The sequence below is a fragment of the Antennarius striatus genome, chromosome 22 (genome assembly GCF_040054535.1).
Source record: "Antennarius striatus isolate MH-2024 chromosome 22, ASM4005453v1, whole genome shotgun sequence".
Classification (NCBI taxonomy): domain Eukaryota; kingdom Metazoa; phylum Chordata; class Actinopteri; order Lophiiformes; family Antennariidae; genus Antennarius; species Antennarius striatus.
The window spans coordinates 14,843,080-14,987,258 of NC_090797.1; the positions used below are offsets into that span (position 1 = coordinate 14,843,080).

The 144,179-nt window shown below is 45.1% G+C and overlaps 1 protein-coding gene, 3 non-coding genes and 4 pseudogenes across 4 annotated transcripts; 5 read left to right on the forward strand and 3 right to left on the reverse strand.

Moving 5' to 3' along the window:
• The first annotated feature begins 4,056 nt into the window (after window positions 1-4,056).
• Window positions 4,057-4,128, forward strand: trnah-gug (transfer RNA histidin (anticodon GUG)). The gene has a single exon. It is a non-coding gene; the product is annotated as a tRNA-His (tRNA).
• Window positions 4,129-10,593: 6,465 nt separating this feature from the next.
• On the forward strand, window positions 10,594-28,202 carry LOC137589693 (probable E3 ubiquitin-protein ligase makorin-1; annotated as a pseudogene).
• Window positions 28,203-37,078: 8,876 nt separating this feature from the next.
• On the reverse strand, window positions 37,079-53,095 carry LOC137589694 (probable E3 ubiquitin-protein ligase makorin-1). The gene is made up of 15 exons (XM_068307552.1): window positions 53,036-53,095; window positions 52,966-52,970; window positions 52,647-52,810; window positions 52,351-52,447; window positions 44,915-45,052; window positions 44,485-44,792; window positions 40,321-40,390; window positions 40,118-40,220; window positions 39,655-39,659; window positions 39,359-39,540; window positions 38,875-39,098; window positions 38,573-38,784; window positions 37,784-37,894; window positions 37,487-37,631; window positions 37,079-37,276 (listed from the first exon to the last, which is right to left on the reverse strand). Exons 1-15 carry the CDS (start codon window positions 53,093-53,095, stop codon window positions 37,079-37,081), a joined length of 2,022 nt encoding a protein of 673 aa, XP_068163653.1.
• Window positions 46,647-46,718, forward strand: trnah-gug (transfer RNA histidin (anticodon GUG)). Its single transcript has one exon. It is a non-coding gene; the product is annotated as a tRNA-His (tRNA).
• A 22,414-nt stretch (window positions 53,096-75,509) lies between the features above and the next one.
• Window positions 75,510-85,922, reverse strand: LOC137589695 (probable E3 ubiquitin-protein ligase makorin-1; annotated as a pseudogene).
• A 13,759-nt stretch (window positions 85,923-99,681) lies between these two features.
• LOC137589696 (probable E3 ubiquitin-protein ligase makorin-1) lies at window positions 99,682-111,581 on the forward strand (annotated as a pseudogene).
• Window positions 111,582-113,568: 1,987 nt separating this feature from the next.
• Window positions 113,569-113,640, reverse strand: trnah-gug (transfer RNA histidin (anticodon GUG)). The gene has a single exon. It is a non-coding gene; the product is annotated as a tRNA-His (tRNA).
• A 21,756-nt stretch (window positions 113,641-135,396) lies between these two features.
• Window positions 135,397-142,096, forward strand: LOC137589698 (probable E3 ubiquitin-protein ligase makorin-1; annotated as a pseudogene).
• Window positions 142,097-144,179: the final 2,083 nt, after the last annotated feature.

Sequence of the window (144,179 nt, forward strand, 5' to 3'; positions counted from 1 at the left end):
TCTGCTCCAGTGGGGTGTGCTCTTGATACTCACACGTTTCCAGTTCTATTTGTTGATGCTGTAGGATCTTCTGTAACATGTCCATGTTCATATTGGTGCTTGGTGTAGTCTGTGTTCTTGGTGTGTTTGGCATTGTGATGATGAGGAGTCACAAGCTGCATCAATGTCGATACTGTTCAAGGTCTTCTATGCTCTTCACCAGCAAGACTTCTGCTGCCTCCGGTGACCCATTTAGTTTGATGAAGATCTTACAGTTTGTTACCCAGGTTTGTTGAATCTCGCCTTGTTTTTGCAGTTGTCCTGCGATCCTTGTGATGTCAGCATTTTTCTTTGTCAAGTGCTCGTTTATGAATACATTAGTGCCCTTTAGCTTGTGCCCCTGTTTCAGCAGTGCCATTTTCTTTTTCCGATTAGTAAACCTTATGATGAGCACTGACGGTCTCTCGTTCTTTACTGGTAGTGGGCGACACGCCTCGATGTGCTCCCGGTCCAACTCTATCCCCTTGCTCTGGAGATAGGAAGCCACCTGTTGCTCCACCGATGGTGTCTCCTGCTCGCTGGGCTCCCCGCTGTCCGCGGCCACTGCACGAGCTTATGAGGGAGGCCTGATGTTGATGCCGGTGATGACCACATCATTGATGGGGGAGTATTGGTCCAGCTCATCCACTCACCGCTCGAGATCCACAATTCGCTTCTCCTTCTCCGCGTTCTGGAGGCGTAGTAGTTTCACCTCCTCCAAGAGCCCAAGAAGCTGCTCTTGTTGTGTTCTGACCTCCTCCAGGAGCCCCAGAAGCTGCTCCTGTTGTGTTCTGACCTCCTCCAGGAGCCCCAGAAGCTGCTCCTGTTGTGTTCTGACCTCCTCCAGGAGCCCCAGAAGCTGCTCCAGTTGTGTTCTGACCTCCTCCAGGAGCCCCAGAAGCTGCTCCTGTTGTGTTCTGACCGCAGTCACATCGCTGCACAGAATATTGAGAGAGTTTTATCTCCCCGAACTCTTCTGGTGTCAGGCTTTTCCTTGGTGGGGGCATTCCGGTAGTTTGTGAACTAAAGCATCCAGTGGCAGGGGATGCTCCAGCCTGTTTGTCAGGGCGTTTGCGTTCCCTGGCTCAGGCACCAGCTTGCAGCACCGACCGAGACAAGCAACAAAAGTCCACAGCGAAACACCCAGCATAAACAGTCAGGCACAGTCAGGACTGTATGTATAAAGAAACAAAAATTATATTAAGAGTCCATTTACCACAAAAAAACGTATTCAACGAGCAGCCACCTACAGCTACAACACTTCCTCTTCCTCTACAACACTTCCTCTTCCTCTACAACATTTCCTCTTATCTTGCCAGGGGGGCATCATTCAAGTCTTAAAACAGCTTTTGAGAAAAGAGTGAAATTGTAAAAAATAGAAATATTTTTTAGAAATTTCAAATCAGCAGCTACACTAAATTGTAAAAAATACCAGATGATTTGAAATTCACTCGGGGTGTGATCCAAATTTGTGTTTCCTTTGAATTGTGTAGAAAACAGCAGAACACAACCCCGTGTCCTGACCGTGGTGTTCTGGTTGGCAAGGGACGGGCCCTCCTGTGGCAGCCGGAGCCCATTGACAAGGACAACAGTTTTACTAGAGGTAGGGAGGCATTTTATTTTGAAAACAAGGGTAACATTCCATTCAGGAACATGCCAACTCAAAGTAGAGAGGAATATTTCACCAGTGGGCCTTAAGCTCAGGAGAAATGTTAAAGCAAACACAAAATAAGCCATCAACCACAAAGGTCGCAGCTAGTAAACAAGCTCTGTGGCATATAAAAGAGGGAGTGTTAAAAACTGAAGAGGATGGAGAAACAGATGATGTGCGTCAAACTTTATTTGAATTAAAAACAGCAATAATAGAGAGAGAGAGAGTGAAAGACAGAAGAGATAGAGAGAATGTTGTGATGTAGAGACTGAGAAAGGAACTAGAAGAAGTCAAACAAGGAAGAGAAGCAGAAGTTGTAAGTGAGAGAGAGAGAGAGGATATCAGCAGTCCCTGATGGAAGGTCATGAGAGTGATAGAAAGTTGATAAAGAAGACAGTGGAGGATGTTGAAGAAAGAGCAAAGTAGGGACAAAGGAGACAGAGATGTTGCCACTTCTATGAAAAATACCAAAATAAATTTACTGATTTAGAAACTGACTGACACGGCTGATGTAAAAAGACAACAGAATAAAAGTAAAGGAACAATTTTGGGGATGAGGAAAAACAATACACTGTTGAGAACTTTAAACTTCAAGCTCACCTGCAGAACAAGAAACTTGTCGGTGTGGTCCAATTACCTTGAACTCTAAAATAACTAAGATAACTTTAAGATAATTAATAATTTAAGACTTAAAGAATAAAAATGGCATTTCAAAAGTAGATACAGCAGCTCTTTTTAGAGTTTCAACAAACGCTAAAATAAATCTAATATTAACAGTCAGACCCAGTCCTCTTAAACTGAATTAAACCATGTCACGACCCGGATTCGAACCGGGCTTGCTGCAGCCACAACACAGACAACGCGATCAGTTCATAAGCCTCCGGGGCCCTGCGTAAAGTCTTCTCCTGCGCATCCCAAAGATTCTCACCGGGGTTAAGGTCTGGGCTCCTTGGGGGCCAATCTGGGATCAAAAACGATGTCCCATGGTCCCTGAAGCCCTCTGTAAAGATATGAGCTGAATAAATCCTGATATAGTCGCCTTGGAATATGAGCGAGTCTTCAGGGAAGAAAAATCCATAGATGGACAGATGTGGTCATTCAGTGGGTCTGCAGATGACGTCATTTGATGGGTACATGACGTCGCTGCACCTCGAGTTGAACCTATCGTAACACCGTCCCTCAGTGCAGGGACTTTTTTAGTCAATTTACATTAAAAGCTGCCGTGACCCGGATTTGAACCGGGGTTGCTGCGGCCACAACGCAGAGTACTAACCTCTATACGATCACGGCCGATGAAAAAACAAAACTGGAAAACAGTTAAAAAATCATTTTTGGGAGGGTGAGAGTAAAATACACACCACCAAGTAACACCGCAGCAACCACTTTGTTGTGGTTTCTGCAGCCACAACACAGAGTACTAACCACTATACAACCACGGCTGACGAATAAAGAAGTCAGAAACCCACGTGGATCTGGACCCATCAGACCACGTGACCACTGCTCCTGAGTTCAGTCTACATGTTCCAGAACAAACTGAAGACCCCCTTTTTAGTTCAGCCTCCTTCATGAGTGTTTTTCTTCAGAATAATCAGCTGTAAATTCACTTTGTTATCCTTCTTTTTTTTTTTAGCTTTTTTTTTTTTTAGCATGGAATGTAGCCGCAAGAGGACACAAGCCAGTGTCTTATTGTGCCGGTCCCAAGCCCGGATAAATACAGAGGGTTGCGTCAGGAAGGGCATCCGGCGTTAAACTTTTGCCAAATCAAAGATGCAAATCAAACCTATGACTTCCATACCAGATCGGTCGAGGCCCGGGTTAACAACGACCGCCATCGGCGTTGTTGACCTACAGGGCGCCGGTGGAAATTAGATTACTGTTGGTCGAAGAAGGAGAGGAGGAAAGTGCGTTCGCTCGAAGAAAGAGAAGAGGAACACCAAGAGTATAGGACTAAGAGTAGGGACGTTGAATATTGGAATTATGACAGGAAAAGGTAGAGAGTTGGTTGACATGATGCAGAGGAGGAAGGTAGACCTACTGTGTGTCCAGGAGACCAGGTGGAAAGGTAGCAAGGCTAGAAGTTTAGGAGCAGGGTTCAAGTTGTTCTATCATGGTGTAGATGGGGAGAGAAATGGAGTAGGAGTTATCTTGAAGGAGGAGTTTGTTAGGAATGTCCTGGAGGTAAAAAGAGTGTCAGATAGAGTGATGAGTCTGAAGCTAGAAGCTAGAAGCTACCACTATACAGCCATGGTTGTATAGTGGTTAGTACTCTGTGTTGTGGCTGCAGAAACCACAACAAAGTGGTTGCTGCGGTGTTACTTGGTGGTGTGTATTTTTCTCACTCCCCAAAAATGATTTTTTAACTGTTTTCCAGTTTTGTTTTTTCATCGGCCGTGATCGTATAGAGGTTAGTACTCTGCGTTGTGGCCGCAGCAACCCCGGTTCGAATCCGGGTCACGGCAGCTTTTAATGTAAATTGACTAAAAAGTCCCTGCACTGAGGGACGGTGTTATGATAGGTTCAACTCGAGGTGCAGCGACGTCATGTACCCATCAAATGACGTCATTTGCAGACCCACTGAATGACAACATCTGTCCATCTATGGATTTTTCTTCCCTGAAGACTCGCTCATATTCCAAGGCGACTATATCCCCCAAGGAGCCCAGGCTTTAACCCCGGAGAGAATCTTTGGGATGCACTGGAGAAGACTTTACGCAGGGGCCCGGAGTCTTATGAACTGATCGCTTTGTTTTTCTTTTTCTCACCCCAGAAATATTCCGGTTCGCTCAAGGCAAACTACTCTGAGCTCCTCCCTGGTGACTGAGCTCCTCACCCTATCTCTAAGGGTGAGAGTAGGAATGTAGATTGACCAGTAAATTGAGAGGTTATAGTGACTGGTGATTTTAACATTCATTTAAATAACGCTAGTGATCCATTGTGTAAAGCTTTCTTAACCCTCCTGGACATGTTAGGCTTCACTCAGTGGGTTCATGAAGCAACTCATTCCAGTGGTAATACCCTAGATCTGATTCTATCACGTGGTATAAATGTTACTGCTGTGACTGTCTCTCCTCTTACGTCAGTGATATCTGACCATTTTCTAATTACTTTTAAAGCAGCCTTTATTTGTCAAGATAGCATTACTCCTGATTTAGTCACTACTGGCCATATCGGCTTGTCAACGGTATCTAAACTTAGTGAGCTTCTACCTGAGGTATTGACTCCTTTTACTGTAGCAACAGGATCAACCGAAAATTACACTAGTAATCTAAACTCAGCTCTTTCTAGTCTGTTGGACTCAGTTGCACCTCTAAAAACTAAAACCATAGGGGTGCGCAGGTCTACACCATGGTTTAACGAGGAGACACGCGTTCTCAGACGGGCCTGTAGGAGTTTAGAGCGCAGGTGGCGTATATCAAAATCTAAATTATGCTACATCTCTTGGCACGAGTGTGTCTTAAACTGCAAGTGTGCTCTGTCGACCGCTAAAGCTGCCTATTTCTCCAGATTAATAAGCAAAAATAAACACAATCCTCGATTTCTGTTTAATACTGTAGCCAGATTGACCCAGAAACAGCCAACGGCAAGCAGCTTGTTATTTGCGGCTAATGATTTTCAAGATTTTTGTTGCTGTAAAATTGATAACATTAGACATGAAATTACTTCTTCAGCTTCACCCGGATCAATGTTTAATGTGGTTCCTTCTCTGGGTGTTAAAACCCAACTTCTCTCTTTAACACACTTTGAGACCGTCTCTCTGGAAGAATTAGGTTTAGAGATTGAGAAGTTGTTCTCAATCTCCAAACCTACTACATGCCTCTTAGACCCTCTCCCAGCTAAACTAGTTAAAGAATTATGGCCATTGCTGGGCCCTACTATGTTAAATGTAGTTAATCTTTCTCTTGCAACCGGTGTTGTTCCCATTAGCTTTAAAGCGGCCGTGGTTAAACCTCCGCTTAAAAAGCCACATCTTGACCAAGAGTCTTTAAATAATTATAGACCAGTTTCTAACCTTCCATTCTTATCTAAAGTACTAGAAAGGGTAGTATCTCAACATCTTAGATTATTTATCATTAAGCGGTCTTTTCGAACCATTCCAATCAGCTTTTCGGGCCCGCCATTCCACTGAAACAGCACTTACCAAAGTTGTGAATGATCTCCTATTAAATCTGGACTCTGATACCACTTCTGTTCTCCTACTTTTGGATCTTAGTGCAGCGTTTGATACTATAGATCACTGTATACTCCTTGACCAACTGGAGAGACAGTTTGGTGTCTGTCAGTTAGCTCTGGCTTGGTTAAAATCTTATCTGATAGGACTCAATGCGTCTCCTACAATAATAAAACGTCTGCCTTCTCCGACGTCAAATATGGCGTACCTCAGGGGTCTGTACTTGGTTTTCTGTTATTCTCCCTGTATGTTGCACCTCTTGGTCAAATTATACGCAGCTTTGGAATAAGTTTCCATTGTTATGCTGATGACACACAACTTTACATGCCCATAAAAGTAGATGATCGATCGGAATTAATTAAACTAGAGGCCTGTCTTTCTACCGTGAATAGCTGGATGTCCAGTAATTTCTTGCTCCTTAAACCCAGACAAAACTGAAATGTTAATCATTGGCCCTGCGCGACATAGAAACCAATTTCAACAACTAACAATATGTGTAGATAACTGTTTTATAACCCATAGTTCAACAGTCAACAATCTTGGAGTAACGTTAGATTCAACTCTTGCCTTTGACCAGCATATTAAAGAGGTGACAAAGATCGCCTTCTTTCATCTACGTAATATTTCCAAAATTAGGTCCTCTCTAGTCATGGCTGATGCAGAAATTTTGATTCATGCCTTTGTGTCCTCTAGACTTGATTATTGTAATGTTCTGTTACCAGGGTTGCCTCGGTCTAGTACTAGGGGCCTTCAGATGGTTCAGAACACAGCAGCAAGAATATTAACTAAAACTAGGAAATTTGACCATATCACCCCAGTATTAGCTGCATTACACTGGCTACCGATTCATGTTAGATCCGATTTTAAGGTACTCTTATTGACATACAAAAGCATTAATAGGCTTGCTCCAACCTATCTGTCTGATCTTGTTAAACCTTACACGCCAACTAGGGCTCTCCGCTCTCAGAATACAGGTCTCTTGTGTGTTCCTAGAGTTAAAAAGAAGTCGGCTGGCCAGAGGGCCTTCCCCTATCGTGCCCCTTTCTTGTGGAATAACCTCTCTATAGGTATTAGACAGTCTGAATCCGTAGATGTCTTTAAATCTAGACTCAAAACATATCTGTTCGACCTAACATATAAGTAATATCGGGGATGGCGGTCTCAATGTTTAGGTTTAGCCTAGTCCTGCCGACGAGCCATAGGATTTCTTAGTTAGGCCCCTGCCTCCCATTAATCCTCTGCTATTCTGGTCCCTCTAGCACCACTCTCCCCCTGCTCTCTCTATCTCTCTCCCTCCTTCTCCTGTTCTCTCTCTCAGGCCTTTGTGTGGTGGATCATCGGCAATCGGCTACCTCTGTCTGCTTCCATGGCTGGCGATAGCACAAGCTGCACAATGGTCCTGTTTCACCATCCACTAGGGGAGTCTGGTTCTGCCTCATTTGGTTCTGCTGTGGTTTTGGGGTTTTGGCAGAGTAATCTTAAACTATAACTTTTTTGAGAACAATGACTTAGGCACTGTTTGGTTTGTCCTCAGAGTGGTGGATCCTCGGCAATCGGTGACCTCTGTGTGCTTCATCGGCTGGTGGTGACTCGCTCTACTGGATGGATCAGCGTGTCTTTGTCATACATTTATTATTGTTACTGTTATTATTGTGTTGTTAATCTGTACATGCGGTATCTATTGCTTCGTCTGTCCACTCCTGGAAGAGGGGTCCCTCCTCTGCAGTCTTCCTGAGGTTTCTCCCATCCATTTTTCCCCTGTTAAAAGGGTTTTGGGGGGAGTTGTTCCTTATCCGATGTGGGGGTCGTGCTGCTCGCAGTGCACAAAGGTCCGAGGGATATCGTCCATGGGCAGATTGTGAAGCCCTTGGAAACATTTTTTGTCAATCTGGGCTATATAAAAATAAATTAACTTGAAACTTGAAAGTTGAGCTTCGTCTTGAGACTCAGCTCCTTCTTCACCACCACAGACCTACAGCGACTGCATCACTGCAGAAGATGCATCGATCCGTCTGTCAATCTCACGTTCCATCCTTCCCTCACTCGTGAACAAGACCCCAAGATACTTCAACTCCTCCACTTTGGGCAAAGACTCTCCCCCGACCTGAAGAGAGCACACCACCCTTTTCCGGTCGAGAACCATGGCCTCGGATTTAGAGGTGCTGATCCTCATCCCACTCGTGTCACACTCAGCTGCAAACCGTCCCAGTGCAGCTGAAGGTCCAGGTTTGATGAGGCCAACAGGACAACTTTGACAACTTTTCAGACTAAGCAGTCTGGATTGGACTTCATCCTCCAACATAAAGATGACCATGACTCCAAACTAAAGCACTGAGTCAGAGTAAAGTGTGTGGAGTCCTCCAGGTAAAGGCAGGTCAAGAAGAGCAAAGCAGAATGAGGAGAACTTACTTCAGGCTGGTTGAAGACATGTCTGCAGGTCTCAGTCATCCACGTCAGGACTCCTTCAGTTGTGACTCACTGCTACCGAGTCCAGACACTTATAGTCCTGCTGGGGCAGGAACTCGCCCCCACAAACCCCCAAAACAATGAGCGTCGTTAGGAGTCATTCCCACTCAGGTGGGCCGTTGTCCCGCCCACCTTCATGCGAGCTGCCCCCACATTTGAACGTGAAAGGTGGTCTCAGGTTTCTGCTCCAACAGGAGTAACTGGACTCAGTCATCAGAACTGAAGAGGACTCTCAGACGAGAGGTGAAGCGTCTTCAACCAACCTGGAGGAAGTCCAGCTGACTGTGTTCTAATGTGATGTCACCAGAAACAGTCGTTAGACGTTTCACAAATCAATCACACTGTTTTCTAATTTAATTTGCAGCCTTTTGCATGACGTAGATGAGCCAGGCCAGGTAGGCGTAGGTGAACTCTCCCAGGGTGCAGCTGAAGATGGAGCTTTTCTGGTGGAAGCCGCAGGCGCGCTCCTGCTTGCTGCGTGCGTTCTTCATGAAGAAAATACTCCAGCCGGAGATGACCACCAAATCCGTGGCGATCCACGAGCACCAGTACAGGTCGGTGAAGATGATGAGGTAGAAGTCGTGGACGCCGCCCTGGAGGATGAGGAGCAGGAAGCAGAGCGCCTTGTAGAGCGTGCTACGCATGAACGTGCGCTCCAGCAGCTCTGGACGAACTCCCCCGACGTCATGATGGAGGCGGCGGTCACCAGGGGCTGGATGCTGCCGCGCTCCTCTGGGATGATGCTGCCGCTCGTCTGTGTGTCGCACCTCCCACTCAGCCGACCGGATTCTGGTGAAGACACGGGTGGGCGTGGACCGCGACACGCTTTAGTTCAGAGATGCTCGTTCTTCTGGTTGTTGCTGTCGGTTTGTGAGATCAATGTATTTGTGCGGTCACCTCCTGTTTCCTTCCCAGTGCTTTGGAAGGTGGAGGCGAACGGACATGTGCAGAAGCTTCGGGGGCTCCCGCTGCTGGTGTGGAGAAGCAGACAGTGGGACGTGAGCTGCTCACCGGTAACACCATCACTTCATCATGACCAGAGCAAGGAGACGTTTCTCCTGCATGAAGGAACATTTAGAACAGGGGTCACAAACCTTTTTGAGGCTGAGGGCTACTTCATGGGCACTGAGTAGTATGAAGGTCTACATAGGACCTCCATCCATCCATCATCTATCACTTATCCACTTACCATGTAAACCCCAAGAGTGTGTTTCCAAAATTACATGGACATATCAACTTTTTCACCAGAGGAGCATCCTCTGGTGTTGTCATGTCAACATCCTGGACAATGTTGACATGACATATAAAGACAAAGCCCGCACCCTCCCTTGGGGCGCCAGACCACACCATTGTTATACTTTTTTTTTTTTTGTTTGGATGTATTCTCATAGCTTAACCCCATAAAAGGGGTCAACTTTTTATGAGATCAATGCTTGTTTTAGTCTTGAAGCAAAATCTTTTATAGATATTAGTGCGTCCTCTCTGGGAACTAAATTGTCAGTCTTTATTAGAGCTTCCTATTGTGAGCCAGAGAGGGAAGTGCTGCACCTCTGTGAGTTAAGGGGGAAAGCAAAAGGAGACAGGGAGAGAAAACACAAACTAAGTAGTGGATAGACAGGCAGTTGGAGTGAAAACGGTTTAAGCTGTTTCATTATATCTTAAAACTGGTACCTTAATACCAATGTTATAAAACACCTGATTTGTGGACCCTCTCTTGGGTCGGGCCTTTGCGTGGCGAGGGGGCTTGTGCGTTCCAGTGACCCTGGAGAGCGATACCATAGGGAGCTTGCTCCTGGTAGGGTCACCCATGGCGGGCCGGTCTCCAAGGTAGGTTCCAGACAAACAAAGACCCCAGAGTGTCGGCACGCTGTGAGGTAGCAGCCCCACCAGCCGACCATCCTGCGGAGGGCTAACAACCCACCCAGGACAAACCCTCCTTGCCAATCGGTTTGTTCCGAACAGAAATGGAATTATAACGTTTCCGGGTTTGCGTTCCACCCATGAACTGACGTTCCTGAACCGGTTAGAACAAAAAAATAAAGTTCCTGAACCGGTTAATAACGTTTCTTGTAAATATAAATATATAGGTGCCGTATTTTGGACACAATAAGATGCGCTTAAAATTTCTCAAAAATCAACGCTGCGACTTTTTTAACATTAAGCGTCTTATGTGTACACTGAGTTCCAAAATCTGTAAAAATGTTTTTGTGTGATTTTAGTCAGCGATCCACCAGCTCGGCCATTGTCCACCGACATAGGACGTATTACGTCACTACGTACGCCGGCAGCGATGGGCCAATTAGAGAAGTTGACGCGAGGCTACGTCCAGCACACCTCCGGTAGGTACCGGTATAGGGTATATACCGGTACTGTACCACAGGTGTGCTGTTAACCACATTTATTTGGCTAAAGACCCCCGACAGTGAAGAGACATGCTTACGACGCAACATGTAAACTCCAGGCTATCAGTTCCGGTTGTTCCGGTTCACGTAAAGAGACCGGGGGGCTTTTTTCTCGCTTCGCCATCTCTCTTGATCTGTGACTCCATGCCCCCCCCCCCCCCCACACACACACACACACACACACCACCGCTTCTGTCAGAAACACGTCAAGCGGCTGAATTCGGAGTTTGCCATCATCCTGGAGGATTAACGAAAGAACTCCAACCGCTGGACATCGGTGTGAACAGAGCCTTTAAAGTTAAGCTGCGTGCGTCGTGGGAGTGATGGTAAACACACCTTTACCAGGACTGGAGGCAGTGCCGAGCGAGTTACACCACGAGTTACACGCCCACAATATGTGCGTGGAGTGCGGATGCCTGGACTATAACGTGGCTACTTTGACTTTTGTCTGATGTTTCGCTAAAGCGTCATTACCGGACAGACACCTGGAAACCAGACGGTCATCGATAGTGAAATTGCAGAGATATTAAATGCAGACCGAAGATGAGGACTTCAAGGATTTAGCACAGATTTATCACAAAATAAAGAAATAAAAACATAGTTAAAAAATAATGTCGGTGTACTTTTTTAACTTTAAATTTCAGACAACGTAGTACAACACAGTTCAACCACAGTCACTTTTCTGCTTCCGTTAGCAACCATGCACCGAATAATGTGTGCTGTGTGTCCGGTTAAAGTACAGAAATAAACTATGTTATTTAGACTGCACCTCTTTATACAATGAGCTGAATGGTGCGCAAAATACGGTAACTTAAGGACTTTAAATTGGCAACTAAAGTAATTAGTTAATATACTATAGACTATAATTATAGACATATCACTACCCTACAGTAAACAGTACCCCAGCACTACACCACTGCTTTATGACTGTATATCACTGTAGTTAAGGCTTATGCCTCCTACTTAGACACTACATGACATAAGACTAGAATAACTTCCACCATGTCATTTATTGCTGAACAACAGATCTTCATTGTTCTTCTCCCATAGCTAATATTGACAGTACAGGAACACACTGCTCTGAAAATGACTGCAGCCAATGAGTTCATGTCTAAATCATACATGTTAAGATTGACACACTGCAGTGTTTACCTGTAATGATTAAATAGTGACTGGGAGACCTCCCTTTTCTTAACTGCTGCTGATAGCCGCTACTTCTCTCTGCTCTCATCCCGCGTCCAGTGAATGACAGGAAGTGAAACATCAGGTCTAATATTTTTTCAAGAACGAAAAAAACCCGGTATTAACCGGTTTACAATTATTTTCTGTTCCGATTCTGCTCCGGAACATTACAAAATATAAAGTTTTCGTTTTCATTCCATGAACCGGTTCGAAAGCTTAATTATCAGGGTCTGTGGTAGCTGAGACAATATTACCAACCCTTTTACCTCCACAGCCCTCACATGAGCAGTGAGCACAACCACTGGTGAACTGTTCCTCTCTACCGGAGTTGGCATGTTCCTGAATGGAATGTTACTCCTGTTTTCAAAATAAACTTCCTCCCTATCTTTAGTTAAACTGTTGTCCTTGTTCATGGGCTGTGGCTGTCGTGGGAGGGCCCTCCCCTCGTCAGCCACGTCATGGACAGGACATGTGGGTGTGTTCTGTTCTTCTCTACACAATCTGAAGGAAACACAATCTTGAATCACATCCCTGGTAAATTTAAATCATCTTAGATTTTTTCTAATTTCTTTCTGTTCATTCTTTTCTCAAAAGCTGTTTTAAGACTTTTTTAAAATACCTCATATTTTCTAAACTAGTTTTATTTGACATCTTTGCACTCAGACCCCACATAATTCCTAGTCTCACTTTTTTGTCCCACAACTTAAGACTTAAGTGCTAGAAACACAAATGTATGCGTAAGTTTGGACTTTAAACCTTGATTTGGAGCTTTTAACTAACGTGGTCTAATTTAATTTACGACTGTATGGACAAACACAGTAAAACCTAACAGCATAAATAAAGTGCAGAGACCGTACAATAGTCATAGATCCCACTGGATCTCAAGCTAGACGCCACATTGTACGAGATACGTCATTGTCAATGTCTACGCAGATGTCGCTGTTATGAGCAGTCAGTGGTTCTACCAGTTTAACCCTATGTAAACTAGTTTTACCTTTTTTAAAGCCTTTCAAACATCACATTCTGTCCCTGACCATTCGCTCCATTCATTTCACACAATCCCTATTTATCACATTCACAAATTCACCGTCCATTTCATACAATACAACACAATATTCAATTAATTATCATGTTTACCAAATCCCAGTCGGAAGGACTTTAACCCAAGGGATATTAACCAAAATCGCCATTTGGAGGGACTCCAATCCCAGGGATATTAACCAAAATCTCTGTTCGGGACCCGAACCCACAATGGTACTTTACCGGAAGGACTCAAACCTGCACTTATCTTCTACTGTATATTACTGAACTGAGCTTATAACATTATCACTCCTCTCCTTTATAGATGACAGCCAAGTCACCTATCTGCTCTTGAAATGTGACTGTCATATAATCAATTATACGAGCAAGGGGAGCTAGTGTTTAAGTAGGTGCTGGCTCATCTACACTTTCTGTGCAATAATCCTCTACCAAAACAATCTCCCATTCAGAACCATCATCGTTTGACTGCCCCCCTTCCACAAGCAGTGGAGTTACAGTCTCAGTAAACTGACACAAAATGGTATCAGAAGATCATCAAGGCGCTGAATTTTCACTACATCATGCAAAAAAGCAAATACTTTCTTCACAGCATTTATATCAACATCTGCCCTGACTCCCTTCATTACAACTGAGCATCCTGGATCAAGCCCATACATTTCACACAGTGCCATTCTTTTGCTGACTTTGGCAATAAATAATATGGGGGGGGGGGGTGATGAAAGGTTAGACGTGTTCCAGTCCCTGTTCTGGCATCATTATTTTTCCCTTTGTAACCAAGTATCAATTTGTCCCTCCTTCAATAGCAAACAAATGAGGATGAGATCAGACTCAAAGGTACTCAACAGGTACTCAACAGGTACTCAACAGGTACTCAACAGGTACTCAACAGGTACTCAACAGGTACTCAACAGGTACTCAACAGGTACTCACCAGGTACTCAACAGGTACTCAACAGGTACTCACCAGCAGTAGAATGCTGCCAAAGTAAAAACTGGATAAATACATAGGGCTGCGTCAGGAAGGGCATCTGGCGTAAAACTTTTGCCAAATCAAACATGCAAATCAAACCTATGACTTCCATACCGGATCGGTCGAGGCCCGGGTTAACAACGACCACCATCGGTGCTGTTGACCTACAGGGTGCCGGTGGAAATTGGACAACTGTTGGTCAAAGAAGGAGAAGAAGGAGGTGTGTCCATAGGAAGAAAGAGAAGAGTACACCAAGCGTATAGGACTGAGTTTGACTGTTCAGCTGTTTTATCGCCAACATAACGGTCTTTTCACGCACACAAATGTGCTCTCATCTATATCAGGTTCTGTTGAATAGGGAAATATATTTAAATGTTTTATTGTTGTGTAAATAAAACAGTAAATCTGCATATGAACGTTACAAAAACAGTTGAGAAGAATATTCATACCGTTGTGTATAAAAGATTAAATCAAAATTAAATCTACTTTATTCGTCCACACGTGGAGAAATTATCTTTACACTCTTCAATCTTTTTGCATTTGGTTACAGTCATTTGTTAGTCATGCATACACACATTGTTTTTTGAATACAGGCCCTTGAACACAACACACTGGGGGCCTGTAGGCATGCAATTAGTCACACATCACACAAACAGAGGCAGAGTGACAGGTCGCGCACAGGGGGTCGCGCCCCAAACGTGGGGGGGACGGCGCCTTGCTCAGGGGCGCCTCAGCAGTGGCTGGGAGGTGAGCTGACTTCTCCCATCGTCAGCTCACACTCTGAGGGATGTCCTGGCGGGAGCGGGATTTGAACCATTGATGGCTGGGCGATCCGTCTTCAAGACATCATCTCTACTGCTGAGCCACTGCCGTTCTTATATACCTATGTTATATAAGAACTGAAATCAAAAGATGACATGTAGCTTGTTTGCATGGTTTCCTTGATACAGTAACAGACAAAACTGCTTTAGTTCTAACATCAGTGGCTGTGACATTGTACTGCCTATAACTGCTATAAAGGTCCTCCAAGTTTTATTTTCTGTCTGTTTTAGTCACGATACACACAGGAGTTGATAATTGATAAAAAGAAGAAGAAATCAGCACGAAATTGAAGAAAACAAAGGTGGTCTAATATTTTATGTTACTGATTGTTGTCTTCCCATTGCTTCACATTCTGGTGGAATACAGAGTGACATTTATCCTCTACTGAACTATTAACACATTCTCATCCTTTTTTAACAGATCATGGATGGACAGTAGCAAAAGGGTCCCAACTCCACAGACTATCACAGTGAAATAGACGCTCAGTGACCACCAGCGGTTCATGCTGTGGAATTCATATGCAACTATGTTTTAATGTCCTCCTCATGTATTCCATCTGTCTGCTGAAGAAGTTTATAGAATTTACTTTCTAAAAAAAAATACAGAAAATAGAGATGGTTTACTAGGACCTCCATATTAGGAGGACAGATCTGGACATAGAGATACTGGAGGACAAGTTAGAGGTGGGTGATGGTCACAGTGAATCATGTTAACTATTAAAATGTTAAGTATTGTAATGATACAAAAACTATTTTTGTATTTGTCAGAAATAAAGATGACCAAAGGAAAAGTGTATTGTATGTTTTTATTGCCCGCTGTGATGGTGGTGACTTAGACTCTGAAATGATTCTGGCAGATGGAGTCACTGCTCTGCCGTCCTGGATAGCAGGAATCGTCCTGAGGTGTCGTAGGCTCTCTCCTGTAATGTATAGTGGATTCATTAGACTGGATTAAACAATGAACACAAGTGAATTATTGTGCAACTCTTCAGGTTACTGACCACATTACAGTCTGCTGCTCAGGTGAGACTGATCATACATCCAAGAGTCAGGAACAGACCCAGACCTCAATATCAGAAATGCTTTGTGAAACGGGCCCAGATAGACAACACAGCATTCACACTGAATACACACACACACACACACACACACACACACACACACACACACACACACACACACACACACACACACACACACACACACACACACACACACACACACACACACACACACACACACACACACACACACACACACACACAAACAGAGTAAATCATGTCAAGAATTATAGCCATAAAATAGAGTGCAGAGATCACACAATTGCTCAAAGATCCCCCTTGGATCTCAAGCTACAGGCCCACACTCTGGGCAGGCTTCTCCATCATAACGTAACATGGTACAAGACACGTCATCGTCAACCATGTGACACCCAAGTACAGCTTCTTAACAGCTCTGAGCTCCGTTACTGGTTTCCAGCCCCCAGTAGGTTCTCAACGGACAAGATGTGGATGTTCTGTGGTGATTTAGGTCATTCAGCAAAGGCACCTTGGTTCATTATTGATTGAATAAGAAGATAAAACTTCCTGATTTGCTTCTGATCCAAGTAAACATTAGCATGAGCTGCATCCTGTTTTCTAATGTCAACCTATAATATATAAACAATCAACATTACTTCCTCAGTACCGTATTGGCCCGAATGTAAGACGGTGTTTTTTGCATTGAAATAAGACTGAAAAAGTGGGGGTCGTCTTACATTCGGGGTCTAGACATTGTACCCATTCACAACACTAGATGGTGCCAGATATCTTTAAAGCGGATGCCGAACTGAACTCCCCAGGCCAAAGCGAACCCCTGTCACGAAGAAGAAAAATAAAAATTTGTTTCAGATGTATTTTAAATATTTTCTGTATAAAAATTAAATTTGGTGTTTAAAAAGTCTTTTTTCAAACTTCAGTCTTGAAAAAGAGGGGGTGGTCTTATAATCAGGGTGGTCTTATACGGTAATTCCTTCCTTCCTTTTATTTTAGGCTATTCTTTTTCCTGTTGCTATAATTATGTAACAGCATGTATATAATGTTACTTATACTTTCTGTCATGTGTGTATTTATTTTATTTATTGTATCTCTTGCAAGCAGATGTCACCTGAATTTCCCTTGGGATCATTAAAGTATCTATCTATCTATCTATCTATCTATCTATCTATCTATCTATCTATCTATCTATCTATCTATCTATCTATCTATCTATCTATCTATCTATCTATCTATCTATCTATCTATCTATCTATCTATCTATCTATCTATCTATCTATCTATCTATCTATCTATCTATCTAATTAGAATCATAATAGTGATGTCAGTGTATGTGTGTCTGTCTATGTGTATCATAATGGTGTTGTTGTGTGTGTTTGTATTCATCTCAGTGTTCATAGGTGTGTTGTCTCCAATGCTCTGACCTTTCTCCACTGTCTCCTCATGCCTGCCTTTACGGCCTTGCTGCTGGATGAACACATGACTCGTGTCTCACATCCAGTCTTTAGTGAATATCATCATAGGTATCTGGTGTCGCCACCCTTGCATTTCCTTTGCTCTGCGATAGTATCCCAGAATGCTACTCTGGAAGAAACAGGACATCTTGGCAAAAACAGTCAGTTTGAGTGTTCTTAGGTCTCAGAAAAAAATTTGCAGACAGGATTTGAAGACATTGAAGACAGATGTAGAGTCCTATCCTATTGCTTCCCCTTCATGACTGTTTCTCCTTCACATCAAACATACTTTTTCCTTCATTGCTTCATTTAACTGTAAACCTCTTAGAAATTAACATTCTTCTCATTATTAACAGTCTATATCTTATATATTAACATATCAATATCATCCCTAGCCACATGATTAACAATGATCTGGGATATTTCTTCTGCTGGTGGTTCATTAACATTACCATTGAAATACAACCAACCCTCCAGATGTGGGTATCGACCTGCAAGTTCTGTCGCATTAAGCTGGTTGTCATCCTGTCCCTTCTCTCTGCCTACGTAGTTTTGCAGTGTCCTCAGTCCCTGTCTCACCTTTGACCTGTAGAATTTGCCTACATTCTTGAACAACTTCAAAATGTTCGACTCTAGTTCTCTCTTCTTTAAACGTTTCTTTGGTTGGTCTTTAGGCTTGTAGTCTCTTATTGTGATCTCCATACTCCCACACACTGCCACATCAAACGTACCTCCCTTTGTCCAGGGGTATTCTAAACCCTTTGTTCTTGTCTCCCATTTCTCTGAAATTGAGTTCATATCCTTTAACATGTCAGGGTTTTTGGTTCCCACCAGAGCCACTGGTGTGGGATTCATTGTCTCAGATTATAGTGTGGTTATTTAAAAGAACTTGTGTTTTGATGAGTGGCTCTTTAAGAAAAACAGAAAACCTTTCTCTTCTGCCTCCAAAGGAGGGTTTGTGTGTGTGTGTGTGTGTGTGTGTGTGTGTGTGTGTGTGTGTGTGTGTGTGTGTGTGTGTGTGTGTGTGTGTGTGTGTTGTGTGTGTGTGTGTGTGTGTGTGTGTGTGTGTGTGTGTGTGTGTGTGTGTGTGTGTGTGTGTGTGTGTGGGGGGGGGTGTTAGATATATTTTTAGGAAAATCCAGTGTGAGTGTCTTCAGACTCCTCCCCCTTCAATAAGTTTCCTGATTTTAACTTCCAGTCTCTACTAGACTCTCGTAGCGAGCAGAACTCTCCACACAAACTGACTCTACACACTTTCTCCTTCACTACACGCACCAACCTCCAAACCTCTGCTCTGACAACTCACACCAGCCTTAACGGCTCAACACAACGTCAATCTAAACTTTATTATCGCTTTCAACACACTTTCAATACACTTTCTACTACTCCATCTACAGCACATAAGCGCATCTCAAACACAGTCAATCAGACTTATTGTTTTTCCAGTGTGGTGGGGGTTTTGTTTCTCTTAAGGACAGGAGACAGTGTAAAATACAAAATATTTATTTGTCAATTCAAATCATGTATAGGTTGAGCAGCAGTACAATAATATCATCAATAGGTTGAGTATGAGTCCAATAACATCATCGATGATATTGACAGACAGACAGGTTCAACAAACAGACAAGTTCAACAAATACTTATCTAAGCATGATGAGAGCTCTGGAGATGATGAAAAAGTCCTCCGGTGTGTTGTTGCAGAGTACTCTCGGTAGATGAAAACTTCAAATACCAACTAAAAAATGGATCACATCTCTTTTTATACCCTAAAGGTGTGACTAGGGGGAGGTATTAACCTCGGCCCATCTGCTTTCAACCAGTTCTTTACGGCTCTCAGTTGGTTCGTCATGACCTCCAGACGTTACCAAAAATATCAAGTCGACAGTTTCACAAAACTATTTGATGACATAACATAATCAGTCACGCGAACCCTGTGAGGATCTGCTGCAGACATTCTCTGGATGACCCTGTGCAGAAACATACATTCTAATTTCAGGTACAGTGTATGAAATGATCTGGCTAGCTGCTTCTGTCAGTGTCTAACTTCTTCAAGGAGACCCACAGTCATGCAAGCATTTCCAAATATGGTCAAACAGGAATTATTTTCATGCAGCGTCTTCATGACTTGGAGACATCCTGGGGCCACCTTCACAAGAGCTGAATGATATGACACACACAACACTCCAGATCTTTGGTTCACTTAGATGATATTGTTTTACTATATTATTTTATTGTATTAAAAACTTTCCACCACATTCCCCCCTTCCATGGCTTTTAAGCCATGGACCAAAACTGGGAAATTTAATAAAATGCAACAACCCAATTTTTAACAAAGATGGCGCAGATCTATGGCTACTGTCTCACTATTCTTCACTACAGACGGAGGCCAAAACCCCGATGATTACATTCTTGGGGAAAAATTCCTCCGTGACCCTCACTGAGCGATCGCTTTCTTAGCCTGCAGAGAAGACAATCCAAACTTAGTAGCCTCCAAAACATTTGAACATGACCCTTTCATCTATAGATGCATTATGACATCCTGATTACTAAAAAACAAAGATTACTGAAAAACTGAACAATATGTACAGTAGTAGTGAGTTTATGAATTTTCACTGAAAAACTTCTTGGTGACACAAAGTTATCAGTCCTTCACAGTGTCCTCGTCCCGTACTTGGCTGCATGGCAATAAGGACATTCCCCCAGAGCCCAACCCCTAATGGTGTGAGGATCTCCCTGCTTCACTGACATCGAGACGAGTGGAATCTATACATCCACCCCCCTTTGTAGTCAGACTTCCCCTCACACCGGTGGGGGAGTTCTGGCAGGAGTCCCCACATCAGCTTTTGTCTGTAATGAGATAACAGAGCAGAGATGCTCCTGTGGATGTTAGTCATGTGTCTGACATACGACTTCATGTCATTTGTCAAAATATCAAGAGAAGGTCCCTTAGCTGTTTTGTAAATTGGAGAAGGCATTGACCTGCCGGTTAAAGCTTCATGTTTTTCAAAATCCCATTCACTCTCTCCACAATACCTTGACTCTGAGGATTGTACACACATCCAAATCTCTGCTTGATTCCTAACTTCTGCAACATGCATTTCACGGTTTTATCCACAAACTCCTTTCCATTGTCTGAACTTATTCTTAGTGGAATCCTGAACCTCGGAACGATTTCACGACACAGAAACTTTGCAACAGTTTCTGCATTTTTGTGTTTGGATGGTGTCTCTTCAACCCACCTGCTGAATCTATCAATCACCACCAACAGATACCTCTTCCCTTGCACTGGTCTCACCATATCAACATAGTCCATGACCAGGTGTAGAAAAGGTCCTTCAGGTGCTGGAATATGTCCAGCAGGAGGTGTTTCTCCTTTTCGAATGTTACTTTTTAAGCATGTTTCACATCGGCCAATCACTCCATCAACATGTTGATGTAGTTTAGGAGCCCAAAAATTCCATTCTAAAATTTTTCTCATCATCGCCTCTAGACTCATGGCCTACCCCATGAGCCTCATTGATCAGTAAAGGTAGGAGTCCACTCGGAGCAACAAATAGCCCCTCATGGTTTCTCCACAATCCTCCAGCATCCTTAAAAGCTCCTCTCTGAAGCCATAAATGGCATTCTGCTTCTGGAGCCTCTTCCTGTAACAATATCAAATCTTTAGAAGTTATTTGTTCCTCAAGGTCCACAGCATGAGTTACCATTACAGCTTTATTGTTCACTGAAGCTGCACTTTTAGCTGCTTCATCTGCTGCTGCATTTCTTTTGGCAACCCATGAATCATTTTTCTGATGTGCAGCACACTTTATTATGGCTGAGGATCTTGGTTTCATCATTGCCATTAATAATTTCATGATCTGATCACGGTGCTGAATGGGAGAGCCGTCAGTTTTTCTGAAACCTCTTTCCTTCCACGCTGCACCAAACAAATGACACACCCTATGTGCATAGGCAGAATCTGTGTAGATGTTAGCGTTTTTACCCTCTGCATACTCACATGCAGACGTCAAAGCCTTTAGTTCTGCCAACTGGCTGGAACACGGCTGCACACACTCTTCCATTCGAACAATCTCAGTTCTGCCATGTTTGAACTCAATAACTGCACAACCTGCTCTGAGTGCTTCCCCATCTCTGTAGCAGGAGCCGTCCACCAACAGAGTCATGTCGGCCGACTCCAAAGGGATAGCACTCAGGCCAGACCTTAGTTTAGCATCTCTTTGCCTCAGCCACACAGTCATGTGGTTCCCCCTCAAACGGGAGTGGAATGGAGTCTGCTGGGTTCTTCACCATGCAGACATGCAATGTCACATCCGGGTATTCAAGAAGTCGGTGATAGTCAGTCAACTGTTGTGAGGTTAACATAAATTTTCCTCTTTCAATTAAGTTTATCAACTTATGATGTGATAAAATCTCTATCGAATAGCCCATAGTAAGAGCTGATGCTTTTTCATACAACAAATGAGTGGCAGCCAGGTGCTGGTATTATTCTGGCAAACCTAGTTCTACCGGTGTTAGTGCAACAGAATAATAGGCCATTGGTTGAGCATGTGTACCTACACCTGTTTTCTGGCCTAACATCCCTACTGCATGTCCCTGACGACACGACACAAACAACTGGAACGGTTTCTCATAGTCTGGAAGAGTCAAAACCGGCGCCTGCTGTAGCAAAGTTTTAATAGTTTCAAAAGCAATGTGTAGAATAATGTATGTGTCTATATGATGTTTATGTATAAGCATTATAGTGTATTTTGGTGTATATTTCTGTGTTGACTTGGAGACATCTTGGGGCCACCTTCACAAGAGCTGAACAATATGACACACACAACAATCCAGATCTTTGGTTCACTTAGATGATATTGTTTTACTATATTATTTTATTGTATTAAAAACTTTCCACCACACCAGCTCATACATTCACACCTGAGCTCAGCAATCATACACTCAGTTACACAGAATCACTTATGACGTCCAAGCAAACAGTTTTCCACACTCATAAAAGAAAAAAACTTTATTTTATCCTAAGCCTAATGTAGCCACAAGAGGACACAAGCCAGTGTCTTATTGTGGCGGTACCAAGCCCGTATAAATACAAAGGGTTGCGTCAGGAATGGCATCCGGCGCAAAACTTTTGCCAAATCAAAGATGCAAATCAAACCTATGACTTCCATACCAGATCGATCGAGGCCCGGGTTAACAATGACCGCCATCGGCACTGTTGACCTACAGGGCGCTGATGGAAATTAGAGTAGGGACGTTGAATGTTGGAACTATGACAGGAAAAGGTAGAGAGTTGGTTGACATGATGCAGAGGAGGAAGGTAGACATACTGTGTGTCCAGGAGACCAGGTGGAAAGGTAGCAAGGCTAGAAGTTTAGGAGCAGGGTTCAAGTTGTTCTATCATGGTGTAGATGGGAAGAGAAATGGAGGAGGAGTTATCTTGAAGGAGGAGTTTGTTAGGAATGTCCTGGAGGTAAAAAGAGTGTCGGATAGAGTGATGAGTCTGAAGCTAGAAATAGAAGGTGTGATGTTCAATGTTGTTAGCGGGTATGCTCCACAGGTAGGATGTGAGCTGGAGGAGAAGGAGAAATTCTGGCTGGACTTTGATGAAGTGATGCAGAGCATGCCTAGAAGTGAGAGAGTTGTCATTGGAGCAGACTTCAATGGACATGTTGGTGCAGGTAACAGAGGTGATGAGGAGGTGATGGGCAGGTTTGGTATCCAGGAGAGGAACGCAGAAGGACAGATGGTGGTTGACTTTGCAAAAAGGATGGAAATGGCTGTAGTGAATACTTTCTTCCAGAAGAGGCAGGAACATAGGGTGACCTATAAGAGTGGAGGTAGGAGCACACAGGTAGACTACATCTTGTGTAAACGGTGTAACCTGAAGGAGATCAGTGACTGTAAAGTAGTGGTAGGTGAGAGTGTAGCCAAACAGCGTAGGATGGTGGTGTGTAGGATGACTCTGGTGGTGAGGAAGATGAAGAGGGCAAAGGCAGAGCAGAAGACGAAATGGTGGAAGCTGAAAAAGGAAGAGTGTTGCATGACTTTTAGGAAGGAGTTAAGACAGGCTCTGGGTGGTCAGGAGGTGCTTCCAGATGACTGGACAACTACAGCTAATGTGATCAGGGAGACAGGTAGGAGAGTACTTGGTGTGTCATCTACAAGGAAGGTAGATAAAGAGAGTTGGTGGTGGAATGAGGAGGTACAGGAGTGTATACAGAGAAAGAGGTTAGCTAAGAAGAAGTGGGACACTGAGAGGACTGAGGAGAGTAGACAGGAGTACAGGGAGATGCAACATATGGTGAAGGTAAAGGTAGCAAAGGCCAAACAAGGGGGCTTATGATGACTTGCATGCTAAGTTGGACAGTAAGGAGGGAGAGACTGATCTATACAGGTTGGCAAGACAGAGAGACAGAGATGGGAAGGACGTGCAGCAGGTTAGGGTGATTAAGAATCAGAATCAGAAAAAGTTTTATTGCAAAGTACATTAAAGTTTATCCTCTGCTGAGCCTTCTTGGTGAGGGAGCTGATGTTCTGCTCCCATTTGAGCTCCCGGGTGATGGTGGTGCCCGGGAAGCAGAAGTCACTGATGATGACGGGGGGAGGGCAGGAGGGTCTTTCCTGAAGTCTACTATCATCTCCACTGTTTTGAGAGTGTTGAGCTCCAGGTTGTTCCTGCTGCACCATGATACCAGGCGGTCTTTGTCTTTATTTGTCATGTCAACATTGTCCAGGATGTTGACACGACAACACCAGAGGATGCTCCTCTGGTGAAAAAGTTGATATGTCCATGTAATTTTGGAAACACACTCTTGGGGTTTACATGGTAAGCGGATAAGTGATAGATGATGGATGGATGGAGGTCCTATGTAGACCTTCATACTACTCAGTGCCCATGAAGTAGCCCTCAGCCTCAAAAAGGTTTGTGACCCCTGTTCTAAATGTTCCTTCATGCAGGAGAAACGTCTCCTTGCTCTGGTCATGATGAAGTGATGGTGTTACCGGTGTTACCGGTTAGCAGCTCACGTCCCACTGTCTGCTTCTCCACACCAGCAGCGGGAGCCCCCGAAGCTTCTGCACATGTCCGTTCGCCTCCACCTTTCAATGCACTGGGAAGGAAACAGGAGGTGACCGCACAAATACATTGATCTCACAAACCGACAGCAACAACCAGAAGAACGAGCATCTCTGACCTAAAGCGTGTCGCGGTCCACGCCCACCCGTGTCTTCACCAGAAGTGGGTGAGTGGGAGGTGCTACACACAGACGAGCGGCAGCATCATCCCAGAGGAGCGCAGCAGCATCCAGCCCCTGGTGACCGCCGCCTCCATCATGACGTCGGGGGAGTTCGTCCAGAGCTGCTGGAGCGCACGTTCATGCGTGGCACGCTCTACAAGTCGCTCTGCTTCCTGCTCCTCATCCTCCAGGGCGGCGTCCACGACTTCTACCTCATCATCTTCACCGACCTGTACTGGTGCTCGTGGATCACCGCGGATTTGGTGGTCATCTCCGGCTGGAGCATTTTCTTCATGAAGAACGCACGCAGCAAGCAGGAGCGCGCCTGCAGCTTCCACCAGAAAAGCTCCATCTTCAGCTGCACCCTGGGAGAGTTCACCTACGCCTACCTGGCCTGGCTCATCTACGTCATGCAAAAGGCTGCAAATTAAATTAGAAAACAGTGTGATTGATTTGTGAAACGTCTAACGACTGTTTCTGGTGACATCACATTAGAACACAGTCAGCTGGACTTCCTCCAGGTTGGTTGAAGACGCTTCACCTCTCGTCTGAGAGTCCTCTTCAGTTCTGATGACTGAGTCCAGTTACTCCTGTTGGAGCAGAAACCTGAGACCACCTTTCACGTTCAAATGTGGGGGCAGCTCGCATGAAAGTGGGCGGGACAACAGCCCACCTGAGTGGGAATGACTCCTAACGACCCTCATTGTGTTGGGGGTTTGTGGGGGCGAGTTTCTGCCCCAGCAGGACTATAAGTGTCTGGACTCAGTAGCAGTGAGTCACAACTGAAGGAGTCCTGACGTGGATGACTGAGACCTGCAGACATGTCTTCAACCAGCCTGAAGTAAGTTCTCCTCATTCTGCTTTGCTCTTCTTGACCTGCCTTTACCTGGAGGACTCCACACACTTTACTCTGACTCACTGCTTTAGTTTGGAGTCATGGTCATCTTTTGGAACAGATGGGTTAGCAGTTAGCAGTAGCATCTTCACACTGTTAGTACTGACTCTATTGTTGTGTTATTACTGGAAGATTTTTAGAGTAATCTTTCTCATCCCAGCACTGTCTCCTGTGCTCATGGATATGTTTGGTCCTGACTTCTTATAACTAAATGGTATGAGAACCAAGACGAGGAGCACTGGTCGCAGAATTTAGGGTGAAGCGGGGAAAGGTTTCTAAAATGTTCTCACCATTAATTAAAAATCCCAAAATGCTTTGTGTTCATACTGACCCTGACACCAGTGGTGTGGAGCAGCAGTTTCAGATCTATGTAGCTCTTTTAGGCTCTTTTGGTAAAACGGTTGATGTTTTTTCCCTGTTCTGTTTGTATGTAGGGAGGGTAATGGGTTTCCATCCCCTTACCTTTTGTTTATATGTGAGGGGTGGGGGGGGTTACGGTGGGTTTCTATCACCCAACTTTCTGTTGATATGTGTGGGGGACTAATGGGTTTCTATCTCCAAACCTTCCTGTTATAACATGGTAACTTGTGTGTCCTCAGGTTTGAACACTACAAACTACCCAAAAGCGAGGAGCGGCCGACCCCCCAGACACTGATGCCTCCCCCCACTTCCCTGCTGGACCCATCAGACCTGGATCCCAGTGGGTCAACACCCGGCTCATGGGTTCAAGACTGGTTCAACGCGGCCGATTTTGTTTCAGGACAGCCGTACTGTGGACGGGGTGAGTGATCCGCGTGGTGTGTTGGGGAGAAGCACTAGATCCCACCTACGTTCCCTTGTGAGGAGACTTAGGGCTGTGGATATTTTCTAAGGTGGGGGTTGGGCTGTTGTTCATTTTGGTATTTGGTAAAACTTGTTTTGTTCACCCATTGACAAGCAAGTGGACAACTGTGAACTTGTGTCATCTGAGATTACAAACAGTTGAAGGAAGCTGTAGTCCGATCAGGTTGTAGGCGTGTGGGTACCATGGTAACAGTATTTTGATGTTTTGGGTCGTCTGCAGCTGATCCTGAGAACAAGGAGCTGAGGAAGCAGCTTTGCTTCTATGCCGCTATTGGAAAGTGCCGCTATGGAATCAACTGTGCCTATCTCCATGGCGACGTTTGTAACATGTGTGAGCTCCAGGTGCTCCACCCCACCGACATCAGTCAGCGCTCAGAGCACACCAAGGTAACGACCTGCTCACACACTACACGAGCTGTCGCACACACTCCTTTGACATGGTGGTAACATACACACACTTCCTGCACCTGTCCACAGGCGTGCATGGAGGCCCACGAGAAGGACATGGAGCTCTCGTTCGCCATCCAGCGCAGCGAGTACATGATGTGTCGTATGTGCATTGAAGTGGTGTTGGAGAAGGCCAACCCCAGTGAGCGGCGCTTCGGCATCCTGGTCAACTGCAGCCACTGCTACTGCCTGAAGTGCATCAGGACGTGGAGGAGGGCCATGTGCGATATCACCAAGTGAGTCGTCAGTGTGTGATGGGTAGTGGGGTGGGGGGTCGTTGAAATTTGTGTTTCACCTTTGTATACTAATGAGGGTTATTAGTATACAAAGGTGAAACTTCTATTTCAACGACCCTCCTTTGACACACCCAACAATTGTTGAGGGGCCAGACGGGTTTCAACGACGGTCGTCTGAATGTGCATAGCCCTGACCACACCCCACAGGGTTAATAAGCTGGACAACACCAGCCACCTTCAGAACTGAACAAGTCTCTTGGATGAGAGATGAAACGTCTTCAAGAACTTTCTTAACGTCCAGTCGATCGACTTTAACAGCTTTGGATAACAAATATTTATTCATCTTTCTTCTTCATGAAAGCATCAAAAATGTTATCTAAATATGTTTCAGAGGTACTTTGAATGAGGCTGAGCGATAAGTGTTCCATCACATTGATTAATCGTCTGTAAACCAACCAGAAACATTTTTTAATTCACCTTTTCTCACCAAACATCTCCTGAGACTGTTTTTAATCTCCTTCAGAGGAGCTTCTTCCTGAACGTTCCCTGTTTCAGATGGTAAAACCATTTTTCTACTTATTTCCAGTTGCTGCCCCAAGTGTGGAATAACATCCAACTTTGTCATCCCGAGTGAGTTCTGGGTGGAAGATGAGGACGACAAGCAGAAGCTCATCCAGAAATACAAGGACGGCATGCGGTAAGTGGGCCGGACTAGAAACGGGTAAGGGGTGGGGCTACACTAGTGGGTGGGGCTATACTAGTAGATCTGTAGGAGAACATCTGGGCTGTGGAGTGGGTGGTGTTGTCTGATGTGTCTGAATCCCTGACAGTCTTCTCGGTCTCCTTCAGGAACAAGCCGTGTCGGTACTTTGATGAGGGGCGTGGCACATGTCCCTTTGGCGCCATCTGCTTCTATAAACACGCCTTTCCTGGTGGACGACTGGAGGAGGCCCAGCCCCCACGCCGACAGCCTGGATCCAATGACAGGAACAGGGTAAGGGGCCACCAGTCCACTGGTTCTGTTGAAGGTCTGCCAAGAACAGCAGCATCTCCACAGCAGCGCCCTCTGCTGGCTGAGTGGAAGCACTGATCAGTGGAAACCATCAATTTGGAGACATTTGGAGTCTGATTTTTGCAAACCTGCATCACTGGATGAAGGCTGATGTGTGTGTGTGTGTGTCCAGCAGAACTCCAGGACTCCGCTGTGGAACATCTTTGAGGAGCAGGAGAGCACAGACTCCTTCAACAACGATGAGGAGGAGATGGTGCCGTTCGAGCTGAGGGAGATGCTTCTGAGGCTGCTGGACGAAGACGAGGTCCTGGCAGGCCATCAATAAATGAACTTATGAAATATAAATGAAGAAAAAAAGTCCCACAAGCCATTGTGCTCATGCTAAACATTACCTTGACATCTATTGTTGGTCTTTCTGGTGCGTTTCATGTAGGAGGTATAATTCTAAAATGACAAAAATAAGTCAATATAATATTTAACAAATTAACTTTTTTCAAATATTGCAAATAAACAAAACCCACAATTTTCTTTGTGGGTTTTGGTGTGACTTGTTTATCACTGACAGCTGTTAGCACTTCCTGTTAGCCTGACGATCACTCTGACATTTACTGTCAAACTGTAAGGTTTTACTCCTGAAGGCTGGATCTTCAGTTTTCTTTATTAAAGCTGCTCATAGCCATTATTTTGTACTGATGTGTCCTCCCTTCATCACCTTCATCCAAGTGTTCCGTGTGTGTGTGTGTGTGTGTGTGTGTGTGTGTGTGTGTGTGTGTGTGTGTTTCATTAATGGTTAAGAGCCTGTTGGATCACAAGCTGTCTGTCAAAGTGGGTGAACGGATGGATGGATGAGAGACGGATGTCCTTATGTCACAGACTTCTGTTGAGATACTTCTTGTCGCTAGCATGAACAGCTAGCCTTAGCCTCCCTCCAGTGAAGGTGAGGTCTAGAATGTGGTGGCGCCCTCTAGTGGCATAAAAACAGCTTTGAACCCCCCACCCCTGATGTCTTAGTCCTGGCTGTTGCTTCATTAGCTCATCGTCCCACTGACAGACACTCGTCTTCATCCTCCACTCTACATACTCCTCCTCCTCACCCTCCTCTGGCTCCGCCTCCTGAGTCAGACTCAAACCAACTTTTATTTATATAGCTCTTAATCACATCAAGAGACATTTCAAAGCCCTTTAATAGACAGAAAAACCCAACAGAACCCTCCAGAGCAAACATAAGCCACAGCAACAGGACTCATTGGACCGCTAGCTGCTCAGGTCGCTAACAGCAGCTAGCAGCTGTCTGCTGTGGTGATGAGTACTGATTCACTGTGACATGTGACCAATAGTGATGTTTAAATGGAGGTGGCCCCACCCTGTCCAGGATCAGGAGGAACACGTGTTCACGTTAAACTGATGTTCAGGTGACGGTCCACTCGTGTCACCGGGTCGACACCAGAAGACCACCTCCTGATCCTCACGCCACACACACACACACACACACACACACACACACACACACACACACACACACACACACACACACACACACACACACACATACTTCAGCTGTAGCACCACAGACGGGTGTGACTTTTATTATCTAATGTTTGTACGTTGTTTCCTGGATCAGGTCAGAGCAGCCGACACACAGTCACTCCCTCCTGTGTAACTCCCTCCTGTGTAACTCCTTCCTATGTCGCTCCTCCTTTGTCACTCCCTCCTGTGTAACTCCCTCTTGTGTAACTCCTTCCTATGTCGCTCCTCCTTTGTCACTCCCTCCTGTGTAACTCCCTCCTGTGTAACTCCTTCCTATGTCGCTCCTCCTTTGTCACTCCCTCCTGTGTAACTCCCTCTTGTGTAACTCCTTCCTATGTCGCTCCTCCTTTGTCACTCCCTCCTGTGTAACTCCCTCTTGTGTAACTCCTTCCTATGTCGCTCCTCCTTTGTCACTCCCTCCTGTGTCCACCAACGTCCGTAGGTCTCACGATGAAAGGACCAATGAGACGGTCAGAAGGTTGGTGCGGTCAGAAGGAACCCTCTCAGGTCCAGCTTCATCACCTCTGAGCTCCTCATGACGTTGCTGCGCTCACGTGACGTCTGGAGGTTCTAAACCAGAGGTCACCAACGCTGTTCCTGCGAGCGACCGTGCGCCCCCGAGCACCCCTTGTGGCGCCCGCGAGGCGTGGTCTAAAAATATTAACATTAATTAACACATTAATGATATCGCAACTTAATTATTCAGCATTCTAAAATGATATTTTATTAAGTTAAAACATTCAAATAAAATACTTGATATCAAACTCGCCTCTCTCCAAGTCGAAGGTCATTCGTGTGTCTACGCCTGACACACTGACCAGGTGATATGAGGAGTTAGCCTGCTTGTGCTTTTGCCCAAAAACCATGGAAGAAAACACAAAAGGACATCGTATTTTCAGAGTGACTGGAAAGAAGATTTCTTTTTTTACGTCATTCAAAGAGAAATGTTTGTGTCTTTTTTGTGGGATGACTGTTGCAGTACCAAAGCGGCACAACGTGGAGAGGCATTTCCAAACATGCCACAAAAACATGACTGTGAACTACCCACCCAGCAGCACTTTATGTACTGAGAAAGTCAGTGGGTTAAAGGCAGCTTCAGACAAACAACAGACTTTTTTCACAAAGCCGGTCAAAAAATCCCAGAACGCAATCGAAGCTTCGTCTAGAGCTGCCCGTTTTTTGATAAAGAACAATAAACCACTTTCAGATGGTGAGGTTTTTAAAGAACCTTTGATGCTTGTCGCTAAATAATGATTCAAAGATGAGAAACATGGTCGTGATGTCATCTCTGATGTCCAGCTTGGAGCAAGTACGATGGCTAGACGAGTGTCGTCTTTGTCTGCGATTTTAACAGAGCAGCTGGAGGCATCGCTGCTGGAGGACCCAGAGTAGATACTTGACCTCTCATTTTTAATGGGTTAATTGAATATTGTGTTGTATTGTATGAAAACATTTTAGAATCCATTTTAAAATTCTTTTATTTACTTTTAAATCCCTGAATGCCCTTGCCCCACCTTACCTCTCTGAGCTTCTACACCGCTATGTACCTGCTCGCTCTCTCAGGTCAGCTGATCAGCTGCTACTGGATGTGCCTAAAACCAAACAGAAGCTCAGAGGGGACCGTGCCTTTGCTGTTGTGGCACCCAAATTGTGGAATGATCTGCCTCAGCAAATCAGACAGGCCTCTTCTCTGTCTGTTTTTAAATCTCGCGTGAAGACCTACCTCTTCTCCTTGGCTTTTAACATCTAGATAGACACCTGATTTTATTTTGTCTTATCTTTTTTATCTTACTTTATTGCTCTGATTATTTGCTTTTGTTTTTATCCATATTTTATGTTTTATGTTTCTAGTTGATTAACTTTACTTATAATATTTGAGCCATTTTGTCTTTTATCTATAATGTTTGTTCTTTTTATTCATTCGCCTGTACAGCACTTTGGTCGACTGCGGTTGTGGTAAAGTGCTCAACAAATAAAGTTTGGATTGGATTGGATTGGAAAAGGGAGGTGAATTTGTGAATGTGATAAATAGGGATTGTGTAAAATGAATGGAGCTAATGGTCAGGAACAGAGTGTGATGTTTGAAAGGCTTAAGCAAAAAGTAAAACTAGTTTAGATAGGTTTAAACTGGTAGAACCACTGACTGCTCAGAACAGCTACATCTGTGGAGACAGTGGTTCACAAAATGACGGCCGCCGAGTGAAGATCAGATACCTGGGGTAAAATGGTATGCAAGCTTGCCAAAATAAAGATTAATAAAATTCCAGCCAAATAACCAAATTAAACAGTTGACAGATTGAACAAATGGTCTGTAAATCTGATTGAAAGTCTGACGAGACCATTTAGTGTGAATGCTGTGTTGTCTAACTGATAGCTGTATTCTTGTACTTTCTTGTGTAACTGGCTGTACTTGTACTTAAAAGAGGTAACAAGTTTCGCTGCAGCATTATTAAAGTATTCTTCATTAGTTAGTTAGTTATTCATTTATTTCAGACAAGGCAAGGAAAAACAAAACAAAAAACAAACAAAAAATCAACAACAAACAAAATAATTAAATGAGCAAATAATAAACAAAGATCATAACCCAACAATACAATTCTGCTTGAAAGGGAGTGGGAAGAAGAAAACTTATGTAATCCCACCCCAGTTCCTGATTCAGAGATCAACACACTGAGCTTCACTGCTACTTCGAAGATTCAAGGATAACCACACAATAATTGCATCACGATGGCGTCACCATGGGCAACAATGAAATTATCACATTGCAATAGCAATTCGACACAACAATGTAAGGAAGGCACGATATACCAACAATGGTAATGTACAATATACCAACAATGGTAATGGACAAATGCCAACAGCAGTAATTAACAAATACCAACGATGGTAAAGAAGCACTGAGCACATGTTAACAAACAGAACAGCAGTTTGAGTTAAAGACCCTCATCTCTATACTTTGACCAGACATGATGTTTATATAACAGTTTGAATTGATCAGTACTTTCGCATTTCTTGTGTTGTGAGACCAGATTGTTCCAGAGTTTCACTCCGCACACAGACACACAAAAACATTTATGCGTGGTTTGAGCTCTCGGCAATGAAAACATCCAAAACCTGTAAAGTGATGAGCCCTGACTGGAGTTATAAAGAATCGTTGGAGGTTTGGTGGTAATAATTATTTGTATGTGTGTGATTGTTCCGGTGGTGGTCGGAGGGGCCGTAGGCGCAGATTGGCAGCCACGCCTCCGTCAGTCTGCCCCAGGGCAGCTGTGGCTACGTACGTAGTTTACCACCACCACGTATGAATGAGGTGTGAATGAATAATGGATCCAATGTAAGCGACTTTGAATGTCCAGACAAGAAAGCGCTATATAAATGTAATCCATCATTATTATTATTATTGTTATTATTATTATTATTATATAAAACTATTGATGTATTATATGGTACAATATCATGAAATTTTAGCAACTTTGACTGCGTAAACAGGTTATGAGTATGTTCAAGAAAACCAACCTTGTGAATGATCCACACTGCTCTTTTCTGTAGAATGATCAGAGGATTAATTGTGTTCTGATAAGTATTCCCCCAAACTTCAACACAATATGTAAAGTACAGGAGGACCAAGGTGCAGTATAAAGTATGGAGTGCATTTCCATCAAGGTATAGTTTTGCTTTATTTATAATTGAGAGGGTTTTGTATATTTTGTTTTTTTGTGTCTGACATGGGGTTCAGATCAATGAAGAGACCAACTGCATACTTTTTCTGCTCCAATGGGGTGTGCTCTTGATACTCACACGTTTCCAGTTCTATTTGTTGATGCTGTAGGATCTTCTGTAACATGTCCATGTCCATATTGGTGCTTGGTGTAGTCTGTGTTCTTGGTGTGTTTGGCATTGTGATGATGAGGAGTCACAAGCTGCATCAATGTCGATACTGTTCAAGGCCTTCTATGCTCTTCACCAGCAAGACTTCTGCTGCCTCCGTGACCCATTTAGTTTGATGAAGGTCTTACAGTTTGTTACCCAGGTTTGTTGAATCTCGCCTTGTTTTTGCAGTTGTCCTGCGATCATTGTGATGTCAGCATTTTTCTTTGTCAAGTGCTCGTTTATGAATACATTTGTGCCCTTTAGCTTGCACCCCTGTTTCAGCAGTGCCATTTTCTTTTTCCGATTAGTAAACCTTCTGATGAGCGCTGACGGTCTCTCGTTCTTTACTGGTAGTAGGCGACACGCCTCGATGTGCTCCCGGTCCAACTGTATCCCCCTGCTCTGGAGATAGGAAGCCACCTGTTGCTCCACCAATGGTGTCTCCTGCTCGCTGGGCTCCCCGCTGTCCGTGGCCACTGCACGAGCTTATGAGCGAGGCCTGATGTTGATGCCAGTGATGACCACATCATTGATGCGGGAGTATTGGTCCAGCTCATCCACTCACCGCTCGAGATCCACAATTCGTTCTGGAGGCGTAGTAGTTTCACCTCCTCCAGGAGCCCCAGAAGCTGCTCCTGTTGTGTTCTGACCTCCTCCAGGAGCCCCAGAAGCTTCTCCTGTTGTGTTCTGACTTCCTCCAGGAGCCCCAGAAGCTGCTCCTGTTGTGTTCTGACCTCCTCCAGGAGCCCCAGAAGCTTATCCTGTTGTGTTCTGACCTCCTCCAGGAGCCCCAGAAGCTTATCCTGTTGTGTTCTGACCTCCTCCAGGAGCCCCAGAAGCTTATCCTGTTGTGTTCTGACCTCCTCCAGGAGCCCCAGAAGCTGCTCCTGTTGTGTTCTGACCTCCTCCAGGAGCCCCAGAAGCTGCTCCTGTTGTGTTCTGACCTCCTCCAGGAGCCCCAGAAGCTTCTCCTGTTGTGTTCTGACCTCCTCCAGGAGCCCCAGAAGCTGCTCCTGTTGTGTTCTGACCTCCTCCAGGAGCCCCAGAAGCTGCTCCTGTTGTGTTCTGACCTCCTCCAGGAGCCCCAGAAGCTGCTCCTGTTGTGTTCTGACCTCCTCCAGGAGCCCCAGAAGCTGCTCCTGTTGTGTTCTGACCTCCTCCAGGAGCCCCAGAAGCTGCTCCTGTTGTGTTCTGACCGCAGTCACCGCTGCACAGAATATTGAGAGTTTTATCTCCCTGAACTCTTCTGGTGTCGGGCTTTTCCTTGGTGGGGGCATTCCGGTAGTTTGTGAACTAAAGCATCCAGTGGCAGGGGATGCTCCAGTCTGTTTGTCAGGGCGTTTGCGTTCCCTGGCTCAGGCTCCAGCTTGCAGCACCGACCGAGACAAACAACAAAAGTCCACAGCGAAACACCCAGAAAAAACAGTCAGGCACGGTCAGGACTGTATGTATAAAGAAACAAAAATTATATTAAGAGTCCATTTACCACAAAAAACGTATTCAACGAGCAGCCACCTACAGCTACAACACTTCCTCTTCCTCTACAACACTTCCTCTTCCTCTACAACACTTCCTCTTATCTTGCCAGGGGGGCATCATTGAAGTCTTAAAACAACTTTTGAGAAAAGAGTGAAATTGTAAAAAATAGAAATATTTTTTAGAAATTTCAAATCAGCAGCTACTGTCTCACTATTCTTCACTACAGACGGAGGCCAAAACCCCGATGATTACATTCTTGGGGAAAAATTCCTCCGTCTCTCATCCATCCATCCGTTCACCCACTTTGAAAGACTGATGGGATCCAACAGGCTCTTAGCCATTAATGAAACACACACACACACACACACACACACACACACACACACACACACACACACACACACACACACACACACACACGGGATACTTGGATGAAGGTGATGAAGGGAGGACACATCAGTACAAAATAATGGCTATGAGCAGCTTTAATAAAGAAAACAGAAGATCCAGCCTTCAGGAGTAAAACCTTACAGTTTGACGGTAAATGTCAGAGTGATCGTCAGGCTAACAGGAAGTGCTAGTGTCGTACACTCAAAATATATGTTCATATTTGTTTTTATTGTTGGGGATTAATGTTTACATATTATTTTACTGATTTATCAGAACTTTATTTTCACCAATTCTAATTGATGAAACATTTTTATATTAACGTCTGTCCTCCCAGATATTAATTTCGTCTTTATTTTGAGACAAAGTAACTCAGGCAGCAGGGAAACAGGAGGGCGGAACCTTAGTGCAGGTCGTGTTGCACCCAGGTGACTCTAGGTGAGGACCTCGGCCCCTCTCCTCAGAACAAACTGGAGATGCAACAAGAGTGGCTCGTCTCTCTCATTCCTGTGACTGTTATCCTGTGTTTTCAGGTTAGTACACCGTGACAACCACAAAACGACTACCTCCTAGAGTTCATTATTTTTAGCATTATTGACATGCTTTGGTGGCGTTTCTCAACGTATAAAAGTAAGTTTGATGTTAGCTAGAAAACTCCTCCTAGCAAGCAAAGCCGCTTGGCGGGAGTTTCAGAAAATGGCGCCTACCTGTTCCATATTAGGCAGAGACCATTTGCATATGTGCACATTGCGTGGCAAGATTTTAGTTGTTTTCCCTCTTTTGGCCCTGCACACCTGACCAACACTGTAAATTGAGTGTTTCTGTTGGGATATGATTAAACTAATACTATAGGATCTGTTTACTATGGTGCATTATGGAAATTACTTGAACAAGCAGATGCTTATATTTTTGAATGGCTATTTTCTGTTTATAAAAAGCACGGTTAGTTTCATGTGCCTTTCAGGAATAAATAGTTACAGTACGAAGGGTGAAACTGTATTTTCATCAGTTTTAAAGGTGTTAGTTTTACTGTATATGAGTCCATTAATATTCCCTATGCAATGAGTTTACTGTTTTAGATTACACCAGTCTTATACTACTGTAAGTAGCTTTCAGTGGATTTTGGTACAGTAAATGTGAAATTGACTTTACAGCACTATATCTCATAGTAGCCATGGTAATAGTATAGATACCGAAAATGTGCTTTTGGGACAAAAGTAATGTACCATCTGAATCCCTCTGGTTCATGTTTATTTATTCTTGGTTTATTTTGAGTTTTAAGGGGAAAATCTTAAACTGTGATGTGAGATGGAGCGGAATACACTGTGTGCTGGAGTTGAAGCATGGACATATGAGAGCCACACAATGGACATTGAGACATGAACTTTATTGTATTAGGGAGAGATTAGGGACATGAATGTTTATCGTAATGTTGTGAATAATTGTAAAATAAACAGAACATACTGGAGATGCAGCAAGGGTGGTTCGTCTCTCTCATTCCTGTGACTGTTTTCCTGTGTTTAGGGTGCGAGGCATACAGAACCACCATTCATTTGTTATTACGTACCTCAGTATTTGGGACCGGTAACACTAACAGCTGTCAGTGATAAACAAGTCACACCAAAACCCACAAGGAAACTTGTGGGTTTTGTTTATTAGCAATATTTGAAAAAAGTTAATTTGTTCAATATTATTTTGACTTATTTTTGTCATTTTAGAATTATACCTCCTACATGAAACGCACAAGAAAGACTAACAATAGATGTCAAGGTAATGTTTAGCAAGAGCGCCATGGGGGACTTTTTCTCTTTCATTTATTGATGGCCTGTCACAAAACAGGGTGGGAGCTACCGTCCATTACTTTCAGAAGACAGTCCATTCTATTTTCTAATATAAATGTTTTAAAAGGGATGGGGGTGCAGTGGGGGAGGGGGGCTGCTATAGGTACATTTGACAGAAATCGTCCAGGTCCTCATTAAATAAGTCCCACTCATCCTCGTCGTCGGTCCCGGCTGCCAGCAGCATCAGAAGCATCTCTCTCAGGTTGAACGTCCCCATCTCCTCAACATCGATGCCGAAGGAGTCTGTGCTCTCCTGCTCCTCAAAGATGTTCCACAGCGGAGTCCGCCTGGAGTTCTGCTGGGGACACACACACACACAAACACACACACACACACATCAGCCTTCATCCAGTTATGCAGGTTTGAAAAAATCAGACTCCAAATGTCTCCAAACGATGGTTTCCACTGATCAGTGCTTCCACTCAGCCAGCAGAGGGCGCTGCTGTGGAGATGCTGCTGTTCTTGGCAGACCTTCAACAGAACCAGTGGACTGGTGGCCCCTTACCCTGTTCCTGTCATTGGATCCAGGCTGTCGGCGTGGGGGCTGGGCCTCCTCAAGTCGTCCACCAGGAAAGGCGTGTTTATAGAAGCAGATGGCGCCAAAGGGACATGTGCCACGCCCCTCATCAAAGTACCGACACGGCTTGTTCCTGAAGGAGACCGAGAAGACTGTCAGGGATTCAGACACATCAGACAACACCGCCCACTCCACAGCCCAGATGTTCTCCTACAGATCTACTAGTATAGCCCCACCCACTAGTGTAGCCCCACCCCTTACCCGTTTCTAGTCCGGCCCACTTACCGCATGCCGTCCTTGTATTTCTGGATGAGCTTCAGTTTGTCGTCCTTATCTTCCACCCAGTACTCACTCGGGATGACAAAGTTGGATATTATTCGACACTCTGGGCAAGATCTGGAAATAAGTAGACAAAATGGTTTTACCATCTGAAACAGGGAACTTTCAGGAAGAAGCTCCTCTGAAGGAGATTAAAAACAGTCTCAGATGTTTGGTGAGAAAACGGGAAAACGTCAATTAAAAAAAGAGTCTGGTTGGTTTACAGACAATGTGATGGAACACATCGCTAAACCTCGTTCAAAGTACCTCTGAAACATATTTAGATAACATTTTTAATGCTTTTAATTCAAGAAGATGAATAAATATTTGTTATCCAAAGCTGTTAATAAGTCGATCCACTGGATATTACGAAAGTTCTTGAAGACGTTTCATCTCTCATCCAAGAGACTTCTTCAGTTCTGAAGGTGGCTGTTCTTGTCCCATCTTATTGTATACTAATGACGGTCATTGGTATACAAAGGATCAACAATACAAAGACTCCTCAACAATTGTTGATGGATGTGTCAAAGGGGGGTTGTTGAAATGCGAGTTTCACCTTTGCATGCTAATGAGGTATAATTAGCATGACACTCATCACCTGGGTTAATCTGCTGACACAATCTTTTTGGGAGTTTCGAAACTCCCAAAAAAGATTGTGACCCTTTGCATACTAACCTTCCTCAGTAGTATACAAAGGTGAAACGACCCCCCCTCCTACCATCACACACTGACGACTCCACAGACGATCTGACTCACTTGATGATGTTGCTCTCAAACTGCTTGGCCCTCCTCCACGTCCTGATGCACTTCAGGCAGTAGCTGTGGCTGCAGTTGGACAGGATGCCGAAGCGCCGCTCACTGGGGTTGGCCTTCTCCAACACCACTTCCATGCACACACCACACATCTTGTCCTTGCTGCGCTGGATGGCGAACGAGAGCTCCATGTCCTTTTGGGCCTCCATGCACGCCTGGGGACAGGTGCAGGAAGTGTGTGTATGTTACCATCATGTCAAAGGAGTGTGTGTGACAGCTTGTGTAGTTGGTGAGCAGGTCGTTACCTTGGTGTGCTCTGAGCGCTGACTGATGTCAGTGGGGTGGAGCACTGGGTGGCCACACATGTCACACACTTCGCCATGGAGATAGGGACAGTTGATTCCATTGCGGCACTCTCCCACAGCGGCATAGAAACAAAGCTGCTTCCTCAGCTCCCTGTTTTTAGGTGCGGCACCAGTGTCGCACTCTTCAGTGAGGGGGGCGGAGCTTGCCATCTTCATCGGCTCTGCTGCAGACGATCCACAACAACAAAACATCAAAATACTGGTCAACATGATGTCCACACGCCTACAACCTGATTGGACTACACAAGTTCACAGTTGTCCACTTGCTTGTCAATGGGCGAACAAAACAACTGTTTTACCAAATACCAACATGAACAACAGCCCAACCCCCACCTAAAAAAATATCCACAGCCCTAAGTCTCCTCACAAGGGGACGTAGGTGGGATCTAGTGCTTCTCCCCAACACACCACGCAGATCACTCACCCCGTCCACAGTACGGCTGTCCTGGAACAAACTCGGCCGCGTTGAACCAGTCTTGAGCCCCTGGGCCGGGTGTTGACCCACTGGGATTCAGGTCTGAGGGGTCGAGCAGGGAGGAGGGGGGAGGCATCAATGTCTGGGGGGTCTGCGGCTCCTCGCTCTTGGGTGGTTTGCTTTGTTCAAACCTGAGGACACACAAGTTACCATGTTAAAACAGAAAGGTAGGGTGATAGAAACCCACCGTAACCCCCCCCACCCCTCACATATAAACAAAAAGTAGAGGGATGGAAACCCATTACCCTCCCTACACACAAACAGAACAGGGAAAAACATCAACCGATTTTCCAAAAGAGTCTAAAAGAGCTACATAGATCTGAAACTGCTGCTCCACACCACTGGTGTCAGGGTCAGTATGAACACAAAGCATTTTGGGATTTTTAATTAATGGTGAGAACATTTTAGAAACCTTTCCCCGCTTCACCTTAAATTCTGTGCCCAGTGCTCCTCGTCTTGGTTCTCATATCATTTAGTTATAAGAAGTCAGGACCAAACATATCCATGAGCACAAGAGACAGTACTGGGATGAGAAAGATTACTCTGACTCACACTTTACTCTGAGTCAGAGTAAAGTGTGTGGAGTCCTCCAGGTAAAGGCAGGTCAAGAAGAGCAAAGCAGAATGAGGAGAACTTACTTCAGGCTGGTTGAAGACATGTCTGCAGGTCTCAGTCATCCACGTCAGGACTCCTTCAGTTGTGACTCACTGCTACTGAGTCCAGACACTTATAGTCCTGCTGGGGCAGGAACTCGCCCCCACAAAGCCCCAACACAATGAGGGTCGTTAGAAGTCCTTCCCACTCAGGTGGGCTGTTGTCCCACCCACCACTTTTTCACCAGAGGAGCTAACATCCTGGACAATGTTGACACGACACATAAATATGCCTATAAAGCCCCTGCTCTCCCCCACCTTGGGGCGTCAGACCACACCACTGTTATGCTAACGCCGGCATACAGACCGCTCGTCAGAGTCGTCAGACCTGTGAAAAGGCAGATACGGGTGTGGCCTGATGGGTCGTCAGAGGCACTCCAAAAATGCTTCTCCACCACAGACTGGAGCGTATCCAAAGATGCAGCCACCCACAACAACACCACAGACCTCCAGGAGTACACGGAGACCGTCACTGCATACATGAGGAAATGCATGGATGATGTCACGGTCACCAGAACCTTCTCAGAGCTGGGGACGAGGTGGGCCTGAGGACAGCGAGAGCCAACCTGTCACGAGGCATACGAGTGTCCAAGAGACAGTACTCCAGGAGGATCGCCACCCACTTCAGCGACAGCAGAGACACCAGGAACATGTGGCGGGAGATTCAGTTCATTATGGACTACAAACCAACTTCCACAGTTCTGCGACAGCTCCACCACTCTGCTGAATCAGCTGAATGACTTCTTTGCGTGCTTTGTGGCAGACAACAACATCCCGGCACAGAAGACTCCACCCCTTCCTGGCGACCAGGCGTTGACACTTTCTCAGGACAGCGTGAGGCAAGTCCTCAGAAGGACTAATTCACGGAAAGCCCAGGTCCTGACAACATTCCTGGTCGTGTCCTGAGAGACTGCTGATGAGGTCACAGGTGTCTTCACAGACATCTTCAACATCTCCCTGAACCAGGCTGTTGTCCCCACCTGCCTCAAAGCCACCACCATCATCCCAGTCACGAAGAAGTCGCCCCCATCCGGCTTCAAAGACTACCGCCCAGTTGCCCTCACTCCCATCCTTATGAAGCGCTTCAAGCGGCTAGTCATGCACCACATCAAGTCTGCCCTCCCTTCAACCCTGGACCCTTTTCAGTTTGCTTACCGGTCCAACCGCTCGACCTATGACGCCATCTGCACTGCCCTAAAGTCAACCCTCACCCCCCTGGAGAGCAAAGACTCATAACCAGAATGCTGTTCATTGACTTCAGTTCAACATTCAACACAATCATCCCCCAGCAGCTCATCCACAAACTGGACCAGCTTGGAGTTGAAGAGATTTAAATACATGCTGTTCATTATTTTGTTGGCTGCATAAATATTTAGTTTTAATCATGCAATAAACTTTTCTATCACTCTGTCTCAGTAAATTTCCACACACTTGTACTCATCTAATTACACACACACACACACACACACACACACACACACACACACACACACACACACAGTGTTATGATGCATCAAAAATGTTAAGTGCACTTTAGTCAGTCAGTCACCCTCAGATTACCACCGCTATATCCGCTGCAGCGGGTCACGGGGAGCCGGAGCCTATCTCGGTAGCATAGGGCGTGAGGTGGGGGACACTCCGGGCATGACGCCAGTGCACCATGGAGCCACACACAAAGCCAGACAACCATGCACACACACACTCATTCCTACAGGCAATTTGGACCGGCCAATCAACCTGAAGCGCATGCTTTTGGAGGTGGGAGGAAGCCGGAGAACCCGGAGGGAACCCACGCAGACACGGGGAGAGCATGCGAACTCCGCACAGAGCGGGAATGAAACCCGGGTCCGCCGGCAGCGCTAACCACTGCGCCACAGTGCCGCCCTTGCACTTTAGTAGTTTATTTAATTTATTCTGCAGATTGTAAATGTGGCAGGACAGTGCTACACTCCCCACCGTGAGGGGGCAGTATGGCAGACAATCAGCGAGTGGTTCAGTATAAGTAGACCTGGTCGGACCCTTCTCCGTCCTTCTTCCGCTTCCTCTTCCTCCTTTACGGAGCCGACAGCTGGGCGTGGCAGCGTCTTGCGGTCAGCAGTTTAAGTTGCAAAATAAGGTAGGCATGCTCGCTCTCCTCGATTTGCTCAATGTATGGGCCCCATGTTTACTCCGGTTTTTCCCCCGTCCGGCAGTGTGGTGTTACTGGGACCTGGGCTGTCTCCCTTGGGCCGGTGTGCGTGCGGTGCGCTTTCTGAGGGTAAGACGCTTAGTTGTCTGCCTTTTTATATCAAGCTGCTGATGGTCTGTGTCGTGTTATGGATGATGGTTCTCTCCCAGAACCACCTCTCCTAGTCTGGGCTGCGGGCTTCCTCCTCCTGCCGTGTGCGACACCTCAATCCTGCCCTCCGGTAGGATGTTTATTTGTAACTTTTGTTATTTTGTAATGTCCTATATTTATAATTTAATTAGGTTAATTTGTTTATTTTGCAGTGCGCGGCCGTCATTGCCGCTGTGAGCCTCACTGCTGTTTTGGTTCTTGGTTCCTCGTTCTTCGTTCGTCGTACTTCTTCCTGCGCCTGTGTGTCTGCTCCGGGGTTTGGCTCATCTAAAGGCTTCAATCACCGTAATTCGGCGCTGATTCGGCCCATATCGGGTCAGGCCCCATTAACGGTGGTCAAGGCTGTATAATACGGCGTTCTCCAAAGTCCTCAACGTGAGCCTCTCTTGGCGTCCCGACCCTCTCATCGATGCTGAGCCACTACCCCTGGAGGGTGGTTTTAATTGTAGTGGCAGACTCTCCCAATTTCTTGTTTATTCATCTGTTATTTCTTTTGTTGAATTATTATTGATCAGTTTGCTGGGTGATATTTGATTTATTGTTTAGCAATCTTTTTTTTATCCTCTTTTTGGATAATTAGTGTGTTAGACAGTTTATTTTGGGTTTACTGATATTTGGTTATAGTGTGTGAGGGTTGCCTTGATCTATTGTTTCTAATTGTGTTCTTTTTTACTTTGACAGGTGCTGAGGGCCCAGAGCGGCAGCGGTTCCCCTGGTGGTGGTTCCTTATTCACGTTTTTGGTTTGCTGTGTCACGGGTGCAGTGTAGTTTTTTTTGGATCTCTCCCCTTTTTGTTACCGCTGTCGTGGTAAGCCCCAGCCCTGTCCCTTGTTGGTAATTCCTCATAAGACTCATTATAATCATATTCGTAGTATTCATTTAGCCTGTTTACTAAAATTATATTTTTTAATTGGAAATCACACTCTTGTCCTGTGGAATGTTCTCGAACCGTGTGCCTTGGACCAAATTGAAGCCTGTTTATCGGTAAATCTTGTTCATATCCTAGGGTGAAAGTCCCCAGGTGGCGTTGTCGGCAACGGCTTCATACTTCTCGCCTTGCCACATTAGGCTCACCTTTGGTCTACCCACAGACCACTCAAAACAAGACAAACTTGGACCTCACAGCCTTTCTGAGGCTCACCCTGGTCTCCCTAGACCAGTCAAAACAAACCTCTGTCTCACGAGCCCTTCAACTTTTCTTCTCCAGCTGCTGTCTTAGTTTCTGGCTCTTTCCCTTTTAGTCCTAATGCCAATCACAATCCCATTTTGCTGCACTTCTCTACCTGAAGTTCTTTTGCAGCAGCTGCCCATGTGCACCTGGAGTTTCAGCTGACACATTCTCACTGCGCCACCAACTCTCACACGTTCTGTCTCTGAGGCGTATCAGCAGCAATGCCTATTTGCAACATCCAACTACGCTTGGTGACTTCAACTTTGGACATTTTTTATCTTTGCCAAATCAGTGTAAGGAATCTTAAATGACCTTACCTTTAGTTGGTCCGTAACTTCACAGAGAGGATGCCCCTCAGAGCCAGCACCAATCCCTGCTCTCCCTTCAGAGATCCTTTAGTTGATCCTCATCCTGCCTTCAACGCCAATTATGTAGTAAAAGTTTTATATTCCAGCAAAAACCAAAATAAAATGCAGATGCAACACGAAGCAAAGTGCTTTCAAAGCTTCTTTATTCCGTGGGTTCTTGTTATTGAGGTAAAGTAGGATCGTCATAAGTTTAAAAAGTTTGTTCCTGACAACAAGTCTAATACAGATATCCGGGCTCTCCACAGTCCCTGACTGCCGGTACGACACGGGTCTGACATCAGACGCAGCTGAAGAAGAGCAAATTCTATCTTGGCCCGGTCAGATTTAAACAATTCAGATTAAGAATATGCATGAGGGGATGTGGTGTCTTCTGGACCAATCCGATCGTGACAGGTTTGAGGACACATCTTCTCGACGTAGTTTCCGTCTCCGGTCTCATCCTGTAAACAATCCTGAAGGAGGTAGAGCCGCTGGGGGCCATCCTGAGCAGGTAGGAGGTGTTACAGCTCCAGGTGAGGTCCTCAGTGAGATGAACCCCCAAGTACCTGTAGTTGGAGACCACCTCCACAGCTGCTCCTCCGATGTGCAGGGGGCGAGGGAGTGTCTCTTCCTCCTGAAGTCCACCACCATCTCCTTGGTCTTCCCCACGTTGATGCAGAGGTTGTTGTGTCTGCACCAGTGCACCAGGTGCTCCACCTCCTCTCTGTATCTGGACTCATCGTCGTTCTGGATGCGTCCCACCACTACTGTGTCGTCTGTGAACTTTACGATACGACAGCTCAGGTGTTTTGCTGAACAGTCATACCTCAGTAGGGTGAACAGGAGGGGGCTGAGCACACAGCCCTGTGGGGAGCTGAGGGTGATGGGGGAGGAGACCGTGTTGTTGACCCTGACAGTCTGTGATCTGTCTGCCAGGAAGTCCAGGACCCAGTTCCCTGTGGTGGCAGACAGTCCCAGCTCTGACAGTTTCTGCACCAGGTCTGGGGGGTGATGGTGTTTAAAACAGAGGTGAAGTCCAGGAAGAGCAGGAGGATGTAGGAGTCCCTGCTCTCCAGGTGGGTGAGGGATGTGTGGACCACAGAGGAGATGGCGTCGTCGGTGGAGCGGTTCCTCCTGTAGGCATATTGGTGGGGGTCCACCATAATGTCTATGGAGTCCTTGATGTGTGCCATGACCAGCTTCTCAAAGCACTTCATGACTATCGGGGTGGGGGCCACCGGCCGATAGTCATTCAGCTCCTTCACCGAGTGGCCTCTGGGGGCCGGGACGATGGGGGCGGACTAGCTGTTGGGAACAGTCCTTCAGCCCCCTCCCTGGGACGCCGTCGGGGCCTGCAGCCTTGCGAGGGTTAATCCTTTCAAGGGTCCTCCTCACATCCTCTGTGGTCACACTGAAGGGCGTGTCGTCGGGGGGGGGGGGTAGTTTGGTGCTGGGGGGGTTGTTGGGATCCTCAAATTGACATTGACATGATAAATAAAATGAAGACATGAAAGTCAATGTTCAATTCTTTATTTTTTCTGATTTCATGTTTCTAACTAATACCGCTGTCTTGGACACAGAATCTGGCTTTTTGTGGTTTACTCAATTATTTTACGCTGAGCCACAGTGGCTTGGTCTGACTACCCCCTAGTGCAAGCCCAGAAAGAGACTGGACACCATCCTCACCTCCATCCTTTAGTCGTCTTTTGACAAAATCCTTCAAAGAGTCAAATGACGACATCTTTGTTCATGGAACTAAATAACAGAGAAACTAACGACTTCCACAGATAGCAGGAACGTAGAAAGCTAAGGCTAATAACAAGTATTTGTTGACTCCCGCTTGTTGTCCCCCCCAGAAAAACATCCGACTAGGAACACATCTAAGCTGTTATTTCTGCTCTAGCTGTATGTATGGATTCAAATTCTACTTTTTAATATTAATAGAAATTGAGAAATGTACTTCCATTTTTTTACATTTCACCAGGAACTGAAAAAAAATAGGGGACTATAACTGGAATGAAATGGGGGCGGCAGGACATCGGTCCACATTGGTTTAGGAACCGGAGGAGGATCGGTTCAGGACCAGCGTGTGTGGAGTCTGAGCCGGTAGCTGGAGAGATCACGTGAACATACACACCCCTGTGTTTATTTGATGTTTGTTTACAGACCCATATTTACTACTGCTGACGTCACTGGTGCTGACCTGACCCCATCGTGTCTCCGCTCAGGTCACGTGCTGTAACATAATTTGACCAGTAGGGGGAGCTCTACACCTGCATTGAGACACAGCAGAACAAGAGGTTGTTCTAACCTCTGACTGTAGAAACTTCATTATTCCACTATATCCACAAAAACAGAAAACATTGTGAGAGTAATATTGTGAGAGTAAAGCATTTCCATGCTAAAAAACAAGGATAACAAAGTGAATTTACAGCTGATTATTCTGAAGGAAAACACTCATGAAGGAGGCTGAACTAAAAAGGGGGGTCTTCAGTTTGTTCTGGAACATGTAGACTAGACTCTGGAGCAATGGTCACGTGGTCTGATGGGTCCAGATCCACGTGGGTTTCTGTCTTCTTTATTCGTCAGCCGTGGTTGTATAGTGGTTAGTACTCTGTGTTGTGGCTGCAGAAACCACAACAAAGTGGTTGCTGCGGTGTTACTTGGTGGTGTGTATTTTTCTCACTCCCTGATTTTTTAACTGTTTTCCAGTTTTGTTTTTTCATCGGCCGTGATCGTATAGAGGTTAGTACTCTGCGTTGTGGCCGCAGCAACCCCGGTTCGAATCCGGGTCACGGCAGCCTTTAATGTAAATTGACTAAAAAAGTCCCCGCACTGAGGGACGGTGTTATGATAGGTTCAACTCGAGGTGCAGCGACGTCATGTACCCATCAAATGACGTCATCTGCAGACCCACTGAATGACCACATCAGTCCATCTATGGATTTTTCTTCCCTGAAGACTCGCTCATATTCCAAGGCGACTATATCAGGATTTATTCAGCTCATATCTTTACAGAGGGCTTCAGGGACCATGGGACATCGTTTTTGATCCCAGATTGGCCCCCAAAGAGCCCAGACCTTAACCCCGGTGAGAATCTTTGGGATGCGCAGGAGAAGACTTTACGCAGGGGCCCGGAGGCTTATGAACTGATCGCGTTGTTTTTATTTTTTTCACCCCACAAATATTCCGGTTCCGTTTTCCACACGTCAGCTGTGATCGTATAGAGGTTAGTACTCTGTGTTGTGGCTGCAGCAACCCCGGTTCGAATCCGGGTCGTGACATGGTTTAATTCAGTTTAAGTGGACTGGGTCTGACTGTTAATATTAGATTTATTTTAGCGTTTGTTGAAACTCTAAAAAGAGCTGCTGTATCTACTTTTGAAATGCCATTTTTATTCTTTAAGTCTTAAATTATTAATTATCTGAAAGTTATCTTAAAGTTATTTTAGAGTTCAAGTTCACCACACCGACAAGTTTCTTTTTTTGCAGGCGAGCTTCAAGTTTAAATTTCTCAACAGTGTATTGTTTTTCCTCATCCCCAAAATTGTTCCTTTACCTTTATTCTGTTGTCTTTTTACATCAGCCGTGAAACCATTCAAGAGAGCTGTTCTAAAGTGTCTCAGTTACCTCATTGTTAGAGGGATGTGCTCCCGTTGCCACTGACCATTTGGCCAGGCTGTTGTAGTAATATCAATCAAGTTCAATCAAGTTTTATTTATATAGCGCTTAATCATGACAGCAGACATTTCAAAGCGCTTTAACAGACAGAGAAACCCAACTGAACCCTCCAGAGCAAGCATATTACACCAATGGTTCCTCCTTTCCATCCAATGGGAACGAGGTGGGGGTGTTTCCACGGGGTGTTGGAAACTGGTCTCTCAGCACGTTAAACAAGGCTCTGGAGAATGATAACTATGATATAAAAAGGGGGAACATAAAACATTTATTCAAATTCAAAGGTTTAACTAATATTGAGCACAAATGTATTCATAAACGAGCACTTGACAAAGAAAAATGCTGACATCACAAGGATCGCAGGACAACTGCAAAAACAAGGCGACATTCAACAAACCTCGATAACAAACTGTAAGATCTTCATCAAACTAAATGGGTCACCGGAGGCAGCAGAAGTCTTGCTGGTGAAGAGCATAGAAGACCTTGAACAGTATCGACATTGATGCAGCTTGTGACTCCTCATCATCACAATGCCAAACACACCAAGAACACAGACTACACCAAGCACCAATATGGACATGGACATGTTACAGAAGATCCTACAGCATCAACAAATAGAACTGGGAACGTGTGAGTATCAAGAGCACACCCCACTGGAGCAGAAAAAGTATGCAGTTGGTCTCTTCATTGATCTGAACCCCATGTCAGACACATAAAAACAAAAATATCCAAAACCCTCTCAATTATAAATAAAGCAAAACTATACCTTGATGGAAATGCACTCTGTACTTTATACAGCACCTTGGTCCTCCCGTACTTTACATATTGTGTTGAAGTTTGGGGGAATACTTATCAGAACACAATTAATCCTCTGATCATATTACAGAAACGAGCAGTGTGGAACATTCACAAGGATGGTTTTCTTGAACATACTCATAACCTGTTTACGCAGTCAAAGTTGCTAAAATTTCATGATATTGTACCATATAATACATCAATAGTTTTATATAATAATAATAATAATAACAATAATAATAATAATGATGGATTAGATTTATATAGCGCTTTCTTGTCTGGACACTCAAAGTCACTTACATTGGATCCATTATTCATTCACACCTCATTCATACGTGGTGGTGGTAAACTACGTACGTAGCCACAGCTGCCCTGGGGCAGACTGACGGAGGCGTGGCTGCCAATCTGCGCCTACGGCCCCTCCGACCACCACCGGAACAATCACACACATTCAACAAATTATTACCACCAAACCTCCAACGATTCTTTATAACTCCAGTCAGGGCTCATCACTTTAGAGATTTTGGATATTTTCATTGCCGAGAGCTCAAACCACGCATAAACGTTTTTGTGTGTCTGTGTGCGGAGTGAAACTCTGGAACAATCTGGTCTCACAACACAAGAAATGCCTAAAAAAAAAAGTACTAATCAATTCAAACTGTTATATAAACATCATGTCTGGTCAAAGTATAGAGATGAGGGTCTTTAACTCAAACTGCTGTTCTGTTTGTTAACATGTGCTCAGTGTTTCTTTACCATCGTTGGTATTTGTTAATTACTGCTGTTGGCATTTGTCCATTACCATTGTTGGTATATTGTACATTACCATTGTTGGTATATCGTGCCTTCCTTACATTGTTGTGTCGAATTGCTATTGCAATGTGATAATTTCATTGTTGCCCATGGTGACGCCATCGTGATGCAATTATTGTGTGGTTATCCTTGAATCCTCGAAGTAGCAGTGAAGCTCAGTGTGTTGATCTCTGAATCAGGAACTGGGGTGGGATTATATAAGTTTTCTTCTTCCCACTCCCTTTCAGGCAGAATTGTATTGTTGGGTTATGATCTTTGTTTATTATTTGCTGATTTAATTATTTTGTTTGTTGTTGATTTTTTGTTTGTTTTTTGTTTTGTTTTTCCTTGCCTTGTCTGAAATAAATGAATAACTAACTAACTAATGAAGAATACTTTAATAATGCTACAGCGGAATTTGTTACCTCTTTTAAGTACAAGTGCAGTCATACGGCACACGTTACACAAGAAAGTACAAGAATACAGCTATCAGTTAGACAACACAGCATTCACACTAAATGGTCTCGTCAGACCTTCAGTCAGATTTACAGACCATTTGTTCAATCTGTCAACTGTTTAATTTGGTTATTTGGCTGGAATTTAGTTCATCTTTATTTTGGCAAGCTTGCATACCATTTTACCCCAGGTATCTGATCTTCACTCGGCGGCCGTCATTTTGTGAACCACTGTCTCCACAGATGTAGCTGTTCTGAGCAGTCAGTGGTTCTACCAGTTTAACCCTATCTAAACTAGTTTTACCTTTTGCTTAAGCCTTTCAAACATCACACTCTGTTCCTGACCATTAGCTCCATTCATTTTACACAATCCCTATTTATCACATTCACAAATTCACCTCCCTTTTCATACAATACAACACAATATTCAATTAACCCATTAAAAATGAGAGGTCAAGTATCTACTCTGGGTCCTCCAGCAGCGATGCCTCCAGCTGCTCTGTTAAAATCGCAGACAAAGACGACACTCCTCTAGCCATCGTACTTGCTCCAAGCTGGACATCGGAGAGGACATCACGACCATGTTTTATCATCTTTGAATCATTATTTAGCGACAAGCATCAAAGGTTCTTTAAAAAACCTCACCATCTGAAAGTGGTTTATTGTTCTTTATCAAAAAACGGGCAGCTCTAGACGAAGCTTCGATTGCGTTCTGGGATTTTTTGACCGGCTTTGTGAAAAAAGTCTGTTGTTTGTCTGAAGCTGCCTTTAACCCACTGACTTTCTCAGTACATAAAGTGCTGCTGGGTGGGTAGTTCACAGTCATGTTTTTGTGGCATGTTTGGAAATGCCTCTCCACGTTGTGCCGCTTTGGTACTGTAACAGTCATCCCACAAAAAAGACACAAACATTTCTCTTTGAATGACGTAAAAAAAGAAATCTTCTTCCCAGTCACTCTGAAAATACGATGTCCTTTTGTGTTTTCTTCCATGGTTTTTGGGCAAAAGCACAAGCAGGCTAACTCCTCATATCACCTGGTCAGTGTGTCAGGCGTAGACGCACGAATGACCTTCGACTTTGAGAGAGGCGAGTTTGATATCAAGTATTTTATTTGAATGTTTTAACTTAATAAAATATCATTTTAGAATGCGGAATAATTAAGTTGCGATATCATTAATGTGTTAATTAATGTTAATATGTTTAGACCACGCCTCGCGGGCGCCACAAGGGGTGCTCGGGGGCGCACGGTCGCTCGCAGGAACAGCGTTGGTGACCTCTGGTTTAGAACCTCCAGACGTCACGTGAGCGCAGCAACGTCATGAGGAGCTCAGAGGTGATGAAGCTGGACCTGAGAGGGTTCCTTCTGACCGCACCAACCTTCTGACCGTCTCATTGGTCCTTTCATCGTGAGACCTACGGACGTTGGTGGACACAGGAGGGAGTGACAAAGGAGGAGCGACATAGGAAGGAGTTACACAAGAGGGAGTTACACAGGAGGGAGTGACAAAGGAGGAGCGACATAGGAAGGAGTTACACAAGAGGGAGTTACACAGGAGGGAGTGACAAAGGAGGAGCGACATAGGAAGGAGTTACACAAGAGGGAGTTACACAGGAGGGAGTGACAAAGGAGGAGCGACATAGGAAGGAGTTACACAAGAGGGAGTTACACAGGAGGGAGTGACAAAGGAGGAGCGACATAGGAAGGAGTTACACAAGAGGGAGTTACACAGGAGGGAGTGACTGTGTGTCGGCTGCTCTGACCTGATCCAGGAAACAACGTACAAACATTAGATAATAAAAGTCACACCCGTCTGTGGTGCTACAGCTGAAGTATGTATGTGTGTGTGTGTGTGTGTGTGTGTGTGTGTGTGTGTGTGTGTGTGTGTGTGTGTGTGTGTGTGTGGCGTGAGGATCAGGAGGTGGTCTTCTGGTGTCGACCCGGTGACACGAGTGGACCGTCACCTGAACATCAGTTTAACGTGAACACGTGTTCCTCCTGATCCTGGACAGGGTGGGGCCACCTCCATTTAAACATCACTATTGGTCACATGTCACAGTGAATCAGTACTCATCACCACAGCAGACAGCTGCTAGCTGCTGTTAGCGACCTGAGCAGCTAGCGGTCCAATGAGTCCTGTTGCTGTGGCTTATGTTTGCTCTGGAGGGTTCTGTTGGGTTTTTCTGTCTATTAAAGGGCTTTGAAATGTCTCTTGATGTGGTTAAGAGCTATATAAATAAAAGTTGGTTGAGTCTGACTCAGGAGGCGGAGCCAGAGGAGGGTGAGGAGGAGGAGTATGTAGAGTGGAGGATGAAGACGAGTGTCTGTCAGTGGGACGATGAGCTAATGAAGCAACAGCCAGGGGTCGGGGGTTAAAAGCTGTTTTTATGCCACTAGAGGGCGCTACCACATTCTAGACCTCACCTTCACTGGAGGGAGGCTAAGGCTAGCTGTTCATGCTAGCTACAAGAAGTATCTCAACAGATGTGTGTGACATAAGGACATCCGTCTCTCATCCATCCATCCGTTCACCCACTTTGACAGACAGCTTGTGATCCAACAGGCTCTTAACCATTAATGAAACACACACACACACACACACACACACACACACACACACACACACACACACACACACACACACACACACACACACACACACACACACACACACATCAGCCTTCATCCAGTGACGCAGGATGGCAAAAATCAGACTCCAAATGTCTCCAAACGATGGTTTCCACTGTTTCCACGGCGCCAGTGTCGCACTCTTCGGTGAGGGGGGCGGAGCTTGCCATCTTCATCGGCTCTGCTGCAGACGACCCACAACATCAAAACAGCAAAATACTTTTCACCATGATGCCCACACGCCTACAACCTGATTGGACTACACAAGTGCACTGCTGTCCACTTGTTCGTCAATGGACGAACAAAACGACAGTTTTATCAAATACCAACATGAACAACAGCCCAACTCCTACCTAAGAAAATATCCACAACGGATCACTTACCCCGTCCAAAGTACGGCTGTCCTGGAACAAACTCGGCCGCGTTGAACCAGTATTGAGCCCCTGGGCCGGGTGTTGACCCACTGGGATCCAGGTCTGATGGGTCGAGGAGGGAGGCGGGAGGAGTCGGCCGCTCCTCGCTCTTGGGTGGTTTGTAGTGTTCAAACCTGAGGACACACAAATTACCATGTTATAACAGAAAGGTAGGGTGATAGAAATCCATTACCCCCCATACATATCAACAAAAAGTTGGGTGATACCCACCATAATCCCCCCTACTCCTCACATATAAACAAAAGGTAGAGTGATGGAAACCCATTACCCTCCCTACATACAAACAGAACAGGGAAAAAAACATCAACCATTTTACCAAAAGAGCCTAAAAGAGCTACATAGATCCGAAACTGCTGCTCCACACCACTGGTGTCAGGGTCAGTATGAACACAAAGCATTTTGGGATTTTTAATTAATGGTGAGAACATTTTAGAAACCTTTCCCCACTTCACCCTAAATTCTGCGACCATCTTAGCTCTCATATCATTTAGTTATAAGAAGTCAGGACCAAACATATCCATGAGCACAGGAGACAGTGCTGGGATGAGAAAGATTACTCTAAAAATCTTCCAGCAATAACACAACAATAGAGTCAGTACTAACAGTGTGAAGATGCTACTGCTAACTGCTAACCCATCTGTTCCAAAAGACACTTCACTTGGGGCGGCAGTGGCTCAGCGGTAGAGCAGAGGTCTTGAAGACAGATCGCCCAGCCATCGGTGGATCGATTCCCGCTCCCGCCAGAACATCTCCGGAGTGTGAGCTGACGGTGGGAGGCGTCAGCTCACCTCCCAGCCACTGCCGAGGCGCCCTTGAGCAAGGCGCCGTCCCCCTTACAAGCTGCTCTATTGGGGCGCACTCCAGGAAGCTGCTGCCCGTCACTCAGGCTCCCGATGTACAGCTTGATGTGTGTTTGTATACTAACTGCATGATTACAGGCCCCTTTGTGTGCTGTGGTTGTTTCAGGGGCCTGTACATACATAGTGTGTGAAAAACTAACACAAAAATGTAACAAATGTACACCTGAGTGACAAATGTAATTTCCCCTAGGGGATCAATAAAGTGTATCTTCTTCTTCTTCTTCTTCTTCTTCAATGAATGAGCAGGACGCTAAGACTCATAGGAAACACACTCTGATCTGTTGAGCCTAAGCAGTCTGGATTGGACTTCATCCTCCAACATAAAGATGACCATGACTCCAAACTAAAGCACTGAGTCAGAGTTAAGTGTGTGGAGTCCTCCAGGTAAAGGCAGGTCAAGAAGAGCAAAGCAGAATGAGGAGAACTTACTTCAGGCTGGTTGAAGACATGTCTGCAGGTCTCAGTCATCCACGTCAGGACTCCTTCAGTTGTGACTCACTGCGACTGAGTCCAGACACTTATAGTCCTGCTGGGGCAGAAAGTCGCCCCCACAAACCCCCAACACAATGAGGGTTGTTAGAAGTCCTTCCCACTCAGGTGGGCCGTTGTCCCACCCACCACTTTTTCACCAGAGGAGCCAACATCCTGGACAATGTTGACACGACACATAAAGATGCCTATAAAGCCCCTGCTCTCCCCCACCTTGGGGCATGAGACCACACCACTGTTATGCTAACGCCGGCATTACGGACCGCTCGTAAGAGTCGTCATACCTGAGAAAAGGCAGATACGGGTGTGGCCTGATCACAGACTGGAGCGTAGGAGGGACCAGAGCAGTGACGTATTTCCGGTATCTCTGTATCTGTTTTTCACACGCTGTTCTGCTCTCGCTCTGTCTTTCTGTTAAACATTGTTCTTTTTATTACTGTTAAATCACTATTATGGCTTGTTCTAGTTGCTCAGAAGTTCTAGTCAGGATGTCTCTGCTAGAGAGACGTGTCCGTGAGCTAGAGCAGCTCTTAGCAGGTAATGATAGCATAGTTAGCACGGACACTGCAGCTAGCGTTAGCTGCCAGGACGTTAGCACGCCCGTTAGGCCCAGTGAGAGTTTATCCTCGTCGGCAGTGGCTCCGCAGTTTGTCACTGTGGATCGGTGGGGGGGGAGCCGCCGGGGCCGGCGGTCTGGTAAGCGGACCGGTCTGCGCTCGTCTCCCCCGGCGGCTGGCCGGTCTGCGGTCCCGGCTCGCCCGGTTTCCTTCGGCCCCGGCCTCCCCCTCTTCCGCCCGCGGGGCTAAACCCGGTCAGCCTAGACAGAGTAGCACGTTAGTCATAGGCGACTCCATTACCCGCAATATTAGACTAGTGACGCCAGCAACAGTACGTTGTCTACCAGGGGCCAGAGCTTCCGACATAGAAGCTAACCTCAGGGTGCTGGCATCAGCTAGGGAGAAGGGCAGTCAGAAACACTCCACCAACACACCTAGGAACATTATTATTCATGTTGGCACCAATGACATTAGGCTCCGGCAGTCAGAGGTGACAAAGAATAGCTTGGTTAGGGCTCTGGACTGCGCTAGGAAGATGTGTCGGCATCGAGTAATAGTCTCTGGCCTCTTGCCTGTGCGGGGGAATGATGAGACTTATAGCAGACTAACAGCTTTGAACCGCTGGCTGGCGCGCTACTGTAGGGAACAGGGTTTAGGCTTCGTAGATAACTGGCCTTCCTTCTGGGGCCGCCCCGAGCTGCTGAGAGCTGACGGCCTGCATCCTACTGGGGCAGGGGCAGCTCTTTTGTCCAGGAATATAGACAGGGCCTTACAGCGTCTTTAACAATAGCCATACAGCGCTCGGGCTGCAGGTGATTAGAGAGCCTGCTAGGGTAGTTGTTGATGCGGTTGTGGAGTCTAGACTAGGAAACCATCAGACTGATGGAATAGTTAGTGACGTTGAGACTGTCTCCTTCCCTCAGATTTTTAATAAAATGGCCCGGGACATTACCCATGTGAATCTTACTTCTGCTCTTATCACCATTGACAAGGTACTTTTCAGTGAAGCACCTGATCAGGTTATCCAAGACTCTATACCTGAAAGCATCCCAGTTATTGTATCACATCGTGTTTATAGGTCTTTACCTCCCAGATTTATTGAGACACGGCATCTGATTAAGATTAATACATCCTCAGCTGTTAAACCGTCTAACAATCATGTTAGTGACACTACCACATTTCAATTTGGCCTTTTAAATATTAGATCAATGTCATCGAAGGCCTTGCTTGTGAACGATTTAATTCTTCAGCATGGCCTGGATATGATTGCTCTATGTGAAACATGGCTAAAACCAAATGTCTTCTTACCGTTAAATGAAGCTTCACCACCTGATTTTACATATGCTCATGCCGCAAGGGCTGATAAACAGGGTGGAGGTGTTGCTTTAGTCTACAAATCTATTCTGAACCTGACTTCTAATCTACATATTCATTTTACATCTTTTGAGGCTCTTGTTCTAAAACCATCGCCTACAGCTGTAAACAGCAGGCTTTATCTTGTAGTAGTCTATAGACCGCCTGGTCCCTATTCTTTATTCTTAGAAGAATTTGGTGATTTCATTTCGGATCTAATTACTCAATCTGATGAGGTTATGGTGACAGGTGATTTTAACATTCATTTAAATAACCCTAGTGATCCGTTGTGTAAAGCTTTCCTAACCCTCCTGGACATGTTAGGTTTCACTCAGTGGGTTCATGAAGCAACTCATTCCAATGGCAATACCCTAGATCTGATTCTATCGCGTGGTATAAATGTTACTGCTGTGACTGTCTCTCCTCTTACGTCAGTGATATCTGACCATTTTCTTATTACTTTTAAAGCAGCCTTTACTTGTCAAAATAGCATTACTCCTGATTTAGTCACTACTCGCCATATCGGCTTGTCAACGGTATCTAAACTTAGTGAGCTTCTACCTGAGGTATTGACTCCTTTTACTGTAGCAACAGGATCAATCGAAAATTACACTAGTGATCTAAACTCAGCTCTTTCTAGTCTGTTGGACTCAGTTGCACCTCTAAAAACTAAAACCATAGGGGTGCGCAGGTCTACACCATGGTTTAACGAGGAGACACGCGTTCTCAGACGGGCCTGTAGGAGTTTAGAGCGCAGGTGGCGTAAATCTAAATCTAAATCATGCTACATCTCTTGGCACGAATGTGTCTTAAATTACAAATGTGCTCTGTCCACCGCTAAAGCTGCCTATTTCTCCAGATTAATAAGTAAAAATAAACACAACCCTCGATTTCTGTTTAATACTGTAGCCAGATTGACCCAGAAACAGTCAACGGCAAGCAGCTTGTTATTGGCGGCTGATGATTTCCAAGATTTTTTCTGCCGTAAAATTGATAACATTAGACATGAAATTACTTCTTCAGCTTCACCTGGATCAAAATTTGATGTGGTTCCTTCTCTGGGTGTTAAAACCCAACTTCTCTCTTTAACACACTTTGAGAATGTCTCTCTGGTAGAATTATCGAAGTTGGTCTCATTCTCCAAACCTACTACATGCCTCTTAGACCCTCTCCCTGCTAAATTAGTTAAAGAATTATGGCCATTGCTGGGCCCTACTATGTTAAATGTAGTTAATCTTTCTCCTGCAACTGGTGTTGTTCCCACTAGCTTTAAAGCGGCCGTGGTTAAACCTCTGCTTAAAAAGCCACATCTCGACCAAGAGTCTTTAAATAATTATAGACCAGTTTCTAACCTTCCATTCTTATCTAAAATACTAGAAAGGGTAGTATCTCAACAGCTCTTAGATTATTCATCATTAAGCGGTCTTTTCGAACCATTCCAATCAGCTTTTCGGGCCCGCCATTCCACTGAAACAGCACTTACCAAAGTTGTGAATGATCTCCTATTAAATCTGGACTCTGATACCACTTCTGTTCTCCTTCTTTTGGATCTTAGTGCAGCATTTGATACCATAGATCACTGTATACTCCTTGACCGACTGGAGAGACAGTTTGGTGTCTGTGAGTTAGCTCTGGCTTGGTTAAAATCTTATCTATCTGATAGGACACAATGTGTCTCCTACAATAATAAAACTTCTGCCTTCTCCGACGTCAAATATGGCGTACCTCAGGGGTCTGTCCTTGGTCCTCTACTATTCTCCCTGTATGTTGCACCTCTTGGTCAAATTATACGCAGCTTTGGAATAGGTTTCCACTGTTATGCGGATGACACACAACTTTATATGCCTATAAAAGCAGATGATCGATCTGAATTGAGTAAACTAGAGGCCTGTCTTTCTGCTGTGAATAGTTGGATGTCCAGTAATTTCCTGCTCCTAAACCCAGACAAAACTGAAATGTTAATCATTGGCCCTGCACGACATAGAAACCAATTTCAAAACCTAACAATATCTGTAGATAACTGTCTTATAACCCATAGTTCAACAGTCAAGGACCTAGGAGTAACGTTAGATTCAACTCTTGCCTTTGACAAGCATATTAAAGAGGTGACAAAGATCGCCTTCTTTCATCTACGTAATATTTCCAAAATTAGGTCCTCTTTAGCCATGGCTGATGCAGAAATTTTGATTCATGCCTTTGTGTCCTCTAGACTTGACTATTGTAATGTTCTGTTATCAGGGTTGCCTCGGTCTAGAACTAGGGGCCTTCAGATGGTTCAGAACACAGCAGCAAGAATATTAACTAAAACTAGGAAATTTGACCATATCACCCCAGTTTTGGCTGCATTACACTGGCTCCCGATTCATGTTAGATCCGATTTTAAGGTACTCTTACTAACATACAAAAGCCTTAATGGGCTTGCACCAACCTATCTGTCTGATCTTGTTAAACCTTATACGCCGACTAGGGCTCTCCGCTCTCAGAATACTGGTCTCTTGTGTGTTCCTAGATTTAAAAAGAAGTCAGCTGGCCAGAGGGCCTTCTCCTATCGTGCCCCTTTCTTGTGGAATAACCTCCCTATAAATATTAGACAGTCTGAATCTGTAAATGTCTTTAAATCTAGACTCAAAACATATCTGTTCGACCTAACATATAAGTAATATCGGGGATGGCGGTCTCAATGTTTAGGTTTAGCCTAGTCCTGCCGACGAGTCATAGGATTTCTTAGTTAGGCCCCTGCCTCCCATTAATTCTCTGCTATTCTGGTCCCTCTAGCACCACTCTCGCCCCTGCTATCTCTGCTATCTCTGTCTCTCTTCCTTCTTCTGCTGTTCTCTCTCACAGGCCTTTGTGTGGTGGATCATGGGCAATCGGCTACCTCTGTCTGCTTCCATGGCTGGCGATAGCACAAGCTGTACAGTGGTCCTGTTTCACCATCCACTAGGGGAGTGCTGGTTCTGCCTCTTTGGTTCTGCTGTGGTTTTGGGGTTTTGCCAGAGTAACCTTGACTTTAACTTTTTTGAGCTGAATGACTTAGGCACTGTCTGGTCTGTCCTCAGAGTGGTGGATCCTCGGCAATCGGTGACCTCTGTGTGCTTCATCGGCTGGTGGTGACTCGCTCTACTGGATGGATCGGCATGCCTTTGTTATACATTTATTGTTACTGTTATTGTTACTGTTATTATTATTGTGTTGTTAATCTGTACATGCGGTATCTATTGCTTCGTCTGTCCACTCCTGGAAGAGGGGTCCCTCCTCTGCAGTCTTCCTGAGGTTTCTCCCATCCATTTTTTCCCCTGTTAAAAGGGTTTTTGGGGGGAGTTGTTCCTTATCCGATGCGAGGGTCGCACTGCTTGCAGTGCACAAAGGTCAGAGGGATATCGTCCATGTGCAGATTGTAAAGCCCTTTGAGACATTGTTTGTGAATCTGGGCTATATAAAAATAAATAAACTTGAAACTTGAAACTTGATCCAAAGATGCAGCCACCCACAACAACACCACAGACCTCCAGGACTACACGGAGACCGTCACTGCATACATGAGGAAATGTATGGATGATGTCACGGTCACCAGAACCTTCTCAGAGCTGGGGACGAGGTGGGCCTGACGAGGGCCAACCTGTCACGAGGCATACAAGTGTCCAAGAGACAGTACTCCAGGAGGATCGCCACCCACTTCAGCGACAGCAGAGACACCAGGAACATGTGGCGGGAGATTCAGTTCATTATGGACTACAAGCCAACTTCCACAGTTCTGCGACAGCTCCACCACTCTGCTGAATCAGCTGAATGTCTTCTTTGCGTGCTTTGTGACAGACAACAACATCCCGGCACAGAAGACTCCACCTCTTCCTGGCGACCAGGCGTTGACACTTTCTCAGGACAACGTGAGGCAAGTCCTCAGAAGGACCAACGCATGGAAAGCCCAGGTCCTGACAACATTCCTGGTCGTGTCCTGAGAGACTGCTGATGAGCTCACAGATGTCTTCACAGACATCTTCAACATCTCCCTGAGCCAGGCTGTTGTCCCCACCTGCCTCAAAGCCACCACCATCATCCCAGTCCCGAAGAAGTCGCCCCAATATATATATATATATATATATATATATATATATATATATATATATATATATATATATATATATATATATATATATATATATATATATATATATATATATATATATATATATATATATATATATATATACCTACTTCATGGTATATATACCTCATGGTCTCTCAGGAGACCATGAGGGCACTATGGTGGTCATGGATGACATCCTGATATTCTGCAAGGACAGGGAGGACCACGACAAGAATCTTCGCAAAGTGCTAGAAACCATCAGAGCGTCTGGACTGAAGTAAGTGCCAGTTCACTAAAACTGAGATCCTGTGCTTCAGTCATGTGATAGGCAAAGAGGGCATCAGGCCGGATATGAGCAAGGTCAGAGCGATAACAGAGCTACCGAGTCCCACCAACCTGACAGAGCTACGGCAGACAATTGGGATGATCAACTCTTTGGGGAAATTCCTCCCTGCCCTGTCATGAGTCATGCACCCCATCAACAGCCTCCTGAAAAAGGACACGGCCAGGGTTTGGGGAGACGAACAGGAGCAAGCATTCAAGGAGGTAAAGCAAATGCTGACCTCTGCGCCAGTGCTGGCGTTCTACGACGCCAACAAACCAACCGTGGTGAGCGCCGATGCCAGCAACTTCGGCCTGGGAGCTGCGCTGCTACAGGAGCAGGGAGACGGCCTCAGACCTGTGGCATTCTGTTCCAGGACGTTGACCGAGACTGAGCGACGCTATTCCCAGATCGAGAAAGAGTGCCTCGCCAGCGTATGGGCATGTGAGCTATTGTGTGATCTCTGCACTCTATTTATGCTATTAGGTTTTGTTGTGTTTGTCTATACTGTCGTGTTTATATGTCTCTTGTGTTTATTTAGTGTGAATTGTGTGTTGTCGAACTGTGATAGCTGTATTCTCTTGCACTCTTGTATAATGTATGCCGTATGACTGTACGCGTACTTAACATAGGTAAGTAATTTCCCTGTAGGATTATTAGAGTATTCTTTATTCATTCTCAGTCCTGCAATTTTGATTAGACACCAGATTGTTTTTGGGACTAATGAAAAGAAGCTCCGGGAGAAACTGTTGAGGGAGACAGACCTCACATTAAACAGTGCTATAAAAATATGTCACGCCAGTGAACTTACACGGCAACAGGTAGTGACGTTCAGAGAGCCTTCGCAAGTAGCAACATACCAAGAAAATGAAGCAGTGAATCTTTCACATGCGTTCTGGCAGCTGAGGCTGGACCCAGAAAGTAGCTAATACACCACCTTTAACACTCCATTTGGACATTACCGTTTCGTGACGCTCCCATTTGGCATCAAATCAGTGCCAGGGAACTTCCACGGAGCAATGGAGTCCATAATAGAGAGTCTGGAAGGCACCAGATTCTATATAGATGACCTGTTTGTTTGGGGAACAACACAACAGCAACATGATGGGAGACTGGAGAAACTATTACAGAGAATTTAAAAAAAGTGAACTGAAACTAAACAGGGACAAGTGTCTCTTCAGTGTCACAGAGATGACCTTCCTGGGAGACAAGGTCACAAGTGAAGGTGTGGAACCTGATCAGTCAAAAGTGCAAGCCATATTGGACATGCCTGCCTCCACCGACCAAAAGGGTGTCTTGCGAGCCATGGGAAACATCAACTTCCTGGGCAAGTTCATCCCTAATCTTACTGCCAAGTGATGTATTCCTGTGTGGCCTCAGCATTTTTGTAGTGAGACCGGTTTCGGCTGGTTCTGCTACGTGGAGTATGTTTCACGTCCTAATATGACAATATGCGCTGTGCCTTTCAGATGTATTAAGGTGTAACCATATATAGGAATGGAAGTATATGCGCTGTAACTTGTGTCTAAAAAGGATGTCATCTGAAGGTTGTTTTACTGAGAAGAGACAGGCCTGTTAGTTTCACATGGGAACTGAGTGTGGTGAAATATTGTCTGATGTTAAGACACGCCTACTGAAGAACATAAATACTGAGTGATTTCTGTATTTCATTGCACACTAGCACTGCATATGTATAAGCCTTTTGTGCCCAGAATATTCTGTAATAAAGCTTCAAAGAACTTTTCATCTGTTTCCAGTCTCTTTTCGTGACCAACATTTTCACTACCCAAAATAAAGGAACACGGGGAGGCTAGAGAAGAGAATCGCCTCCTAACAATTTGGTGACCCCGACGTGATCTTGGGCTGAGGTGTTGGTTTGACAGACTGAACTTCAGGCGCCATCAATTGAAAAGGTAAGAGGACCATTCTTACTCTAAAATTGATCTTCCGTCTGTAAACTGATACTGAACCTAAGGTCCGTCAATTTTTTTTTGATTTGAACTTGTGTTTTTTGAATAAGCTAAATTGTGACTGTGACTGGAAATGTTTTTCTGAAAGGCCTGTTTTATTTGTCCTGGGTTAGAGGCCCTGGAGGATACTGCCGTGTTCCTCCTAAACAGGTTGAAATGCCCTGGCTGTCTGGCGAGGCAGCATTAAGGGTTTAGACGTGCCCTGTGAAGGCGGTGTCCTATCACGAAAAGGTTGTAAATCCCGAAGGGTTCCACTCCCTTCAAAAATTTCTGGACTGGGAGGTTGTTCGCTTGAAATCAAAGGACTGTTGTGCACTTAATAAAGAGTAATTGAGACATCTAGAGTGTCCAGTGGGACTATTTGGTCCTGGAGGTTGTCCGTTCTTTACTATTTGGTAAAGAATCTGGAGGACTAGAATTCCTCGTTTGAAATTGCGCGCTGAGAAATAGTGAATTGTTTGTGTTGAGGAATTGTGAGGCTCGTAGCTGTCTTGTTGTGAGACAGTTGTCCTCCTCTGTCCAAGAAACACTGTGACTAGTCTGAGGTCTGGGACCTCTGAGTTCTGGGAACTCTGCTCTGGGAGCAACAACTGCAGTCATGGAAGGTGAATTTGATCGGGAGAAGGAGCGGTTTGATTTGAGAGACATTCCTGATCATCCAACTGGCGTTTTATTAAAAGACCAAGTTAAATTGGTTAATGGTTAAGGGTAGGGCAGATGCTGAAACATGCAACTGTTTCTCCCCATAGCCTATGGCTCAAATCACTTGTTGTTTGTTGTCTTTATTGATGTCTATTTTATACTGTACATCTCTTATCGGTAAAATGTTGTAATTTATTTTTTATCTGAAATGATCTGTGTGTCTGAAACTTTTTGTTGCCTTCTTGGCCCAGGTCCCTCTTAAAATAGAGATTTTTAATCTCAATCAGGCTAACCTGGATAAAAAAGGTTAAAAAAATAAAAAATAAATAAAAAATTGGCATCTCAGGTTGCAGTCGGCGGACTGCCTGAAAAACCTCGCGAGAAGAGTCAAAGAGAATTGCATGCATGGTTTGACTTGTACAAAGATGTTGAGGAGTTGAAAGATAGTGATCCGACCCTTGGACTGCAACTAAACAATATAACCGGGCGATAAAAAATAAGGAAATCAAGTAAAAAATATAAGTATAATGTAAGTGAATAAAGTAATATAAAGGAAAATTTAGGAACCATAATTTGTGAAATACAGGTAGTCGCCGACTTACGACCGCGATTGGGACCGACAGATCGGTCGTAACTCGACTTGGTCGTAAATCGACTCTTAAGTAAAAATTAAATCCAGCAGCGCTGGTTCTTGGCTGGGGGTCGTCCGCATCGTCAGCTGGGGCAGCGTGTGGGTTGGTGGGAGCGGGAGACGATCTTTTCATAATCATTGTGAGCTTTATCTGAATTGTTCGTTTCTTTTTCTCCTCATAAATTTCACGATATGGACGGAAAGCGTCGTTTGCCATCCGTTCAATCCTTGCAAATGTTTCTATGTTCTATGTCCATTTCTTCAAAGTGTGCACGGAGTTTATTTAACAGGGAAAAGCCTTCTGACAAGCCTTTGGTGGTGGACATTGTTTCTGTTTCCTCCTCTTCTTTCTCTGCTTCTCTTCTCTCTTCTTCTTCCACTCTTTCTTCTTCCAGCGCGATCATTCGTGAGTTCTCCAAGGAGAGGTTTTTTGCCAGTTTCACTATTTTCTCCCGAATCTGATTAAGTTCTTCGTCACTTTCAAATCCAGCAGAAGAGTTCACGTAACGCTTGACAGTTTTTCCATACGCCATTCATACATTTCTCCGTCACAGCCTCCTAAGCAGCCCAGCCCATCAGCAGTGGGCTGGGCTGCTGATCTCAGTGTGACTGAACAGCGTGTGTGCGCCGTGGGGACTGGAGAGAGCGCGGGAGCCTCAGAGCGTGAGTACTGTGGCTGGAGGGAATGCCCCGCCCTACCCGGACATTGTGGTCGTAAAGTCGATCGGTCGCAAGTTGCATAGGTCGTAAGTCGGCGACTACCTGTAACATAGAAAAAGGCTTCAGCCAAATGTAACAATCACTTCATGAGCATGAATCTAAGTTGAATCTAATCTAAATTGAAGTCCCCCTTCTGCACACATTTTCCTCTGAAATAAAAGGGGCGTATGGATACATAAACTGTATAAGTAATTGATATAAACTTTAAACTATAAAATGAGTCTTTCAGTGTCTGGCATACATCCGTGTATACATAGGGGTGCATTTCTTAAACGTCACCCGGCTGAAATAAGGTCACCCAGAGTTAGTGTGTGTTTGATAAGATCCGACCATACGTGTATGGGAAGATCAGAGCCAATGAGAACTTGTGTGACTGATAAGCCCACCGAAAGTACAAGCATACCAATCAAATAATCTGAACATAGAAGCTTGGGATAAAATAAAGTTGTTGTTTTTTTTGTTAGTTTTTTATGAGTGTAGAAAACTGTTTGCTTGGACGTCATAAGTGATTCTGTGTAACTGAGTGTATGATTGCTGAGCTCAGGTGTGAATGTGTGAGCTGGAAAAACAAAAAGTCTGATTGATTGTGTTTGACTGGGATTAAAACATATGTGCTGTAGATGGAATACTAGAAAGTGTGTTGAAAGTGCACTCATAGAGTGCCAAAGACGAAATATTTCGTCTTATAGAATCCAAACGTTGAGTGCCAAAGTCGAGATATTTCGTCTTAGGCTTTTTTTATAGGGAACGTTAGATCAAAGCGTTTCGCACATTCTGTGTGATTTTCAGCCTTGTATTCCATTTATTCCGGTCGGGGGCAGTGTTTCACACCCTAGATCACCAGATAAAGCGACGAAGAAGCGTCGGTGTTGGGGCAGTAGTGGAGAGCAAAATGGCGAAGCGCAAGGCGAAAGCATGTGGAGGAGGCAAATTCAAGCAGCTAACACTGGCACAGAGCTTGTCTGGCAGTGTAGCTGCTGTGAAAATGAGCGAGAGCAGTAAGGATCGGGGGTGTGCAGGAGATGCACCCAAGGAGGTTGAAAACCGGAGCGGAGGCGAGGAAAACGTGGCGGGTTGTAGCGGGGGCCTCCCGCAGTTCGGCGGCGTCCCACGTGGGAGCGCTGGTGCGGAAAGTTCTCCGCTGCGTCTGTCCGGCGACAGTTCTGACTCTGAACCGGACCCGGATTCTTCATCTGAATGGGTACCGTCAGAAAGCAGCAGGGAGTCCTCTCCAGACCCGTGGGAGCCCACGGAGGATCTGAGGAGCAAAGGTTACTATTTTGCTACTTTGTTGCATGATGTAAAAAACACGTGTCGGCCCTCCATCTCACATAAGTTGTTCCCCATCTATGAATGTATTACTCTTTTGTGTAAAATGGTACTTATTTCAGGCATGTGTGTGTATATATGTATAATTTGTGTGTGTGTGTACGTTTTCTAGAATGGTACATATTTCAGGCATGTGTGTATATATATATATATATATATATATATATATATATATATATATATATATATATATATATATATATATAAAAAATGTCCCTCTCACCCTTGTGGGGTGGTATCTGTGTGTCAGCCTCAAGCTCGGGTCCTCTACCAGAGGCCTGGGAGTCTGAGGGTTCTGCGCAGTATCTTAGCTGTTCCTAGGACTGCGCTCTTCTGGACTGAGGCTTCAGATGTTGTTCCAGGAATCTGCTGGAGCCACTCTTCCAGTTTGGGGGTCACTGCCCCAAGTGCTCCTACTACCACGGGGACCACATTAACCTTAACCTTCCACATCTGTTCCAGCTGTTCTTTCAACCCTTGATATTTCTCAATCTTTTCGTGTTCCTTCTTCCTGATGTTGGCATCAGCTGGAATCGCCACATCTATCACCACTGCTCTCTTCTGCTCTTTGTCCATCACCACAATGTCCGGTTTGTTAGCCAGTAGCTGTTTGTCGGTCTGGAAGCTGAAGTCCCACAGGATCTTAGCCTTGCCGTTCTCAACCACCTTCGGTGGTATGTCCCATTGGGATTTGGGTACTTCTAGTCCATACCGGGTACAGATGTTCCTGTACACTATCACAGCTACTTGGTTGTGCCTTTCCATGTATGCTGAGCTGGCGAGCATCTTACACCCTGCTACCACATGCTGGACTGACTCTGGGGCTTCTTTACATAGCCTGCACCTTGGGTCAGATCTACTGTGGTAGATATTGGCCTCTATTGCCCTTGTACTTAGGGCCTGTTCTTGTGCTGCCATGATCAGTGCCTCTGTGCTGTCTGTCAGTCCAGCTTTATTCAGCCATTGGTAGGTCTTCTTGATATCAGCCACTTCCTCTATCTGACGGTGGTACATGCCGTGTAGGGACTTGTCCCTCCATGTTGTCTCCTCCTCCTCCTCCTCTTCCTCCTCAGGTTTCTGCTGTCTAAGGCATTCACTGAGCAGTTCATCTGTCGGGGCCATCTTCCTGATGTACTCTTGGATTTTTGATGTCTCATCCTGGACAGCGGCCCTGATGCTCACTAGTCCTCGGCCTCCCTCTTTCCGCTTAGTGTACAGCCTCAGGATGCTGGACTTGGGGTGAAACCCTCCATGCATGGTGAGGAGCTTTCTAGTCTTGATATCTGTGGCTTCTATCTCCTCCTTTGGCCAGCTTATGATCCCAGCGGGGTATCTGATGACCGGCAGTGCATACATGTTGATGGCTCGGACCTTGTTCTTGCCATTCAGCTGACTTCTCAGGACTTGCCTTACTCTCTGGAGGTATTTGGCTGTGGATGACTTCCTTGCGGCCTCCTCATGGTTGCCATTAGCCTGTGGGATTCCAAGGTATTTGTAGCTGTCCTTGATGTCTTCTATCCTGCCCCCTGGTAGGTTGACCCCTTCAGTTCTGATCATCTTGCCTCTTCTTGATACCATCCGGCCACAGGATGGGCGTGGTCTGGAATGCAGGAGGGAGTGGGCGTGGCTTCGAACCCCAGACATGGCGGGCACTATCCAGTGAGGGTCCTTAGGCAAGACCCTTAATGCTATACGAGCCTACCTCAAACATGAGTGAACACAATAATGACAGAGTCATACCGGCTCGGACGTCGCCCGGGTTAACAAGGTCCGCGTCAGATGCTAGGGAACCAGGGCAATCTGATGAGAAATGGGCTACTGGAACAAGACACACATGGAGAAGGGCGGAGAATACGGAGTTGTTGGAATATATATATATATATATATATATATATATATATATATATATATATATATAGTGTAAAATGATATCCTACTTATTTCAGGCATGCATATATATATAGTGTAAAATTGTATATTTATTTCTATATTTTACAGTCCCTAAAACGAGTACAGGACGTGCACCTGCAAGAGGGAGAGGTCCGAGGAGACGCCAATCACTGGAGGTGGATGCAGGTGTTTGGAGTCATGATGGCTGGGAACCCACTAAGTTCCCATTCGTGGCAACCCCTGGTCCCCAGAATGTGGCTGCAGACCTGGATTCAGACCAGCCGGTTGACTTCATGGAGCTGTTTCTGACTGACGAGCTGCGGGGTCACATTACGTCTCAGACCAACCTGTACGCACGGCAGTTTATACAGGCACATCCTGAAGCTCTGCCACACTCCAGAGAGAGGGTGTGGAAACCGGTGACAGTTCCAGAGCTCAAAAAATACTTGGGTCTTACGTTCCTCACCGGCTACATAAAGAAGCCCAGCGTCAGCATGTACTGGAGTGAGGATCCAATGGAAGCCATTCCGTACTTCAACAACACCATGCCACGCAACAGGTTCCAGCTAATTGGGAAGTTTCTCCACTTCAATGACAATGCCTCACAGGATGCTGGAGATAAACTTTATAAAGTGCGTCCTGTCCTTGATTCTATTATTTCTAAATTCAAAGAGCTGTATCAGCCCCATGAAAACATTTGCATAGATGAGGGGATGTTGCAGTGGCGTGGCCGCCTGAACTTCAGGGTTTACAACCCTCAGAAGCCAGTCAAATATGGCATCAAATCTTATATTTTGTGTGACTCGCGGACTGGCTATTGTTATAATATGTTGCCTTATATTGGCCAGCCGAGCACACTCCCGGACATTGTGTTCTCCCTCCTTGACCGCCTGACCGAGCAGGGGTACACAATATTCATGGACAATTTTTATAATTCCGTAAAACTGTGTGAGCAGTTGTGTAAAAAAAAAACTAATGTCTGTGGAACCCTCAGGAAAAACCGTGGCGAACCACAGATCATCAGAGAGCCGTCAAAGACAGACTTGGGTGAGGAGGGGAAGGTGGTGCGACACAACGGCCGGGTACTGGTCTTGGCCTGGCAGGACAAGCGCCTGGTGCGGATGATAACAACCTGCCACAACGACAGGATGCAGAGGGTGGAGGTGTGGCAGAAGGGTCAGCGGGACAAAGTGGCACAGCTCAAACCGGAGTGTGTGGTACAGTACAATTCCTGCATGAATGGGGTGGACAAACTTGACCAGAACATTGCGTACTACCCCTTCATCAGGAAAACTCAAAACTGGACAAAAAAGTTTGTCGCCTATTTGTTCCAGATTTGTGTGTACAACGCCTATGTGTTGTTCAGGTCCAGGAACCCAGGGATCAAGAAATCACACCTTGATTTCATGAAGTGTATTGCAAGGTCCTGGACTGAAAAGGGGTACGTGTCACATGAGGAGGGCGAGGAGATGGAGGTCGAAGACGTGCTGCAAACCAGGTCACGCAGAAACAGAGACCCAGAAGGCAGACTCGATGGCCTGATGTCCAGGCACAAGCTGGAACATTTGAGGGCCACCACCAGGAAAGCACATCCCTCAAGGAAATGTCGGGTGTGTGTTAGAAGGGGTGGAAGGAGTTCTTTCTTGCCACTATTTTTATTTTTCTTCTTCGTGACAGGGGTTCGTTTTAGCCTGGGAAGATAAGTTCAGCCTTCGCTTTAAAGATATCTGGCGCCATCTAGCGTTGTGAATGGGTATAATTTCTAGAACCCGAATGTAAGACGAACCCCACTTTTTCACTTTTTTGCATCTAATTCACTGTGATACTCTGTGTATTTGGGTCCCTTCTGCCAATGTCTGTTAAAAAAGGATGAGAATGTGTTAATACTTCAGTAGAGGATAAATGTCACTCTGTATTCCACCAGAATGTGAAGCAATGGGAAGAGGACAATCAGTAACATAAAATATTAGGCCACATTTGTTTTCTTCTATTTCGTGCTGATTTCTTTTTCTTTTCATCAATTATCAACTCCTGTGTGTATTGTGACTAAAACAGACAGAAAATAAAACTTGGAGGACCTTTATACCAGTTATAGGCAGTACAATGTCACAGCCACTGATGTTAGAACTAAAGCAGTTTTGTCTGTTACTGTATCAAGGAAACCATGCAAACAAGCTACATGTCATCTTTTGATTTCAGTTCTTATATAATATTGGTATACGCAACGGTATGAATATTCTTCTCAACTGTTTTTGTAAAGTTTGTATGCAGATTTACTGTTTTATTTACACAACAATAAAACGTTTAAATATATTTCCCTATTCAACAGAACCTGATATAGACGAGAGCACATTTGTGTGCGTGAAAAGACCGTTATGTTGGTGATAAAACAACTGAACAATCAAACTCAGTCCGATACTCTTCCCGTACTCTTCTCTCTCTTCCTACGGACACACTTCCCTCCTCTCCTTCTTTGACCAACAGTTGTCCAATTTCCACCAGCACCCTGTAGGTCAACAGCACCGATGGTGGTCGTTGTTAACTCGGGCCTCGACTGATCCGGTATGGAAGTCATAAGTTTGATTCACATGTTTGATTTGGCAAAAGTTTTACATCAGATGCCCTTCCTGATGCAACCCGCTGCATTTATCTGGGCTTGGGACTGGTACAATAAGACACTGGCTTGTGTCCTCTTGTGGCTACATTTGGTACTTTCCAGTCCATAAAGGTTTTATTTATTTTATTTATTTTTTACTTTGGCAGCATTCTACTGCTGTTGAGTACCTGTTGAGTACCTGTTGAGTACCTGTTGAGTACCTTTGAGTCTGATCTCATCCTCATTTGTTTGCTATTGAAGGAGGGACAAATTGATACTTGGTTACAAAGGGAAAAATAAAGGTGCCAGAACAGGGACTGGAACACGTCTAACCTTTCATCATTTTTCCCCCATATTATTTATTGCCAAAGTCAGCAAAAGAATGGCACTGTGTGAAATGATCCAGGATGCTCAGTTGTAATGAAGGGAGTCAGGGCAGGTGTTGATATAAATGCTGTGAAGAAGGCTTTTGCTTTTTTTAATGATCTGTCTGATACCAGATTGTAACTCCACTGCTTGTGGAAGGGGGGCAGTCAAACGATGATGGTTCTGAATGGGAGATTGTTTTGGTAGAGGATTATTGCACAGAAAGTGTAGATGAGCCAGCACCTACTTAAACACTATCTCCCCTTGCTCGTATAATTGATTATATGACACCTATAAAGGAGAGGAGTGATAATGTTATAAGCTCAGTTCAGTAATATACAGTAGAAGATAAGTGCAGGTTGGAGTCCTTCCGGTAAAGTACCATTGTGGGTTCGGGTCTCCCAAACGGAGATTTTGGTTAATATCCCTGGGATTGGAGTCCCTCCAAATGGCGATTTTGGTTAATATCCCTTGGGTTAAAGTCCTTCTGACTGGGATTTGGTAAACATGATAAAGTGTTTAATTGAATCTTCTTCTTTTCCTTTCGGCTTTTCCCTTCAGGGGTCGCCACAGCGAATCAATTTCCTCCATCTAGCCCTGTCCTTTGAATCCTCTTCACTCACACCAACTATCTTCATGTCTTCCCTCATTACATCCATAAACCTCCTCTTTGGTCTTCCTCTAGGCCTCCTGCCTGGCAGTTCAAAACTCAGCATTCTTTTACCAATATATTCACTATCTCTCCTCTGGACATGTCCAAACCATCTCAGTCTGGCCTCTCTGAGTTTATCTCCAAAACCTCTAACATGTGCTGTCCCTCTGATGTACTCATTCCTGATCCTATCCTTCATCCTTCCTGGTCACTCCCAGAGAGAACCTCAGCATCTTCATCTCTGCTACCTCCAGCTCTTTCTCCTGTCTTTTCTTCAGTGACACTGTCTCTAGACCAAACAACATCGCTGGTCTCACCACAGTTTTGTACACCTTTCCTTTCATTTTAGCTGAAACTCTTCTATCACACATCACACCTGACACTTTCCTCCACCCGTTCCATCCTGCCTGGACACGCTTCTTCACCTCTTTTCCACACTCTCCATTGCTCTGGACTGTTGACCCTAAGTACTTCAAATCCTCCACCTTCTTGATCTCTTCTCCCTGTAGCCTCACTCTTCCACTTGGGTCCCTCTCATTCACACACATGTACTCTGTCTTACTGCGGCTAACCTTCATTCCTCTCCTTTCCAGGACAAACCTCCACCTCTCTAGCTTCTCCTCCACCTGTTCCCTGCTCTCACTGCAGATCACAATGTCATCTGCAAACATTATAGTCCATGGTGATTCCTGTCTAACCTCGTCTGTCAGCCTGTCGATCACCATAGCGAACAAGAAGGGGCTCAGAGCTGATCCCTGATGTAGTCCCACCTCCACCTTGAACTCCTCTGTCACACCTACAGCACACCTCACCACTGTCTTACAGCCCTCATACATGTCCTGCACTGCTCTAACATACTTCTCTGCCACTCCAGACTTCCTCATACAATACCACAGTTCCTCTCTGGGCACCCTGTCATAAGCTTTCTCTAGATCTACAAAAACACAATGCAGCTCCCTCTGGCCTTCTCTGTACTTCTCTATCAACATCCTCAGAGCAAATACTGCATCTGTAGGTACTCTTTTTTGGCATGACACCATACTGCTGCTCACAAATGCTCACTTCTGCCCTTAGTCTAGCTTCCACTACTCTCTCCCATAACTTCATTGTATGGCTCATCAGCTTTATTCCTCTGTAGTTGCCATAACTCTGCACATCTCCCTTGTTCTTAAAAATGGGCACCAGCACACTACTCCTCCATTCCTCAGGCATCTTCTCACTATCTAAGATCCTGTTGAACAACCCAGTCAGAAACTCTACTGCCACCTCTCCTAGACACTTCCATACCTCTACAGGTATATCATCAGGACCGACTGCCTTTCCACTCTTCATCCTCTTCAATGCCCTCCTCACTTCATCCTGACTAATCTTTGCTACATCCTGGTCCACAACAGTCACCTCTTCTAGTCTTTGTTCTCTCTCATTTTCCACGTTCATCAACTCTTCAAAGTACTCTTTCCATCTTCCCATCACACTACTGGCACCTGTCAATAGACTTCCATCCCTATCCTTAATCACCCTAACCTGCTGCACGTCCTTCCCATCTCTATCTCTCTGTCTTGCCAATCTGTATAGATCAGTCTCTCCCTCCTTACTGTCCAACCTAGCATACAAGTCATCATAAGCTTCTTGTTTGGCCTTTGCTACCTCTACCTTCACCTTACGCTGCATCTCCCTGTACTCCTGTCTACTCTCCTCAGTCCTCTCAGCGTCCCACTTCTTCTTAGCTAACCTCTTTCTCTGTATACACTCCTGTACCTCCTCATTCCACCACCAAGTCTCCTTATCTACTTTCCTTCCAGATGACACACCAAGTACTCTCCTACCTGTCTCCCTGATCACATTAGCTGTAGTTGTCCAGTCATCTGGAAGCACCTCCTGACCACCCAGAGCCTTTCTTAACTCCTTCCTAAAAGTCATGCAACACTCTTCCTTCTTCAGCTTCCACCATTTTGTCTTCTGCTCTGCCTTTGCCCTCTTGATCTTCCTCACCACCAGAGTCATCCTACACACCACCATCCTATGCTGTTTGGCTACACTCTCACCTACCACTACTTTACAGTCACTGATCTCCTTCAGGTTACACCGTCTACACAAGAAGTAGTCTACCTGTGTGCTCCTACCTCCACTCTTATAGGTCACTCTATGTTCCTGCCTCTTCTGGAAGAAAGTATTCACTACAGCCATTTCCATCCTTTTTGCAAAGTCAACTACCATCTGTCCTTCTGCGTTCCTCTCCTGAATACCAAACCTGCCCATCACCTCCTCATCCCCTCTGTTTCCTGCACCAACATGTCCATTGAAGTCTGCTCCAATGACAATTCTCTCACTTCTAGGCATGCTCTGCATCACTTCATCAAAGTCCGACCAGAATTTCTCCTTCTCCTCCAGCTCACATCTTACCTGTGGAGCATACCCACTAACAACATTGAACATCACACCTTCTATTTCTAGCTTCAGACTCATCACTCTATCCGACACTCTTTTTACCTCCAGGACATTCCTAACAAACTCCTCCTTCAAGATAACTCCTCCTCCATTTCTCTTCCCATCTATACCATGATAGAACAACTTGAACCCTGCTCCTAAACTTCTAGCCTTGCTACCTTTCCACCTGGTCTCCTGTACACACAGTATGTCTACCTTCCTCCTCTGCATCATGTCAACCAACTCTCTACCTTTTCCTGTCATAGTTCCAACATTCAACGTCCCTACTCTTAGTCCTATACTCTTGGTGTTCCTCTTCTCTTTCTTCGAGCGAACGCACTTTCCTCCTCTCCTTCTTCGACCAACAGTAATCCAATTTCCACCGGCGCCCTGTAGGTCAACAGCGCCGATGGCGGTCGTTGTTAACCCGGGTCTCGACCGATCCGGTATGGAAGTCATAGGTTTGATTCGCATCTTTGATTTGGCAAAAGTTTTACGCCGGATGCCCTTCCTGACGCAACCCTCTGTATTTATCCGGGCTTGGGACCGGCACAATAAGACACTAGCTTGTGCCCTCTTGCGGCTACATTCCATGCTAAAAAAAAAAAAAAGCTAAAAAACAAGGATAACAAAGTGAATTTACAGCTGATTATTCTGAAGAAAAACACTCATGAAGGAGGCTGAACTAAAAAGGGGGTCTTCAGTTTGTTCTGGAACATGTAGACTGGACTCTGGAGCAGTGGTCACGTGGTCTGATGGGTCCAGATCCACGTGGGTTTCTGTCTTCTTTATTCGTCAGCCGTGGTTGTATAGTGGTTAGTACTCTGTGTTGTGGCTGCAGAAACCACAACAAAGTGGTTGCTGCGGTGTTACTTGCTGGTGTGTATTTTACTCTCACCCTCCCAAAAATTATTTTTTAACTGTTTTCCAGTTTTGTTTTTGCATCGGCCGTGATCGTATAAAGGTTAGTACTCTGCGTTGTGGCCGCAGCAACCCCGGTTCGAATCCGGGTCACGGCAGCTTTTAATGTAAATTGACTAAAAAAGTCCCCGCACTGAGGGACGGTGTTATGATAGGTTCAACTCGAGGTGCAGCGACGTCATGTACCCATCAAATGACGTCATCTGCAGACCCACTGAATGACCACATCTGTCCATCTATGGATTTTTCTTCCCTGAAGACTCTCTCATATTCCAAGGCGACTATATCAGGATTTATTCAGCTCATATCTTTACAGAGGGCTTCAGGGACCATGGGACATCGTTTTTGATCCCAGATTGGCCCCCAAAGAGCCCAGACCTTAACCCCGGTGAGAATCTTTGGGATGCGCAGGAGAAGACTTTACGCAGGGGCCCGGAGGCTTATGAACTGATCGCGTTGTTTTTATTTTTTTCACCCCACAAATATTCCGGTTCCGTTTTCCACACGTCAGCTGTGATCCTTTTTCCCTACTTTGCTCTTTCTTCAACATCCTCCACTGTCTTCTTTATCAACTTTCTATCACTCTCATGACCTTCCATCAGGGATTGCTGATATCCTCTCTTTCTCTCACTTACAACTTCTGCTTCTCTTCCTTGTTTGACTTCTTCTAGTTCCTTTCTCAGTCTCTACATCACATGCAACATTCTCTCTATCTCTTCTGTCTTTCCCTCTCTCTCGCTATTATTGCTGTTTTTATTTCAAATAAAGTTTGACGTGCATCATCTGTTTCTCCGTCCTCTTCATTTTCTAACACTCCCTCTTTTATATGCCACAGAGCTTGTTGACTAGCTGCGACCTTTGCGGTTGATGGCTTATTTTGTATTTGCTTTAACATTTCTCCTGAGCTTAAGGCCCACTGGTGAAATGTTCCTCTCTACTTTGAGTTGGCATGTTCCTGAATGGAATGTTACCCTTGTTTTCAAAATGAAATGCCTCCCTCTCATGCTTCTGGGGCTCCTGGAGGAGGTCAGAACACATCAGGAGATGCTTCTGGAGCTCCTGGAGGAGGTCAGAAGAAAACAGGAGCAGCTTCTTGGGCTCCTGGAGGAGGTGAAACTACTACGCCTCCAGAACGCGGAGAAGGAGAAGCGAATTGTGGATCTCGAGCGGTGAGTGGATGAGCTGGAGCGATACTCCCGCATCAATGATGTGGTCATCACCGGCATCAACATCAAGCCGCGCTCATAAGCTCGTGCAGTGGCCGCGGACAGCGGGGAGCCCAGCGAGCAGGAGACACCATCGGTGGAGCAACAGGTGGCTTCCTATCTCCAGAGCAGGGGGATACAGTTGGACCGGGAGCGTATCGAGGCGTGTCACCCACTACCAGTAAAGAACGAGAGACCATCAGCGCTCATCATAAGGTTTACTAATCGGAAAAAGAAAATGGCACTACTGATACAGGTGCGCAAGCTAAAGGGCACAAATGTATTCATAAACGAGCACTTGACAAAGAAAAATGCTGACATCACAAGGATCGCAGGACAACTGAAAATACAAGGCAAGATTCAACAAACCTGGGTAACAAACTGTAAGATCTTCATCAAACTAAATGGGTCACCGGAGGCAGCAGAAGTCTTGCTGGTGAAGAGCATAGAAGACCTTGAACAGTATCGACATTGATGCAGCTTGTGACTCCTCATCATCACAATGCCAAACACACCAAGAACACAGACTACACCAAGCACCAATATGGACATGGACATGTTACAGAAGATCCTACAGCATCAACAAATAGAACTGGAAACGTGTGAGTATCAAGAGCACACCCCACTGGAGCAGAAAAAGTATGCAGTTGGTCTCTTCATTGATCTGAACCCCATGTCAGACACATAAAAACAAAAATATCCAAAACCCTCTCAATTATAAATAAAGCAAAACTATACCTTGATGGAAATGCACTCCGTACTTTATACTGCACCTTGGTCCTCCCGTACTTTACATATTGTGTAGAAGTTTGGGGGAATACTTATCAGAACACAATTAATCCTCTGATCATTCTACAGGAAAGAGCAGTGTGGAACATTCACAAGGTTGGTTTTCTTGAACATACTCATAACCTGTTTACGCAGTCAAAGTTGCTAAAATTTCATGATATTGTACCATATAATACATCAATAGTTTTATATAATAATAATAATAATAATAATAATGATGATGGATTAGATTTATTTAGCCTTTTCTTGTCTGGACACTCAAAGTCACTTACATTGGATCCGTTATTCATTCACACCTCATTCATACTTGGTGGTGGTAAACTACGTACGTAGCCACAGCTGCCCTGGGGCAGACTGACGGAGGCGTGGCTGCCAATCTGCGCCTACGGCCCCTCCGACCACCACCGGAACAATCACACACATTCAACAAATTATTACCACCAAACCTCCAACGATTCTTTATAACTCCAGTCAGGGCTCATCACTTTACAGGTTTTGGATGTTTTTCATTGCCGAGAGCTCAAACCACACATAAACGTTTTTGTGTGTCTGTGTGCGGAGTGAAACTCTGGAACAATCTGGTCTCACAACACAAGAAATGCCAAAGTACTAATCAATTCAAACTGTTATATAAACATCATGTCTGGTCAAAGTATAGAGATGAGGGTCTTTAACTCAAACTGCTGTTCTGTTTGTTAACATGTGCTCAGTGCTTCTTTACCATCGTTGGTATTTGTTAATTACTGCTGTTGGCATTTGTCCATTACCATTGTTGGTATATTGTACATTACCATTGTTGGTATATTGTACATTACCATTGTTGGTATATCGTGCCTTCCTTACATTGTTGTGTCAAATTGCTATTGCAATGTGATAATTTCATTGTTGCCCATGGTGACGCCATCGTGATATAATTATTGTGTGGTTATCCTTGAATCCTCGAAGTAGCAGTGAAGCTCAGTGTGTTGATCTCTGAATCAAGAACTGGGGTGGGATTACATGAGTTTTCTTCTTCCCACTCCCTTTCAGGGAGAATTGTATTGTTGGGTTATGATCTTAGTTTATTATTTGCTTATTTAATTATTTTGTTTGTTGTTGATTTTTTGTTTGTTTTTTGTTTTGTTTTTCCTTGCCTTGTCTGAAATAAATGAATAAATAACTAACTAATGAAGAATACTTTAATAATGCTACAGCGGAATTTGTTACCTCTTTTAAGTACAAGTACAGTCATACGGCACACGTTACACAAGAAAGCACAAGAATACAGCTATCAGTTAGACAACACAGCATAGATGGATGGATGGATGGATGGATGGATGGATGGATGGATGGATGGATGGATGGATGGATGGATGGATGGATGGATGGATGGATGGATGGATGGATGGATGGATGGATGGATGGATGGATGGATGGATGGATGGATGGATGGATAGATAGATAGATAGATAGATAGATAGATAGATAGATAGATAGATAGATAGATAGATAGATAGATAGATAGATAGATAGATAGATAGATACTTTATTAATCCCGGAGGAAATTGCATATATCCACTGCTCAGGCATTACATAACAAATAATACTGGATAAACACCAGGAGAAAAGGAAACACTGACATCACAGGACATACCACAAGACATACATTACACTAACAGGACTTATATACTAAACTATAACTAAAATATAAACAGTATAAAATTTAAAAATATTACAGTATTAAAATATAAACAGTATAAAATAAAATCTAAACAGTATAAAATTGAATTAAAATATAAAACAGTATAAAAAATAAAAAAATAAATAATTTATATATATATATATATATATATATATATATATACAACAGTATAAAATTAAATTTAAATTAAATTAAATTAAATCCATATTCAACCCCGTGCTGACCTCGCCACCTCCCCCCCGCTCCTCCTGAGAGAGTCATTGTACCCCCTGATGGCACGGGGCAGGAAGGAGGACCTCAGCCTCTCTGTGGAGGCGCTGTGTGACAGCAGTCTGCCGCTGAAGGTGCTTCTCTGCTGGGAGAAGGTGGTGTGTAGGGGGGGGCTGGTGTTGTTCATGATAGCCTTAATTTTAGACATGGTCCTGCTCTCCAGAAGCGTCTCCACAGAGTCCAGGCTCAGCCCGACCACTGAGCCCGCTCTGCGGATGAGTCTGTTCAGACGGTCCATATCTCTTTTCCTGGCCCCCCCACCCCAACACACAATGGCGTATGACAGCACACTGGAGACTACGGACTGATAGAACATGAGAAGGAGCTTAGGACAGATGTTGAAGGAGGCCAGCCTCCTCAGGAAGTACATCCTGCTCTGCCCCTTCTTGTACACACAGTTGGAGTTGAGTGACCAGTCCAGTCTGCTGTCTAGCTGCAGTCCCAGGTACTGATAGTTTTCTACCACCTCCACCTCACTGCCTTTGATGATCACCGGCTGTGGAGAGGGAGGTGCCCGCCGGAAATCCAGAACCATCTCCTTTGTCTTGGAGACGTTTAGCTGGAGCTGGTTCTGTTGGCACCACTCCACGAAGTCAGCCACCAATGCCCTGTACCCCCCCTCATCACCCTCCCGGATACATGCCACTATCGCGGTGTCATCGGAGTACTTCTGTATGTGGCATGTATCCGAGTTGTGCTTGAAGTCTGATGTGTAGAGGGTGAAGAGAATGGGGGATAGAACGGTCCCCTGTGGCGCCCCCGTGCTGCTGGTCACCATAGAAGACAAACAGTCCCCCATACGGACGTACTGGGGTCTGTCCGTTAGGTAGTCCGTAATCCAGCTCACGAGGTAGGGGTCCACAGCCATGGAGGTCAGTTTATCCTGCAGGAGCTGGGGCTGGATGGTGTTGAAGGCTTGAAGGCATTCACACTAAATAAACAGGAGACATATAAACACGCTGTTCTGGGATCAGGAAATGGTCTCGTCAGACCTTCAGTCAGATTTACAGACCATTTGTTCAATCTGTCAACTGTTTAATTTGGGTATTTGGCTGGAATTTTATTAATCTTTATTTTGGCAAGCTTGCATACCATTTTACCCCAGGTATCTGATCTTCACTCGGCGGCCGTCATTTTGTGAACCACTGTCTCCACAGATGTAGCTGTTCTGAGCAGTCAGTGGTTCTACCAGTTTAACCCTATCTAAACTAGTTTTACCTTTTGCTTAAGCCTTTCAAACATCACACTCTGTTCCTGACCATTAGCTCCATTCATTTTACACAATCCCTATTTATCACATTCACAAATTCACCTCCCTTTTCATACAATACAACACAATATTCAATTAACCCATTAAAAATGAGAGGTCAAGTATCTACTCTGGGTCCTCCAGCAGCGATGCCTCCAGCTGCTCTGTTAAAATCGCAGACAAAGACGACACTCGTTTAGCCATCGTACTTGCTCCAAGCTGGACATCGGAGATGACATCACGACCATGTTTCTCATCTTTGAATCATTATTTAGCGACAAGCATCATAGCTTCTTTAAAAACCTCACCATCTGAAAGTGGTTTATTGTTCTTTATCAAAAAACGGGCAGCTCTAGACGAAGCTTCGATTGTGTTCTGGGATTTTTTGACCGGCTTTGTGAAAAAAGTCTGTTGTTTGTCTGAAGCTGCCTTTAACCCACTGACTTTTTCAGTACATAAAGTGCTGCTGGGTGGGTAGTTCACAGTCATGTTTTTGTGGCATGTTTGGAAATGCCTCTCCACGTTGTGCCGCTTTGGTACTGCAACAGTCATCCCACAAAAAAGACACAAACATTTCTCTTTGAATGACGTAAAAAAATAAATCTTCTTTCCAGTCACTCTGAAAATACGATGTCCTTTTGTGTTTTCTTCCATGGTTTTTGGGCAAAAGCACAAGCAGGCTAACTCCTCATATCACCTGGTCAGTGTGTCAGGCGTAGACGCACGAATGACCTTCGACTTGGAGAGAGCAGAGTTTGATATCAAGTATTTTATTTGAATGTTTTAACTTAATAAAATATCATTTTAGAATGCTGAATAATTAAGTTGCGATATCATTAATGTGTTAATTAATGTTAATATGTTTAGACCACGCCTCACGGGCGCCACAAGGGGTGCTCGGGGGCGCAGGGTCGCTCGCAGGAACAGCGTTGGTGACCTCTGGTTTAGAACCTCCAGACGTCACGTGAGCGCAGCAACGTCATGAGGAGCTCAGAGGTGATGAAGCTGGACCTGAGAGGGTTCCTTCTGACCGCACCAACCTTCTGACCGTCTCATTGGTCCTTTCATCGTGAGACCTACGGACGTTGGTGGACACAGGAGGGAGTGACAAAGGAGGAGCGACATAGGAAGGAGTTACACAAGAGGGAGTTACACAGGAGGGAGTGACTGTGTGTCGGCTGCTCTGACCTGATCCAGGAAACAACGTACAAACATTAGATAATAAAAGTCACACCCGTCTGTGGTGCTACAGCTGAAGAATGTGTGTGTGTGTGTGTGGTGTGTGTGTGTGTGTGTGTGTGTGTGTGTGTGTGTGTGTGTGTGTGTGTGTGTGTGTGTGTGTGTGTGTGTGTGTGTGTGTGTGTGTGTGTGTGTGTGTGTGCGTGAGGATCAGGAGGTGGTCTTCTGGTGTCGACCCGGTGACACGAGTGGACCGTCACCTGAACATCAGTTTAACGTGAACACGTGTTCCTCCTGATCCTGGACAGGGTGGGGCCACCTCCATTTAAACATCACTATTGGTCACATGTCACAGTGAATCAGTACTCATCACCACAGCACCAGCTGCTAGCTGCTGTTAGCGACCTGAGCAGCTAGCGGTCCAATGAGTCCTGTTGCTGTGGCTTATGTTTGCTCTGGAGGGTTCTGTTGGGTTTTTCTGTCTATTAAAGGGCTTTGAAATGTCTCTTGACGTGATTAAGAGCTATATAAATAAAAGTTGGTTGAGTCTGACTCAGGAGGCGGAGCCAGAGGAGGGTGAGGAGGAGGAGTATGTAGAGTGGAGGATGAAGACGAGTGTCTGTAGTGGGACGATGAGCTAATGAAGCAACAGCCAGGACTAAGACATCAGGGGTCGGGGGTTCAAAGCTGTTTTTATGCCACTAGAGGGCGCCACCACATTCTAGACCTCACCTTCACTGGAGGGAGGCTAAGGCTAGCTGTTCATGCTAGCGACAAGAAGTATCTCAACAGCTGTCTGTGACATAAGGACATCCGTCTCTCATCCATCCATCCGTTCACCCACTTTGACAGACAGCTTGTGATCCAACAGGCTCTTAACCATTAATGAAACACACACACACTCCCACACACACACACGCACACACACACGGGACACTTGGATGAAGGTGATGAAGGGAGGACACATCAGTACAAAATAATGGCTATGAGCAGCTTTAATAAAGAAAACTGAAGATCCAGCCTTCAGGAGTAAAACCTTACAGTTTGACAGTAAATGTCAGAGTGATCGTCAGGCTAACAGGAAGTGCTAACAGCTGTCAGTGATAAACAAGTCACACCAAAACCCACAAAGAAACTTGTGGGTTTTGTTTATTAGCTATATTTGAAGAAAATTAATTTGTTAAATATTATATTGACTTATTTTTGATATTTTAGAATTATACCTCCTACATGAAACGCACCAGAAAGACCAACAATAGATGTCAAGGTAATGTTTAGCATGAGCACAATGGCTTGTGGGACTTTTTTTCTTCATTTATATTTCATAAGTTCATTTATTGATGGCCTGCCAGGACCTCGTCTTCGTCCAGCAGCCTCAGAAGCATCTCCCTCAGCTCGAACGGCACCATCTCCTCCTCATCGTTGTCGAAGGAGTCTGTGCTCTCCTGCTCCTCAAAGATGTTCCACAGCGGAGTCCTGGAGTTCTCCTGGACACACACACACACACACACATACACACACACACATCAGCCTTCATCCAGTGATGCAGGTTTGCAAAAATCAGACTCCAAATGTCTCCAAACGATGGTTTCCACTGATCAGTGCTTCCACTCAGCCAGCAGAGGGCGCTGCTGTGGAGATGCTGCTGTTCTTGGCAGACCTTCAACAGAACCAGTGGACTGGTGGCCCCTTACCCTGTTCCTGTCATTGGATCCAGGCTGTCGGCGCGGGGGCTGGGCCTCCAACAGTCGTCCACCAGGAAAGGCGTGTTTATAGAAGCAGATGGTGCCAAAGGGACATGTGCCACGCCCCTCATCAAAGTACCGACACGGCTTGTTCCTGAAGGAGACCGAGAAGACTGTCAGGGATTCAGACACATCAGACAACACCGCCCACTCCACAGCCCAGATGTTCTCCTGCAGATCTACTAGTATAGCCCCACCCACTAGTGTAGCCCCACCCCTTACCCGTTTCTAGTCCGGCCCACTTACCGCATGCCGTCCTTGTATTTCTGGATGAGCTTCTGCTTGTCGTCCTCATCTTCCACCCAGAACTCACTCGGGATGACAAAGTTGGATGTTATTCCACACTTCGGGCAGCAACTGGAAATAAGTAGAAAAATGGTTTTACCATCTGAAACAGGGAACGTTCAGGAAGAAGCTCCTCTGAAGGAGATTAAAAACAGTCTCAGGAGATGTTTGGTGAGAAAAGGTGAATTAAAAAATGTTTCTGGTTGGTTTACAGACGATTAATCAATGTGATGGAACACTTATCGCTACAACCTCATTCAAAGTACCTCTGAAACATATTTAGATAACATTTTTGATGCTTTCATGAAGAAGAAAGATGAATAAATATTTGTTATCCAAAGCTGTTAAAGTCGATCGACTGGACGTTAAGAAAGTTCTTGAAGACGTTTCATCTCTCATCCAAGAGACTTGTTCAGTTCTGAAGGTGGCTGGTGTTGTCCAGCTTATTTACCCTGTGGGGTATGGTCAGGGCTATGCACATTCAGACGACCGTCGTTGAAACCCGTCAGGCCCCTCAACAATTGTTGGGTGTGTCAAAGGGGGGTCGTTGAAATACAAGTTTCACCTTTGTATACTAATGACCCTCATTAGTATACAAAGGTGAAACACAAATTTCAACGACCACCCACCCCACTACCCATCACACACTGACGACTCACTTGGTGATATCGCACATGGCCCTCCTCCATGTCCTGATGCACTTCAGGCAGTAGCAGTGGCTGCAGTTGACCAGGATGCCGAAGCGCCGCTCACTGGGGTTGGCCTTCTCCAACACCACTTCAATGCACATACGACACATCATGTACTCGCTGCGCTGGATGGCGAACGAGAGCTCCATGTCCTTCTCGTGGGCCTCCATGCACGCCTGTGGACAGGTGCAGGAAGTGTGTGTATGTTACCACCATGTCAAAGGAGTGTGTGTGACAGCTCGTGTAGTGTGTCAGCAGGTCGTTACCTTGGTGTGCTCTGAGCGCTGACTGATGTCGGTGGGGTGGAGCACCTGGAGCTCACACATGTTACAAACGTCGCCATGGAGATAGGCAGTTGATTCCATAGCGGCACTTTCCAATGGCGGCGTAGAAACAAAGCTGCTTCCTCAGCTCCTTGTTCTCAGGATCAGCTGCAGACGACCCACAACATCAAAACATCAAAATACTGTTACCATGGTACCCACACGCCTACAACCTGATCGGACTACAGTTTCCTTCAACTGTTTGTAATCTCAGATGACACAAGTTCACAGTTGTCCACTTGCTTGTCAATGGGTGAACAAAAAAACAGTTTTACCAATTACCAAAATGAACAACAGCCCAACCCCCACCTTAGAAAATATCTGCAGCCCTAAGTCTCCTCACAAGGGGACGTAGGTGGGATCTAGTGCTTCTCCCCAACACACCACGCGGATCACTCACCCCGTCCACAGTACGGCTGTCCTGAAACAAAATCGGCCGCGTTGAACCAGTCTTGAACCCATGAGCCGGGTGTTGACCCACTGGGATCCAGGTCTGATGGGTCCAGCAGGGAAGTGGGGGGAGGCATCAATGTCTGGGGGGTCGGCCGCTCCTCGCTTTTGGGTAGTTTGTAGTGTTCAAACCTGAGGACACACAAGTTACCATGTTATAACAGGAAGGTTGGGAGATAGAAACCCATTAGTCCCCCACACATATCAACAGAAAGTTGGGTGATAGAAACCCACCGTATTCCCCCCACCCCTCACATATAAACAAAAGGTAAGGGGATGGAAACCCATTACCCTCCCTACATACAAACAGAACAGGGAAAAAACATCAACCGTTTTACCAAAAGAGCCTAAAAGAGCTACATAGATCTGAAACTGCTGCTCCACACCACTGGTGTCAGGGTCAGTATGAACACAAAGAATTTTGGGATTTTTAATTAATGGTGAGAACATTTTAGAAACCTTTCCCCGCTTCACCTTAAATTCTGTGCCCAGTGCTCCTCGTCTTGGTTCTCATACCATTTAGTTATAAGAAGTCAGGACCAAACATATCCATGAGCACAGGAGACAGTGCTGGGAGGAGAAAGATTACTCTAAAAATCTTCCAGCAATAACACAACAATAGAGTCAGTACTAACAGTGTGAAGATGCTACTGCTAACTGCTAACCCATCTGTTCCAAAAGACACTTCAATGAATGAGCAGGATGCTAAGACTCATAGGAAACACACTCTGATCTGTTGAGCCTAAGCAGTCTGGATTGGACTTCATCCTCCTACATAAAGATGTCCATGACTCCAAACTAAAGCACTGAGTCAGAGTAAAGTGTGTGGAGTCCTCCAGGTAAAGGCAGGTCAAGAAGAGCAAAGCAGAATGAGGAGAACTTACTTCAGGCTGGTTGAAGACATGTCTGCAGGTCTCAGTCATCCACGTCAGGACTCCAGTTGTGACTCACTGCGACTGAGTCCAGACAGTTATAGTCCTGCTGGGGCAGAAAGTCCCCCCCACAAACCGCCAACACAATGAGGGTTGTTAGAAGTCCTTCCCACTCAGGTGGGCCGTTGTCCCACCCACCACTTTTTCACCAGAGGAGCTAACATCCTGGACAATGTTGACACGACACATAAAGATGCCTATAAAGCCCGTGCTCTCCCCCACCTTGGGGCATCAGACCACACCACTGTTATGCTAACGCCGGCATACAGACCGCTCGTCAGAGTCGTCAGACCTGTGAAAAGGCAGATACGGGTGTGGCCTGATGGGTCGTCAGAGGCACTCCAAAACTGCTTCTCCACCACAGACTGGAGCGTATTCAAAGATGCAGCCACCCACAACAACACCACAGACCTCCAGGAGTACATGGAGACCGTCACTGCATACATTAGGAAATGCATGGATGATGTCACGGTCACCAGAACCTTCTCAGAGGTGGGGACGAGGTGGGCCTGAGGACAGCGAGAGCCAACCTGTCACGAGGCATACGAGTGTCCAAGAGACAGTACTCCAGGAGGATCGCCACCCACTTCAGCGACAGCAGAGACACCAGGAACATGTGGCGGGAGAATCAGTTCATTATGGACTACAAGCCAACTTTCTCAGTTCTGCGACAGCTCCACCACTCTGCTGAATCAGCTGAATGTCTACTTTGCGTACTTTGTGGCAAACAACAACATCCCGGCACTGAAGACTCCACCCCTTCCTGGCGACCAGGCGTTGACGCTTTCTCAGGACAGTGTTGTGTGTGCTGACCAAGTCTTCATCTTTGACACTCTTTCTTGGATGTCTGCCATTGAGATGGTTACTGGTTCTTGTTCTGGGAGGCAGCTGTGGTCAGTCCTTAGGTCCACTAGCCACTGGGCATCGGTGTTGTGTGATGCTACTCTTTCCCATATGCCCTTCCAGTATTTCTCCACCTCAGCTCTTGGTGGGTCTGGCCGGATGCTATTTCCCTGAGAGTACACCTTTGCTGGTTGAGTGGAGAAGGTCTTGTTTATTCTCCTGGCCTCAATCTCCTTGGTGTATCTCTTCAGTCGGGTAGCCAGAGCTGTTAGTCTCTGTTTGGCAGTGCTTCAGGTATGGAGAGCTTGCTGTATTTCCTGGGTGCCCCTTTATTGACTGGATAGTGTTTGTCCCGACCAGGATTCGAACCCACAACCTCCTGCATTCAAGTCAGTTGACTTAACCATTGTACTATCCAGCTGCTGCTATATATATATGTGTGTGTGTGTGTGTGTGTGTGTGTGTGTGTGTGTGTGTGTGTGTGTGTGTGTGTGTGTGTGTGTACAAGGTACTACATGGTACCAACTGCATCTAAAGTACTGTGTGTGTGTGGTGCATTGTACCATTACCTCTAAGAGCCGAATCTATCTTCTGATTGACATATTGTTAAAAAGACTTTGCTTCACTGTCCACGGCCGCTGTCGTCACGGAGTTGACGATTGTAGCCCAGTTACATTCTTTAAAAGTATTTGGGACTAACAATGACCTAGGACGATCCAGTCCAAAACATTGTTCTTCCTCTCCCAGTGGCCACAATTAACAATGGTAAGCAGAAAACCTGTTGTAATAATCAAATTTCTGCAATTGGACTGACTGAGTTAAAGGAGACGAGTGATAATGTTGTAAGATCAATTCACTAAGATAGAAGATAAGAGGTCAAGGTTGGAGTCCTTTCGGTAAAGTACCATTGGGGTTGGAGACCCTCCGAATGGCAATTTCAGTTAATATCCCTTGGGTTCATGTCCCTTGGGTTCGACTTTGATTCAGTAGTTAAATGTAAATTGGTAAAACCAGTTTAGATAGGGTTAAACCGGGAGAACCACTGACTGCGCAAAACATCGACATCTGGGGAGACAGTGGTTCACAAAATGGCACACACCGAGTGAAAATCAGATACCTGGGGTAAAATGTTATGCAAGCTTGCCAAAATAACAAAATAGAGACAAATAAGGCAATTAAACAATTGATAGATTGAAGGAATGGTCTGTAAATCTGCTTGAAGGTCTGACGAGACCGTTTCTGATCCCAGAACAACGAGCTCAAAAATAATAAATTTAATAAAAATAAAGATGAGGCTTTTAAAAACAAGTCAAGGAGAGGAATGTCATCAAACTGCGCCTGAGTGAGGGGGAGGTGACCCTGCTCGCAGCGATGCCAAGTGTTTTTGGTTTCTTACCTGAATTTCCCCTGGGATCATTAAAGTATATATCTATCTATCTATCTAAATGGAAGATCTGCTGGGTGGTACTTTGGTGACCTGTCACTGACGATGACGTGTTTTGTACCATGTGGCGTCTAGCTTGAGATCTATCTATGTGATCTTTGAGCTATTGTGTGATCTCTGCACTCAATTTATGCTATTAGGTTTTGTTGTGTTTGTCTATACAGTCATATTTATATGTCTCTTGTGTTTATTTAGTGTGAATGCTGTGTTGTCGAACTGTGATAGCTGTATTCTCTTGCACTCTTGTATAATGTATGCCGTATGACTGTACGCGTACTTAATAGGTAAATAATTTCCCTGTAGGATTATTAGAGTATTCTTTATTTATTCAAGTCTTAAAACAGCTTTTGAGAAAAGAGGGAAATTGCAAAAACTAGAAGATGATTTGAAATTCACTCGGGGTGTGATCCAAACGTGTGTTTCCTTCAAATTGTGAAACTTCAAATTTGTCAAAGGACAAATCAACAGGTGATCCAGATTTCTTGATTATGACAGAAAGCCGGTTCTGCAATCACCTTGTGAATCATCTGACACATTACCAAAAAACAGAAGCCAGCCACAACACCGACATCCAACACATGCAGACACAATTACTTAAAATACAATTAGCTGAGGCTAGGGCCAAGGTAAATGACAAGAAGGACGAGAAGAACTCTAACCCCGCTGGCAGTGTTATGTGGCAGGGTCGTGGTGGCTGGTGTGGGGCCCAAGGAGGACGAGGAAGAGGTGAAAGCAGATTATATGAGCCTAATAGGCAGAGACTTGCTAATTGTCACAAACGCTTCCATTTTGTGTGGACCACAAGGTTTGACTGTCCGGTTCCCAGACGGTACTCAAGTTTTTTGCAGTGAAGCTGGGCACAATGGACAATGGCTGACACAACCAGTTCCAACCTCACCCACTGCTGACATCTACTGGGCAGAGGTTCAACCAGAGACACCCTCCGCTGACCCTGGTGTGTGTTCCGTGTATGCCATGTGGAAGCCTCGGATTCAGTACATTGGATTCAGTCCTTTCAGGCATTTGATCATGTCCCTCATGGTATCTTGTGGGGAGTGCTTTGAGAGTATGGGGCCCTTTGCAGAGGGCTCTACAGTCTCTGTATGACCGCAGACAGAGCTGGATTTGCATTGCCGGCAGTAAGTCAGACCTGTTCCAGGTGCACGTTGAACTCCAGCAGAGCTGCCCTCTATCACCGGTTCTGTTCATGATCTTTGTTGACAGAATTTCTAGGCACAGCCAGGATTCGGAGGGAGTCTGGTTTGGGGACCAAAGGATTTCATCCCTGTTTTTTGCAGACCTCATCAAACCTGGACCTTCAGCGTGCACTGGGACGGTTTGCAGCTGAGTGTGACGCGAGTGGGAGAGTCTTTGCCTCAAGTGGAGGAGTTTAAGTATCTTGGGGTCTTGTTCACAAGTGAGGGAAGGATGGAACGTGAGATTGACAGACAGATCGGTGCAGCTTCTGCAGTGATGCAGTCGCTGTATAGGTCTCTCGTGGGGAAGAAGGATCTGAGTCGCAAGACGAAGCTCTCGTTTTACCGGTCAATTGACGTTCCTACTGCGTTCGCGGATACAAGCGGCTGAAATGATTTTCCACCGTAAAGTGGCTGAGTGCACCCTTACAGATGGGGTGAGGAGCTCATTCACCAGGGAGGAGCTCGGAGTAGAGCCGCTTGTCCTCCACCTCAAACGAACCAGAATATTTGTAGGGTGACAAAAGTTAAAACAACGCAATCAGTTCATAAGCCTCCGGGCCCCTGCGTAAAGTCTTCTCCAGCGCATCCTAAAGATTCTCACCAGGGTTAAGGTCTGGGCTCCTTGGGGGCCGATCTGGGATCAAAAACAATGTCCCATGGTCCCTGAAGCCCTCTGTAAAGATATGAGCCGAATAAATCCTGACATAGCCGCCTTGGAATATGAGCGAGTCTTCAGGGAAGAAAAATCCATAGATGGACAGATGTGGTCATTCAGTGGGTCTGCAGATGACGTCATTTGATGGGTACATGACGTCGCTGCACCTCGAGTTGAACCTATCATAACACCGTCCCTCAGTGCGGGGACTTTTTTAGTCTGCCGTGACCCGGATTTGAACCGGGGTTGCTGCGGCCACAACGCAGAGTACTAACCTCTATACGATCACGGCCGATGAAAAAACAAAAACTGGAAAACAGTTAAAAAATCAGGGAGTGAGTAAAATACACACCACCAAGTAACACCGCAGCAACCACTTTGTTGTGGTTTCTGCAGCCACAACACAGAGTACTAACCACTATACAACCACGGTTGACGAATAAAGAAGACAGAAACCCACGTGGATCTGGACCCATCAGACCACATGACCACTGCTCCAGAGTCCAGTCTACACGTTCCAGAACAAACTGAAGACCCCCCTTTTTAGTTCAGCCTCCTTCATGAGTGTTTTTCTTCTGAATAATCAGCTGTAAATTCACTTTGTTATCCTTGTTTTTTAGCATGGAAATGCTTTACTCTCACAATATTACTCTCACAATGTTTTCTGTTTTTGTGGATATAGTGGAATAATGAAGTTTCTACAGTCAGAGGTTAGAATAACCTCTTGTTCTGCTGTGTCTCAATGCAGGTGTAGAGCTCCCCCTACTGGTCAAATTATGTTACAGCACGTGATCCTGAGCGGAGACACGATGGGGTCAGGTCAGCAACAGTGACGTCAGCAGTCGTAAATATGGGTCTGTAAACAAACATCAAATAAACACAGGGGTGTGTATGTTCACGTGATCTCTCCAGCTACCGGTTCAGACTCCACACACGCTGGTCCTGAACCGATCCTCCTCCGGTTCCTAAACCAATGTGGACCGATGTCCTGCCGCCCCCATTTCATTCCAGTTATATTCCCCTACTTTTTTTCAGTCCCTGGTGAAATCAATCAATCAATCAATCAACTTTTATTTATATAGCGCTTAATCACATCTGAAGACATTTCAAAACGCTTAACAGATAGAAAGTCAACAATGTCCTCCAGAGCAGCATAAACGACGGTGGCAGGGAAAAACTCCCTCATTGAGGAAGAAACTCTGGGCAGGACCCAGACTCTGGAGGGGGGGTCATCTGCCTTGACCTGTTGGTTGGGAAAGCGAAATACACTGAGGATAGAGATAGGTCAAGGAAATGAGAGAGAGAGAGAGAGAGAGAGAGAGAGAGAGAGAGAGAGAGAGAGAGAGAGAGAGAAGAGAGAATGTCCATAGTGCGCTATCGCTGAATTGTGGGCGGGATATCCAGGCCTTTTGATATCCTGTCTTCCATCCGCGTTCCCTCGCGTTCTATCTGTGCCCTAGAAACAGCTTGTGGGGTTTAGTGCCTTTCTCAAGATCACTCCCGCACCTCTCAGGAGACGATACTACTCCAGCTACCAGTTCATCTTGCTTTAGTGATTGGACCATGCTGGACTTGAACTGGTCACTTTTCGATTACCAAGTCGAGTGTGGACTAAGCGACTGCCACCTCAGAATGAAAAGAACTTGAGGTCCAACGCGTCTCGACTTGAGTTTCGCACACTTTTGAGTTGCATCACAAACCAGAGAACCCAACTGCGGTTGAAGAAACAAGTAAACCTATTTACTCCACACACGCTGGTCCTGAACCGATCCTCCTCAGGTTCCTAAACCAATGTGGACCTATGTCCTGCCGCCCTGATTTCATTCCAGTTATAGTCCCCTATTTTCTTTCAGTTCCTGGTGAAATGTAAAAAAATGGAAGTACATTTCTCAATTTCTATTAATATTAAAAAGTAGAATTTGAATCCATACATACAGCTAGAGTGGAAATAAAAGCTTAGATGTGTTCCCAGTTGGACGTTTTTCTGGGGGGACAACAAGCGGGAGTCAACAAATACTCGTTATTGGCCTTAGCTTTTTACGTTCCTGCAATGTGTGGAAGTCGTTAGTTTCTGTTATTTAGTTCGATGAACAAAGTTGTCATTTGACTCTTTGAAGGATTTTGTCAAAAGACGACTAAAGGATGGAGGTGAGGATATTTTCGAGTCTTTTAAGAAAGTTGTCATCAATCCTAAAAAGACATAAATCAAGCTGGATCTCTGCCTTAGACCCGACTTGAAGCTACACATGATGGGTATACAAAACGATCTTTTATTGAATAAAACAACATTTGACAATTCATCCATATTGAACAAACTAACTCATTTACTCGCATGTGTGCGTTTGTGTTGTCAGAGTAGCATCATACTCCTTTAGTTGTTCCTCCAGATCGCCCCCAGCGTCACGGCGCTGAGCTTCATGACATTCTGTAGAACTACTTTTAATGTCAACCAACTTTAACTTGATACCTTTAAAAGGTCTCAAACCTGCAAGTAAACATAGTAAGTAGTTAGAAGAGATTTTAAGATGAGAGACAAAACAATAACCAAGACTCATACACATAAAAACACAATTAAAGCAGAAATAAAGGAACGTTCAAATCCTCTAGGTTGATGCGGACCCAACCAGCAGGTGGCGCCAAAACACCGGAGAAAAACAAACGTTTCAGTTCTGTGGTTCACAGAAACGTTTGTATTAGTTAGAAACATGAAATCGGGAAAAAAAAATTAAGAACTCAACATTGACTTTCATGTTTTACTTTTATTTATCATGTCAATAATAATGGGATCAACCTCTGAGCTGTCAATACACTTTGTTGCCTTAGGGATGGAATGTTGCCAACCCTCTGCAGTTCGCTACAGAGCCAACAGATCTGTAGATGATGCTGTAAACATGGAGCTACAGTTTGTCCTCCAGCACCCGGACTCCCCAGCATCCTACGTCAGGATTCTGTTTGTGGACTTCAGCTCTGCTATCAATACAATCGTCCCAGCTCTGCTCCATGACAAGCTCTCCCAGCTGAATGTGCCTGACTCAATGTGCAGGTGGATTACAGACTTCCTGACAGACAGACGGCAGTTTGTGAGGCTGGGGAAGCATGTCTCCAACACCCAGACCATCAGCACTGGATCCCCTCAAGGCTGCGTTCTTTCCCCTCTGCTCTTCTCCCTGTACACCAACTGCTGCACATCTGGTCACCAGTCTGTCAAACTCCTGAAGTTTGCCGACGACACCACCCTCATCGGCCTCATGTCTGATGGGGATGAGTTGGCCTACTTAATTGAGCTGGACCGCCTGGTATCATGGTGCAGCAGGAACAACCTGGAGCTCCACACTCTCAAAACAGTGGAGATGATAGTAGACTTCAGGAAAGACCCTCCTGCCCTCCCCCTGTCATCATCTGTGACACTCCAGTGACCCCTGTGGAGTCCTTTTGCTTCCTGGGCACCACCATCACCCGGGAGCTCAAATGGGAGCAGAACATCAGCTCCCTCACCAAGAAGGCTCAGCAGAGGATGTATTTCTTGCGGCAGCTGAAGAAGTTTCACCTCCCTGCAAAGATGCTGGTGAACTTCTACACGGCCACCATTAAGTCAATTCTCACATCCTCCATTTCAGTGTGGTTTGCTGCAGCCACGGCCAGGGACAAGGCCAAGCTGCAGCGTGTCATCCGTTCTGCAGAGAAGGTGATCGGCTGCAGCCTGTCAAACCTCCAGGAACTGTTCCACATAAGGACCCGCAGACGTGCAGCCAGGATTGCTGCTGACCCCTCTCATCCTGGCCACAACCTGTTCCAGACCCTCCCCTCCTGCAAGAGGGGAGGGTCTTTCAAGAGATAAACTTTACTGTACTTGGCAATAAAACTTTTTCTGATTCTGATTCTTAATCACCCTAAGCTGCTTCACGTCCTTCCCATCTCTGTCTCTCTGTCTTGCCAACCGGTATAGATCAGTCTCTCCCTCCTTACGGTCCAACTTAGCATACAAGTCATCATAAGCCCCCTTGTTTGGCCTTTGCTACCTCTACCTTCACCTTACGCTGCATCTCCCTGTACTCCTGTCTACTCTCCTCAGTCCTCTCAGTGTCCCACTTCTTCTTAGCTAACCTCTTTCTCTCTATACACTCCTGTACCTCCTCATTCCACCACCAACTCTCTTTATCTACCTTCCTTCTAGATGACACACCAAGTACTCTCCTACCTGTCTCCCTGATCACATTAGCTGTAGTTGTCCAGTCATCTGGAAGCACCTCCTGACCACTCAGGGCCTGTCTTAACTCCTTCCTTTTCAGCTTCCACCATTTCGTCTTCTGCTCTGTCTTTGTCCTCTTCATCTTCCTCACCACCAGAGTCATCATACACACCACCATCCTATGCAGTTTGGCTACACTCTCACCTACCACTACTTTTCAGTCACTGATCTCCTTCAGCTTACATCGTCTACACAAGATGTAGTCTACCTGTGTGCTCCCACCTCCACTCTTATAGGGTAAGTGGCTCAGCGGTAGAGCAGATGCTTTGAAGACGGACCACCCAGCCATCGGTGGATCGATTCCCGCTCATGCCAAGACATCCCTTGGAGTCACCCCCCAGCCACTGCAGATGTGCCCCTGAGCAAGGCCCGTCACTCTGTGTCCCCCTACCGTTTCTTGTGTGATGTGTTACAAATTGCATGCCTACAGGCCCGTGTTGTGTCCAAAATACTATGTGTGTATGACTAACCAAAAAAATGTAACCACATACAAAGAAAGTGTGAAGAGTGTAAAGATAATTCCCCCACGTGTGGACAATAAAGTGGGTTTAATCTTAATCTTATAGGTCTCCCTATGTTTCTGCATCTTCTGGAAGAAAGTATCCACTATAGCTGTTTCCATCCTTTATGCAAAGTCACCTACCACCTGTCCTTCTGCGTTCCTCGCCTGGATACCAAATCTGCCCATCACCTCCTTATCACCTGTGTCCTGCAACAAAATGTCCATTGAAGTCAACACCAATGACAACTCTCTCACTTCTAGTTATGCTTTGCATCACTTCATCATGGTGCAACTACAATTTCTCGTTCTCCTCCAACTCACATCCTACCTGTGGAGCATACCCACAACAACATTGAACATCACACCTTTGATTTCTAGCTTCAGACTCATCACTCTATCTGACACTCTTTTTACCTCCAGGAGGAGCCCGGAGTAGAGCCGCTGCTCCTCCGCCTCGAGCGGAGCCAGCTGAGGTGGCTCGGGCATCTGTTCCGGATGCCTCCTGGATGCCTCCCAGGAGAGGTGTTCCGGGTATGTCCTACTGGGAGGGGACCTCGAGGAAGACCTAGGACACGTTGCAGGGTCTATGTCTCTTGGCTGGCCTGGGAATGCCTCGGGCTCCCCCAGAGGAGCTGGAGGAGGTGTCTGGGGAGAGAGAAGTATGGGCATCCCTGCTGTTGCCCCCGCGACCCAGTCCTGGATAAGGGGTAGATGATGGATGGATGGATGGATGGATGGATGAAATCCATGCGCCGCTCCTTCTGAACAAAAACATTTTGAGTTTAGTCACCCGGCTGAAATAAGGTCACCCAGAGTTAGTGTGTGTTTGATAAGATCCGACCATACGTGTATGGGAAGATCAGAGCCAATGAGAATTTGTGTGACTGATAAGCCCACCGAAAGTGCAAGCATACCAATCAAATAATCTGAACATACAAGCTTGGGATAAAATAAAGTTGTTGTTTTTTTTGTTTGTTTTTTATGAGTGTAGAAAACTGTTTGCTTGGACGTCATAAGTGATTCTGTGTAACTGAGTGTATGATTGCTGAGCTCAGGTGTGAATGTGTGAGCTGGAAAAACAAAAAGTCTGATTGATTGTGTTTGACTGGGATTAAAACATATGTGCTGTAGATGGAATAGTAGAAAGTGTGTTGAAAGTGCATTAAAGGTAATAACAAAGTGTAGATTGACGTTGTGTTGAGCCGTTAAGGCTGCTGTGAGTTGTCAGAGCAGAGGTTTGGAGGTTGGTGCGCGTAGTGAAGGAAAATATATGAAGGTGCAGAAGCTGCAAAAGAAATCCCCCGTTCAACCAAACCCCCCCTTCACAACCCCTCCTTTCGAGCGCGTAGGCAGAAGAGAAAGATTTTCTGTTTTCTTAAGGAGCCAGACATAAGAACACAAGTTATTTTAAATAAATCTCACACCAGTAGCTTTGCTGGGAACCAAAAACTCTGACATTTCAAAAGATATTGACAAAATTTCAGAGCGATGAGAGACAAGAACCAAGGGTTTAGAATACCCGTGGCCAAATGATAAAAAGGTGGTTATAAATGTTTCACTTCGGCACCATATCACAAAGCGATCGGTTAGGACTCTACATCTGTCTTCAATGTCTTCAAATCCTGTCTGCAATTTTTTTTCTGAGACCTAAGAACACTCAAACTGACGGCTTTGCCAAGATGTCCTGTTTCTTCCAGAGTAGCATTCTGGGATACTATCGCAAAAGAAATGCAAGGGTGGCGACACCAGATACCTATGATGATATTCACTAAAGACTGGATGTGAGACACGAGTCATGTGTTCATCCAGCAGCAAGGCTGTAAAGGCAGGCATGAGGAGACAGTGGAGAAAGGTCAGAGCATTGGAGACAACACACCCATGAACACTGAGATGAATACAAACACACACAACAACACCATTATGATACACATAGACAGACACACATACACTGACATCACTATTATGATTCTAATTACCGTATAAGACCACCCTGATTATAAGACCACCCCCTCTTTTTCAAGACTCAAGTTTGAAAAAAGACTTTTTGAACACCAAATTTAATTTTTATACAGAAAATATTTAAAATACATCTGAAACAAGTGATTATAACAATATATTCAAGAGAAAAAGTAATTTTGTAGCTTTTATTTTCCCTCATTCAAATCATGCAAAAACTGTCACATCTTAAAATCTGAATCTTTCTCCATTTTCTGTTATCTCTTCTGTTTTTTTCTTATATTCTTTCTTGCCGCTATTTTTATTTTTCATTTTCGTGACAGGGGTTCGTTTTAGCCTGGGAAGATAAGTTCAGCCTTCGCTTTAAAGATATCTGGCGCCATCTAGCGTTGTGAATGGGTATAATTTCTAGAACCTGAATGTAAGACGAACCCCACTTTTTCACTTTTTTGCGTCTAATTCACTGTGATACTCTGTGTATTTGGGTCCCTTCTGCTAATGTCTGTTAAAAAAGGATGAGAATGTGTTAATACTTCAGTAGAGGATAAATGTCACTCTGTATTCCACCAGAATGTGAAGCAATGGGAAGAGGACAATCAGTAACATAAAATATTAGACCACCTTTGTTTTCTTCAATTTCGTGCTGATTTCTTCTTCTTTTTATCAATTATCAACTCCTGTGTGTATTGTGACTAAAACAGACAGAAAATAAAACTTGGAGGAGAGAACGAGAGCTCCATGTCCTTCTCGTGGGCCTCCATGCACGCCTGTGGACAGGTGGAACCCTCCCTGTTTCCTAACCCTAACCCTAACCCTAACCCTTTATAGCAGTTATAGGCAGTACAATGTCACAGCCACTGATGTTAGAACTAAAACAGTTTTGTCTGTTACTGTATCAAGGAAACCATGCAAACAAGTTACATGTCATCCTTTGATTTCAGTTCTTATATAATATTGGTATACGCAACGGTATGAATATTCTTCTCAACTGTTTTTGTAACGTTCGTGTGCAGATTTACTGTTTTATTTACACAACAATAAAACATTTAAATATATTTCCCTATTCAACAGAACCTGATATAGATGAGAGCAGAAAAGACCGTTATGTTGGTGATAAAACAACTGAACAGTCAAACTCAGTCCTATACTCTTCCCGGTCTGCATTGAATATCTCAGCAATTTCACTATCGCTGACCTTCTGGTTTGCAGGTGTCTGTCCGGTAATGACGCTTTAGCGAAACATCAGACAAAAGTCGAAGCAGACACGTTAGTCCAGGCATCCGCACTCCACGCACATATTGTGGGCGTGTAACTCGTGGTGTAACTCGCTCGGCACTGCCTCCAGTCCTGGTAAAGGTGTGTTTACCATCACTCCCACGACGCACGCAGCTTAACTTTAAAGGCTTTGCTCACACCGATGTCCAGCGGTTGGAGTTCTTTTGTTAATCCTCCAGGATGATGGCAAACTCCGAATTCAGCCGCTTGACGTGTTTCTGACAGAAGCGGTGGTGTGGGGGGGGCGCATGGAGTCACAGATCAAGAGAGATGGCGAAGCGTGAAAAAAGCCCCCCGGTCTCTTTATGTGAATCGGAACAACCGGAACTGATAGCCTGGAGTTTACATTTTGCGTCATAAGCGTGTCTCTTCACTGTCGGGGGTCTTTAGCCAAATAAATGTGGTTACCAGCATACCTGTGGTACAGTACCGGTGTATACCCTATACCGGTACCTACCGGAGGTGTGCCGGACGTAGCCTCGCGTCAACTTCTCTAATTGGCCCATTGCTGCCGGCGTACGTAGTGACGTAATACGTCCTATGTCGGTGGACAATGGCCGAGCTGGTGGATCGCTGACTAAAATCACACAAAAACATTTTTACAGATTTTGGAACTCAGTGTACACATAAGACGCTTAATGTTAAAAAAGTCGCAGCATTGATTTTTGAGAAATTTTAAGCGTCTTTTATATTTATATTTACAAGAAACGTTATTAACCGGTTCAGGAACTTTATTTTTTTGCTCTAACCGGTTCAGGAACGTCAGTTTATGGGTGGAACGCAAACCCGGAAACGTTATCATTCCGTTTCTGTTCGGAACAAACCGATTGGCAAAAAAATCTGGTTCAAAGCCCTGGTTTCCGGGGAAACCAGGTGTCAGCGACGCAGAGGTTGTTGTGGTGGCAGAGAAGGAGAAGGCGGTGACCGTTGTCGTTTGCAAGCCTGTCAGCAGAAGTTGTGCCGACAGGTGAGCCTGTGGACCGATCACTGTCGGAGAGAGTGGCATTGGCGTCAGTGAGAATAATGGTGGTGTCGTACTTCACAGAACCCTGCCAGGGTGATGTTATAGCATCACCCTGGCAGGGTGAGCTCTCGGGACAGCAGATTGGCAGCTCCGGGGCGAAGGAGTGTCCAGACGTTCCAGGTGGCGACACGGATCCTACGAAGAATGTTGATCCGTATTCGTTGGTCGGGGGCAGGCTGGGGTCCGTTATCGTGTCGGTCAGTCCGGCTTCTTTTTCTGGTCAGTTTCGTAACAGAGGGTTTCTCCTGGGTGGGTTGTTAGCCCTCTGCAGGATGGTCGGCTGGTGGGGCTGCTACCTCACAGCGTGCCGACACTCTGGGGTCTTTGTTTGTCTGGAACCTACCTTGGAGACCGGTCCGCCATGGGTGACCCTACCAGGAGCAAGCTCCCTACGGTATCACTCTCCAGGGTCACTGGAACGCACAAGCGCCCTCGCCACGCAAAGGCCAGACCCAAGAGAGGGTCCACAAATCTGGTGTTTTATAACATTGGTATTAAGGTACCAGTTCTAAGATATAATGAAACAGCTTAAACCGTTTTCACTCCAACTGCCTGTCTATCCACTACTTAGTTTGTGTTTTCTCTCCCTGTCTCCTTTTGCTTTCCCCCTTAACTCACAGAGGTGCAGCACTTCCCTCTCTGGTTCACAATTGGAAGCTCTAATAAAGACTGACAATTTAGTTCCCAGAGAGGACGCACTAATATCTATAAAAGATTTTGCTTCAAGACTAAAACAAGCATTGATCTCATAAAAAGTTGCCTCAAAAAGGTTTGTGACCCCTGTTCTAAAAGTTCCTTCATGCAGGAGAAACGTCTCCTTGCTCTGGTCATGATGAAGTGATGGTGTTACCGGTGTTACCAGTGAGCAGCTCACGTCCCACTGTCTGCTTCTCCACACCAGCAGCGGGAGCCCCCGAAGCTTCTGCACATGTCCGTTCGCCTCCACCTTTCAATGCACTGGGAAGGAAACAGGAGGTGACCGCACAAATACATTGATCTCACAAACCGACAGCAACAACCAGAAGAACGAGCATCTCTGATCTAAAGCGTGTCGCGGTCCACGCCCACCCGTGTCTTCACCAGAATCCGGTCGGCTGAGTGGGAGGCGCGACACACAGACGAGCGGCAGCATCATCCCAGATGAGCGCGGCAGCATCCAGCCCCTGGTGACCGCCGCCTCCATCATGACATCGGGGGAGTTCGTCCAGAGCTGCTGGAGCGCACGTTCATGCGTGGCACGCTCTACAAGGCGCTCTGCTTCCTGCTCCTCATCCTCCAGGGCGGCGTCCACGACTTCTACCTCATCATCTTCACCGACCTGTACTGGTGCTCGTGGATCACCGCGGATTTGGTGGTCATCTCCAGCTGGAGCATTTTCTTCATGAAGAACGCACGCAGCAAGCAGGAGCGCGCCTGCGGCTTCCACCAGAAAAGCTCCATCTTCAGCTGCACCCTGGGAGAGTTCACCTATGCCTACCTGGCCTGGCTCATCTACGTCATGCAAAAGGCTGCAAATTAAATTAGAAAACAGTGTGATTGATTTGTGAAACGTCTAACGACTGTTTCTGGTGACATCACATTAGAACACAGTCAGCTGGACTTCCTCCAGGTTGGTTGAAGACGCTTCACCTCTCGTCTGAGAGTCCTCTTCAGTTCTGATGACTTCCTCCAGTTACTCCTGTTGGAGCAGAAACCTGAGACCACCTTTCACGTTCAAATGTGGGGGCAGCTCGCATGAAGGTGGGCGGGACAACGGCCCACCTGAGTGGGAATGACTCCTAACGACCCTCATTGTGTTGGGGGTTTGTGGGGGCGAGTTCCTACCCCAGCAGGACTATAAGTGTCTGGACTCAGTAGCAGTGAGTCACAACTGAAGGAGTCCTGACGTGGATGACTGAGACCTGCAGACATGTCTTCAACCAGCCTGAAGTAAGTTCTCCTCATTCTGCTTTGCTCTTCTTGACCTGCCTTTACCTGGAGGACTCCACACACTTTACTCTGACTCAGTGCTTTAGTTTGGAGTCATGGTCCTCTTTTGGAACAGATGGGTTAGCAGTTAGCAGTAGCATCTTCACACTGTTAGTACTGACTCTATTGTTGTGTTATTGCTGGAAGATTTTTAGAGTAATCTTTCTCATCCCAGCACTGTCTCCTGTGCTCATGGATATGTTTGGTCCTGACTTCTTATAACTAAATGATATGAGAACCAAGACGAGGAGCACTGGGCACAGAATTTAAGGTGAAGCGGGGAAAGGTTTCTAAAATGTTCTCACCATTAATTAAAAATCCCAAAATGCTTTGTGTTCATACTGACCCTGACACCAGTGGTGTGGAGCAGCAGTTTCAGATCTATGTAGCTCTTTTAGGCTCTTTTGGTAAAACGGTTGATGTTTTTTTCCCTGTTCTGTTTGTATGTAGGGAGGGTAATGGGTTTCCGTCCCCTTACCTTTTGTTTATATGTGAGGGGTGGGGGGAATACAGTGGGTTTCTATCACCCAACTTTCTGTTGATATGTGTGGGGGACTAATGGGTTTCTATCTCCCAACCTTCCTGTTATAACATGGTAACTTGTGTGTCCTCAGGTTTGAACACTACAAACTACCCAAAAGCGAGGAGCGGCCGACCCCCCAGACACTGATGCCTCCCCCCACTTCCCTGCTGGACCCATCAGACCTGGATCCCAGTGGGTCAACACCCGGCTCATGGGTTCAAGACTGGTTCAACGCGGCCGATTTTGTTTCAGGACAGCCGTACTGTGGACGGGGTGAGTGATCCGCGTGGTGTGTTGGGGAGAAGCACTAGATCCCACCTACGTCCTCTTGTGAGGAGACTTAGGGCTGCGGATATTTTCTTAGGTGGGGGTTGGGCTGTTGTTCATTTTGGTATTTGGTAAAACTGTTGTTTTGTTCACCCATTGACAAGCAAGTGGACAGCAGTGAACTTGTGTCATCTGAGATTACAAACAGTTGAAGGAAACTGTAGTCCGATCAGGTTGTAGGCGTGTGGGCACCATGGTGACAGTATTTTGATGTTTTGATGTTGTGGGTCGTCTGCAGCTGATCCTGAGAACAAGGAGCTGAGGAAGCAGCTTTGCTTCTATGCCGCTATTGGAAAGTGCCGCTATGGAATCAACTGTGCCTATCTCCATGGCGACGTTTGTAACATGTGTGAGCTCCAGGTGCTCCACCCCACCGACATCAGTCAGCGCTCAGAGCACACCAAGGTAACGACCTGCTCACACACTACACGAGCTGTCACACACACTCCTTTGACATGGTGGTAACATACACACACTTCCTGCACCTGTCCACAGGCGTGCATGGAGGCCCACGAGAAGGACATGGAGCTCTCGTTCGCCATCCAGCGCAGCGAGTACATGATGTGTCGTATGTGCATTGAAGTGGTGTTGGAGAAGGCCAACCCCAGTGAGCGGCGCTTCGGCATCCTGGTCAACTGCAGCCACTGCTACTGCCTGCAGTGCATCAGGACGTGGAGGAGGGCCATGTGCGATATCACCAAGTGAGTCGTCAGTGTGTGATGGGTAGTGGGGGGGGGCGTTGAAATTTGTGTTTCACCTTTGTATACTAATGAGGGTCATTAGTATACAAAGGTGAAACTTGTATTTCAACGACCCCCCTTTGACACCCCCAACAATTGTTGAGGGGCCAGACGGGTTTCAACGACGGTCGTCTGAATGTGCATAGCCCTGACCACACCCCACAGGGTAAATAAGCTGGACAACACCAGCCACCTTCAGAACTGAACAAGTCTCTTGGATGAGAGATGAAACGTCTTCAAGAACTTTCTTAACGTCCAGTGGATCGACTTTAACAGCTTTGGATAACAAATATTTATTCAACTTTCTTCTTCATGAAAGCATCAAAAATGTTACCTAAATATATTTCAGAGGTACTTTGAATGAGGTTGTAGCGATAAGTGTTCCATCACATTGATTAATCGTCTGTAAACCAACCAGAAACATTTTTTAATTCACGTTTTCTCACCAAACATCTCCTGAGACTGTTTTTAATCTCCTTCAGAGGAGCTTCTTCCTGAACGTTCCCTGTTTCAGATGGTAAAACCATTTTTCTACTTATTTCCAGTTGCTGCCCCAAGTGTGGAATAACATCCAACTTTGTCATCCCGAGTGAGTTCTGGGTGGAAGATGAGGACGACAAGCAGAAGCTCATCCAGAAATACAAGGACGGCATGCGGTAAGTGAGCCGGGCTAGAAAAGGGTAAGGGGTGGGGCTACACTAGTGGGTGGGGCTATGACAGTAGATCTGTAGGAGAACATCTGGGCTGTGGAGTGGGCGGTGTTGTCTGATGTGTCTGAATCCCTGACAGTCTTCTCGGTCTCCTTCAGGAACAAGCCGTGTCGGTACTTTGATGAGGGGCGTGGCACATGTCCCTTTGGCACCATCTGCTTCTATAAACACGCCTTTCCTGGTGGACGACTGTTGGAGGCCCAGCCCCCGCGCCGACAGCCTGGATCCAATGTCAGGAACAGGGTAAGGGGCCACCAGTCCACTGGTTCTGTTGAAGGTCTGCCAAGAACAGCAGCATCTCCACAGCAGCGCCCTCTGCTGGCTGAGTGGAAGCACTGATCAGTGGAAACCATCGTTTGGAGACATTTGGAGTCTGATTTTTGCAAACTTGCATCACTGGATGAAGGCTGATGTGTTTGTGTGTGTGTGTGTGTGTGTGTGTGTGTGTGTGTGTGTGTGTGTGTGTGTGTGTGTGTGTGTGTGTGTGTGTGTGTGTGTGTGTGTCCAGCAGAACTCCAGGACTCCGCTGTGGAACATCTTTGAGGAGCAGGAGAGCACAGACTCCTTCAACAACGATGAGGAGGAGATGGTGCCGTTCGAGCTGAGGGAGATGCTTCTGAGGCTGCTGGACGAAGACGAGGTCCTGGCAGGCCATCAATAAATGAACTTATGAAATATAAATGAAGAAAAAAAGTCCCACAAGCCATTGTGCTCATGCTAAACATTACCTTGACATCTATTGTTAGTCTTTCTGGTGTGTTTCATGGAGGAGGTATAATTCTAAAATAACAAAAATAAGTCAATATAATATTTAACAAATTAACTTTTTTCAAATATTGCAAATAAAAACCCCCACAATTTTCTTTGTGGGTTTTGGTGTGACTTGTTTATCACTGACAGCTGTTAGCACTTCCTGTTAGCCTGACGATCACTCTGACATTTACTGTCAAACTGTAAGGTTTTACTCCTGAAGGCTGGATCTTCAGTTTTCTTTATTAAAGCTGCTCATAGCCATTATTTTGTACTGATGTGTCCTCCCTTCATCACCTTCATCCAAGTGTCCCGTGTGTGTGTGTGTGTGTGTGTGTGTGTGTGTGTGTGTGTTTCATTAATGGTTAAGAGCCTGTTGGATCACAAGCTGTCTGTCAAAGTGGGTGAACGGATGGATGGATGAGAGACGGATGTCCTTGTGTCACAGACAGCTGTTGAGATACTTCTTGTCGCTAGCATGAACAGCTAGCCTTAGCCTCCCTCCAGTGAAGGTGAGGTCTAGAATGTGGTGGCGCCCTCTAGTGGCATAAAAACAGCTTTGAACCCCCGACCCCTGATGTCTTAGTCCTGGCTGTTGCTTCATTAGCTCATCGTCCCACTGACAGACACTCGTCTTCATCCTCCACTCTACATACTCCTCCTCCTCACCCTCCTCTGGCTCCGCCTCCTGAGTCAGACTCAACCAACTTTTATTTATATAGCTCTTAATCACATCAAGAGACATTTCAAAGCCCTTTAATAGACAGAAAAACCCAACAGAACCCTCCAGAGCAAACATAAGCCACAGCAACAGGACTCATTGGACCGCTAGCTGCTCAGGTCGCTAACAGCAGCTAGCAGCTGTCTGCTGTGGTGATGAGTACTGATTCACTGTGACATGTGACCAATAGCGATGTTTAAATGGAGGTGGCCCCACCCTGTCCAGGATCAGGAGGACCACGTGTTCACGTTAAACTGATGTTCAGGTGACGGTCCACTCGTGTCACCGGGTCGACACCAGAAGACCACCTCCTGATCCTCACGCCACACACACACACACACACACACACACACACACACACACACACACACACACACACACACACACACACACACACACACACACACACACACACACACACACACACACACACACACACTTCAGCTGTAGCACCACAGACGGGTGTGACTTTTATTATCTAATGTTTGTACGTTGTTTCCTGGATCAGGTCAGAGCAGCCGACACACAGTCACTCCCTCCTGTGTAACTCCCTCTTGTGTAACTTCTTCCTATGTCGCTCCTCCTTTGTCACTCCCTCCTGTGTAACTCCCTCTTGTGTAACTCCTTCCTATGTCGCTCCTCCTTTGTCACTCCCTCCTGTGTAACTCCCTCTTGTGTAACTCCTTCCTATGTCGCTCCTCCTTTGTCACTCCCTCCTGTGTAACTCCCTCTTGTGTAACTCCTTCCTATGTCGCTCCTCCTTTGTCACTCCCTCCTGTGTCCACCAACGTCCGTAGGTCTCACGATGAAAGGACCAATGAGACGGTCAGAAGGTTGGTGCGGTCAGAAGGAACCCTCTCAGGTCCAGCTTCATCACCTCTGAGCTCCTCATGACGTTGCTGCGCTCACGTGACGTCTGGAGGTTCTAAACCAGAGGTCACCAACGCTGTTCCTGCGAGCGACCGTGCGCCCCCGAGCACCCCTTGTGGCGCCCGCGAGGCGTGGTCTAAAAATATTAACATTAATTAACACATTAATGATATCGCAACTTAATTATTCAGCATTCTAAAATGATATTTTATTAAGTTAAAACATTCAAATAAAATACTTGATATCAAACTCGCCTCTCTCCAAGTCGAAGGTCATTCGTGTGTCTACGCCTGACACACTGACCAGGTGATATGAGGAGTTAGCCTGCTTGTGCTTTTGCCCAAAAACCATGGAAGAAAACACAAAAGGACATCATATTTTCAGAGTGACTGGAAAGAAGATTTCTTTTTTTACGTCATTCAAAGAGAAATGTTTGTGTCTTTTTTGTGGGATGACTGTTGCAGTACCAAAGCGGCACAAAGTGGAGAGGCATTTGCAAACATGCCACAAAAACATGACTGTGAACTACCCACCCAGCAGCACTTTATGTACTGAGAAAGTCAGTGGGTTAAAGGCAGCTTCAGACAAACAACAGACTTTTTTCAAGAAGCAAGAAGAAAAAATCCCAGAAAACAATCGAAGCTTCGTCTAGAGCTGCCCGTTTTTTGATAAAGAACAAGAAACCGTTTTCAGATGGTGAGGTTTTTAAAGAAGCTATGATGCTTGTCGCTAAATAATGATTCAAAGATGAGAAACATGGTCGTGATGTCATCTCCGATGTCCAGCTTGGAGCAAGTACGATGGCTAGACGAGTGTCGTCTTTGTCTGCGATTTTAACAGAGCAGCTGGAGGCATCGCTGCTGGAGGACCCAGAGTAGATACTTGACCTCTCATTTTTAATGGGTTAATTGAATATTGTGTTGTATTGTATGAAATGGAAGGCGAATTTGTGAATGTGATAAATAGGGATTGTGTAAAATGAATGGAGCGAATGGTCAGGAACAGAGTGTGATGTTTGAAAGGCTTAAGCAAAAGGTAAAACTAGTTTAGATAGGGTTAAACTGGTAGAACCACTGACTGCTCAGAACAGCTACCGTATTTATTCGAGTATAACGTGCACACGTGTATAACGCGCATCCCTAATTTTCGATTAAAAAATCGGTATAAAATTTTGTTTCACTTTTTCTCGGCTCAGACAAAGCATTGTAAGTGCCAAACATTGTTAAACACATGCGTCCATGATAAAAATCATTATTGACAACGTAAACTATGAACACAATACCGAAATAAAATTAACAATATTTACAGGCATTTAAAATCCTTCAAACTCCGATTCATCATCAGATACACCAGCAATGCTTACCGGTAACTCACGTTTCAGTGTGGCCGAGGCGAGGAAAGGAAATGAAGAGACAAGGCGTAGCTAAGAAAATGCTAATCAATAATCAAATATCATACGTCACAGCGGATACACAGCGTCACAGGGGGCGGCAGTGGCTCAGCGGTAGAGCGGACGTCTTGGGACCAGACAGCGCCCAGCCATCCGCCGTTCGATTCCCGCTCCAGCCAGACATCTTCGGAGTGTGAGCTGACAGTTGGAGGTGTCAGCTCACCTCCCAGCCACTGCCGAGGCGCCCTTGAGCAAGGCGCCGTCCCCCCCACAAGCTGCTCATTGGGGCGCACCCCCGAAGCTGCGACCCGTCCCTCCACCTCCCTGTACTCGTCATTAACTGCATGCCTACAGGCCCCTAGTGTGTGTTGTGTTCAGGGGCCTGTATACAATGTTTGTGTGTGTGTGCTGACTAACACATATATATATGCATGTACAAAAAACTGGAGAGGAAAATATAATTTCCCCATTGTGTGGACTATTAAAGGTGGATTATTATTATTATAATAAGAATTCTCGGAAATGACACCATCCGACAAGGTCTGCTGATGACGCATTTGATTATTGAATACCATTTCCTTAGATACGCCTCGCCTCTGCAAGAGTGATGCGCATGAGCCATCATGAATTACCGGTATTTATTTTAGATCGCCCACGCAAATGATTTGGATACTGTTACTAAAAATCGACCATGTACGTTTTGTGGGTCGAGAGATGTGGTTGCATTCAATGTTTTGCGATTTTGGTCAGCGATATCTTCGACAAATAAGTCATTGCGCAAATAATACTGTATACTAATACATCTAAGCGTGTCACCCCAGCCCTTGTTTATAACGCGCACCCAAACTTTGAGTTCTTTTTTAGGTAGAAAATTTTGCGCGTTATACTCGAATAAATACGGTACATCTGTGGAGACAGTGGTTCACAAAATGATGGCCGCCGAGTGAAGATCAGATACCTGGGGTAAAATGGTATGCAAGCTTGCCAAAATAAAGATTAACTAAATTCCAGCCAAATACCCAAATTAAACAGTTGACAGATTGAACAAATGGTCTGTAAATCTGACTGAAGGTCTGACGAGACCATTTTCTGATCCCAGAACAGCGTGTTTATATGTCTCCTGTTTATTTAGTGTGAATGCCTTCAAGCCTTCAACACCATCCAGCCCCAGCTCCTGCAGGATAAACTGACCTCCATGGCTGTGGACCCCTACCTCGTGAGCTGGATTACGGACTACCTAACGGACAGACCCCAGTACGTCCGTATGGGGGACTGTTTGTCTTCTATGGTGACCAGCAGCACGGGGGCGCCACAGGGGACCGTTCTATCCCCCATTCTCTTCACCCTCTACACATCAGACTTCAAGCACAACTCGGATACATGCCACATACAGAAGTACTCCGATGACACCGCGATAGTGGCATGTATCCGGGAGGGTGATGAGGGGGGGTACAGGGCATTGGTGGCTGACTTCGTGGAGTGGTGCCAACAGAACCAGCTCCAGCTCAACGTCTCCAAGACAAAGGAGATGGTTCTGGATTTCCGGCGGGCACCTCCCTCTCCACAGCCGGTGATCATCAAAGGCAGTGAGGTGGAGGTGGTAGAAAACTATCAGTACCTGGGACTGCAGCTAGACAGCAGACTGGACTGGTCACTCAACTCCAACTGTGTGTACAAGAAGGGGCAGAGCAGGATGTACTTCCTAAGGAGGCTGGCCTCCTTCAACATCTGTCCTAAGCTCCTTTTCATGTTCTATCAGTCCGTAGTCTCCAGTGTGCTGTCATACGCCATTGTGTGTTGGGGTGGGGGGGCCAGGAAAAGAGATATGGACCGTCTGAACAGACTCATCCGCAGAGTGGGCTCAGTGGTCGGGCTGAGCCTGGACTCTGTGGATATGCTTCTGGAGAGCAGGACCATGTCTAAAATTAAGGCTATCATGAACAACACCAGCCCCCCCCTACACACCACCTTCTCCCAGCAGAGAAGCCTTATAGTTATATAGTTATAGTATATAGTTATAGTTTAGTATATAAGTCCTGTTAGTGCTGCATGTGTCTGTCTGTTAGTGTAGTGTATGTCTTGTGGTATGTCCTGTGATGTCAGTGTTTCCTTTTCTCCTGGTGTTTATCCAGTATTATTTGTTATGTAATGCCTGAGCAGTGGATATATGCAATTTCCTCCGGGATTAATAAAGTATCTATCTATCTATCTATCTATCTATCTATCTATCTATCTATCTATCTATCTATCTATCTATCTATCTATCTATCTATCTATCTATCTATCTATCTATCTATCTATCCATCCATCCATCCATCCATCCATCCATCCATCCATCCATCCATCCATCCATCCATCCATCCATCCATCCATCCATCCATCCATCCATCCATCCATCCATCCATCCATCCATCCATCCATCCATCCATCCATCCATCCATCCATCCATCCATCTATGCTGTGTTGTCTAACTGATAGCTGTATTCTTGTACTTTCTTGTGTAACGTGTGCCGTATGACTGTACTTGTACTTAAAAGAGGTAACAAATTCCGCTGTAGCATTATTAAAGTATTCTTCATTAGTTAGTTAGTTATTCATTTATTTCAGACAAGGCAAGGAAAAACAAAACAAAAAACAAACAAAAAATCAACAACAAACAAAATAATTAAATAAGCAAATAATAAACAAAGATCATAACCCAACAATACAATTCTGCTTGAAAGGGAGTGGGAAGAAGAAAACTCATGTAATCCCACCCCAGTTCCTGATTCAGAGATCAACACACTGAGCTTCACTGTTACTTCGAGGATTCAAGGATAACCACACAATAATTGCATCACGATGGCGTCACCATGGGCAACAATGAAATTGTCACATTGCAATAGCAATTCGACACAACAATGTAAGGAAGGCACGATATACCAACAATGGTAATGTACAATATACCAACAATGGTAATGGACAAATGCCAACAGCAGTAATTAACAAATACCAACGATGGTAAAGAAGCACTGAGCACATGTTAACAAACAGAACAGCAGTTTGAGTTAAAGACCCTCATCTCTATACTTTGACCAGACTTGATGTTTATATAACAGTTTGAATTGATTAATACTTTGGCATTTCTTGTGTTGTGAGACCAGATTGTTCCAGAGTTTCACTCCGCACACAGACACACAAAAACGTTTATGCGTGGTTTGAGCTCTCGGCAATGAAAATATCCAGAACCTCTCAAGTGATGAGCCCTGACTGGAGTTATAAAGAATCGTTGGAGGTTTGGTGGTAATAATTTGTTGAATGTGTGTGATTGTTCCGGTGGTGGTCGGAGGGGCAGAGTGGCAGCCACGCCTCCGTCAGTCTGCCCCAGGGCAGCTGTGGCTACGTACGTAGTTTACCACCACCAAGTATGAATGAGGTGTGAATGAATAATGGATCCAATGTAAGTGACTTTGAGTGTCCAGACAAGAAAGCGCTATATAAATCTAATCCATCATTATTATTATTATTATTATTATTATTATTATATAAAACTATTGATGTATTATATGGTACAATATCATGAAATTTTAGCAACTTTGACTGCGTAAACAGGTTATGAGTATGTTCAAGAAAACCAACCTTGTGAATGTTCCACACTGCTCTTTTCTGTAGAATGATCAGAGGATTAATTGTGTTCTGATAAGTATTCCCCCAAACTTCAACACAATATGTAAAGTACGGGAGGACCAAGGTGCAGTATAAAGTACGGAGTGCATTTCCATCAAGGTATAGTTTTGCTTTATTTATAATTGAGAGGGTTTTGTATATTTTTGTTTTTATGTGTCTGACATGGGGTTCAGATCAATGAAGAGACCAACTGCATACTTTTTCTGCTCCAGTGGGGTGTGCTCTTGATACTCACACGTTTCCAGTTCTATTTGTTGATGCTGTAGGATCTTCTGTAACATGTCCATGTCCATATTGGTGCTTGGTGTAGTCTGTGTTCTTGGTGTGTTTGGCATTGTGATGATGAGGAGTCACAAGCTGCATCAATGTCGATACTGTTCAAGGTCTTCTATGCTCTTCACCAGCAAGACTTCTGCTGCCTCCGGTGACCCATTTAGTTTGATGAAGGTCTTACAGTTTGTTACCCAGGTTTGTTTAATCTCGCCTTGTTTTTGCAGTTGTCCTGCGATCCTTGTGATGTCAGCATTTTTCTTTGTCAAGTGCTCGTTTATGAATACATTTGTGCCCTTTAGCTTGCGCCCCTGTTTCAGCAGTGCCATTTTCTTTTTCCGATTAGTAAACCTTCTGATGTGCGCTGACGGTCTCTCGTTCTTTACTGGTAGTGGGCGACACGCCTCGATGTGCTCCCGGTCCAACTCTATCCCCTTGCTCTGGAGATAGGAAGCCACCTGTTGCTCCACCGATGGTGTCTCCTGCTCGCTGGGCTCCCCGCTGTCCGCGGCCACTGCACGAGCTTATGAGGGAGGCCTGATGTTGATGCCGGTGATGACCACATCATTGATGCGGGAGTATTGGTCCAGCTCATCCACTCACCGCTCGAGATCCACAATTCGCTTCTCCTTCTCCGCGTTCTGGAGGCATAGTAGTTTCACCTCCTCCAGGAGCCCCAGAAGCTGCTCCTGTTTTGTTCTGACCTCCTCCAGGAGCCCCAGAAGCTGCTCCTGTTGTGTTCTGACCTCCTCCAGGAGCCCCAGAAGCTTCTCCTGTTGTGTTCTGACCTCCTCCAGGAGCCCCAGAAGCTTCTCCTGTTGTGTTCTGACCTCCTCCAGGAGCCCCAGAAGCTGCTCCTGTTGTGTTCTGACCTCCTCCAGGAGCCCCAGAAGCTGCTCCTGTTGTGTTCTGACCTCCTCCAGGAGCCCCAGAAGCTTCTCCTGTTGTGTTCTGACCTCCTCCAGGAGCCCCAGAAGCTGCTCCTGTTGTGTTCTGACCTCCTCCAGGAGCCCCAGAAGCTGCTCCTGTTGTGTTCTGACCTCCTCCAGGAGCCCCAGAAGCTGCTCCTGTTGTGTTCTGACCTCCTCCAGGAGCCCCAGAAGCTGCTCCTGTTGTGTTCTGACCTCCTCCAGGAGCCCCAGAAGCTGCTCCTGTTGTGTTCTGACCGCAGTCACCGCTGCACAGAATATTGAGAGTTTTATCTCCCTGAACTCTTCTGGTGTCGGGCTTTTCCTTGGTGGGGGCATTCCGGTAGTTTGTGAACTAAAGCATCCAGTGGCAGGGGATGCTCCAGCCTGTTTGTCAGGGCGTTTGCGTTCCCTGGCTCAGGCTCCAGCTTGCAGCACCGACCGAGACAAACAACAAAAGTCCACAGCGAAACACCCGGAAAAAACAGTCAGGCACGGTCAGGACTGTATGTATAAAGAACAAGAATTATATTAAGAGTCCATTTACCACAAAAAAAACGTATTCAACGAGCAGCCACCTACAGCTACAACACTTCCTCTTCCTCTACAACACTTCCTCTTCCTCTACAACACTTCCTCTTATCTTGCCAGGGGGGCATCATTCAAGTCTTAAAACAGCTTTTGAGAAAAAAGTGAAATTGTAAAAAATATAAATATTTTTTAGAAATTTCAAATCAGCAGCTACATTAAATTATAAAATATACAAGATGATTTGAAATTCACTCGGGGTGTGATCCAAAACTGTTTCCTTTGAATTGTGTAGAAGCAGAACACATCCCCATGTCCTGACCGTGGTGTTCTGGTTGGCGAGGGACGGGCCCTCCTGTGGCAGCCGGAGCCCATTGACAAGAACAACAGTTTTACTAGAGGTAGGGAGGCATTTTATTTTGAAAACAAGGGTAACATTCCATTCCGGAACATGCCAACTCAAAGTAGAGAGGAACATTTCACCAGTGGGCCTTAAGCTCAAGAGAAATGTTAAAGCAAACACAAAATAAGCCATCAACCACAAAGGTAGCAGCTAGTCAACAAGCTCTGTGGCATATAAAAGAGGGAGTGTTAAAAACTGAAGAGGACGGAGAAACAGATGATGCACGTCAAACTTTATTTGAAATAAAAACAGCAATAATAGAGAGAGAGAGGGAAAGACAGAAGAGATAGAGAGAATGTTGTGATGTAGAGACTGAGAAAGGAACTAGAAGAAGTCAGACAAGGAAGAGAAGTGGAAGTTGTAAGTGAGAGAGAGAGAGGATATCAGCAATCCCTGTTGGAAGGTCATGAGAGTGATAGAAAGTTGATAAAGAAGACAGTGGAGGATGTTGAAGAAAGAGCAAAGTAGGGACAAAGGAGACAGAGATGTTGCCACTTCTATGAAAAATACCAAAATAAATTTACTGATTTAGAAACTGACTGACACGGCTGATGTAAAAAGACAACAGAATAAAAGTAAAAGAACAATTTTGGGGATGAGGAAAAAAAATACACCGTCGAAAAAAATTTAAACTTGCAAAAGCTCACCTGCAGAACAAGAAACTTGTCGGTGTGGTCCAATTACCTTGAACTCTAAAATAACTAAGATAACTTTAAGATAATTAATAATTTAAGACTTAAAGAATAAAAATGGCATTTCAAAAGTAGATACAGCAGCTCTTTTTAGAGTTTCAACAAACGCTAAAATAAATCTAATATTAACAGTCAGACCCAGTCCACTTAAACTGAATTAAACCATGTCACGACCCGGATTCGAACCGGGGTTGCTGCAGCCACAACACAGAGTACTAACCTCTATACGATCACAGCTGACGTGTGGAAAACGGAACCGGAATATTTGTGGGGTGAAAAAAATAAAAACAACGCGATCAGTTCATAAGCCTCCGGGGCCCTGCGTAAAGTCTTCTCCTGCGCATCCCAAAGATTCTCACCGGGGTTAAGGTCTGGGCTCCTTGGGGGCCAATCTGGGATCAAAAACGATGTCCCATGGTCCCTGAAGCCCTCTGTAAAGATATGAGCTGAATAAATCCTGATATAGTCGCCTTGGAATATGAGCGAGTCTTCAGGGAAGAAAAATCCATAGATGGACAGATGTGGTCATTCAGTAGGTCTGCAGATGACGTCATTTGATGGGTACATGACGTCGCTGCACCTCGAGTTGAACCTATCATAACACCGTCCCTCAGTGCGGGGACTTTTTTAGTCAATTTACATTAAAAGCTGCCGTGACCCGGATTCGAACCGGGGTTGCTGCGGCCACAACGCAGAGTACTAACCTCTATACGATCACGGCCGATGAAAAAACAAAACTGGAAAACAGTTAAAAAATCATTTTTGGGAGGGTGAGAGTAAAATACACACCACCAAGTAACACCGCAGCAACCACTTTGTTGTGGTTTCTGCAGCCACAACACAGAGTACTAACCACTATACAACCCCGGCTGACGAATAAAGAAGACAGAAACCCACGTGGATCTGGACCCATCAGACCACGTGACCACTGCTCCAGAGTCCAGTCTACACGTTCCAGAACAAACTGAAGACCCCCCTTTTTAGTTCAGCCTCCTTCAAGAGTGTTTTTCTTCAGAATAATCAGCTGTAAATTCACTTTGTTATCCTTGTTTTTTCAGCATTTTTTTTTTTAGCATGGAATGTAGCCGCAAGAGGGAACAAGCCAGTGTCTTATTGTGCCGGTCCCAAGCCCGGATAAATACAGAGGGTTGCGTCAGGAAGGGCATCCGGAGTAAATCTTTTTCCAAACCTAAGATGCAAATCAAACCTATGACTTCCATACAGAATCGGTCGAGGCCCGGGTTAACAACGACCGCCATCGGCGCTGTTGACCTACAGGGCGCCGGTGGAAATTGGATTACTGTTGGTCGAAGAAGGAGAGGAGGAAAGTGTGTTCGCATAATAAAGAGAAGAGGAGCGTCAAGAGAAAAGGACTGAGAGTAGGGACGTTGAATTTTGGAACTATGACAGGAAAAGGTAGAGAGTTGGTTGACATGATGCAGAGGAGGAAGGTAGACATACTGTGTGTCCAGGAGACCAGGGGGAAAGGTAGTGTAATGGAAATTTGTATTGTGTGTGTCCTGATTTGACTCTTATCATGTCATTACTGAGAACTTGCTTCAAAACCTCTCCATGCAACTGAACACAGAGAGGTCACAGCAGGTCACAGCCTATTAAACCATATGGGGAGCTGAGATGCTGTAAACCCAGTACCCCTCACAAAGGAGAACCGATGGAGAGGAGATGGAGACCTGTTTTCAGTCAAGGTGTAAGATGTTTTATGGGTGCATGAAAGCCTCTAAATTGCATTCCAAGGTGTAATAAAGATTTCTTAGGTTTCTTAGTTTTGGTGTGATAGGTTTGGTGCATTCCAAAGGTGTAAGGTCTCCTGATACAGATGGTTTACGAGTGCGTGAAAGCTTCCTACACTGCATTCTCGAGGGTGGTGATGTTTATTCCTCAGCTGGGGGTACCACCAAAAGGAGGGCTGCCTGAGAGCTGGAACTGGCCATTCCTGCTCGCATGCAGGCCTTTCTTCTTAAAAGGTATAAAAGGTGAGGAGTTTCATACTCCAGATAGAGCCAGCTGCGGGTTACATACAGACGCCCAGCCTGGTTGAAGCTACTCTGCCTGGGTTGTAGGCTCTCCTTCCCTGTGTCAAGGTACGAGGCGAAGCATATTTGGAATGCCACCATATATTGCCTTAGCTCAACCAAATATTTGTTTGTTTATTACTATGCTCTGTGGGGAATGAAACTACCAGTTTATTCTAGCATCATAGAATTGTTTCTGTGCTCTGTGGGGAATGAAACTACCAGTTTATTCTAGCATCATAGAATTGTTTGTTTGCATTGCTGTGCGCTGCGGGGACTAAACGACACATTTAGTCTAGCATCATAGAGGTCTTTTGACTTATTGTTTGTTTGTACTTATTGTTTCTTAATATTTCTATTCTCTGCGTGTAATAAATCACACATTTATTACAGCCCTAGAGGAGTGGTTTGATTCATTGTGTGAGTGAGTTTTCTGTGTACCCACCTCCTACGAACCTATTTATTAAAGTTTTTCACAAAACAGGTAGCAAGGCTAGAAGTTTAGGAGCAGGGTTCAAGTTGTTCTATCATGGTGTAGATGGGAAGAGAAATGGAGTAGGAGTTATCTTGAAGGAGGAGTTTGTTAGGAATGTCCTGGAGGTAAAAAGAGTGTCGGATAGAGTGATGAGTCTGAAGCTACAAATAGAAGGTGTGATGTTGTGGTGGGGGTTTCGTTTCTCTTAAGACAAGACACAGTGTATTAAACACAAGATATTTATTTTGTCAATTAAAATCAAAGTTGAGTAGTAATACAGTAATATCATCAATAGGTTGAGTATGAGTCCGATAACATCATCGATGATATTGACAGACAGACAGGTTCAACAAACAGACAAGTTCAACAAATACTTATGTAAGCATGATGAGAGGTCTGGAGACGATGAAAAAGTCCTCCGGTGTGTTGTTACAGAATATTCTGGGTACAAGAAAAAACGTCAAGTACAAACTAGGAAATGGATATCATATCTTTATATACTCTAAAGGCGTAAGTATGGGAGGTGTGAATCAGTTATTTAACTTCATTCCCTCTGCTCTCCACTAATCTCTCCCCCAGTTTCAGTAGGTACATCATGACCTCAAGACGTTACCAGAGACATCTAGTCCACAGTTTCACACAACCTAATCAGTCACGTGGACATTTAGTGCAGACAAAATTATTAACAGATACTGACATTTACGCAAACACTTCTAAAACACATTAGATTCTTGCAGAATCTTTCATGACCTCGAGACTTCCTGGGGCCGTTTCTCCCAAGTGCTGAAAGATTTGACCCACACACACTCTAGATTTTTGGGTCAATGAAATGATATTAATTTATTATTTTATTGTATTATTTTATTGTATTAAAAACTTTCCACCACATTCCCCCCTTCAATGGCTTTTAAGCCATGGACCAAAACTAGGAAATTTAATAAAATGCAACAATCCAATTTTTAACAAAGATGGCTCAGATCTATGGCTACTGTCTCACTATTGTTCACTACAGACGGAGGCCAAAACCCCGATGATTACATTCTTGGGGAAAAATTCCTCCGTCTCTCATCCATCCATCCGTTCACCCACTTTGAAAGACAGATGGGATCCAACAGGCTCTTAGCCATTAATGAAACACACACACACACACACACACACACACACACACAAACACACACACACACACACACACACACACACACACACACACGGGACACTTGGATGAAGGTGATGAAGGGAGGACACATCAGTACAAAATAATGGCTATGAGCAGCTTTAATAAAGAAAACAGAAGATCCAGCCTTCAGGAGTAAAACCTTACAGTTTGACGGTAAATGTCAGAGTGATCGTCAGGCTAACAGGAAGTGCTAGTGTGGTACACTCAAAATATATGGTCATATTTGTTTTTATTGTTGGGGATTAATGTTTACATATTATTTTACTGATTTATCAGAACTTTATTTTCACCAATTCTAAATGATGAAACATTTTTTTATTAACGTCTGTCCTCCCAGATATTAATTTCGTCTTTATTTTGAGACAAAGTAACTCAGGCAGCAGGGAAACAGGAGGGCGGAACCTTAGTGCAGGTCGTGTTGCACCCAGGTGACTCTAGGTGAGGACCTCGGCCCCTCTCCTCAGGACAAACTGGAGATGCAACAAGAGTGGCTCGTCTCTCTCATTCCTGTGACTGTTTTCCTGTGTTTTCAGGTTAGTACACCATGACAACCACAAAATGACTACCTCCTAGAGTTCATTATTTTTAGCATTATTGACATGCTTTGGTGGCGTTTCTCAACGTATAAAAGTAAGTTTGATGTTAGCTAGAAAACTCCTCCTAGCAAGCAAAGCCGCTTGGCGGGAGTTTCAGAAAATGGCGCCTACCTGTTCCATATTAGGCAGAGACCATTTGCATATGTGCACATTGCGTGGCAAGATTTTAGTTGTTTTCCCTCTTTTGGCCCTGCACACCTACGAACACTGTAAATAGAGTGTTTCTGTTGGGATATGATTAAACTAATACTATAGGATCTGTTTACTATGGTGCATTATGGAAATTACTTGAACAAGCAGATGCATATATTTTTGAATGGCTATTTTCTGTTTATAAAAAGCACGGTTAGTTTCATGTGGCTTTCAGGAATAAATAGTTACAGTACGAAGGGTGAAACTGTATTTTCATCAGTTTTAAAGGTGTTAGTTTTACTGTATATGAGTCCATTAATATTCCCTATGCAATGAGTTTACTGTTTTAGATTACACCAGTCTTATACTACTGGCAGTAGCTTTCAGTGGATTTTGGTACAGTAAATGTGAAGTTGACTTTACAGCACTATATCTCATAGTAGCCATGGTAATAGCAAAGATACCGAAAATGTGCTTTTGGGACAAAAGTAATGTACCATCTGAATCCCTCTGGTTCATGTTTATTTATTTTTGGTTTATTTTGAGTTTTAAGGGGAAAATCTTAAACTGTGATGTGAGATGGAGCGGAATACACTGTGTGCTGGAGTTGAAGCATGGACATATGAGAGCCACACAATGGACATTGAGACATGAACTTTATTGTATTAGGGAGAGATTACGGACATGAATGTTTATCGTAATGTTGTGAATAATTGTAAAATAAAAAGAACATACTGGAGATGCAGCAAGGGTGGTTCGTCTCTCTCATTCCTGTGACTGTTTTCCTGTGTTTAGGGTGCGAGGCATACAGAACCACCATTCATTTGTTATTACGTACCTCAGTATTTGGGACCGGTAACACTAACAGCTGTCAGTGATAAACAAGTCACACCAAAACCCACAAAGAAACTTGTGGGTTTTGTTAGCAATATTTGAAAAAAGTTAATTTGTTCAATATTATTTTGACTTATTTTTGTTATTTTAGAATTATACCTCCTACATGAAACGCACAAGAAAGACAAACAATAGATGTCAAGGTAATGATTAGCAAGAGCGCCATGGCTTGAGGGACGTTTTCTCTTTCATTTATTGATGGCCTGTCACAAAACAGGGTGGGAGCTACCGTCCATTACTTTCAGAAGACAGTCCATTCTATTTTCTAATATAAATGTTTTAAAGGGGGTGGGGGTGCAGTGGGGGAGGGGGGCTGCTATAGGTACATTTGACAGAAATCGTCCAGGTCCTCATTAAATAAGTCCCACTCATCCTCGTCGTCGGTCCCGGCTGCCAGCAGCATCAGAAGCATCTCTCTCAGGTTGAACGTCCCCATCTCCTCAACATCGATGCCGAAGGAGTCTGTGCTCTCCTGCTCCTCAAAGATGTTCCACAGCGGAGTCCTGGAGTTCTGCTGGGGACACACACACACACACACACACACACACAAACACACACACACACACACACACACATCAGCCTTCATCCAGTGATGCAGGTTTGCAAAAATCAGACTCCAAATGTCTCCAAACGATGGTTTCCACTGATCAGTGCTTCCACTCAGCCAGCAGAGGGCGCTGCTGTGGAGATGCTGCTGTTCTTGGCAGACCTTCAACAGAACCAGTGGACTGGTGGCCCCTTACCATGTTCCTGTCGTTGGATCTGGGCTGCTGGCGCGGGGGCTGGGCCTCCAACAGTCGTCCACCAGGAAAGGCGTGTTTATAGAAGCAGATGGCGCCAAAGGGACATGTGCCACGCCCCTCATCAAAGTACCGACACGGCTTGTTCCTGAAGGAGACCGAGAAGACTGTCAGGGATTCAGACACATCAGACAACACCGCCCACTCAGGCTATCAGTTCCGGTTGTTCCGATTCACATAAAGAGACCGGGGGGCTTTTTTCACGCTTCGCCATCTCTCTTGATCTGTGACTCCCCCCCCCACCGCTTCTGTCAGAAACACGTCAAGCGGCTGAATTCAGAGTTTGCCATCATCCTGGAGGATTAACGAAAGAACTCCAACCGCTGGACATCGGTGTGAGCAAAGCCTTTAAAGTTTAGCTGCGTGCGTCGTGGGAGTGATGGTAAACACACCTTTACCAGGACTGGAGGCAGTGCCGAGCGAGTTACACCACGAGTTACACGCCCACAATATGTGCGTGGAGTGCGGATGCCTGGACTAACGTGTCTGCTTTGACTTTTGTCTGATGTTTCGCTAAAGCGTCATTACCGGACAGACACCTGGAAACCAGAAGGTCAGCGATAGTGAAATTGCCGAGATATTCAATGCAGACCGAAGATGAGGACTTCAAGGATTTAGCACAGATTTATCACAAAATAAAGAAATAAAAACATAGTTAAAAAATAATGTCAGTGTATTTTTTTAACTTTAAATTTCAGACAACGTAGTACAACACAGTTCAACCACAGTCACTTTTCTGCTTCCGTTAGCAACCATGCACCGAATAATGTGTGCTGTGTGTCCGGTTAAAGTACAGAAATAAACTACGTTATTTAGACTGCACCTCTTTATACAATGAGCTGAATGGTGCGCAAAATACGGTAACTTAAGGACTTTTAAATTGGCAACTAAAGCAATTAGTTAATATACTATAGACTATAATTATAGATATATCCCTACCCTACAGTAAACAGTACCCCAGCACTACACCACTGCTTTATGACTGTATATCACTGTAGTTAAGGCTTATGCCTCCTACTTAGACACTACATGACATAAGACTAGAATAACTTCCACCATGTCATTTATTGCTGAACAGCAGATCTTCATTGTTCTTCTCCCATAGCTAATATTGGCAGTACGGGAACACACTGCTCTGAAAATGACTGCAGCCAATGAGTTCATGTCTAAATCATACATGTTCAGATTGACACACTGCAGTGTTTACCTGTAATGGTTAAATAGTGACTGGGAGACCTCCCTTTTCTTAGCTGCTGCTGATAGCCGCTACTTCTCTCTGCTCTCATCCCGCGTCCAGTGAATGACAGGAAGTGAAACATCAGGTCAAATGTTTTTTTCAAGAACAAAAAAACCCGGTATTAACCGGTTTACAATTATTTTCTGTTCCGATTCTGCTCCAGAACATTAAAAAATATTAAGTTTTCGTTTTCGTTCCTGCCAAAATACCAAAAGTTTCCGGTTTTCATTTTCGTTCCATGAACCGGTTCGAAAGCTTAATTATCAGGGTCTGTGGTAGCTGAGACAATATTACCAACCCTTTTACCTCCACAGCCCTCACATGAGCAGTGAGCACAACCACTGGTGAACTGTTCCTCTCTACTTGAGTTGGCATGTTCCTGAATGGAATGTTACTCCTGTTTTCAAAATAAACTTCCTCCCTATCTTTAGTTAAACTGTTGTCCTTGTTCATGGGCTGTGGCTGTCGTGGGAGGGCCCTCCCCTCGTCAGCCACGTCATGGACAGGACATGTGGGTGTGTTCTGTTCTTCTCTACACAATCTGAAGGAAACACAATCTTGAATCACACCCCTAGTAAATTTTAAATCATCTTACATTTTTTCTAATTTCTTTCTGTTCATTCTTTTCTCAAAAGCTGTTTTAAGACTTTTTTAAAAATACCTCATATTTTCTAAACTAGTTTTATTTGACATCTTTGCACTCGGACCCCACATAATTCCTAGTCTCACTTTTTTGTCCCACAACTTAAGACTTAAGTGCTAGAAACACAAATTTATGCGTAAGTTTGGACTTTAAACCTTGATTTGGAGCTTTTAACTAACGTGGTCTAATTTAATTTACGACTGTATGGACAAACACAATAAAACCTAACAGCATAAATAAAGTGCAGAGACCGTACAATAGTCATAGATCCCACTGGATCTCAAGCTAGACGCCACATGGTACGAGATACGTCATCATCAATGACGTGACACCCAAGTACCACCCAGCAGATCTCCCGTTTATCACCTCCCCCACAATGAGTAGCAGTTTGATGACCTTCCTGTCCTTGACTTGTTTAAAAGGCCTCATTTTTATTTTTATGACATTCATTACTTGTGAGCTCGTTGTTCTGGGATCAGAAAATGGTCTCGTCAGACCTTCAATCAGATTTACAGACCACTTGTTCAGTCTATCAACTGTTTGATTTGATTATTTGGCTGGAATTTAGTTAATCTTTATTTTGGCAAGCTTGCATAAATTTACCCCAGGTATCTGATTTTCACTCGGCGGCCGCCATTTTGTGAACCACCGTCTACGCAGATGTCGCTGTTCTGAGCAGTTAGTGGTTCTACCAGTTTAACCCTATCTAAACTAGTTTTACCTTTTTTTAAAGCCTTCCAAACATCACATTCTGTCCCTGACCATTCGCTCCATTCATTTCACACAATCCCTATTTATCACATTCACAAATTCACCGTCCATTTCATACAATACAACACAATATTCAATTAATTATCATGTTTACCAAATCCCAGTCGGAAGGACTTTAACCCAAGAGATATTAACCAAAATCGCCATTTGGAGGGACTCCAATCCCAGGGATATTAACCAAAATCTCTGTTCGGGACCCGAATCCACAATGGTACTTTACCGGAAGGACTCCAACCTGCACTTATCTTCTACTGTATATTACTGAACTGAGCTTATAACATTATCACTCCCTTCTTTATAGGTGACAGCCAAGTCACCTATCTGCTCTTGAAATGTGACTTTCATATCATTAATTATACGAGCAAGGGGAGCTAGTGTTTAAGTAGGTGCTGGCTCATCTACACTTTCTGTGCAATAATCCTCTACCAAAACAATCTCCCATTCAGAACCATAATCGTTTGACTGCCCCCCTTCCACAAGCAGTGGAGTTACAATCTGGTATCAGACAGATCATTAAAAAAAGTAAAAGCCTTCTTCACAGCATTTATATCAACATCTGCCCTGACTCCCTTCATTACAACTGAGTATCCTGGATCAAACCCATACATTTCACACAGTGCCATTCTTTTGCTGACTTTGGAAATAAATAATATGGGGGGGGGGCTGATGAAAGGTTAGACGTGTTCCAGTCCCTGTTCTGGCACCATTATTTTTCCCTTTGTAACCAAGTATCAATTTGTCCCTCCTTCAATAGCAAACAAATGAGGATGAGATCAGACTCAAAGGTACTCAAGAGGTACTCAAGAGGTACTCAACAGGTACTCAACAGGTACTCAACAGGTACTCAACAGGTACTCAACAGGTACTCAACAGGTACTCACCAGCAGTAGAATGCTGCCAAAGTAAAAAATAAATAAAATAAATAAAACCTTTATGGACTGGAAAGTACCAAATGTAGCCACAAGAGGACACAAGCCAGTGTCTTATTGTACCAGTCCCAAGCCCAGATAAATGCAGCGGGTTGCGTCAGGAAGGGCATCTGACGTAAAACTTTTGCCAAATCAAACATGTGAATCAAACCTATGACTTCCATACCGGATCGGTCGAGGCCCGGGTTAACAACGACCACCATCGGTGCTGTTGACCTACAGGGTGCCGGTGGAAATTGGACAACTGTTGGTCGAAGAAGGAGAGGAAGGGAAGTGTGTCCATAGGAAGAGAGAGAAGAGTACGGGAAGAGTATAGGACTGAGTTTGATTGTTCAGTTGTTTTATCACCAACATAACGGTCTTTTCACGCACACAAATGTGCTCTCATCTATATCAGGTTCTGTTGAATAGGGAAATATATTTAAATGTTTTATTGTTGTGTAAATAAAACAGTAAATCTGCATACGAACGTTACAAAAACAGTTGAGAAGAATATTCATACCGTTGTGTATACCAATATTATATAGGAACTGAAATCAAAAGATGACATGTAGCTTGTTTGCATGGTTTCCTTTATACATCGCCATCTCTCTTGATCTGTGACTCCATGCCCCCCCCCCCCCCCCACACCACCGCTTCTGTCAGAAACACGTCAAGCGGCTGAATTCGGAGTTTGCCATCATCCTGAAGGATTAACGAAAGAACTCCAACCGCTGGACATCGGTGTGAGCAAAGCCTTTAAAGTTAAGCTGCGTGCGTCGTGGGAGTGATGGTAAACACACGTTTACCAGGACTGGAGGCAGTGCCGAGCGAGTTACACCACGAGTTACACGCCCACAATATGTGCGTGGAGTGCGGATGCCTGGACTAATGTGGCTGCTTCGACTTTTGTCTGATGTTTCGCTAAAGCGTCATTACCGGACAGACACCTGCAAACCAGAAGGTCAGCGATAGTGAAATTGCTGAGATATTCAATGCAGACCGGGAAGAGTATAGGACTGAGTTTGACTGTTCAGTTGTTTTATCACCAACATAACGGTCTTTTCTGCTCTCATCTATATCAGGTTCTGTTGAATAGGGAAATATATTTAAATGTTTTATTGTTGTGTAAATAAAACAGTAAATCTGCACACGAACGTTACAAAAACAGTTGAGAAGAATATTCATACCGTTGCGTATACCAATATTATATAAGAACTGAAATCAAAAGATGACATGTAACTTGTTTGCATGGTTTACTTGATACAGTAACAGACAAAACTGCTTTAGTTCTAACATCAGTGGCTGTGACATTGTACTGCCTATAACTGCTATAAAGGTCCTCCAAGTTTTATTTTCTGCCTGTTTTAGTCACGATACACACAGGAGTTGATAATTGATAAAAAGAAGAAGAAATCAGCACGAAATTGAAGAAAACAAAGGTGGTCTAATATTTTATGTTACTGATTGTCCTCTTCCCATTGCTTCACATTCTGGTGGAATACAGAGTGAAATTTATCCTCTACTGAAGTATTAACACATTCTCATCCTTTTTTAACAGACATTAGCAGAAGGGACCCAAATACACAGAGTATCACAGTGAATTAGACGCAAAAAAGTGAAAAAGTCGGGTTCGTCTTACATTCAGGTTCTAGAAATTATACCCATTTACAACGCTAGATGGCGCCAGATATCTTTAAAGCGAGGCTGAACTTATCTTCCCAGGCTAAAACGAACCCCTGTCACGAAGATGAAAAATAAAAATAGTGGCAAGAAAGAAAATAAGAGAAGAGATAACAGAAAATGGAGAAAGATTCAGATTTTAAGATGTGACAGTTTTTGTATGATTTGAATGAGGGAAAATAAAAGCTACAAAATTACTTTTTCTCTTGAATATATTGTTATAATCACTAGTAACTAACTCTGGGTGACCTTATTTCAGCCGGGTGACGGTTTAAGAAATGCACCCCTATGTATACACGGATGTTTGCCAGACACTGAAAGACTCATTTTATAGTTTAAAGCTTATATCAATTACTTATACAGTTTATGCATCCATACGCCCCTTTTATTTCAGAGGAAAATGTGTGCAGAAGGGGGACTTCAATTTAGATTAGATTCAACTTAGATTCATGCTCATGAAGTGATTGTTACATTTGGCTGCAGCCTTTTTCTATGTTATTTCACAAATTATGGTTCCTAAATTTTCCTTTATATTACTTTATTCACTTACATTACACTTATATTTTTTACTTGATTTCCTTATTTTTTATCGCCCGGTTATATTGTTTAGTTGCAGTCCAAGGGTCGGATCACTATCTTTCAACTCCTCAACATCTTTGTCCAAGTCAAACCATGCATGCAATTCTCTTTGACTCTTCTCGCGAGGTTTTTCAGGCAGTCCGCCGACTGCAACCTGAGATGCCAATTTTTTATTAATTTTTTTTTTTTACCTTTTTATCCAGGTTAGCCTGATTGAGATTAAAAATCTCTTTTTTAAGAGGGAGCTGGGCCAAGAAGGCAACAAAAAGTTTCAGACACACAGATCATTTCAGATAAAAAATAAATTACAACATTTTACCGATAAGAGATGTACAGTATAAAATAGACATCAATAAAGACAACAAACAACAAGTGATTTGAGCCATAGGCTATGGGGAGAAACAGTTGCATGTTTCAGCATCTGCCCTACCCTTAACCATTAACCAATTTAACTTGGTCTTTTAATAAAACGCCAGTTGGATGATCAGGAATGTCTCTCAAATCAAACCGCTCCTTCTCCCGATCAAATTCACCTTCCATGACTGCAGCTGTTGCTCCCAGAGCAGAGTTCCCAGAACTCGGAGGTCCCAGACCTCAGACTAGTCACAGTGTTTCTTGGACAGAGGAGGACAACTGTCTCACAACAAGACAGCTACGAGCCTCACAATTCCTCAACACAAACAATTCACTATTTCTCAGCGCGCAATTTCAAACGAGGAATTCTAGTCCTCCAGATTCTTTACCAAATAGTAAAGAACGGACAACCTCCAGGACCAAATAGTCCCACTGGACACTCTAGATGTCTCAATTACTCTTTATTAAGTGCACAACAGTCCTTTGATTTCAAGCGAACAACCTCCCAGTCCAGAAATTTTTGAAGGGAGTGGAACCCTTCGGGATTTACAACCTTTCCGTGATAGGACGCCGCCTTCACAGGGCACGTCTAAACCCTTTCTGCTGCCTCGCCAGACAGCCAGGGAATTTCAACCTGTTTAGGAACACGCCGGTATCCTCCAGGGCCTCTAACCCAGGACAAATAAAACAGGCCTTTCAGAAAAACATTTCCAGTCACAGTCACAATTTAGCTTATTCAAAAAACACGAGTTCAAATTAAAAAAAAAATTGACGGACCTTAGGTTCAGTATCAGTTTACAGACGGAAGATCAATTTTAGAGGAAGAATGGTCCTCTTACCTTTTCAATTGATGGCGCCTGAAGTTCAGTCTGTCAAACCAACACCTCAGCCCAAGATCACGTCGGGGTCACCAAATTGTTAGGAGGCGATTCTCTTCTCTGGCCTCCGCGTGTTCCTTTATTTTGGGTAGTGAAAATGTTGGTCACGAAAAGAGACTGGAAACAGATGAAAAGTTCTTTGAAGCTTTATTACAGAATATTCTGGGCACAAAAGGCTTATACATATGCAGTGCTAGTGTGCAATGAAATACAGAAATCACTCAGTATTTATGTTCTTCAGTAGGCGTGTCTTAACATCAGGCAATATTTCACCACACTCAGTTCCCATGTGAAACTAACAGGCCTGTCTCTTCTCAGTAAAACAACCTTCAGATGACATCCTTTATAGACACAAGTTACAGCGCATATACTTCCATTCCTATATATGGTTACACCTTAATACATCTGAAAGGCACAACGCATATTGTCATATTAGGAAGTGAAACATGCTCCACGAAGCAGAACCAGCCGAAACCGGTCTCACTACAAAAATGCTGAGGCCACACAGGAATACATCACTTGGCAGTAAGATTAGGGATGAACTTGCCCAGGAAGTTGATGTTTCCCATGGCTCACAAGACACCCTTTTGGTCGGTGGAGGCAGGCATGTCCAATTATGGCTTGCACTTTTGACTGATCAGGTTCCACACCTTCACTTGTGACCTTGTCTCCCAGGAAGGTCATCTCTGTGACACTGAAGAGACACTTGTCCCTGTTTAGTTTCAGTTCACTTTTTTTAAATTCTCTGTAAGAGTTTCTCCAGTCTCCCATCATGTTGCTGTTGTGTTGTTCCCCAAACAAACAGGTCATCTATATAGAATCTGGTACCTTCCAGACTCTCAATTATGGACTCCATTGCTCCGTGGAAGTTCCCTGGCACTGATTTGATGCCAAATGGGAGCGTCACGAAACAGTAATGTCCAAATGGAGTGTTAAAGGTGGTGTATTTGCTACTTTCTGGGTCCAGCCTCAGCTGCCAGAACCCATGTGAAAGATTCACTGCTTCATTTTCTTGGTATGTTGCTCCTTGCGAAGGCTCTCTGAACGTCAGTACCTGTTGCCGTGTAAGTTCACTGGCGTGACATATTTTTATAGCACTGTTTAATGTGAGGTCTGTCTCCCTCAACAGTTTCTCCCGGAGCTTCTTTTCATTAGTCCCAAAAACAATCTGGTGTCTAATCAAAATTGCAGGACTGAGCTTTAATCTTAAGTTCGGTGAGATAATTATCAAATGACTCACCCTGGGGCTGTAAGTGTGAGCAAAAGACGTACCTCTCGTACGTTTCATTTTTCTTTGACAGGCAGTGCACATCAAATTTCTTCGCAACCTCGTCAAACTTGCCTTTGTCGTCAGGTTGAGCAAACACAAACGTGTTGAAGACTCCTATTGCTTCTGGGCCAGCGACAATGAGCAACATGTTTATTTTTCTTTCCTGTGCTCGTTGATCCACTCCTACCGCCGCAATATACAGCTGGAAATGGTGTTTGGAAGACCATCAATTTGCATCTACGTTTCCAGTCAGTTTCAACGGACCTGGTGGTTTTATTGCATCCATTTTGTTGTGTTGCGCCTCTTTTTTTATCCGACTCCACATAGCTCCCCAGCCTCAGGGGGCGCTGGTGATCCCAGGGATTGGGCCGAGGAGTCTTCCTCCACGGCTGTAGAAGAAGTGACAGCAAACTACAATCTATGAGCGAGTCCAGTGCAGCCATTCGTTTTCCGCTCGCCTTGCCTTACAATAAAAATGGAGGATTACATATCTAAACTCAAAATGTTTCTGATGCTTTTTTTCAGAAAGAGCGGTGCATGGATTTCATCCATCCATCCATCCATCCATCCATCCATCCATCCATCCATCCATCCATCCATCATTTACCCCTTATCCAGGACCGGGTCGCGGGGGCAACAACGGGGATGCCCATACTTCTCTCTCCCCAGACACCTCCTCCAGCTCCTCTGGGGGGAGCCCGAGGCATTCCCAGGCCAGCCAAGACACATAGACCCTGCAGCGTGTCCTAGGTCTTCCTCGAGGTCTCCTCCCAGTAGGACATACCCGGAACACCTCTCCTGGGAGGCATCCAGGAGGCATCCGGAACAGATGCCCGAGCCACCTCAGCTGGCTCCGCTCGAGGCGGAGGAGCAGCGGCTCTACTCCGAGCTCCTCCTGGAGGTAAAAAGAGTGTCAGATAGAGTGATGAGTCTGAAGCTAGAAATCAAAGGTGTGATGTTCAATGTTGTTGTGGGTATGCTCCACAGGTAGGATGTGAGCTGGAGGAGAAGGAGAAATTGTAGTTGCACCGTGATGAAGTGATGCAAAGCATACCTAGAAGTGAGAGAGTTGTCATTAGTGCAGACTTCAATGGACATTTTGTTGCAGGACACAGGTGATAAGGAGGTGATGGGCAGATTTGGTATCCAGGTGAGGAACGCAGAAGGACAGGTGGTAGGTGACTTTGCATAAAGGATGGAAACAGCTATAGTGAATACTTTCTTCCAGAAGATGCAGAAACATAGGGAGCCCTATAAGATTAAGATGAAACCCACTTTATTGTCCACATGTGGGGAAATGATCTTTACACTCTTCACACTTTCTTTGTATGTGGTTACATGTTTTTGGTTAGTCATACACACATAGTATTTTGGACACAACATGGGCCTGTAGGCATGCAATTTGTAACACATCACACAAGAAACAGTAGGGGGACGCAGGGTGACGGGCCTTGCTCAGGGGTGCATTGGCAGTGGCTGGGAGATGAGCTGACACCTCCCACTGTTGGCTCACACTCCAAGGGACGTCTTGGCATGAGTGGGAATCGATCCACCGATGGCCGGGCGATCCGTCTTCAGGGCATCTGCTCTACCGCTGAGCCACTGCCGCCCCTATAAGAGTGGAGGTAGGAGCACACAGGTAGACTACATCTTGTGTAGACGATGTAACCTGAAGGAGATCAGTGACTGAAAAGTAGTGGTAGGTGAGAGTGTAGCCAAACAGCATAGGATGGTGGTGTGTAGGATGACTCTGGTGGTGAGGAAGATGAAGAGGACAAAGACAGAGCAGAAGACAAAATGGTGGAAGCTGAAAACCTGCACATTGAGTCAGGCACATTCAGCTGGAAGATCTTGTCATGGAGCAGAGCTGGGACGATTGTATTGAAAGCAGAGCTGAAGTCCACAAACAGAATCCTGGCGTAGGATGCTGGGGAGTCCAGGTGCTGGAGGACAAACTGTAGCTCCATGTTTACAGCATCATCTACAGATCTGTTGGTTCTGTAGCGAACTGCAGAGGGTTGGCAACATTCCATCCCTAAGGCAACAAAGTGTATTGACAGCTCAGAGGTTGATCCCATTATTATTGACATGATAGGAGGATTTGAACGTTCCTTTATTTCTGCTTTAATTGTGTTTTTATGTGTATGAGTCTTGGTTATTGTTTTGTCTCTCATCCTAAAATCTCTTCTAACTACTTACTATGTTTACTTGCAGGTTTGAGACCTTTTAAAGGAATCACGTTAAAGTTGGTTGACATTAAAAGTAGTTCATTTATTCAATAAAAGATCGTTTAGTATACCCATCATGTGTAGCTTCAAGTTGGGTCTAAGGCAGAGATCCAGCAGTCCGTGTACTCTTATCTTCTCTTCTTAGGATTGATGACAACGATCTGAAAAGACTCGAAAATATCCTCACCTCCATCCTTTAGTCGTCTTTTGACAAAATCCTTCAAAGAGTCAAATGACAAATTTGTTAAACAAACTAAATAGCAGAGAAACTAACGACTTCCACACATTGCAGGAACGTAAAAAGCTAAGGCTAATAACGAGTATTTGTTGACTCCCGCTTGTTGTCCCCCCCAGGAAAACGTCCAACTAGGAACATATCTAAGCATTTATTTCCGCTCTAGCTGTCTGGATTCAAATTCTACTTTTTAATATTGATAGAAATTGAGGAATGTACTTCCATTTTTTTTACATTTCACCAGGAACTGAAAAAAAATAGGGGACTATAATTGGAATGAAATCAGGGCGGCAGGACATAGGTCCACATTGGTTTAGGAACCGGAGGAGGATCGGTTCAGGACCAGCGTGTGTGGAGTAAATAGGTTTACTTGTTTCTTCAACCGCAGTTGGGTTCTCTGGTTTGTGATGCAACTCAAAAGTGTGCGAAACTCAAGTCGAGACGCGTTGGACCTGAAGTTCTTTTCATTCTGAGGCGGCAGTCGCTTAGTCCACACTCGACTTGGCAACCAAAAGGTTGGTCACCTTTCGGTTGTTCAAGTCCAGCGTGGTCCAATGACTAAAGCAAGAGGAACTGGTACCTGGAGAAGTATCGTCTCCTGAGAGGTGCGGGAGTGATCTTGAGCAAGGCACTAAACCCCACAAGCTGTTTCTAGGGCACGGATAGAACGCGAGGGAACGCGGATGGAAGACAGGATATCAAAAGGCCTGGAAATCCCGCCCACATTTCAGCGATAGCGCACTATGGACATTCTCTCTTTCTCTCTCTCTCCCTCTCTCTCTCCCTCCCCCTCTCTCTCCCCCTCTCTCTCTCCCTCTCCCTCTCTCTCTCTCTGTCTCTCTCATTTCCTTGACCTATCTCTATCCTCAGTGTATTTCTCTTTCCCAACCCACAGGTCAAGGCGGATGACCCCCCCTCCAGAGTCTGGGTCCTGCCCAGAGTTTCTTCCTCAATGAGGGAGTTTTTCCCTGCCACCGTCGTTTATGCTGCTCTGGAGGACATTGTTGACTTTCTATCTGTTAAGCGTTTTGAAATGTCTTCAGATGTGATTAAGCGCTATATAAATAAAAGTTGATTGATTGATTGATTGAATTCACCAGGGACTGAAAAAGAAATGGGGGACTATAACTGGAATGAAATGGGGGCGGCAGGACATCGGTCCACATTGGTTTAGGAACCGGAGGAAGATCGGTTCAGGACCAGTGTGTGTGGAGTCTGAACCGGTAGCTGGAGAGATCACGTGGACATACACACCCCTGTGTTTATTTGATGTTTGTTTACAGACCCATATTTACTACTGCTGACGTCACTGGTGCTGACCTGACCCCATCGTGTCTCCTCTCAGGATCACGTGCTGTAACATAATTTGACCAGTAGGGGGAGCTCTACACCTGCATTGAGACACAGCAGAACAAGGGGTTATTCTAACCTCTGACTGTAGAAACTTCATTATTCCACTATATCCACAAAAACAGAAAACATTGTGAGAGTAATACTGTGAGAGTAAAGCATTTCCATGCTAAAAAACAAGGATAACAAAGTGAATTTACAGCTGATTATTCAGAAGAAAAACACTCATGAAGGAGGCTGAACTAAAAAGGGGGGTCTTCAGTTTGTTCTGGAACGTGTAGACTGGACTCTGGAGCAGTGGTCATGTGGTTAGTACTCTGTGTTGTGGCTGCAGAAACCACAACAAAGTGGTTGCTGCGGTGTTACTTGGTGGTGTGTATTTTACTCACTCCCTGATTTTTTAACTGTTTTCCAGTTTTTGTTTTTTCATCGGCCGTGATCATATAGAGGTTAGTACTCTGCGTTGTGGCCGCAGCAACCCCGGTTCGAATCCAGGTCACGGCAGCTTTTAATGTAAATTGACTAAAAAAGTCCCCGCACTGAGGGACGGTGTTATGATAGGTTCAACTCGAGGTGCAGCGACATCATGTACCCATCAAATGACGTCATCTGCAGACCTACTGAATGACCACATCTGTCCATCTATGGATTTTTCTTCCTTGAAGACTCGTTCATATTCCAAGGCGACTATGTCAGGATTTATTCAACTCATATCTTTACAGAGGGCTTCAGGGACCATGGGACATCGTTTTTGATCCCAGATCGGCCCCCAAGGAGCCCAGACCTTAACCCTGGTGAGAATCTTTGGGATGCGCTGGAGAAGACTTTACGCAGGGGCCCGGAGGCTTATAAACTGATCGCGTTGTTTTAACTTTTGTCACCCTACAAATATTCTGGTTCGCTCGAGGTGGAGGAGAAGCGGCTCTACTCCGAGCTCCTCCCTGGTGACTGAGCTCCTCACCCCATCTCTAAGGGTACACCCAGCCACTCTACGGAGGAAAATCATTTCAGCCGCTTGTATCCGGGAACATAGTAGGAACGTCAATTGACCGGTAAATCGAGAGCTTCGTCTTGCGACTCAGATCCTTCTTCCCCACGAGAGACCTATACAGCGACCGCATCACTGCAGAAGCTGCACCGATCTGTCTGTCAATCTCACGTTCCATCCTTCCCTCACTTGTGAACAAGACCCCAAGATACTTAAACTCTTCTACTTGGGGCAAAGACTCTCCCACTCGCGTCACACTCAGCTGCAAACCGTCCCAGTGCACGCTGAAGGTCCAGGTTTGATGAGGTCTGCAAAAAGCAGGGATGAAATCCTTTGGTCCCCAAACCGGACTCCCTCCGAATCCTGGCTGTGCCTAGAAATTCTGTCAACAAAGATCATGAACAGAACCGGTGATAGAGGGCAGCTCTGCTGGAGTTCAACGTGCACCTGGAACAGGTCAGACTTACTGCCGGCAATGCAAATCCAACTCTGGCTTCGGTCATACAGGGACCGTAGAGCCCTCTGCAAAGGGCCCCATTCTCTCAAAGCACTCCCCACAAGATACCATGAGGGACACGATCAAATGCCTGGATGGACTGAATCCAATGTACTGAATCCGAGGCTTCGACATGGCATACACGGAACACACACCAGGGTCAGCGGAGGGTGTCTCTGGTTGAACCTCTGCCCAGTAGATGTCAGCAGTGGGTGAGGTTGGAACTGGTAAGCGTTTGTGACAATTAGCAAGTCTCTGCCTATTAGGCTCATATAATCTGCTTTCACCTCTTCCTCGTCCTCCTTGGGCCCCACACCAGCCACCACGACCCTGCCACATAACACTGCCAGCGGGGTTAGAGTTCTTCTCGTCCTTCTTGTCATTTACCTTGGCCCTGGCCTCAGCTAATTGTATTTTAAGTAATTGTGTCTGCATGTGTTGGATGTCGGTGTTGTGGCTGGCTTCTGTTTTTTGGTAATGTATCAGATGATTCACAAGGTGATTGCAGAACCGGCTTTCTGTCATAATCAAGAAATCTGGATCACCTGTTAATTTGTCCTTTGACAAATTTGAAGTTTCACAATTTGAAGGAAACACACGTTTGGATCACACCCCGAGTGAATTTCAAATCATCTTCTAGTTTTTGCAATTTCCCTCTTTTCTCAAAAGCTGTTTTAAGACTTGAATGAATAAAGAATACTCTAATAATCCTACAGGGAAATTATTTACCTATGTTAAGTACGCGTACAGTCATACGGCATACATTATACAAGAGTGCAAGAGAATACAGCTATCACAGTTCGACAACACAGCATTCACACTAAATAAACACAAGAGACATATAAATATGACTGTATAGACAAACACAACAAAACCTAATAGCATAAATTGAGTGCAGAGATCACACAATAGCTCAAAGATCCCATTAGATTTCAAGCTAGACGCCACATGGTACAAAACACGTCATCGTCAGTGACGGGACACCAAAGTACAGATCTTCCGTTTAGATAGATAGATAAATAGATATATACTTTAATGATCCCAAGGGAAATTCAGGTAAGAAACCAAAAACACTTGGCATCGCTGCGAGCAGGGTCACCTCCCCCTCACTCAGGCGCAGTTTGATGACATTCCTCTCCTTGACTTGTTTTTAAAAGCCTCATCTTTATTTTTATTAAATTTATCATTTTTGAGCTTGTTGTTCTGGGATCAGAAACGGTCTCGTCAGACCTTCAAGCAGATTTACAGAACATTCCTTCAATTTATCAATTGTTTAATTGCCTTGTTTGTCTCTATTTTGTTATTTTGGCAAGCTTGCATAACATTTTACCCCAGGTATCTGATTTTCACTCGGTGTGTGCCATTTTGTGAACCACTGTCTCCCCAGATGTCGATGTTTTGCGCAGTCAGTGGTTCTCCCGGTTTAACCCTATCTAAACTGGTTTTACCAATTTACATTTAATTACTGAATCAAAGTCGGAGGGACATGAACCCAAGGGATATTAACTGAAATTGCCATTCGGAGGGTCTCCAACCCCAATGGTACTTTACCGAAAGGACTCCAACCTTGACCTCTTATCTTCTATCTTAGTGAATTGATCTTACAACATTATCACTCGTCTCCTTTAACTTAGTCAGTCCAATTGCAGAAATTTGATTATTACAACAGGTTTTCTGCTTACCATTGTTAATTGTGGCCACTGGGAGAGGAAGAACAATGTTTTGGACTGGATCGTCCTAGGTCATTGTTATTGTTGAAAAGACTTTGCTTCACTGTCCACGGCCGCTGTCGTCACGGAGTTGACGATTGTAGCCCAGCTACATTCTTTAAAAGATATTAGTATTTGGGACTATGTCAATCAGAAGATAGATTCGACTCTTAGAGGTAATGGTACAATGCACCACACACACACAGTACTTTAGATGCAGTTGGTACCATGTAGTACCTTGTACACACACACACACACACACACACACACACACACACACATCTATATATATATATATATATATATATATATATATATATATATATATATATATATATATATATATATATATATATATATATATATACACACACACAGTGGAACCCAATATTTACAATCTGCAGAATAAATTAAATAAACTACTAAAGTGCACTTGACATGTTTGATGCATCATAACATTCAAAATCAGGCAAAACCAGGGGGTGAGGATTGACTTTAGGGCAGTGCAGATGGCGTCATCGGTAGAGCGGTTGGACAAGTAGGCAAACTGAAAAGGGTCCAGGGTTGAAGGGAGGGCAGACTTGTTGTGGTGCATGACTAGCCGCTCGAAACGCTTCATAAGGATGGGAGTGAGTGCAACTGGGCGGTAGTCGTTGAAGCTGGATGGGGGCGACTTCTTCGGGACTGGGATGATGGTGGTGGCTTTGAGGCAGGTGGGGACAACAGCCTGGCTCAGGGAGATGTTGAAGATGTCTGTGAAGACACCTGTGACCTCATCAGCAGTCTCTCAGGACACGACCAGGAATGTTGTCAGGACCTGGGCTTTCCGTGCGTTGGTCCTTCTGAGGACTTGCATCAAGTTGTCCTGAGAAAGCGTCAACGCCTGGTCGCCAGGAAGGGGTGGAGTCTTCAGTGCCGGGATGTTGTTGTCTGCCACAAAGTACGCAAAGTAGACATTCAGCTGATTCAGCAGAGTGGTGGAGCTGTCGCAGAACTGAGAAAGTTGGCTTGTAGTCTATAATGAACTGATTCTCCCGCCACATGTTCCTGGTGTCTCTGCTGTCGCTGAAGTGGGTGGCGATCCTCCTGGAGTACTGTCTCTTGGACACTCGTATGCCTCGTGACAGGTTGGCTCTCGCTGTCCTCAGGCCCACCTCGTCCCCACCTCTGAGAAGGTTCTGGTGACCGTGACATCATCCATGCATTTCCTAATGTATGCAGTGACGGTCTCCATGTACTCCTGGAGGTCTGTGGTGTTGTTGTGGGTGGCTGCATCTTTGGATACGCTCCAGTCTGTGGTGGAGAAGCAGTTTTGGAGTGCCTCTGACGACCCATCAGGCCACACCCGTATCTGCCTTTTCACAGGTCTGACGACTCTGACGAGCGGTCTGTATGCCGGCGTTAGCATAACAGTGGTGTGGTCTGATGCCCCAAGGTGGGGGAGAGCACGGGCTTTATAGGCATCTTTATGTGTCGTGTCAACATTGTCCAGGATGTTAGCTCCTCTGGTGAAAAAGTGGTGGGTGGGACAACGGCCCACCTGAGTGGGAAGGACTTCTAACAACCCTCATTGTGTTGGGGGTTTGTGGGGGCGAGTTCCTGCCCCAGCAGGACTATAAGTGTCTGGACTCAGTCGCAGTGAGTCACAACTGGAGTCCTGACGTGGATGACTGAGACCTGCAGACATGTCTTCAACCAGCCTGAAGTAAGTTCTCCTCATTATGCTTTGCTCTTCTTGACCTGCCTTTACCTGGAGGACTCCACACACTTTACTCTGACTCAGTGCTTTAATTTGGAGTCATGGACATCTTTATGTAGGAGGATGAAGTCCAATCCAGACTGCTTAGGCTCAACAGATCAGAGTGTGTTTCCTATGAGTCTTAGCATCCTGCTCATTCATTGAAGTGTCTTTTGGAACAGATGGGTTAGCAGTTAGCAGTAGCATCTTCACACTGTTAGTACTGACTCTATTGTTGTGTTATTGCTGGAAGATTTTTAGAGTAATCTTTCTCATCCCAGCACTGTCTCCTGTGCTCATGGATATGTTTGGTCCTGACTTCTTATAACTAAATGGTATGAGAACCAAGACGAGGAGCACTGGGCAAAGAATTTAAGGTGAAGCGGGGAAAGGTTTCTAAAATGTTCTCACCATTAACTCACAGAGTGCCAAAGACGTCATATTTCGTCTTATAGAATCCAAACGTTGAGTGCCAAAGACGTCATATTTCGTCTTAGGCGTTTTTTATAGGGAACGTTAGATCAAAGCGTTTCGCACATTCTGTGTGATTTTCAGCCTTGTATTCCATTTATTCCGGTCGGGGGCAGTGTTTCACACCCTAGATCACCAGATAAAACGACGAAGAAGCGTCGGTGTAGGGGCAGTAGTGGAGAGCAAAATGGCGAAGCGCAAGGCGAAAGCGTGTGGAGGAGGCAGGTTCAAGCAGCTCACACTGGCACAGAGCTTGTCTGGCAGTGTAGCTGCTGTGAAAATGAGCGACAGCGGTAAGGATCGGGGGGCAGGAGATGCACCCAAGGAGGTTGAAGACCGGATCGGAGGCGAGGAAAGCGTGGCGGGTTGTAGCGGGGCCCCCCCGCAGTTCGGCGGCGTCCCACGTGGGAGCGCCGCTGCGGAGAGTTCTCCGCTGCGTCTGTCCGGTGACAGTTCTGACTCAGAACCGGACCCGGACTCGTCATCTGACTGGATTCCGTCAGAAAGCAGCAGGGAGTCCTCCCCAGACCTGGGGGAGCCCACGGAGGATCTGAGGGGCAAAGGTAACTATTTTGCTACTTTGTTACATGATGTAAAAATCACGTGTCGGCCCTCCATCCCGCATAAGTTGTTCCCCATCCATGAATGTATTACTCTTTTGTGTAGAATGGTACTTATTTCAGGCAAGTGTGTGTATATATGTATAATATGTGTGTGTGTGTGTGTGTGTGTGTTTTGTAGAATGGTACTTATTTCAGGCAAGTGTGTGTATATATGTATAATATGTGTGTGTGTGTGTGTGTGTGTTTTGTAGAATGGTACTTATTTCAGGCATGTGTGTATATAATATATATATATGTTGTGTAAAATGATATCCCACTTATTTCAAGCATGCATATATATATATAGTGTAAAATTGTATATTTCTATATTTTACAGTCCCTAACACGAGTAGAGGACGTGCACCTGCTAGAGGGAGAGGTGCGAGGAGACGCCAATCACTGGAGGTGGATGCAGGTGTTTGGAGTCATGATGGCTGGGAACCCACTAAATTCCCATTCGTGGCAACCCCTGGTCCCCAGAATGCGGCAGCAGACCTGGATTCAGACCAGCCGGTTGACTTCATGCAGCTGTTTCTGACTGACGAGCTGCTGGGTCACATTGTGTCTCAGACCAACCTGTATGCACGGCAGTTTATACTGTCACATCCTGAAGCTCTGCCACACTCCAGAGAGAGGGTGTGGAAACCGGTGAACGTTCCAGAGCTCAAAAAGTACTTGGGTCTTACGTTCCTCACCGGCTACATAAAGAAGCCCAGCGTCAGCATGTACTGGAGTGAGGATCCAATGGAAGCCATTCCATACTTCAACAACACCATGCCACGCAACAGGTTCCAGCTAATTGGGAAGTTTCTCCACTTCAATGACAATGCCTCACAGGATGCTGGAGATAAACTTTATAAAGTGCGTCCTGTCCTTGATTCAATTATTTCCAAATTCAAAGAGCTGTATCAGCCCTATGAAAACATTTGCATTGATGAGGGGATGTTGCAGTGGCGTGGACGCCTGAACTTCAGGGTTTACAACCCTCAGAAGCCAGTCAAATATGGCATAAAATCTTATATTTTGTGTGACTCGCGGACTGGCTATTGTTACAATATGTTGCCTTATGTTGGCCAGCCGAGCACACTCCCAGACATTGTGTTCTCCCTCCTTGACCGCCTGACCGAGCAGGGGTACACAATATTCATGGACAATTTTTATAATTCCGTAAAACTGTGTGAGCAGTTGTGTAAAAAAAAGACCAATGTTTGTGGAACCCTCAGGAAAAACCGTGGCGAACCACAGATCATCAGGGAGCCGTCAAAGACAGACTTGGGTGAGGAGGGGAAGGTGGTGCGACACAACGGCCGGGTACTGGTCTTGGCCTGGCAGGACAAGCGCCTGGTGAGAATGATTACAACCTGCCACAACGACAGGATGCAGAGGGTGGAGGTGTGGCAGAAGGGTCAGCGGGAAAAAGTGGCACAGCTCAAACCGGAGTGTGTGGTTCAGTACAATTCCTGCATGAATGGGGTGGACAAACTAGACCAGAACATTGCGTACTACCCCTTCATCAGGAAAACTCAAAACTGGACAAAAAAGTTTGTCGCCTATTTGTTCCAGATTTGTGTGTACAATGCCTATGTGTTGTTCAGGTCCAGGAACCCAGGGATCAAGAAATCGCACCTTGATTTCATGAAGGATATTGCCAGGTCCTGGACTGAAAAGGGGTACGTGTCACATGAGGAAGGCGAGGAGATGGAGGTCGAAGACGTGCTGCAAACCAGGTCAGTCAGAAACAGAGACCCAGAAGGCAGACTCGATGGCCTGATGTCCAGGCACAAGCTGGAACGTTTGAGGGCCACCACAAAGAAAGCACATCCCTCAAGGAAATGTCGGGTGTGTGCTAGAAGGGGTGGGAGGAGTGAGACCAGGATGTGGTGCAAGGCCTGTCGTATTCCCCTGCATGCAGGAGAATGCTTCACTGTTTATCACACTCAAAAGAAATATAATTGATTACACCCACACACACTCACCTGTAAATGGTTCTGACAGTTGACAGTGAGATGAATGTACTTTGTTATGTTTTGTCTAATTTTCAAAATTGTTATAAAATCATTTGTTCATCAAAAATGTTTTTTCTAATGTTGTTTGCATTGTTTCAATAAGTAAAAGTATTTTCAGAAGTTTGATGTTGGAGTTTTGCTTGAATTTGCTTCTCTGCAGTAAAACGTCATTATCTCCGTTTTCTGGTCAAAATCAGCTGTTTTTGCTGAAACCACCCTGTGTTCTACGGGCAATAACTAAACACACATAGATGCTAGAAACAAAATTTTTTTTTCTGATGAAAGAAGACAGTCTAAAGTTTCGGGTGATATGTGGAATATTTATGTAGCCTAAAAAATGAATATTTGGTGGGCCTTCAAACTTCAGTGAAAATGCTCAAAATCTCTGGCACTGGGGAGCTGTCCGCGCTGAAAGTGTCTGGCAGTCAATGAGTTAATTAAAAATCCCAAAATGCTTTGTGTTCATACTGACCCTGACACCAGTGGTGTGGAGCAGCAGTTTCAGATCTATGTAGCTCTTTTAGGCTCTTTTGGTAAAACGGTTGATGTTTTTTCTCTGTTCTGTTTGTATGTAGGGAGGGTAATGGGTTTCCATCCCCTTACCTTTTGTTTATATGTGAGGGGTGGGGGGAATACGGTGGGTTTCTATCACCCAACTTTCTGTTGATATGTGTGGGGGACTAATGGGTTTCTATCTCCCAACCTTCCTGTTATAACATGGTAACTTGTGTGTCCTCAGGTTTGAACACTACAAACTACCCAAAAGCGAGGAGCGGCCGACCCCCCAGACACTGATGCCTCCCCCCACTTCCCTGCTGGACCCATCAGACCTGGATCCCAGTGGGTCAACACCCGGCTCATGGGTTCAAGACTGGTTCAACGCGGCCGATTTTGTTTCAGGACAGCCGTACTGTGGACGGGGTGAGTGATCCGCGTGGTGTGTTGGGGAGAAGCACTAGATCCCACCTACTTCCTCTTGTGAGGAGACTTAGGGCTGCGGATATTTTCTAAGGTGGGGGTTGGGCTGTTGTTCATTTTGGTATTTGGTAAAACTGTTGTTTTGTTCACCCATTGACAAGCAAGTGGACAACTGTGAACTTGTGTCATCTGAGATTACAAACAGTTGAAGGAAACTGTAGTCCGATCAGGTTGTAGGCGTGTGGGTACCATGGTAACAGTATTTTGATGTTTTGATGTTGTGGGTCGTCTGCAGCTGATCCTGAGAACAAGGAGCTGAGGAAGCAGCTTTGTTTCTACGCCGCCATTGGAAAGTGCCGCTATGGAATCAACTGTGCCTATCTCCATGGCGACGTTTGTAACATGTGTGAGCTCCAGGTGCTCCACCCCACCGACATCAGTCAGCGCTCAGAGCACACCAAGGTAACGACCTGCTGACACACTACACGAGCTGTCACACACTCCTTTGACATGGTGGTAACATACACACACTTCCTGCACCTGTCCACAGGCGTGCATGGAGGCCCACGAGAAGGACATGGAGCTCTCGTTCGCCATCCAGCGCAGCGAGTACATGATGTGTCGTATGTGCATTGAAGTGGTGTTGGAGAAGGCCAACCCCAGTGAGCGGCGCTTCGGCATCCTGGTCAACTGCAGCCACTGCTACTGCCTGAAGTGCATCAGGACGTGGAGGAGGGCCATGTGCGATATCACCAAGTGAGTCGTCAGTGTGTGATGGGTAGTGGGGTGGGGGGTCGTTGAAATTTGTGTTTCACCTTTGTATACTAATGAGGGTCATTAGTATACAAAGGTGAAACTTGAATTTCAACGACCCCCCTTTGACACACCCAACAATTGTTGAGGGGCCAGACGGGTTTCAACGACGGTCGTCTGAATTTGCATAGCACTGACCACACCCCACAGGGTTAATAAGCTGGACAACACCAGCCACCTTCAGAACTGAACAAGTCTCTTGGATGAGAGATGAAACGTCTTCAAGAACTTTCTTAACGTCCAGTGGATCGACTTTAACAGCTTTGGATAACAAATATTTATTCATCTTTCTTCTTCATGAAAGCATCAAAAATGTTAGGTTGTAGCGATAAGTGTTCCATCACATTGATTAATCGTCTGTAAACCAACCAGAAACATTTTTTAATTCACGTTTTCTCACCAAACATCTCCTGAGACTGTTTTTAATCTCCTTCAGAGGAGCTTCTTCCTGAACGTTCCCTGTTTCAGATGGTAAAACCATTTTTCTACTTATTTCCAGTTGCTGCCCCAAGTGTGGAATAACATCCAACTTTGTCATCCCGAGTGAGTTCTGGGTGGAAGATGAGGACGACAAGCAGAAGCTCATCCAGAAATACAAGGACGGCATGCGGTAAGTGGGCCAGGCCAGAAACGGGTAAGGGGTGGGGCTACACAAATGGGTGGGGCTATACTAGTAGATCAGCAGGAGAACATCTGGGCTGTGGAGTGGGCGGTGTTGTCTGATGTGTCTGAATCCCTGACAGTCTTCTCGGTCTCCTTCAGGAACAAGCCGTGTCGGTACTTTGATGAGGGGCGTGGCACATGTCCCTTTGGCGCCATCTGCTTCTATAAACACGCCTTTCCTGGTGGACGACTATTGGAGGCCCAGCCCCCGCGCCGACAGCCTGGATCCAATGACAGGAACAGGGTAAGGGGCCACCAGTCCACTGGTTCTGTTGAAGGTCTGCCAAGAACAGCAGCATCTCCACAGCAGCGCCCTCTGCTGGCTGAGTGGAAGCACTGATCAGTGGAAACCATCGTTTGGAGACATTTGCAGTCTGATTTTTGCAAACCTGCATCACTGGATGAAGGCTGATGTGTGTGTGTATGTTTGTGTGTGTGTGTGTGTCCAGGAGAACTCCAGGACTCCGCTGTGGAACATCTTTGAGGAGCAGGAGAGCACAGACTCCTTCGACAACGACTCCAATGATTAAGATCACAACATATGAAACATCCAGGCTGATTAACTGAGTATAATCTGCTGCCGCCATAGCTTTCACCTCTTCCTCGTCCTCCTTTAGCCCAAGACCAGCCACCACGACCCTGCCACAAAACACTGCCAGCGTGGTTAGAGTTTTTCTTGACCTTCTTGTCATTTACCTTGGCCCTAGCCTCAGCTAATTGTAATTTAAGTAATTGTGTCTGCATGTGTTGGATGTCTGTGTTGAGTGGAGGTGGCAATCCATTCAAGAGAGCTGTTCTAAACAGTGTCTCAGTTACCTCATTGCTGGTGGGATGAACTCCTGTTGCTGCTGACCATTTGGCCAGGCAGTTGTTCCTCCTTACCATCACATGGGAATGAGGTAGAGGTGTTCCCATTGGGTATTGGAAACTCGTCTCTCAGCACGTTAAACAAGGCTCTGGCAAATGGACCGAATGGTCTCTCTTGTGGTTTCCCCGAGAAGCCCATCAATGATATGCTGTCTGATGTTAACATTGACTGCGGTACACCACTCAGACCCGCTGCGGTTCTGACAGCTGAAACTTTCATAGGGGTGAGTGCAGTATCTAACAACTGCAACACATCTCCTACTGCTAAATTTTGGCCTGAGGTTATGGCTAACATGTGTTCAATCTGTTGATCCGCTCCTTGAGACAGGGGGGGTAATATTTTAGCCATGCCTTTGAAATCAGTAAATAAATGGTTTATAATCTCTCAAGTTATTAGTGAAAGAGGACATGAAGATAGTTGATGTGAGAGAAGAGGATGCGAAAGACAGGGTTAGATGGAGGCAATTGAGGGGAAAAGCCGAAGGGAAAAGAAGATAATCTCTCAAATTATCTTAATAATCAATTCTCAGGGGCATCTGATGATAAGTCTTACCACTGCGCGTGTGTGGCAGGGTATCATCTTCCTCCCCTGTGTCACGAAGGTGTGCTGCTGACTCAATGTACCATCCATTCTCACCTGCAATGTGATTTGTCAATTTATACTTTATCTGGAACTTCACATGGGATACTAATGTCTACTGTCTACTGTCTACTGTGTAGACTGGACTGTCCTCCAACATCGTGGTGTATGAGCTCAGGTGTGACCATGTCCTCACCTCATCCTTGAACACATTGTAAATCTGTATGGGAGAAATGAGACACACAAGTGCACATCTTCCTACCCAGTTTGGGACAAGGAGTCCTTTGTGTCTTGGTTTTAGTCTTGTTAGTTTTGCAGTTGAGCTTGAGCGAATTGCAACTGTATTTTTCATAAGTCAGTTTCTAAATCAGTAAATTTATTTTGGTGTTTGTCGTCGAAGTGGCAACATTTCTGTCTCATTTTTCCCTACTTTGCTCTTTCTTCAACATCCTCCACTGTCTTCTTTATATATTTTCTATCACTCTCATGACCTTCCATCAGGGATTGCTGATATCCTCTCTCTCTCTCTCACTTAGAACTTCCGCTTCCCTTCCTTTTCTGACTTCTTGTAGTTCCTTTCTCAGTCTCTACATCTCATGCTCCACTCTCTCTATCTCTTCTGTCTTTCCTCTCTCTCGCTATTATTGCCGTTTTTAATTCATACAAAATTTGACGTGCATCATCTGTTTCTCCATCCTCTTCAGTTTTTAATACTCCCTCTTTTTAAATGCCACAGAGCTTGTTGACTAGCTGGACTAGCTGCGACATTTGTGGCTGATGGCTTATTTTGTCGTTGCTTTAACATTTCTCGAACCTGAGCTGAAGGCCCACTGGTGAAATTTTCCTCTCTACTTTGAATTGGCATGTTCCTGAATGGAATGTTACCCATGTTTTCAAAATAACATGCCTCCCTATCCCGGGTAAAATTGTTGTCCTTGTCCATGGGCTCCGGTCGCCACGGGTGGGCCCGTCTCTCACCAACCAGAATGCCACACACAGGACAGGGGTGTGTTCTGTTGTTTTCTACACAATTTGAAGGAAACACAGGTCTGGATCACACCCCGAGTGAATTTCAAATCATCTTCTATTTTTTGCAATTTCCCTCTTTTCTTAAAAGTTGTTTTAAGACTTCAATGAATAAAGAATACTCTAATAATCCTACAGGG

What these genes read in the sequence shown, in the direction of transcription:
- LOC137589694 (XM_068307552.1), bottom strand. Translation starts at nt 53,095, where the DNA reads ATGCTTTGTGTTCATACTGACCCTGACACCAGTGGTGTGGAGCAGCAG. An exon ending in GTGTGGTCTGACGCCCCAAG is followed by an intron (nt 40,221 to 40,320) that starts GTGGGGGAGAGC and finishes GTGGGACAACAG; the next exon opens with CCCACCTGAGTGGGAAGGAC. An exon ending in AGCGCTCAGAGCACACCAAG is followed by an intron (nt 38,785 to 38,874) that starts GTAACGACCTGC and finishes ACCTGTCCCCAG; the next exon opens with GCGTGCATGGAGGCCCAAAA.